The 144,179-nt window shown below is 38.2% G+C and overlaps 7 protein-coding genes across 10 annotated transcripts; 4 read left to right on the forward strand and 3 right to left on the reverse strand.

Annotated features, from left to right (window-relative positions):
- Positions 1 to 35,817: 35,817 nt before the first annotated feature.
- LOC5566286 (coiled-coil-helix-coiled-coil-helix domain-containing protein 7) lies at positions 35,818 to 36,483 on the forward strand. Of its 3 annotated transcripts, none has more exons than XM_001650626.2 (2): positions 35,818 to 35,978; positions 36,034 to 36,483. In XM_001650626.2, the coding sequence occupies exon 2, from the start codon at positions 36,127 to 36,129 to the stop codon at positions 36,379 to 36,381; it is 255 nt and encodes an 84-aa protein (XP_001650676.1). In that variant the 5' UTR covers positions 35,818 to 35,978; positions 36,034 to 36,126; the 3' UTR covers positions 36,382 to 36,483. The 3 variants fall into 3 exon arrangements, with proteins under 3 accessions (XP_001650676.1, XP_021696527.1, XP_001650677.1); XM_021840835.1 differs by having other exon boundaries at positions 35,819 to 35,993; positions 36,061 to 36,483; XM_001650627.2 differs by having other exon boundaries at positions 35,820 to 35,978; positions 36,061 to 36,483.
- A 7,931-nt stretch (positions 36,484 to 44,414) lies between these two features.
- LOC5566298 (isocitrate dehydrogenase [NADP] cytoplasmic) lies at positions 44,415 to 54,904 on the forward strand. The gene is made up of 2 exons (XM_001650625.2): positions 44,415 to 44,581; positions 53,451 to 54,904. The coding sequence occupies exon 2, from the start codon at positions 53,467 to 53,469 to the stop codon at positions 54,694 to 54,696; it is 1,230 nt and encodes a 409-aa protein (XP_001650675.1). The 5' UTR covers positions 44,415 to 44,581; positions 53,451 to 53,466; the 3' UTR covers positions 54,697 to 54,904.
- Positions 54,905 to 57,752: 2,848 nt separating this feature from the next.
- LOC5566278 (deoxynucleotidyltransferase terminal-interacting protein 1) lies at positions 57,753 to 98,327 on the forward strand. 2 transcript variants are annotated; one of them, XM_021840836.1, is made up of 2 exons: positions 57,753 to 58,347; positions 96,835 to 98,327. In XM_021840836.1, the coding sequence occupies exon 2, from the start codon at positions 96,911 to 96,913 to the stop codon at positions 98,300 to 98,302; it is 1,392 nt and encodes a 463-aa protein (XP_021696528.1). In that variant the 5' UTR covers positions 57,753 to 58,347; positions 96,835 to 96,910; the 3' UTR covers positions 98,303 to 98,327. The 2 variants fall into 2 exon arrangements, with proteins under 2 accessions (XP_021696528.1, XP_001650671.1); XM_001650621.2 differs by lacking the exon at positions 57,753 to 58,347 and adding an exon at positions 96,579 to 96,773.
- Positions 59,083 to 61,383, forward strand: LOC110675537. The gene is made up of 2 exons (XM_021840837.1): positions 59,083 to 59,819; positions 60,589 to 61,383. The coding sequence occupies exons 1-2, from the start codon at positions 59,380 to 59,382 to the stop codon at positions 61,298 to 61,300; spliced, it is 1,152 nt and encodes a 383-aa protein (XP_021696529.1). The 5' UTR covers positions 59,083 to 59,379; the 3' UTR covers positions 61,301 to 61,383.
- Positions 66,189 to 67,617, reverse strand: LOC110675538. The gene is made up of 3 exons (XM_021840838.1): positions 67,236 to 67,617; positions 66,769 to 67,156; positions 66,189 to 66,706 (listed from the first exon to the last, which is right to left on the reverse strand). The coding sequence occupies exons 1-3, from the start codon at positions 67,343 to 67,345 to the stop codon at positions 66,284 to 66,286; spliced, it is 921 nt and encodes a 306-aa protein (XP_021696530.1). The 5' UTR covers positions 67,346 to 67,617; the 3' UTR covers positions 66,189 to 66,283.
- Positions 71,423 to 85,561, reverse strand: LOC5566297 (terminal uridylyltransferase cid1). Its single transcript, XM_001650624.2, has 3 exons — positions 85,295 to 85,561; positions 84,576 to 85,228; positions 71,423 to 72,868 (listed from the first exon to the last, which is right to left on the reverse strand). The coding sequence occupies exons 2-3, from the start codon at positions 85,217 to 85,219 to the stop codon at positions 71,848 to 71,850; spliced, it is 1,665 nt and encodes a 554-aa protein (XP_001650674.2). The 5' UTR covers positions 85,220 to 85,228; positions 85,295 to 85,561; the 3' UTR covers positions 71,423 to 71,847.
- Positions 92,771 to 94,274, reverse strand: LOC5566296 (snurportin-1). The gene has a single exon (XM_001650622.2). It carries the CDS (start codon positions 94,117 to 94,119, stop codon positions 93,004 to 93,006), a length of 1,116 nt encoding a protein of 371 aa, XP_001650672.2. The 5' UTR covers positions 94,120 to 94,274; the 3' UTR covers positions 92,771 to 93,003.
- Positions 98,328 to 144,179: the final 45,852 nt, after the last annotated feature.

The following is a 144,179-nucleotide window of genomic DNA, read 5'->3' on the forward strand; positions in this document are numbered from 1 at the left end:
CTTGTGTTAGTTTTATCAGCAACTTTCGAAAAAACTGCTCCACCGACTGAGGTTTTTACTAACAGTTTATTTTGAATGCAATACTTTTCACTTTTGCAGCCATTAATACGGTGGGCTGCATTTGACGTTTCGTGACAGCGTTACGAACTGGGGGGAGAGGGTTGGGTGACAAAATGTCGAAAGACAAAACGTCGAATGAAAAAAACATCGAATGCCAAAACGTCGAAAGGACAAAACGTCGAAAGACAGAATGTCGAATGCCAAAATGACGAATGCGAAAACGCCGAAAGAATAAAATGTCGAGGAGACAAAACGTCGAAAACAAAAAAGTACGCGAATGTTTGACAAAACGTATATCTATTCTAAAAAAAGAGTGCGAAACAGAATCGATAAAAAGAAGCATCGAATTCCATTGCAAAACAATGTTCCGAACAGTTGATAAAGCGAAAAATACATTATTTTCCAATTTTATCGTACTTTTTAAATGGGTTTGGAAGGGATAATGAAAAAATCCTGTTTAAAATAGTCAAAACATGCCGGAATTGTATTGGAGTATGTCATCAAAATGCTAATTTTGAAATAAAACTATCAGCTGTTATATTCTATTGTAGTTGGCATTAAATGGTGTCGTAGTGTCGTTATTAAATTATCCACTGCCGCTTGTATTTTCATTATTTGGTGTTTGAACGATAAAAATATATAAATTATCTACAAAACAATCGATGTATGGAACTCGATTCAATGATACATATTTAAAAACTAGGTAAATCCTGATGAATTATATCTGTTTACGAAAAGCATATCAATAAATTGATTCAATTGTACTTATTCGACAAAAGAATGAGTAAATTTTAAAAGAATAAAGATTTCACAAAATTCCAAAAATTTAGTTGTGAATTTGAGAAGTTGCCTTCTTATCATTTCTGTGTTTTAGTTATATAAAAGTTACCATATCTATCTTCACTATCACACTCAACCAGTGACATTTCCCTGTTTCATCACCAAATTTGCATCTAATGAGTTGCAATTTGTTTGAATGGACGGTTCCAATCGTTACCTTTTTGTTTTATAATCTGCAGTTGTCCAATTATACTTATTTTTGAAACAAATTAAAAGTGAGCATACAAGTCACATCTGCACTCATTACCTTCATCTGATAAAATAAATCAAGCTTCAATTTAAATTTGCTTCACGCCAAGCCTCACTGCTTCTTTTTTCGTCAGAAATGCATTTGAGATTGTCATGTTTCTGAAATTTTGCCCCATGCATACTTCTGGATGGAAATACAATATTTTTCTGTTCCAACGACGTTCGTATCGCAACCTTTTTTCTCATTAGCAACGCAAGTTATCCAAAAATAACTGCTTTCGACGTTTTGTCCCTTTCGACGTTTTTGAGCATTACTAAATAAATGAATGCTGCCTAAGATAACCGTTTGGTGCAGAAAATAATTTTGGCCATGATTCACCGAAGTCAAGCCTGTTTGCAGCGTACCAAAACCTGCTCTTCCACTCTGGGCAACGTTAGAGAGAAAGAGTTTGGCGACGCTCTTTTCTCTGAAAAGAGTGGGAGATGCAATTTCACCTGCAGCGAAAGAGAATCGGCGGGTGGAAAACAGGGAAAATCTGTGTGTTACTGTCAACGACGATCACCTACTATATGGCCACATGGGTGGACGTGAAGACTGTTGAGAGATAGAAAAAGAGCATAAAAGCAACTTTGAGTTTTGGCGCTAGATATCGAAAGCAGTATCCACGATGTGGGTGTTTTGAAGTTTGTGAAATGCAATAGCTTTTGTTCAATAACATTAATAATTAATGCTTATGGCACTATTAAAGTGAACCAATGTTTTAGAATAAGTAGGGTTTTCGATTTCGATTTGCAACAGTACATCATCGATTTTGACAATATCCGTGTTTCAAATCACTTTGTTGACAAATTTCAGATAATATCTGTCCAAAAAGTCTTAAAGATAATAATATGTTCTAATAACTGCCTTGTAAAAGCAGTCGTCGACATGTTCCACTGCCGGAATAATGGATCAACTGATGCAAGCAATATTCTGAAGATGATCCTTGTGTATAATTTGAAACATTTCAATTGCTGCTTCGAGGCAAAAAGTTTAACCTATGTGAAAATCAATAATTTTGTTCGCAACTCCTAGCATCATTCCCGAACTGTTACAACTGGAGCGCTGTCCAAACTACTGGGATACTATCAATAATGAAGGCATAAGCGATTTCATGTAAAAAAATGAAGTTATCATTTTTCATACATCTCTTCTTTGTAGTAGACGTTTAATCTTTCGATTATTGAAATTATTATCTTTAAGAATTTTCATAATTATGTTGTTGATTTCTGGTTTATTCACTATCGGTACCGGAATCCTACGTCTTATTATACGTATCAACGTAAGAAGTTTTTTCTTAAGTAAATTTTCCCGGAGAGATTGGGACAGTATGCATAGATTCCGATGTGCAGAATATGTCATCATTCTGAAGACCGTAAATGTGCTATAAACACATCAGTTAGCTTTTGTTTTAAAGAATTCTAGCTCGGATATATTTTCAAGCTATTCGTAAAAGTCGTTCTCAAAATCTGGGAAGAGGAAACTAACACAATGTTTAACGTTTTCCTAGTATTTTTTTCGAATCTCTCTTGAAAATTTATTGCACAATTTTTAAAGGCTTTTATGTCAAAATTTCAGTCAACTTTTCAATAAACTTAGATGAGGAAGTATCTTTTCGTATTCGAATGTGAGGTAGTTTTGACAATTATTTAAAATATTTTAATTGAATGTGAACAAAGTGTTTTGTCGTCTATTTATCTACTGGTATGTGTGTAAAAAATGTGAAGTTGTTTTGTTTAAATTTTCTTGTAAAACACCAGGAAGGATGTTTTTGTGGACTTTCTGACAATATTACAGAACGTTAGTATTCTATGTAGAGCTATCTTAGTATTTCATGAGAATCTTCGATAAATTGGAAAACGTACAAGGATTTTATTTGTTGCTACTATAATCATCAGGGTTTGATAGTTTCAGTGCATTTTATAGCATTTAAATATATTGTTATGGAATGGCCCACCAAACATGAATGTTGTTGCACATTTAAATTGCCTAGTTTTGAGCTATTCCAGCCTAAGGAATTATTATTATTGTTGTACACTTGACACGTGTTTTTTTGTATTTATAACATAAAATTCGGCTTGAATGTGTAAAGTTAACAGCAGAAAATCCAAGCTTTGCCCTAAGAACATCTTGATCTTCATTTAGGCCTGCCATGCTGTTGTAATACCAGACATTGAGCACTCTTATTTTGACAGTTTCTTCCTATAATGCTACAATTTGCAATATACATACTTCATAAGAGTTGTAATATTTTGAATTTCACCATTATTCATGTAAAACGATTTCATTAAAAAAAATCAATTATATTTTCATTTTATTTTTAAAAAATTCTTGGAGGCTCCTTTCATTGGAAAAACCGGGATATTTGGACCCCTTTGTCCCCTCAAATCCGGGACTTAAGGTTAAACAGTTTGGAATCCAACTTCCAAGATTGCACTATAACTTTAAAAGCACTAATCTCACGAAGGAAGCATTCAACAACAGTGAACTTTTTTTTGGCTTTGTGCACTAGCAAAAGGCTTAAAATAAGAAAATCTGGAACGTTTGCCTACTATTTCTCTAGTATAGTGTCTTTGAAAATGTGAGTAGGTGCACAAGTCGGCCATTGTGACGGCCATCTTTGGTTTCATCTTAAGACAGAATAATCATCTTTAAAGACATCCCACGTTATTGCTTCCAGTGGTCGATTATGTCCTTTCATGGAAGCACCACACTAGACAACGGATTAGCATGCAACGCCCAGTGGCACAGTCGAAATATGATCCCGGCGAAAAGTTTTTCGGACCGAAGCGGGAATGCCTAGTAACACTAACCGCACGGTCACGAAGCCCACAAATTTCATTTCCAAATTTTATACTCCTTCTGGCTAAATGTCGACCACAACATATTTCAAAACCTCCTCATACGCTATCGGAGTAGACGTCATACTATAACATGAAAAATTAACGTTCAAATTCGAATGTTTCGAATAAGAATCATGCTAGCAAAAAAAAGCTGGTCGTTTGCATATGGAGAAAATGAGAACCGATTTGCAGCGAATTAGTACATCAACCTCTAACGGTAATTGCAACTAGAAAACAAAGCTGTCTTTCTTCTAATCTTCTTCCATAGCATTCAACAGTCACATCAACATCCAATCATTTTAACTACTGCAACATTCCAAAATCATCCAATCAATCGGTTTGTTGAACCATAATGATGCGCTGACAAAAGGAACTTAATCCCCGTCGTACAAATAGGTAATGACTCTAACTAAGAAACCTACTTTTGGCAGTTCATTTTGTTTCGAAGCTTCCCTGCATTCCTTGCTCGCATGCTGATAGATAATTGATTTCGATCGATCGGTTGCCTTCCACTTTGAAGCAATCGTGCGGCAATCGCTCCTAATTGTTCCAGGCAATGATGTGACGATTGACGTCACTGGATTTGATTTATGTTTGAAGATAACTACATACCTTCAATCTGTGACTTTTATCACGTATTCGTTGCATTCAGGAACATAAATAGCATAAATTTTCCATGCGTTTTACCAGAAGGGATCATAGGTGTAGCAAGGAAATGGTGGAAAAATTTTATTTTAACTAGAAGTTAATAAACCCGAATTTAGTACTATACCATTTAATGCCACTAGAGTTTGTATCCTTTGACAGATACGCGTATTTCAGCCTCAACTATACTGAGTCGAATCTAGTGCACAAAACAACTGGAGACGGCCTTACAGCTGAGGTCGAAATACGCGTATCTGTCAAAGCATACAAACTTTAGTGGAATAAAATGGAGTAGTACTAAATTCGGTTTTTATTTACCTATACCTATTCCACTGAACAGCTCGAAGATTTATTATCAATTTTAACTGGTTTGTACTAAAGGTTTTTTTTCAATTGGAAATTTCCAACTCGTTGAATGGGCCCGTTAATGAGCCGTAGAATTTTCGGACTCCACTTTGCACTCTGCGAACGAAAAAGGATGGTGGATGTCCTATATAGTGTAACATTTCATGAAAGGGTGCAGAGGTTGTGTATAATGATCGGTTAGCGTGAAATTCGTGAATGAAATTCTTACATACCATCCCAAAAACCCCCAAGTCCAGATGGAAATCCTGTTCATGCCCATGCGAGTGATTCATTCAATCCTTGTGTCGATAACACTATATCAACTACAACATTGCAATGAATTAAAGACATGTTTATTACTGCCATTGTTTCTTGGTTTTCATTAACATCAGTGTGCGATTTACTCTCTACCGGGAACATCCATCTAAGCCAGTCTAACCCTATGAATAATGATGAGCTTTTGCCTTCTCTCATAGGCTTTTCGTCGATCCGATCGTCAGATGTTCTGCGCCGGGGATCTTCATGAGCCATCCGAAAACAGAAAGAAGGTCACGTTTAATAGCGTTGCGGCATTCGATTTCATTGAATTTTGTTTCCACCGTGACAGTTAGGTACTCGCGGTGCGTTATGAACCGGTGTGCGTGCATGAAGAAGAAAGCACTTGAACGTCCATCAACATACCGCCGAAACAGAACAACGCGATCGTATGGAGCTTTACGATCGATGCCCTTTGAATCAATTAAGGCTCGAGTTGCATTGTTTTCAGCACGCCGTGCCCTGCTGATAGGGGGGATTGTCCGACATTTCCCCGAAAAACATTCGCCCGAATGCATTTTTCTTTCAACGCCATTTCCCGGAATGCTTCTTCGAAAGGTTTTTGGAACACATGTTCCAGGTTTTGTTACAATTATCAAAATTATACCGGCCACGTTTTTTAACCAACATAACCAATTGAAATAGATCACGAGAATGAGTAATTCTCGCTGAGACCGGCCCACTATTTACACTTGGTCTTACAAAATGTTCAAATTTATGCTCTTTCGAAAGCTTCTGCCAAGTTCAGTGGTTGCGAACACCATGAAAATTTAGTTTTCTGATAAAATCCAATATGGCGACCGAATTTAATATGGCCGCCAAATATTTTTATTTTTGCAAATGAAAAAATACAAATTTTCTTTTTCCAAAACCATGTTATTGTGAAGTGGATGTTGAAAAAGTTTCTGAGTTATGGCAGCTTGAGTGAGTCAAGAATTGTCAAAAATCGAGAGGTTCTCAAAAACTGTTTCAATTATAACTATCGAAGGGTTCAACAATTTGACCAACCGAACGCAGTTTCTTTACTTACTCGACAGGAGCTTTCGTAATAGGGTTACATATTTCTCAGGAGCACATAAATGTACTGACGAGCCTCCAACCAAACCGTCTCTCAGCTCATCGGATTCCTAGTGTGCTGCGCTAGACGGAGGCTCACGAAAATTCTAAAAGCGCGCGCTAGGTGATGTGCTCCCGGGGAGACTCGTCTCATGCGCTGTTCGGCGCTACGGCTCACCATCGGTATCCAAGTTGTGAAACAACTGCTTAGTAACGAAGAGCCTCTACAACTATTTTCGCTTCATTATACAGGTGTCTAGATGGTCTACATGATATGATTGAAGACTCGCGATCCAAGAGTTAGAATTTCGAACCCCATTGAAAACTTTTGTAATCACTTCAATTATTGCGTTGAATTTTAAACAGCACATGTGACGGAGCGCATGAGACCGCAGTGAGACACATTACAAGAAAAATGAGGCGCACCAAAAAAGGTCTCACAATGTACAGCGCTCCCGTGCGCTCGCAAGCAATGAGGCTCCTGCACCTAAGGCTACAGCACGTGCACAGTAACTCTATTTCGTAAGAGCAGAAATTTGAACATTTTGAAAGACCAAGTGTAATTTGTGGGTTGGTCTCAGCGAGAATTGGTCAATCTTCTTCTTCTTCTTGGTGTTACGTCCTCACTGGCACAGAGCATGCCTCTCAGCTTAACTGAGAGCTTTCTTTGCCAAAATTGCCATTTTCGCATTCGTAGGGGGATTAGGGGCATAATGAACATACGGGGCGAAATGGACACCCTCTCAATATCTGATAATACACATATTTCATCAAAAGTTCAATCACTGCATGAAATCTGTAATGCATTTGAAATGCTTGACGGTAAAAAAAATTATGTTTTGCTTCAATTGTTCTTTAAAATTTGACTTAACATTTTTCTCAGTTTCAAATTGGCATATAAGCAAGACCGTGGAAGAATCTAATTTTTGAGCAAAGTAACGAACCCAGAAAGGTTCTTTTTAGCTATTATGATTGAGGAAGAGTCCTTTTGCATATCGGAATGATTGACAGTCATTGAATATGTTGGAATAACTAAATTTCATACAGGTGTTCATTTCGCCCCGATACCTTTTTACCACCCTTGTTTTCGACCCAATTTTCTATCTCGCTTTTCTGACATATGATATGATTTGTATCACTATGAATGAATGTGACACGTCGTACTAACATCAAACTTGAAAACTAGCCGGGGTTAAATTAAAAACATTGCCATTTAAGGGTCTTAAAACGAACATTTGCTTAACGTGTTCATTATGCCCCTAATTCCCCTATATCGTGTGGCAGGTACAATGATACTCTATGCTCAGGGAAGTCAAACAAACTGCCATTACGAAAAGATCCTGGACACCTTCAGCATGGCTTTGCTTCATAGCCACGAACTCTAACCACTCGGCTAAGGAAGGCCCTTGAATTGCTCAATACATCTGAGATATCAAGACTAACAATTCAATAGGCCTCATCTCCAAAAAGTAAACAATGAGAAAAACGCAACCTTATTTTGTATTTTGTATTTTATATTTTGAATTTATGCATTGTATGTTATTGTATCGTCCAGAAAGTCGCTGAGCAAACTGATTTATAGCAATGAATATTCATTACTATCATTTTAGCAAAAAATCCTGATAAAAAACGAGTCAAAGGAATGAGGCTTTTATTTCACTAAAAGGTATTGAGCCCTTTTGATTTGTGCCCATAGACGCCGGCCGACACTGATGAGGCCAGTGAGTTGATGCATTTGTTTACTCTAACATATTTTGAGGCCTTCTAGTTGTGGCTTATTTTTTTATCATCTTGAGATGGGGCCTTTTGAAAATCATCCAAAATTGATGATGAAAGAATGAAATTGAAGTGTAGAAGAGTGTTAGGTGGTGAAGTAAGGTACAAGGAAATCTCTACAGCTGAAGAAGATTCGTGCGGTCGATTCAATATATAATTTATTAATTCCCTCGTCATTCATAGACATAGGGTATGTGGGTATGTGCTACGCGAGTTTGTCGCCAAAAAAATAATGGTTCAATTGGGTCCTAAAATTTTTAATGAAATCTTGTTTTTATTTAATAACACGAAACTGTAACTACTTTAGCAATTTTTCCCGCTTAAATAATGGCTATATCATGTTTAAACTTTAATTTAAAAATTTGGTCCATAAATGAACCTTGACACTTTGGATCATGTTTGACGTTCGCTTAGTCGACAAAAACACCACAGGGGTTTTAGTTTGACCACTGGGGTTGTTCCTATCTGACATTTTGTAAGGGACACGGAAAGCAAAATACACCCCGAATTTGAGTTTAAGCCAAAGGATGTGACAAAATCTAAAAAATGTTTTTTGGGCTTAAACCAACGGAAAACATTTGAAAATTGAGTAAACATGTGTTTTTGGCCTAAACTTAAGCGTTTGGCACTAAAATTGTGACAGGGCTTTAGGACCCTATTGAAATAATATTGCAATTGAACGTTATTTTTCATGCAATTGTAACCAAATCGTGTTTTTGTTGATAGTTAGTGAAGCAGGTATTATTAGGTAGTGTGATACAAAATACATCAGTCTACAGGAACCCGACGGAAAATATGATAATGTTCACCGTTGCGACAAGCGCTGTGAAAAATAATACAAAGCGTAGTCGCTCCGTAGCATAACTTACTTCTACTTAGTAAATTGAAACAGTTTTCGTTACCTAACTTGCAATTTTGATGTTTTTAATAGGCCTCAACTCGGTTTCAGTGGAATATAAAAATGAGGCCTTTTTAGGAAAAAGCCGCATTTGCGATAAATATCCAGGTTAGCGGAAAATGAGATGGAGCCTTTTAGAAAAATGTAGTTTTTTCAACTTCCATGCATATTTTTGAATGGCTATTATATGTTTCAGTAAGAATAGGCTCTTATACACTAAAATCAGCAAAAACCGGATTTGTTTGAATTGTTGGTCTTGATATTACAGTTGGAGGATGATAGCAGCATTTATTAGTGGATATTTTTTTAATAGTGTGTTTCAAAAGTTAAATTTTGCTATGCTGAACAAAAATTGTAAAATTCTAAATAATGCAAAATGTTGTTCAATGCATCAATAAACTTGTATGTTGAAACTAGAGAAAATCCAAACCATTAAAAGTAAGGTACCGCGGGGCAAGTGGGAACGAAAAAACGATAGTTCAAACAAATTGTTCAATAAAATTTTCAAATGTCAATATTTTTCAAATCCAACAACACAATCACGTTTTGGCAACATATTTGCTGGTTTGTACATGAAACTAATCGAATAATTTCGAAATTGTGAAAACCTTGGAAGAAAGTTTTAGAATGAGCCAATGGACGTAGTTACCTCGCTAAGCGGGGCAAGTGGGACACATCCAGTTTCATGCGTCAATCCACATCAGTAAGTCAACCATTACAATAATAGAATTGATAAGTCATGGATTTTTAATTTTAAGTACATATTTGATGTACATAAGGGATCAACCATAGAATACGTTACGTTTTAGGAAGAAACCCTTTATTTAATAGTATGTCACCTCACATTTAATATTAACTGAAAATTCCTCAATAAAAGCGTAAAGAGGAATTAAACATGTTCAAAATATTTCATTTATAAGTTGTTAATTAAAATGTATCAATAATTGACGAAATTATAAATATGTTTTGTTATTATTTATATTCATGGCAGAAAACCACCTTATGGGATGGAATTGTTTTCCATCACTTCTTAATTTGGTAGAAATGACAAATAAAGTTCAAATAACATAGAAAAGTAATCGTTCTCATGATGCATTTCAAATTTCAGCTGTGTGTTTGTTCAATTTTGAAGTCGTAGTTCAAAAATAAAAAAAATATTTAAAAATAAAGAATAAAAACACTTTTCTTCTCCCTCTTATGCAATTACGTAATTTGAGGTTGATCTTTTTTGATAAAAATCATTTGTTTGAATGTTTTAGTGCTACTCTCTAGCAAAATGTATGAAACGTGTACGAAAAGTTTTGATTCTGGTTTTTGTTTTGATAGGTCCCACTTACCCCAGGTACAAATATATTTTGGGGTAAGATAGACCATTGAAAATTTCATATGAAATGAAAACAAAATACTGGTTTATAGTTAGCAGCTTGTAATAATACTAAAAATTATAGCTTACTGATGGAAATTCGATTTAAAACACATTTATTTTTTTGCGAGTCAATGCAAGACGTGAAACGTGTCACAATTTGTCATGCAAGTTGAAAATAGCGCTGAACTGACAACTGTTACATGAACCACATGGTAATAGAAATAACAATATGTTTAGTACTAAATATATTCCTTGTCATTGTATCTTCAACTTTCTTGAAGAATACCCCCATGAAAAACTTTTCCTAGTTGAGCTATGACGAAACGCCCCACTTACCCCGGATTCTCACTTGCCCCGGGGTACCTTATATTTTTTTGACGTTTTACGGAGCTGTATGTACTCTTGCCTTACCCAGCAGCTTCATTTTTTACCGCAATAGTAGTTTACGGAACAAGTTGCAGAATGATGATTTTTACAGCACGAGTCGTAAATAGGATAATTACGACGAGTGCAGTAAAAATAGAGTTCTGCCACGAGTTACGTACAATTTTTTTTGCATATTCGTAGACCACTTGAGGGTATCAGAAATCATATCGGAATACATTCTTCCTCATTTTACATTTTCTGATAAATTGTTTTGTAATAATTCATTACACAACTCAAAACAGTTGCGTAATGAGAAAGCGTTGCGTAATGAATCATTACAGCACTGGTTTCAGTTGCGTAATTACTTTTCCCGCACTGCATACTTCAGTGCAGAAAAGTAGGCCGTTTCACGAAAGATTGGCGTAATAAAAAACCGCCTATTACGAGGAAAAAAAGCCAAAAATATATTAATATCGTGATAATTTCCGATTTTTCGTGATATCCAATATTTTGCACCATTTTTACACAAGTTCTGAAAAAAAAACTCTTCTAGTCCAAAAATCCGTGTCGATATTAATCATTGAAAATCTGGTTTTGAAGATTTGGACATTCTCCATATAAAATGTCTTTAGCGGCCATTTTGTTTTTGGTCAATTTATCAAAAAAATAAATAAAATGTGGACTATACAAATAATATGGAGCTACTCTGAAAAATCATACAGATCGGTTGGGTATTCTTGGAGGGGCCCAGATAGCCGTAGCGGTAAACGCGCAGCTATTCAGCAAGACCAAGCTGAGGGTCGTGGGTTCGAATCCCACCGGTCGAGGATCTTTTCGGGTTGGAAATTTTCTCGACTTCTCAGGGCATAAAGTATCTTCGCACCTGCCACACGATATACACATGCAAAAAATGGTCATTGGCGGCATAGTAAGCTCTCAGTTAATAACTGTGGAAGTGCTCATTAGAACACTAAGCTGAGAAGCAGGCTCTGTCCCAGTGGGGACGTAATGCCAGAAAGAAGAAGATGGCTGAAGGAGCCCAGAGATAAATTCCTATGGACTAAGCTTAAGCAATGCTTATCCAAGATACTGATAAAATCTCTATAGAAACTGAAGAAATTCACGAAAAAACTATTAAAAGAGAAGATTTCATGAAAAATATTAAGTGAAACAATATGGTCTAGAGGAATTACTATCGGAATTCTAGGGAATAATCCTGTCGGAATTCGTTAAACATGGTAAAATACTTAAAGATATTCGTAGAACAATCCCCGGAACAACCCATAAGGAAATTCTTGTAGAATTCCAAAAGGAATTCGCGCAGGAAATAGGAACAAAAATTCTTGAAATAAAAATATCATCAAGTTTTACGAAATAAATTATTATCAGCATAAGAATACCAAACAGTCTGAGTTTGTTCCAGTCTTTTCTTTGGAAATATCTATTTTTTTCTAGGCATATGTTACCGTTATCGCCAAATGATAAAAATCAACAAAACGGAAACTTAAGCAAACATCTCAAAATGAATTATTATTAATATTCTCATAGAACATTGAAGTGAAAAGCAAGCTGGTTGGAACGTAAATGAACGCTAGTTTGAACGTTAGTTGGAACGTATGAACGCTTTTCAAAGGAATGTACAGCAAAGAAAAAATGTAGGGTATTACATTGAGCTTCTAGCTAACTAGATATCGATTCATGAAAGTATTCAGTGATAGTGGAATGGGATGGTGGTTAAGTCTTGAAAATGTTATTTTAGCTCATGAATCACGTTTATATCATTATATAAAGTGCGAAAAATAAGAGTTACATTATATCGAGGTAAAAGTTGCGTTTTATCGAGTTACATTATATAGAGGTATGACTATTGGTTTTGGAATAGCTATTCCACCAAGGTAATTAGCACCGCGTACATATTATTATTATTTATCTTTATTAGGGAGATTTTCAACCGCGTACATAGAAACCGCTTAAATGCATTTTGGTATCAATTCCTTATAACCATAATAACTTTATAACAAACTGCTTTACCTTCTTCCATACTTTCTAATTATGATTTATCATTTAGCCGTAAACTAGGCAAGTGGACGTTTTAACAACTACCGAAAAACTAAACAGTATATTATTGTAAAGTTGAAGCAATCGAAAAAAAACAGAGGTAAATCCAAATTCGAAAATAATCGAAATTTTGACACCATGAATTTGGAAAAAATGAACCATAAATCAGCACAACATCGATTTTTCAGTCTATGCGAAAATTATGCACAGACCAAATCAATTTTGTGTATTTTTAAGAGAGAATGAAAAAAAAATAATCTCAATATTTTTTTACTTGAGAAGGGGCCTACATATCCGTAGCGGTAAACGCGCAGCTATTCGACAGGACCAAGCTGAGGGTCGTGGGTTAGAATCTTACCGATCGAGGATCTATTCGGGTTGGACATTTTTTCGACTTTTCAGGGCATACTTGCCCCTCGATATACAAAATGCAAGAATGGTCAATCGGCAAAGAAAGCTCTCAGTTAGTAACTGTGAAAGTGCTCATAAGGTTGGTAGCTGAGAAACAGGCTCTGTCCCAGTTAGGACGTAACGCGAAAAGGTAGAAGAAGGTTCTTTCTGGAAAATACATTGAAGAAAATGTCATTCGGGGAAATGGTTTTCGAGGAAATGTCGAACAATCAATAGCGACAGTTCAGAGCCATACAACTCGATCGGAAACGCATACCCAACAACATGCAACCGCAATGCACTCACGTTTTCTTTTAATTTCCCGCTTTTCTCCTATTTTGGGGTCCGACCTGATCGATAACTTTCTGTATGCGTTACTGTCACGATACTATCCAGTCGCAGTCGTTTCTCCTGCGATCCGATGCCGCAGATTCACTCCCATATCGATCAGTTTATGGGTCCCCTTCATCCGGTTACCCGTGGAGTATTACCGAGCTAAAACCGATCGATCTATTGCGATCCCGCCGCGAAGATTTGATTTCAATTCAATTTTCGCTCTTGAGCTTATCGCTTCTCGAAATAACCCGCGGAACCGGTATAGGGTAGATGTACTGTTATTCACCATCGTACCAGAATTTTCCATCCTGGATTATATACCGTTTTACGCAAGAATAAGAGTAAATCATTTAGTGTACACCACTTACTTTAAAGAGATGTGACAACATTCTCTGACAACGTATTTTTTTGATTCGAAAAATAACAATATATTTATCTGCCCACTTTAGGTATCGGAATTAAAAACATCGCAAATACTGGAATTGATGATCTAGTATTATGTTTACCTGTTAAACGTGGTTTGCAAGCTTTCATTAAGCTTATTTTTCTTCAAGTTATCGAACACTGGTACACCTACCCTAGTGGGTGCACGGCATATCGGCGTTGTCGGCATCGCCCGATTGGAAGAGCTAATTTGAGCTGACGTTTTTGACTCATCGTCACTCGATTCATGGAAAGTGCCAGGAAGCTTGACAGACAACGGGAAGAAATGGTTAGCCCTAAATGGAAGCGGCGAGTCTTGCACCTTCCTCAAGTCTCGCCCTCCCTACCGTTACTGTTTTCTTCACGCTGCAAAGACTTCGATGTAGGCCCTTTAAGGTGCTTCAGAAAAGTGACACTGATTGAAGCTAGTTATGAACAAAAATAGTAAGTAAATGTCGCTTCCTCAAGTTCAGTGGCACTTATTGGCGGATTTGGATTCAACAGAGGGTGGCAATTTTTCACTTTCTACTATTGACTGTTTCGCTATTGAAAAATTAGAGATTTGCGATAACTAATAAAAATGAAGATAAAATATATGTCTAAGTAGGCAACATTATTAAGCTGTGGTGAAAATTTCAGGTCAATCAGAGGCCCAAGTTGAAGCCGAGATCATTCTGTATGCGGTCAATGCGTACTTCATTATTTCTTGTAATGGATATGAAACTTATTGTGTCTAAAAAAATAGATTCCTCCAATTATAAAATAGCTAATTACTGTATGTAAGTTTTACAACAAGAGCTGCAAGCTATAATAGTTGATGAAATGATGTCGTAGGCTCTCTTTACAATACTTCATTAGAAAGTATTCACACCCCCTTGAAATCTGTTTCAAATGCTGCTAATTATTTCAAACCTGAATGACAACTCCTAGCGCTGCTGAGGTGACTTAATTTGAACTAATCTTCACGAAAAAAAAGCTAAACATATCTTCTCATTTCACGCAACATTCAACAAAGCAGCTCATCCACTCTCTATTATGGCAATCAATGGAGCACATAAAGCAGGCAAAATTATCACTATATGAATAATGTGGAGTGGAATGAGTGCTCGTGGATGGAAGAAACGGGGCAAAAGAAATGCAAACAGGTCACCGTGATCACCTTCTTCCACACACGACTCCGGAGTGATACGAGGAGAAACCCCCCGGAATATCCGCCACCGTCAACGGCCATCAAACGGGGAGAACAAAGTGCATGCATGCACCAAATTATGCGCTACCCCCTCCTCGCCCTCATCACTCATTCCGCTTCGCTTTTCCACCCCACCAGTAATGAGCAACAGTAATTCCACAACACTTCATTTCATCGAGAGTTCCATTATAAATTAGTGCTGTGCGGTCGCGACGAGAACACAACACTATGGACTGTATCTAAAATATTTTAGCAACATTCGAGATGCTGCCATGCTGATGTTGTCAGGGAAATTTCCTTGACTTCCCTGGGCATAGAGCAGCATTGTTCCTGCCACACAATATACGAATGCAAAAATGGCAAATTTGACAAAGAAAGTTCTCAGTTAAAACGTGCTCATAACAACACTAAGCTGAAAAGCATAATGCGACTATGATGTTCTATAACTAGATCTTAAGATGGTTCTAAATTCTGATGATTTGAAATATCGATGTCTTCGGCAAAGTTGCTCATTTATCTAAAGACTATACACTACATGTTGGTTAGTTCATAATTCTATAACGAGGAGGCGCTAGTGAGCATTGCAAATTTAAAGCTTATGTAGTTTCGATGGAAGGCTGTTGTTTTCGATAAACTTGGGAATTTGGGACAAATGTGCCACCCCAGAATTTTACAAAAAACTACAAACTATATTTTTTAGCTTAACAATATGTTCCCTTATAGTTCATAATACAATGATCAATTTATGACAAGAATTGCTCTAATTTTCACGTATCTACATCGACTTTTGTACAAACCATCAAATTTTGATGAATTTTTAAAAGATTTCGTTGTTTCTAAATAGCATGGTGAGGAGTAAATTATTAACAGATTTTTCAAACATACTGTACATTAGCCTGAGACACGGTTATATGAAAAATTAAGGTTCTCGCTCCAGTCCACTTTTTGGATTGCATTTAGGTTCCATAACTTACTTTTACAAGGAAAAATCGCCAGAGATCGACAATTGCCCTTAGCTTAGCTTAGCTTAGACTGACTACACATATCAATGGTTGCTATTCCGTGATTGACCAAAGTCAGTGAAGATGCACAAAGAATCAACTAGAAATTCGGCTGGGATTGGTCATAATCTTCTTCAATGTGCATAATTCAGTGCCTCTATTTATACATGGCTTTGGCAATATTCTTCATCGTAAAAATACCTATCGAGGTCTGTGTTCAGAACTTTTATAGAGGACGATGGGCGAACTCTGGCGATTTTTCTTTGTAAAAGTATGTTTTCCCATAGTAAATCCCATACAAGCTTTGAACGGCTGGCGCTAAAATATAGTTTCTCCGATCGAGCTGAAATTTTGTACAGTTGTTATGGGACCTAAATGCAATCCAAAAAGTGGACTGGAGCGAGAATCTAAATTTTGTCCCACACAACTGTACATCGTGAAGCTATATAAATGTGTAAGTAATTGTGGCATTTGAACGAAAAATATTTAGTTTTACATACGAAATTCATTTTGGTTGAAATCTACACTTTTTGGGGCAAGTATGCACCCTATTTGGCAAACAAAAATGGTTGAAGTGAAATTCATAAAAATGTAAACATCATCAACAATATCATAATATGGAACCAAAATGAAGCACCAGTAGTGGTTTATGAAGTGTTAATATATTTTATGAAACCCCGCAAAATTTACACACATAAATGTTTTTCTAACTCAAAGTATGTATTTTTAGGTGCAATACTGCCAAAAGTATGGGACCGCGACAACGACGCGAAATCTTGAATTTATAGCTCATGGATCTTTTTCATGTGTCCAGGGGACCTATAACAGTGTGATCAATGCATACCACTAAAAAACAGAAGTTAGCAAATACCACTATTACTGGAACATGTTTCAATAATTGAGGAAGTGCTTGTTTGAAAGATTCAATTATTTTATCATTCTAAGATTAATATTTACGTGAAATAGAATAAAAAAGCTTTCTTATAACGAATTGATAATCAGCTCCCGTTATGTTTGGCGATGTTTTCTTCCTCAACACGTTACATACTACTACCTCTATCACAAAACAATTGTGAATAAAATGATCAAATAGTGACTCAAAAAAGAGATTCAACTACATAAATATTTCAAAAAAATTACCGAAAGTATGTGCTCATGCATAGAAAAATAGTGTCATACTTAATTATTTTTGGACACATTTTTTAACCTTTATGATTCCGGTAAAAAACTCGATTGCTCTTAATGGCTTGTTTTCAGAAACAAAGTCTTCTAAGTATAATTGCTTTGAATTGAATCGCAGTGTTTACCAAATACAAGAAACTACAATACGACAAATACTGATCTCGTGAACTATGATCTTCTTATGAAAAAGATCAATTTTTGAAGGCGATAAGAATCCAGTAAAAATTTTAAAAAACTTGGGAGCTTCAAGCTTTCCGGTAGAGATGATCAATAATTTTGGGAGAAACGGCACAAAACAAATCCTGTCAGCGCTTTCCTTGTTAAAAATCATGGTAGATACCTGGAATCTAGATATCATACGACATTTAGATCGACTATGGAATAGGTTCTGAAGGCATACGACTTCTAGTAGGAATAATCAATCAGAAGCTGCGATTCAGGAGACTGGCAATGCTTTCTTGGAATGTTCATCTTCTTCTTATAGTATCCAGTTGTTACAATTTTTCAGACTGTAATTTTTAACTGGAATCAGTTCAGTAATTTACTTCAAAAATTCAAAGATTACAGAAATTTGGTAAAGAGTCTCGATTGATAAGCGGATGTCTTTCAAAAATTGCCACATAAGAGTTCCTGATAGAATGTAAAAATCAACAATCCAGAAACATTGAAAGAACTGGAGAAATTTGGTTATTTTTTTGGTTTCCTAAAGCCATAGGGGATCATTCGAAAATGACGTCCATCATTAGGGGGAGGGGGTTTAAAAAAATTGACAGTACGTGTAGAAGGTATTGGAAGAAAGCTTGACAGAGGGGGGAGGGGGGTCTAGAAATCTCAAAAAAAGATGGACGTCATATTTGAATCGTTCCTAGGCATTTATTCGGAAATTCGTGGGGCGATAACTAAATGATGGAGAATATTTGGCGGATTATTCAAGTCTCTCCAATAGATTTGAGAAAGTAGTGTAACTCTAAAACTACTGTTAAATATTATAGTGCCAGGCCAACTCAATACGCAAGATCTCTCCGGCATTCCCAGGGTCGGCTAGCTTAGGGCTTTCGCGTACAAAAAACTAACACGGGAACTTTCACTTTACTTGTGCATTTATTTATAAAATTCCCTAATTGTGGCGTGTGCGTATTGTTCTGTGTTTTTCAATTGAGTTTAAATTTGTTAAGTGTGACCCAACGAATGGCCGACACAGCGACACCGATTGAGGATTCGTCCAGTGATGGACGGCGAATATCCTGAACGATTAGGCGCGGAAGCCTGAAGGCTAGACGGAAACAATAAACAGGTACAAGAGGTCCTATTGTACAGGACATGTTAGAGATAAATCTCGTTTAGCAGGGTTGATAATTTACCTGAGCTAGGTTTCTTCCCTTACGCCCACTTAGCTCCTGCTAAGAGCCTATTGTAGGGGGGGGGTGTTGTTATTCTCACTATAACTTCACCACTGCACTTAGTTAAAACCTACGTCTGTAGCACACGAACGCCTGATATTGAAAGAGGTCGATTATTGGCAATGGCCGTTCTATCCCAATTTTCCCACATTCCGTCATTCCCTCCATATCTCTTATTAACTCATTTCTGCAGCCATCTCTTGTCATTGGTAGCGAAGAGAAACATTCACAGCGGTACTGGACTCTATCACTACTGTGGTAATTCACTGTTCTTACACAAGAAACGTGAAGGGTCCGACAGTCAACATTGATAAAATAAAAAAAAATCAACAATTTTGTAACCAACCGGTTACAACTCTTAAAATCTCTTTAAAAAAAACAAGTCAAAATAGTAGGTATCTGGCGAAATTCTTGGAATTTTTTGTAACAAAATCAAAGAGGTTACTGACAGGAGTACAAAAAGGTTGAAGCTCAAGATAAATTTCAACATTTCTTTCACAATGTGCTTTGTTTAGTACCTGAGTGATTCCAAGCAACAGCACCAAAATTTGGTAAATTTTTTAATTCATTTTTTTCTATTGAGCTGAAACTTTGCACAGTTTTCCAGTTCCATCTAAATCGTCATTTTCCGATATCAAATCTTCAAGTTGAGTCACGACTAACTTTTCAAAAGGGTGTATGTGAAAATGGTTCAAAAATATTCAAAAAGCTGCACAGCAAAAACGGTTCGTTCGATTGTTAGACAACTAAATAAAGATTCCAAAAAAAATACACACGGTAAAAAAAAATATTTTTTTTTGCATTAAAAAACATCATTTTTGACACAAAAACTCAAATATCTCAAAACCCTATCGGAATACCAACGTAATTTTTTGAGGGAAAACGGTCCATTATATTAGCTATCTACCATAAAAATTTGGTGATGGTAAACCAATAAACAAAAAAGTTATGACATTTCAAACATGTCACAATTTTCACATTTAGTAGAAAAAAAAATTTTTTTTCGGTGTAAATTATTACGGGAACCGCAGTGTGTTGCTGATTTTATTGTTAAGGGCCTTGCGTGAATTAAACAAGTCGTTTTCATGTATTCATTAGTATTATGTATATTATATGTATAAATATTATGTATATGTATAAATATTATATGTATATGTATATATGTATAAATTAAAATGAATTAACAGATTACACGAAAATATTTTTTTTTTTCACCAGGATATTTTTTTTAGAGTATGATCGATGAGTTTCTAAATGTTATATATAAACTTTAAAAGTTTTGGATTTGGGTATGCGTTATGAGATCATGAAAACATTTTATTAATACTTATTTATTTATTTATTGTTATTCAATTTTTTTACAATATCGAACACTTTTGCATCATTATCAGTACAGTTCGAGTATAGTTTTGCTTTAATTTTATTTTCTGACAATGGAATAAAACAGTGAAATTTGTGGGTTCCTTGGATCGTTTTCGCGTTATTATATTGCTCGCTGAGCTCTGATGCCGTTAATTCGTACTCTTCAGTAGTAGTAAAACAAAATGATAATTTTGTTAAATCTTCTTCTTTTCTGCGATTCGCCCAATCAAATGGTTTTTTTGCAGTTTTAATTGGATGCTCACGTTCTTTGGCTAAACTTGCTCTTGTGGCCATGCGCTTTATGGTTCCTCCAATAGCATCACAAGGACCTTTGCCATGTGACGTAGCAAAGAAATGCCATTCTGCATCAATTCCGTACTTTGATTTAAATTGACATAGGCTCGAAAAATTCTTACGGTTTTTGTACTGCGATGCTGCTCCATCAGACATGAAATATATCTTTCTGATTTCTTTATCCTTATCAACGCGTAAAAAGTTAATCATTTTGGCAATGAACAAATTTACAGATACTGAGTCGTGTCTTAAATCTTCGGAAATTACAATAAAACTAAAATGTTCAATTTGCGTACTTCCATTGAAATAAATAACGAATGGATGAATTGTAGCTTGTTGTACGTTCCAGTGATGGGACTGCACTTCATCTTGCAATACAAAGCTATAGTTTCCGAAAAATCACAAATGACTAAAAATTCACCATCTTGTAATGTATTTTTCGTATTTTTTAAAAAGCGGGATTGCTCTGTTTTAATAAAGTCGTAAGGAATTAAACTTTCTAATTTCAAGCAAAAAAATGACACAAACTCATCTACAGGTTTTACAATAGTTTCTAGGTCACACCTATCCGTGGTCACCCATTGCTCAAATGATAGCTGATCAATATAATTTTCTTCAAACTCAGCGAATAAAGTATTTTCCAATGATGAAGAATCTGGACAATCCGAACAAGATCGTAGATAGCAATTTGATGTTGTATTTTCACACAAAAGACTACCAGTTAACATTTTAATATCCTTTGATAAATTGATTTCAAACTATGTAAGATTAGGTTAATATTTTCGTGTGTTGTGCACACACAAACATTATGTGTTCCTGAATTGGATAGAAGCTTGCATTGCCTTGGACGAAGGCTTGCAAATGAGGAAAAACCGACCTTAATATTTTCGTTAATTTCCTTGAAGCGTGTACACGCTTCTTTCAAAGTAGTCATCATTAATCGTTTTTGGATTGCTTGACGCTTTCCATCTTTTTTTACAGATACATAATCTTTTTGGTCAGGCATAGCTCTACTTACTTCATCGCCTTCAAAATATTGAATTATTTTTTCTTTTGTCTCATCTGTTAATGAAGTAATCGACCTAGCATTTTTGGTTGCAAGACAGTTATTTTTGAATTGTTTTGCCTCTTTTGCTGTATTTCTATTGGTTTTGAACTCATCAATGGCGTCTTGAATAGACCACGAGCTTGGCAGCATCGACAAAATCAATAATTTTTCTTTCCTTGTCGTGGCTAGATTCGAGAACCTTTCCTTCATATTCATAATTACCTCATCGTAGTCTGTATTTTCCACATCCTCAGGTCCTAATTTGAAGAGGTTTCTTCGTACAGCTTCGTTGATTTCACGGTATTTTTCCTCGGGATAATTGACGTAACCCATCTTCGTCCATTTAATCGGAGTCACTTTTATTCCAGCTATCCCTTCGTTGAAGCGTTCGATGTTGACCTTCTGGATGCACTCATCTTCTGATTGATTTGTTGAAACAGATGTCGCTGATGGTACCGTGGCAAGACTATCTGCACTTGGTACTTCTGGTAACTCCTCAGTTGTTGTCGGTGCATCTAGTAATTCCTCAGTTGTTGTTGTTTTCGAACTTCCTGCAACCTGATCCACCGATGATGTACAGATTGCCCGTTTTTCAACGTTTAAACGGCAGGACGTACAAATGTGTAAATTTGTATTCAATGTAGACATTGGAGCATAACCAGCCGCTTTCAGTTTATCTATGGTGCTTTCGGTGAGATTTCGTAGCTCTTTCGAACACTTTTTTTCTGCAAACGGCCTGCAACAGTTGAGAAAGCGACTACTCATGTTGCTCGTTAGATTTTAATAAACAAAATCACTTTTAAGTTTTTACTGACTAGTTTGGTGTCGTTTGCTTGACTGAAGAAAAATTTTACAATTAAATCTTTTATAACCATAGTGGTAGTATATTTTTAGCTTTTTCGTGAGTATGTTCATGGTATGTACCTATCATGTTTTTGATGTTGTTGAAGTTACTCGCTTTCTCCCAAATATGATAAACAAAGTCTATTCTCTACCAAGGCGGGTCTATACCCAGGTGTAATCAGATTTTAACTTTGTGGAGAAAACCAGCGCCGAGAAAACCGACCTGCTTTACGTATACTAGATCACCTGGGTATAGACCCGCCTTGTTCTCTACGAGGTAAACTTTTTGCAGGTAAACTAGTCGTATACCTGTATAGAAAACTTTTTTTGTAGCTTTTGTCTTCAATATTAGATTTCTTATAGGTTTCTTTTATCAAAAGGTTTCAACACTATTGAGAGAATTTTTCTTCAGTTACGTACAATACAAAATATGACACTATCAAGACTTTAGATCACAACACTGGATCGCGTCTAACTTTCTAATAGATGCTATAATAGTTATGAATAATTAAATAAAATATCATGAAAACAACTTGTTAACCTCATGTGGTACCCTTAACAAAAAATTCAGCAGCAAACTGCGGTCCTAAAAAAAATTAACAATGAAAAAAAAAATTCACTAAGTGTCAAATTTGTGAAATATTTGAAATGTCATAACTTTTTTGTTTATTGGCTTACCATCACCAAATTTTTATGGTAGATAGCTAATATAATGGACCGTTTTCCCTCAAAAAATTACGTTGGTATTCCGATAGGGTTATTTATATATATAGATATTTGAGTTTTTGTGACAAAAATGATGTTTTTTAATGCAAAAAAAATATTTTTTTACTGTGTGTATTTTTTTTGGAGTCTTTATTTAGTTGTCTAACTTTGTTTCTTTAGTTGTCTAACAATCGAACGAACCGTTTTTGCTGTGCAGCTTTTTGAATATTTTTGAACCATTTTCACATACACCCTTTTGAAAAGTTAGTCGTGACTCAACTTGAAGATTTGATATCGGAAAATGACGATTTAGATGGAACTGAAAAACTGTGCAAAATTTCAGATATTTTTGAAATGGTCGATCAGAATCGACTGGCATGCCTCCGTGGAATCCCTCACCTTGCAGAGTATTCTTCGGAGGTAGATTGAAAAATCACTACCGACATTGTGCTTAAAATATCCAGTTTCGCCACGTGTAATTTCCTAAAAAAAACTCAAGATTTTGCTCACAAATATCTTTGGTAGGTTCTCCAAAAATGACGCCGAATTGCTTTGAAACGAGACACAATATCCATTTCCATATCTTCCATCTTCGCTAGGAATCCCATACTCTCCAATTCAAAGACGATTTTCTCTACCAAATGGAGAACATCTGTAAAACGAATATTATGCTATTAAAAGGACAGGTTGGTAATATATTGGCTTTTCAGTCTTGACAAAATTAAAAACTGTTATTTTATTTTGTCCAACATTTCGGTCCTTTTGGGTCCTTCCTCAGGGACTCAATTGTTACAGTTCTACCGAACCACACTGGACGAAAGAACTGTAACAATTAAGTCCCTGAGGAAGGTCCCAAATGGACCGAAACGTTGGACAAAATAAAATAAACGTTTTTAATTTTGTCAAGACTGAAAAGCCAATATGTCACCAACAAGGAACTACAGTCGAACTACCAACGTTGAAGGACAGGTACAGAATATGATAATATTATATAAGCATGCATTGCAGAATTCGTTCTCAATTGATTTCTTAGCACGATCAATGCAAGCGAAGAAAAATATGATGGCAACCCAGGTAACCAGTAAGCACTTCAATATGCTGTGCAGCAGACTTCCAATAGTATTTGACCTGCTTGCAGTTTATTTGAAGCAGTTTGATTGCTAAGTTGACAATAAGTAGCAAATGCCCTGCTATTTAAAATCTACTAGTTGTTTATTAGCATTTTCACTGCAGACGCTATTTTCGATTCTGAGCAGTTCAAATGCTTTTTTGTTGCTATGCAAATGCAACGAAAAAGTAAGACAGGTTAGGGGCTGTCCATTAATGACGTAACATTTTTTCGCAGATTTTTTAGACCCCCCCTCCCCCGTCGTAGCATTTAGTCACAAATGCTGATACCCTCCTTGGAAATACGTAGCATATCAAGCACGGATCCCCCCTTCAATATTTCTATTTGTTTTCCTCAGCGATTGGGCTAAACCGAAACATTGAAATCCAGAAATTCAAAACAAAGTTCGATATTAATTGATATTGGTTACTGACTTAAACGTCAAGATAATCTGACAAAAGATAGTTTGATATACTAAAGCTATCAAAAATCATTTGGAAAACAGTTTAAACTAACTTAATTTCTGTTTAAGTTATATAATTTTGTTTCCCAGTTTTAATTTAATTTGGTTAAATTTGGGTTAAATTTAATGATTGTGCGATATTTGCCAGAAAACCATTCGCCAGAAAACTATTCGCCAGAATGACATTCGCCAGAAAGTACCATATGCCAGAAAACCATTTGCCAGAAAGTACCATTCGCCAGAAACCCATTCGCCAGAATGTACCATTCCCCAGAATTGACCATCCCCTAGAATTTTTTTTATTTTATTTTTTTTTTCAGGTGAATCAAGCAATCGTAGAGCATTAAAAAAATGTGTGAGATTATTTTGGTTATTATACTCAAAAAAGTACAGGGTCTCTTGGACACAACCTACCGTTGACTTAGTGAGCCAGCTTCGAATATCCATATTCTAATTGTTGGACTAGGTACATATAATAAAAATATCGATTTCTCGAGCATTCAACGATCAACAGCAATATTTTAAGTTTTATGAAAATGAATTGAAAAAGCAACACTTAATACTGGGGGACCGTGGAACTAGAAAGAAAAAAATATACAGTAGAAGAACGATTGCATTCATTAAAAGCTGCTTCACTATGTATGAAAGATACTGCTTACTGATGTAAAGAATGGATATTTAGCATGACAGATAGTAAAGTAAGTTTTTTTTAAATGTATGTTGTCCCTGTAAAATGGTATTATGGTTTGAAAGGCTTCACAAGCGATTCACCCTTCTTTTCAGCATAAGCTGTTCTTCAAAGTTTTGTTGCTTCTTTTCAATATACGTTGCAACTATCATTCTACAGATGTTATAGCATGAGATTATGCTATTTTATAATTATTAAATTCCATCTTTCTGTTTTTTCAGTTTCAATTAAATGTTTTTTTTTTAGATAATTAATTTTTACAGGGAATTATGGTTTGGAATATTTCACAAGTGGTGCTCCCTTCTTTTCATCATAAGCTGTTCTTAAAAGTTTTGTTGCTTCTTAAGAGCTAGTTTATTGGATATTTACAAAATTTCGATATACGTTGCAACTATTTGTGCCGTCCGTTCGATGAAGTAATGAATGCCTCCATTCGTAAACCAAAGTTACATTTACTATAACAACTTCAGGAGCTTTTAGACAAATAAGACAGTTGTAAAATCAAGAAGAATATCCTATATATGGGGAATGAAGAATTCTTATTTGCCAAAACCATGTCAAGTAGCGGTAAGCATATATTGTTTTTTGAATATATTTTCATGTACTGATAGGTGACCATTATTAGTAAAAACCTTTTGGTCTATTTTTACCTGAATGTTGTTTCCACGAATATTATTTCCCCGAACGCCAGATACCCGAATGACAATTTTTCCTGCAATCCATTCTCTCGAACACGGGAAGAAATCTGAATCCAAAAACAATATTATGACTCATGTTATCATGATTCCAGCGTGTTTTCATCTTATGAAAATACACCATAATTTGAACTCAGTCAGAGAGTTGAAGTCAGATTGCCGTAACGCTACACACGCGTTATGAAATCATGATTCAAGTGCCAAAAATGCTGAGTCGCACATCCGTTTGTGATCGACGAAATAAAAAAAGAAATAAAAATAAAAAAAATGGCATGCACTGAGATTTGAGCCAAGAACTTTTCGATTAAAGGCACGTTCTCTACCACTGAACCACTTCGTTATCTTGAATTATGGGTGATCGATACGAATGAGTTGAAGCAAAGGGCACCGGTTGGTGTTTACAACCTGGATGTTACGCTTATGAAGAATCATGATTTTGACTCCACGAATCATGATTTGAGATCCTGATATTATGACCTAACCAATTTATGAATTTCATGATTTGTAAATCATGGTTTGGGGATCAGATTTTTATCCGTGAATGACCCAAAATTTGTATGGATCGTGGTATTATGATAGAACCACCCACTTCTACTCCCTCTTGAACGACCACGTGGTTCATGGACGGCCCCAAAATAGATGCAGTTCAAAATGGATAAGAAACAATCTTCAGAGACAGAGTGGTGAACGATAAAGAAAACAAGAAAAAATGCTGAGTCCGGAGAAACTTTAAAGAACCGCTGATCAAAAAAGAAGGGTGCATTTCATATGAACCACATCAGCCTGAAATAATCAATAAGTTTTGATAATTATGAGTGCCAAAACATTATCGAGGAACCTATTTCCTTAAGAAAACGGGGTATTCAGGGAAGTGGTTTTCAGGGAAACGACATTCGGGGTATCGATATTCGGGACAAAGTAGCACAACCCCAATAAACTGTCCATTGAAAAGCATAAACTATCTGGTAGTTGTACGAGAAATTCTGTACAATACAATATTCTGGTAAAGAACAGCTCGCGGTGACAGGAAATGAAATTTTCTTAAAACTAGGTAAAACAGCTTAGAATATTGTATCAAAACCTCATAGCCAAAAAATCTCGCAAGAGATGTAGAATAACAGTGTTATATTGTCTTCGCTCTGTGCACTAGCACAAATTTTAAAATGAGAAGAACGAGATAGTTACCGTACTATTTGTTCAATTTAGTGCTTTTGAACATGTGAAAAGTGGCACAAGTCGAATATTGTGACGGCAATCCTTGGATTCCGAGATATTTCATGATCAAAATCGACAAGAAAAATAATTCTGGGGAATGGTACTTTCTGGCGAATGGTACATTCTGGCAAATGGTTTTCTGGTAAATGGTACATTCTGGCGAATGGTTTTCTGGCAGATGTCATTCTGGCGAATAGTTTTCTGGCAAATGGTTTTCTGGCAAATATCGCACAATCAAATTTAATATGTAGTACTTTTGCTGTTGTTAAAACTTAGAACAAGTTTACAGCTGAAAAATTCTTGTTCGGTTTGATGAAACTAACAGCAATGAGTAATTGAACCCTAGAGGATTTTTTTTTGATTATTCGTGGTTAAGAAACAGATTTAAGTGCATATGATTAACAAAATTCCTTAGATTGGAATGGATCTCCGTCTTCATTCTCTAAATTCAACAAATTAAAGATAACACACGAATTTGATATCCTCATTATCATCCAGGCTTTTCCATCAAGAGCATTGATATATCAAAACAATTGGTTGAGTTGACTGAGAGGAAATCTCCTGCAACATTGAACGCACTGAACAAATACCTTGGTTTACTATAATAACGTTAATATTTGCCTTAATGAGCATATTACATTCTTTTGAGGAAATAAAGCTCCAACAAAAAATATGAATTAAACTACAACGGTTCATGCTATGTCTTGTTAACAAATGGAAAAACAATATTTTCCAAGTTGATAAAGCATTGATTTTTACTTAACTTATTGAACTTTAAATTTGATTATTTTCAAATAAAATAGTTTGGACACGAATACAATATAACATTCACATAAATATTTAAAGCTTCATAAAATCTGTTTGATTGTCAGGAAAATTAAAAAAAAAATCTTAGAAAATTTTATAATTTGATAAGAAATGTTTAATCTTATTATATCAATATTTTGAAGCTGAATCGTCATTATACAACTTAAGATTAATAATTCAGACAAAGAAGTTTGATAAAATAAACTGTTTGTCATTTTTTTCAGTGTTTCTCTTTTTCCCGAAATTATTCATATTGCTACGTCCGTGAGCTGGGACCCCACCATCCCCCTCGTCACACATTGTCACAAATTCGTGAAGACCCTCCTCCCCCCTAACATGCTACGTCATTTATGGACGACCCCTTATTTGGGAGCAGGTGTTTTACTCTACTGGCATGATAAACAGTTCACGAACATCTGATATCAATAGTGTTCCCCAGGTTTGGAGCTAGTTCAAATGGGTGTTATCATACACTGTTATCCATCCGATATAATCAGAGCTGGAGCAGTAGACTTTGAATATATTCTCATGATGTGTAGCGCATCATGATTTTTGCAGAGAGCGATAAGTGAAAGATACTCTTATTTTTTCAGAATCCAACATAATGTATTTCAGATTGTGGGCTTCGTGACCGTGTGGTTAGTGTTACCAAGCATTTAGCCGCATCGATCCAAGGAGCGAATCGATTCCCACTTCAGTCCGGAAAACTTTTCGTCAGAAACGTATTTCGACTGTGTCACTGCTAGTCCGTTGTCTAGTGTAATGCTTTCTTCAAAGGGCTAATCGTTCACTGGAAGCATCAACGTGTCGGTGTCTTTTACTTACTTTACTTTAGTGACCAGATCGAAAATAATTTTCGGCACAGTCCTTACACCAGAAGGCATAGATCATTTTCCGTTTCGCTACAATCGCAAATTGGGCATCGCGGCATGTGTGGGAGTAACTATAGAACTCAACATGGAGGCTTGCGAGGGGCACAAAGTGCAATGTCAATGCCGCAATAAGTCGTGCCTCTCTAGTTAGCCTGTCGCGTGAATCGAGCGGATATGGGCCGAACGATGCAAGAAGGGCCAGAGATAAGTTCAGATGCCGGCTGAGTGTCGATACTCGAGAGAGTGCTAAAACAAAAAAAAAAGCTCACAGTTCAACAATAAAATGAACACGCCTGATTTAATCAAGATTCGCCTTACAAGAGGGCTTCGTTTGCAAACGAGCTAGTCACAGTGGGATGTGGCTGTCGAATCGAGATTTCAAGAGAATTGAAGCATCCAATACCACAATAGAGCAGTGTAACGTATGCATGAACATTTTTCATTTTATTTTTTTATCGGCATCATTTCATATATTACATGAATTTTCTATATTTTGTTAACATATTTTTAACAACATATTACATTTTATTTGAACTAAATATGGTCAAACTATAATTTAGATCTAGCACCTCCTGTCTCCTAGTTTCAGACACCTTGATTTGTTACATGATATCTTTGTAATTTTTGAACCAGTGTCTCAAAATAGGTATATAATTTTTTCATGGATTGTTTCGATCATGGTATCAAAGAATAAAATTAAGAAGAATGAAAATTTAGAACAACACGTCAAATGTGCTATTTTTCATCATTTTTTATGAACAACTTGCAGACTAAGTTTTATAAAAGTCGCAAATGCATTGAATTGGCTATAAATTACTATTTCTTGAGAGCGCAACGCATTCCTAGATCGAGTCCGGTATTAGGGATCACCTTTTAAGAGAGGTCAATTTGGTATTAAAATAGATCATCAAAATGCAATGTCAAAATTCATATTAATATTTTCTAATATATTTTTGTATGCTACAAAAATGATAAAATTTTAGGCATCAAACGGCTTAGGTGTCCGGCACTGGGGGATCTTCTCTTACTGTTTAATTGTTAAGCAATTTTCAAAACTTCCGATAACAAAGAGAATTTGAGTAGAGAGTGCGACGCGCAGTCAAAAAGTGACATTTCATAATCACATTCTCTCACTGTGCATTGCAGCAATCCCGAGAAAACAGGCCACTTCAGGTGTGATCATGTAACGTTGGATTAAATCTGCCCTCATAACTTAGGATTCCGGGAACCATTTAAACAATTGAACAATTTATCAACTCTCGTGATAATGATATGACGTGAAAGCACAACATTGTAGAAGTTTTCTGCTCGGGCCTTTGTAGAAATTAATCCCCTAGATTCCGAACACCAGACGCAAAAATAGCGTTCACTTTGGCATAGGGGGTTTTTCTCGGCCGAATTATTTGAAACTTTGCAATAAGAAGCGCTTCAGTACGACGCATATTGTGGTCATTAGAGTGATGCAAATTTTGAAATTTTAGCTCCCCTATGCTTAAACGATTTATTTTATGGTAAATAGCATCCTCCCAAAGTTTGAAATGATTCGGAAGAAATTTGGTTGTGCACACGCCATTTGAAGTTTATATGGAGATTTATATGGAAACCGCAAATCTTTTGTGTTCAGCCCTCTATCTCTTCGTCATAATATTTTACGGAAAAGTAAACACACTCATCTCATGTGAAAACTTCCCAGCTACAACTTTGCCGAAGACCACTTTTTGATTGGACGTCAGGATAAATTGTTATTCATCATCATAAAGTTGGTTAGCAAGTAACATGCTTCACCAACTGTTCGGCAGGCAACAGTGGTGCTTCTGGCGGGAAGAATAGATCAAAGTAATCCAGGCTACTATGTTCTACAGCAAAAAAGCAGTGTTGCTCTGAAAGTAATTGAATGATCATCTCAGCATGATATAGACTTTGGTATGACTAATAACAAATTATCCTTACGGCCCATCAAAGTGTGGTCTTCGGCAAAGTTGTAGCTGGGAAGATTCCACATGAGATGAGTGTGTTCACTTTTCCATAGATTATTATGACGAGCTGTTAGAGGACTGAACACAAAAGGTTTGCCTTTTCCATAGTAATTTCCATATAAACTTCAAATAGCGTGTGCACAACCAAATTTCTTCCGAATCATTTCAAATTCCGGGAGGATCATTTCCATAATAATTGACATCGTTTAAGCATAGGGGAGCAAAAACTTCAAAATTTGCATCGGTCTAGTGGTCATATAGCTTTCAAAAAACCCCACTGCCGAAGTGAATCAAAAGTGCCAAGAATAGGATCCGGTTCCCTACCAGATAGTTTTCAATACTTGTCACCTGAATATGGTATGATACAGCCTTGCATAAGTGATAAAATATCTGAAGTAAAATCTTATGCATATTCCCGAAACACCGAACTGATAATTGGGTTCGGCATACCTCAATAATACCTACATGATGATTTTTTTTCTATGGAAATTTCAAAAGTAGTTGAATACCTCAAGCAGTCCTCAATAGCTTACGAATACCCCAATGAGGTATTTTCAATTGCTTTAAATAATGTAATAATACTTAAATATTGTATGCATATTTAGGAACGAGTTATTCATTTCAACGCGGGATACGCTGCATACCGCTTGCCAAGAACTTTGCGGTACAAGTACCCCATCGTCTGCGGTGCGGAATCGGCATAAGTCTGCGGATTACAGGAAAACAAACACTTTATTGTTTCGCGCAAAACTCCAGTTGGTAGATTCTTGGCTGCAATTGCAGTACCTGCGAACATATAGGCGGGAATTAATCAAGAGTGCATTTTCCGATGTTCGTGGCTATGGTTCAACAAGTCATTCTCTCCATTAAATTTGTCTGGGCTGGAAGCGGTCTGCAATCTGCATACTGATTTGTCGGTTTCCTGTGCGAGTTCTGATGTCTGATTATTTTCCTTCTTGACATTACGTCCCCACTGGGAGAGATCCTGCATCTCAGCTTAGTGTTCTTATGAGCACTTTTTCACAGTTAATACCTGAAAGCTTTCTTTGCCAAACTTTCCATATTTGCTTTCATATATCGTGTGGCAGGTACGATGATAATCTGTGCTCAGGGAAGGCAAGGAAATTTGCATTACAAAATTACCCTGGACCGACTGAGAATCGAACCCAGACACTTCCTGCGTGGCTTAACTTAGTAGCCGCGTGGACGTGACCCTAGGCTAAAGAAGCCCCGTTCGATGATTCTGATTGGAGTTTGACGGAATTCGATTTTCTGTAGCTTCTGCTGTTCTAATGCTTAGTACTTCACTGAAACCATCAGTTTCAACTAATTCTCCCAAGGACGTTTTTGGATACATACTTTCATTGTCATACTTTCTAGGATTATTTCAAAATCAACACCTACAACAACTTCAAGATTCAAAAATTATACTTAGATCACCAACATTTAAACAGAAGTTCATATAAGAGCTTCTCGGAGGATTTATTTAGCAGTTCCGAACAGTAATTTTCTTAAGAGCTCTTCCTATAACTATTTTTAACAAAATTTCAAATTTTAAAATGAATATAAATAAAATCTTTAGAGTTTTATCTAGAGATTACTACATTAAATTTCCAAGAAAATTCTAAAAATCCAATTAGAAGATTCTTCAGAATTTTTTCTAAAAAAATACTTCAGGAATCCTTTCAGAAAGTCGTCCATGATTTTTCCAGGAATTTGTAAGAACATTCCGTGCATAACATCCAAGCAGTAGTAGTGTATTTGGTAGTGTTTGGATGGAAAATCATAGATTATTTATAATAATAGAAAATAAAACCCGTATGAAGCAATGCATGAAGCAATGAAACAATCTATTGAAGAATTTCTGTTTAAAAATTTGGGGAAATTATGACAAAAAAAATCTAGGGCAGTTACTGGATTGATTGCCTGAGAAACCAATGTGGATTATATAGATAAGCTTTGTTATAACGCATTGAGGAAATCAAAACATAACACTTTAGGTACTTCTTGTTGGAATCCCACAGAAATCATTGGAGAGATTCTTGCAGGACAAGATCTTTTTCATGACAACTACTCATGGCAAAATACTGAAAAAATCCTTGAAATAATTTCTTGGGAAATTCCTGCTTAAGAGAATGCATAGAGATGTTCTCTGTGAAGTTCCTGGGTTGGTGTAAATTCTGTATTAATTTTAGAATTGCTGGAAATCTATCTAAAAGTAGTAGTTCTCTAAGGTTTCCCAGAACAAACTTTTTGATTAATCACAGGTCGTATTTTACGAGTGAAGAAGCTCGCTATCTCCTTCCGTTTGGTAGTTATTGTTGTTTTACTCACAAAAACATGCCTACTTTGATTATGAGTATCTCTGATTGGGGCAAACATAAAAAATATATTTTGACGGCATTCAAAAGACAAAATAAAATTTTATATCATATCAAAAACTTACAGATGTGTTATTTTTGTAATTCTAATGAAATGCTCTGAAAAACAATGAAACAAGAAAAACTTCAATAACTTTTGAACTGAAATAGATATCATCAATATTTTTGCTTGAAAATTTGATGAAAATCATTTGCTTTTCAAGGCGTTTTATGAAAGTTACAAAAATAACACATCTGTAATTTACATATTTTTTTATGTTTGCCCTAATCAGAGATATTCACAATCAATGTAGGCATGTGTTTGTGAGAAAAACAACAATTACTCCTAAACGGAAGGAGATAGTTCCTTCACTCACCAAATTACGCATTTTTCAAAGCTCTAAATGTGTTTCATAGACTACCTTGATGAGATATTTGAATTGAAAACGTTAGAGCCAGAAAAGCAATTTTGTTCGGACCACCCTATGCCACCGTAGGAAAAAAGCTCTAAATCAGTCAATTTAAGAGATACATATAAACTTTTTTTGGCAGAGCTGCTTGTAATTGGATGGTCTACAACTTTTCGCAAGCATGTATAATATAATTTCTACAAATAAGAAAGTTAGTTATACAATTTCTATGAAAATGTGGTCCACCCTAATTTTAAATAACTCCAAACAAATGGGTTAACTAATACAAACAACTTTGTACAAGACCGTTTTCGCAAAGCCATGCTGAAGGTGTCTGGGTTCGAATCCCTGTCGGTCCAGGATCTTTTCGTAATATAAATTTCCTTGACTTCCCTGGGCATAGAGTATAATGGTATAATCGTACCTGCCATACGATATACGAATGCGAAAATGGCAACTTTGACAAAGAAAGCTCTCAGTTAATAACTGTGGAAGTGCTCATAAGAACACTACGCTGAGAAGCAGGCTCTGTCCCAGTGAGGACGTTAATGCCAAGAAGAAGAAGAAGAAGAATGATGTATGCTGTACCAATATGGACTAGCTGCTGTAATACCAGGAAAAAATCTCTGCAGAGGATTCAAAATAAAATTTTGAAAATGATTCTGAAGCTTCCTCCCTGGTATAGTACTAAAGAGTTACATAGAATATCCAATGTTGAAATATTGGAACAAATATCAAATAAAACTTTTTTTTTCTCTCCAATAAGCAGGTGAAATCTACTCATTTGTAAAAATTCAAATGAATTATAATATGTTAACAAAATGTTAATAAATGCTTAATTTAGTTTTACCAAACAAGGATGATAGTATTGCCTAACACAGAACCAGAGCTGGGAAAAGTTCTGAAATTCACACTACAGTAGGCAAGCGTAGCAAATTACAGTCAGCGGAGCCAGTGAAACTCACGCGTATCGCTGCTGTAGGCAAAATGCCTTGAAAATAGCAAAACACCAGTTGCTAAGGGCAACCCAAAACTACTGTAGAAAAATGTTCTATTTCCCGCATTTACAGCCTTCAATGACACTACTGATTTAGAAAATTCATGTACCGAAACATAGGCTACTTGATGAGACTCACAATTTTAAACTACTGTATTAGATGAACCACGTGATTTTCGCAAAAACTCAAGCCCACTACTATTACCATTCCCAGCTTTGCACAGAACACCTACACTGAGGCAAAAAACTTAATAATTTCTTAAGGAATAATTATGATTTGGCGCCACAACGATTATTGTTGAAATTTTTAAGTTTTACTTATGATTTTGGTGAAGAACTTCATTACTAAAGTTCATAAGTGAATCAATGAAAAATAGTAATAAGTGCAATGATAACTGCCTAATTGAAATTATCAATCACTAATAACGGTTGCCTTTTATATCAGGCGAGCTTAGAAATTGACATGTTTTGATAACATGTGAACTATTTTCGATTAACTTGTATCCAACATCGAAAGCGGAGTTTTTCTAGCGATTGCTATGAAAATTGTTTCAAGTTATGATTCTTAAATATTTCAAAGCTCTCACTTGTGAAACTTATGATCCCATTTTTGAAATGGTTAAGCGTGAATGAAACCATAATTTGGTTGATTCATAAGTCATGATTTATGGAAAATCTAAGTATTTTTGCCTCAGTGTAGATATAAGAAATTAATGTAATGTTTGGGAAGATACTACAGTTAACTCTCCCTTACTCGATATTCGGTATCTCGATATCGAGTTAGAGAACCATAGTAAAAGTTGGTTTCTTTTTATCTAGCATGAGCCCTAGATACTTAACACAGACAAACAGACGTCACACTCTCCTTTATGTCCATCGACCACCTTTTTAACGGTCGATTCGAAAATATGGTAGGTGTAATAATAATTTTTAAAAATCATCACAATGATTTTTAATAATAATTTTTAAAAATCATCACACATCAAAACAACATGGTTAAACAGCATATCATATTAAAAACAAACTAATGATTCAGGGTTATAAATTAACGGTAAATCTTGGCTAAAACAATATGTATTTTATTATTTATATTAAACTAATAAATAATTAATAATAATAAAATCATAGCAAACTTTATTAATCGGAGATCGCTTCAAACACGGTATTTCGAACACCGCTCTTTCCCACAGGCCATCGTTGTTTTTGTTTTTGTTTTCGTTCGTAGTCGTAAAGTGACAGCAAAACCAAAACATTGCCTACCTCTCTGTTTTCATTCGTTTTTGTTTGCTGCATCAAGGCAGTGCAACTTTATATCAGCTGAAAGCCGGTTGTAGGAAAAATACTTATAATCCATACTAGCTCAGTTAATGAGTTCAAACTATTTCGTAATTCTGTAAGGTGTCATCCCAATCTGTCGGTGAGCATTATAAAGGTTATTTTTTAATTTCTACCGACAATGTTAATCGCTTCAGTTATCATCAAATTATATAACGCTATAGAACAAGCACATCTTTGTTTTGGGATTCATTTTGCTTCTGGAGGATCCTTCAACTTGAATCTCTACAATGCCCAAAAATCCGGACGCGGAGAAGAACAACCCCTGCCTGAAGGAGCAAGATCTGGTACACAAATGCCTAAACCAGAACAACTATGACAACAGTCAGTGCGAGCTGTACTTTGCCAATTACAAAAATTGTAAGGACTTCTGGTACCGGGTACAGCGAGATCGACGTGCCCACGGTAAATATCCCTATCTACCGGAAATGGCCGACCGGGAACGAATCAAGCAGGAGTACATGAATACGAAAATTAGTGGGTGAGGAGTTCGTTTGGCTGGAAATGAGATTGTTGATGATGTTACAATAAAGGAATATTTGTTTTACTTATAATGTGAGAAATATTAAATCATAAATCAAATGCAACATTCTGCTAAAAGTAATCCGTTGATCGAACGCAGATCAAACTTATTTCTGAAAAACAAACTTACTGTCTACAAACAAATAGTACTTCTGTCAATCCATTATAATTCACCGGTCTGAGAGAGATGCATCAGAATCCACCATCTGAGACTTAAACAACTAGTTGAAAATTACCTTCTTTAGCTGATTTCACAGCGTAACAAAAATGAAATTTTTTCGTGTCTCAAGGATCAAATGATGTGTCTTCAGATTTAAGGTTTCTGTATCTGACGCCGTGTTAAGAAATGTTCCAGCATGTCACAATTTTTAGCTACAGGCCGCATCCATACAATTAAACCCCTTTTTAATTGATGTTTACATGAAATTCAAAGTATGACTTATAAACTCTTTTGTGATCTAATCCACCAAACTTGCAAAATAGGATTCAAACTTTCATTTAAGTTGTAATTTGTTTGAATATAATCATATTATAATATTATTATTATTATTATTATTATTATTATTATTATTATGATCATAAGTGAATCACAAAGCTAATAAGTAGACAGTATGGCAGTAGGAAGTAACGCTAGTAAGAAGAAGAAGTTTCTGGTGTATTTTTACGCAACTCCAAAATCAGCTTTAAGAGAATTCTTTTCTGATGATAATATATCTTATAATAAAGTTTAAAGAAAAAAAATGACTATTTCATGGAACATTGATGTCATATTTATGGCTGATATTCTGACATTCATACATGATTTCCATGTGCCATTTGTGAGAAATTTTGTGTGAATTGTGTAAAAATAATACAGATTTTTTGCAGGAATCCAGCAGAATCCTCAGACACAGCCTTCATCTAATCTTTAACACAATTGCTTAAGAAACTTATGGACAAACTTTTGTCAGATTATATCTAGTACTGTATCAGATCAATTTCGAGGAAAATTTGTAATGAAATTTACCTAAATATATGAAATTTACCTATAATATATGAGTAATCTAGAGGAGTTGAAAATCAAAATATGAAAATTATGGTTAAATTTGGTTGGAACTTACGGAGATTATTGGAAATACTTCTAAAAGAGGTTGTTATACTCAAGTAATATCATCTAAGAACTTCTGACATATTTCTAGGTCTACAAGTAAAAATCTCTGCTCATTAACGAAAGATGAAACAAATGTGACTGAAAATGTTATGAGTTCAACGATTTAATAGGTTCATTCAAGGAGTTTTTGGGGTGTATTTTAGATTTTTTAGCATGACCAGTTATATTTCGGTGGTTTATGGTACATGATTTTACTTAATAGACATATATGCATGATTTTTCGTGTTTTGAGTTCAACTACTATAAGGTACCGTGGGGCAAGTGGGTAATGAATTTTGCATAGTTGGGATTCTTCAAATTCTAGAGACCTTAAATTAAAACATATGAGGTCGTGTATATTTTTTAGCTTGACTCCCACCAAATATAAGCAGTATACTGAAATTGATTTTTATGTAAAATTGAAGAAAAAAGTACAGAAAAAGTTTTTGAAAATAGTTTCCTTACTTTTCACTTGCCCCACAGGTGGGGCAAGTGAAAAGTTTATTGTTTTGAACAATAAATCCAAAAACTAACAGTTACATTCACGATTTCTATTACCTTTAACATTTGTTAAGGCGTCTCAATGAACAATAACATAAGTAACATGTATACAAAGAAAATTTTATTCTTATTACTTGAATTTTCTTCTGTTTAGTTATGTTTGTTGAAATGATTCGACAACATTATAACTGCAATATTCAAAATTTTTATTTTTACATCATGGGACAGCAATTGCATTTCTGCTCTGTAGATTTTCCACCGCTCGTTATTTGTTTTTAAGAAAGTCGGATAACTCTTCAAAAGAAATCAAACGGATTACTTCAATAAAGTATTTAGAAACTTTTTTGTGTGGATACACCTATACCCCATTTTTATGTTTTGAGCTAGCTTTGCATAGACATTCCACGAGATTTCCGTGCGTTGTCTTATATTGGAACTTTCCAATCAACGTCTTCCTTTTGATCGGCTGTCCGAAGTAAACATATTAATATCGTAATATTTGGCAACCTTATTTTTAGAGAAGTTCCATGATTGGGCCATGAAAATAACTTTTAACGCTATTAGTATAGTGTTTCTTGAATTATAAGCAGGTTCTGTTATTCTATGATAATTGCGAACCTTGTATACTTATAGCTACCTAGAGAGAAAACACAAATTCAATCTCTAATGAGAAACTTTTCACTTGCCCCACGTGATTGGAAAATTGACGGTGTTTCAATTTAGTTATTTTTAGGTCTATGTCAAATTAATTCTAAAACTTTTTTTATTGCAGTTTAAAACTGTCAGAGGGGACAACTTAAAAGTGGTACAGAATATTTTTTCCGCAACTTTTTTCTACTGAAAATATTAAAATAAGATTGCATGCCGCCATCTTGTTACGGAGTACCAGTTAACAGGTTAACAATCTTTTGCTCTATTATGCAATAATGGTTGAAAAATCTCAGGAATCTCTTACCTACCGTAATGTTCTGAATGGCTTCAACGGTTTACGCATGATTTTGAAACGTTAATTCACATATTCAGTAAAATATACACATTATTTTCACTTACCCCATTTACCCACTTGCCCCGCGGTACCTTATAAGATTTTCGAGGTTTTTTACGGCATCGGTCTTTAGATCTACAAACGTGAACCAAAACATAATCTCTTGTCAGGCATGGTGCTATCCTTGCATAGGTATGACAGACTAATCTGTCCAAAAGCACTCGGAGCGAACAGAAACCTTAAATTTTAGGCTAGGTTTTGTGGGAATAATAAAAAATGAGAATTGTTTTTTGTTCAAACTGATTGCTTCTTCTTAGTTCCCAGAATGTAAACAATTGTCTTTCCAATATCAAGACATTTACCTCAATTCTGTGAATTTTACTAAACTTTAGTGACCATTTTTGAAAATCTTCGATACTCTACCGAAGTTCGGTAAAGTTTTACAATATTTAGGTAAACAAATATTGAACCGGTTGAAACTACGGTAAAACATTATCGAAATCTATTAAACATGTGTAGCATACCTTAACATATCTAAAAACCAAATAAAATATACAAATATGTAAAATAAAAATGTAATTTTTATGGAATTCAGTGCAGGGATTATGAATCATAAAAAATCAAGCGTAAGCGTTACTGAAAATCAGTAACGCAAATATCGTCAAGGTTATTATTTTAACCAATTCCCGCCCCGCTAATAGCATACCTTGCAGGCGCACTGCTCGCTTCTCGGAGCATAAATACTCACTCACAAACACGTTACAATTTATGCTCCCAAAGTACCGTGTAGCAAATCGCAAGTTACTAATACTACGAACGATTGTACATTCGCTGAGAGACGTACATAGTTTGCAAACCGGTATTTTTTTTGTTGTATAGACATGTCATACGACAAGGTGAGAAACGAATAATATGCACCAATTAGGCCTATCTAAATTGTAACAGGTTAATGAAAATAATCATACAATTATGGTTTCAATTATTGTCGATCGAATAAAAAATGGAGCCATCGATATACAGCTAATTGAAAAAGAAAACTAATGGGGAAGATCTCCAGTACCGGAGAGCACCTAATACCGGGCAAAGCTGAAAATCAAGATGATGTATTAGAAGAAAAGAAAGCTGTTGTGAAGGATACAATTTTTGTTTTATGCATTCTTTCGATCATGTTCTCAAACCTGCAACAAATTAAGAATTAACATTCAGAACAACATCATAAAATGCTTTATTTTTCATCATACATATGGTCGGTTCTGCTAAACCGCACCAAGTGCCAAAACAATTATTTTGTGACTAGTGGTCCCGGCAAACTTCGTCTTGCCATCAAGTAGGCTGTCATGAAACGTCCCATACAAAATGACAATTCGTTCACTCTCGTTTACTAGACTTTCCTGGTGAATATATTAACCTTTTTATACACACAAACTCGTCGGAGCACCTAACAAAATCTGTAGTGAAAATAAGACAAAATCTGATACATCTGATACAATAAGACAAAATTGCAAGCCATTTCGTGACATACAAACACCATTCCATTTTTATTTATATAGATAGATAGATATATAACTTTAATGCTCACTACCCTGTGAAAAAATTGCGAGTGACTTTTCTCGAAATTCTACCGCTCATAAAAGCACCAATTTTCGACCCAGCACTAATTTTCGACCCAATCATACGATTTTGGCCTACTTTGTATCAGTTCGGTATGGATGAATGTGTTTCATGATTTCCAGGAACACAGGAAAACAAAAATGAAGACAAATGATTCGTATCATCGCTGTGCATGTTTAAATACATGTAACAAATGTTCATACACTACGAATGGGAAGGATTTGTAGTTTTCCATAGAACTGGCCCACAATGTAATGTTGGGGACCCATGTGAACAAAAAATTGGTACAAGTCATCCTAAACGTATTCTACGGTGGTGAATCAAATCCGGACGGTACCAATATCCGGACACTCGTATTGTATTCATCAAATTAAATATGAAATCAAACAAAAAATGAAGGTTTATAATTTTTATTCATAGCTTTCAATATTGTTCTTCATTTTAATTCATAGTTTCTCTAGTAATCCTTTGCAATGAAATATTCAAAATAAAAACAATTAGGCAGCACCAGTTGGACGTCGTTTCTCCATAGAACCAAATCCAATAGTTAAATTTTTCGACAAGAACATCAGCCACTCTCGGCTTACGATGAAGCTAGTAAAAAAAAAATATTTTCATAAAGTACGTCTATGTAAATTGTACGGAATAATAGTTATAAAGTGTAGTGTGCACGAAAAAATGAGAAAACGTGTGCAAATAAGCATTTGTAATGTGAAGAAAGGCTGCCTTGTACGCTGTCCGGAGTTATAGACTAGTGATCATCATACATACCGCGAAAACCTAATATTTATTGAGCGTATGGAAAATATTTTAAAGTGAATTGCTGCAAAACTGTATAATTACATAACAAAAAGTGAAAGTAGGAACGGTCATTGGATTGACGATGAGCAGTGTAGGTTTGAACCGCAGTTTGATCGGTCGCCTTTGATTTAATCAACTTTAATTCATTATTAATCTAATTTGTATAAATAATTTCAAAATAAATACATAAAGTAACTTTGGTTGTTTCAAGCATTATCAAAGCTTATTAGTATTTTTTTAAATACCGAAAATACCAGTACTTTGATAAACTTAGTACCGTAATTTCGGGTGAAATTGATCATTTTTCACGGTTTTTCTAGTCTGTTTTCTGTAATGTTAACAATGCCAAACTATATGCAGGAAAACAAATACGAAGGTGAGCCTCATCGACTTATGTACCGAAATTTTCTAACAAATGTCATTTTAGTTTTAACAAATACCTCTAAAATAAAAAATCAGAGGATCTCATTTCGGGGTGAAATTGATCACTTGTCAATGCCATTATTGTTAGTTTCCAAAACAACTCTTTATGATAAGAATGAGTCCGAATATGCTTGTAAAATTCTTAACAATGCAATATTTATATAAATAACAAACAGTTAAATTTCAAGAATTACGCGGAAAACGCCTAAATATATGCATTTTCTTAAGGAATTCAATGATATCTAACAGAAATTCAATTATTTCAACCATATGAGCTAATTGGTACGAGTTTTGGTGATGAAATCTGGTTTGGGGATATATCTCAAGCATCCTCACAAACTTTTAGATTTATACCATGTTCAAATCCTTGCTTATAAATAGAAGTTCATAGCTGTTTGTCAATACTGCACCGTGCATGATTTTGAAATTTTACGTTATTTTCATAGTAATAAACATTCTTTAACGCAAAAAACTTCACAACACACAATTCCACAATAGTTACGACAAGCAATGTTTATTTACTGCAGCTTACATTGATATTTGTGCTCCATTACGAATAAATAAAATCGTGTGATACGATGATCAATTTCACCATTCTGATCAATTACACCCGATTTTACGATACCGGTTTTGCGGTATCAAAAATCAGCCGGTATTACCGGTATTTCCAGTACAAATTCCTATCACTATCCTGATAATACTGCACAGGGTTCTATGAAATTGTGGCCAGGATTGCATCAGAATCACTTCCAGGATACAATAATACCGTAAATTCGAGTGAAATTGATCGGTAAAGTGAAATTTATCATCGCGTCACACGTTTCTATTTCTTACCGATAGAACATCAACATCAATATAAACCTATGTAAATGATCGTTGTTTGACTTATTTACTGTCTAAGGGCCGATTTCTTCACCTTCGCTTAAGCCGTAAACCACGTTTACCCATACGATTAAACCTGGTTTAAGGCCTAAGCGGTGGTGAAGAAACCGCTTATAATTGTGTTTAGAGAAGTTTTTTGAGTTATAAAATGTTTATTGCTATGAAAATAATGCCAAATTCAAAAATCATGCTCGTTGTGGTTTTGACAGAAATCCATAAACTTCTAGCTCTGAACCACGATTTGAACATGGTGTCAGCCTGAAAGTTTGTGAGGATGCTTAAAATATATCCTAATATATTTACTATCAAAATTTGTACGAACTCGCTCATCACGTTACACTAATTGAATTTCTGTTCGACGTTCGAAGTTCCTTTGAAAATTACCTACCTACCATTAGGCGTTTTCTGCGGTATTCTTGAAATTGAAATCTTCAATTTTTTTTTATATATATATATATATATATATATATATATATATATATATATTATATATATATATATATATATATATATATATATATATATATATTGTATTGTTAAGAATCTAGCAAGAATATTCAGGTTTCATTGAGCCCAAATTAGATTTGTGAAATTGTTTGTAAAACTAACAAATATCGCATTAACTAGTGATCAATTTCACCCCGAAATTGGATCCTCCGATTTTTTATTTTCGAGATGATTTTTAGCACTGAAAACACAGTTGTTAGAAAATACCTGTATATGAGCCAACGAGGTTAATCGTCGTACTTGTTTTACAGCATTTAGATGTTTGACATTATAAACAAAATAGAAACCAGATAAGAAAAACCGTGAAAAATGATCAATTTACTTGGACTATTTCTTGGAAACAACTTAAATCTACTGGCTGCAATTATTGATCGTAGCTTGGTGGCAGCAAAAAAAAACTCATTTTGCTGCATTTTTTACATATTTTTAGCTTTTTGGAAATTTTTGCCATCACTTCAGCACTAGGATGTGCCTTGAGCTCGTCTATTGTCCAAGATTTTCTGACATTTGCTTTTCAAATGCTCCATAAAATTAAGTCATGGAGACTAAAAACAGGAAGCCCAAATTCAATTCAAATTTCCCTTATTTTTGACATCAAATGACAATGTTAAAACTGAACAATTTGATTTCCAGTGAGACATGGAGCACCATCTTATTGAAGCCAGTAACCACCAAGACCTTTGTCGTGAATTTGCTGGCAGATGCTCATTAGCCAAAATGCAAAGATCGATTTTCATCAACTATTTCATATAAGTTGAATAAATTGGCCCAATGATTCTTTTAGGCGCAAATGAAGGCCAAACCGGTAATTGTTTGGACAGCCATACCTAGTTAAAATGTTGAAGTTGTCACGGTCGATCAAGAACCAATGCCAAAATCTCCAACATTTTCAAATCAACGAAATATAATCAAAATGAGCAAACGGAATAGAAACCACGCTGGTGACTGTTGTATTTTAAAGTTTTGGGCTCTACTACTAGCATCTTGACTAGCATACTCTGTTTGGAATTTTTACCATAACCGCAATATATGTTGTCTATCCTCAGAATAGCCCATATTCCGACATAGCAAGCCCATTTTACATTATTCTCCCCTGCGTACAACGACCGAGTAACCACAACAGCGGAGCAATCAACTAACTGTGCACAGACGGAATTCACCGACTGGTCAGTCAGTCAGTCATAGCTTAGATCTAACCGAGTGCGGTCGTGTGTTTCCAGAAGCAACGTATCGCGTCTACCCACCGTTTACTTCCTGCCTACATCTCATTAAAAGGGGAGATAGATTTCTCTTTTCTTTTTCGCGGCAGCTAACAGAAAATCAGGTAAGACGCTCTTCTTTTCCTAAAGTTGCTACGTGTCACACAATTGGTGGAGATGGACCATTTAGTTTCCGACATTACGATTAAATCATATCAACCATTGCTTCTATCTTGGCGGTGTAGTTAATACGTTAATACCTTTTGAGAGGTATGGGCATAGTTCAATGGTACATGGTAAATTAGATAACACCACTTGACAAAGTTGTGTTAATACAAGTAAACAGGTTGTTTAGCAGAAGTGCATGGTACTACAAATAGTGACACTTCACGATGACTAGATTAGAAATCATTTGTGTGGCTACGATCATTGAAATTTCACGATATGCGAAAAACAGGGGTGTGTTCGTTTCTAGCACCACGTCATTCGCGACGCTTCGAAGTCGTGTACCTAGCTCTAGCAAACATTAAGAATGCCATTTCATGCCGAAATTCTGCTGGGTGATAACAAGAACACAAAACCGGTTAGGGTGTTATGTAAGCCAACGGAGACGACGGCGATGATGATTTGGTAACTTTTAAAGGTGCCTTCCAGGTGGAGGAGACTGAAACCTTCGAAAAGCTTCAACTTGACAACCGAACTAATGCAACAAAATAATCAAGATAAGGGGGGGGAGGTTGGAGGAACTATAGATATACGTATATCATTGTTTCCCAAAGTGTGGGTCGTGTGTCAATATAAGGAAAGTGTCGAAAAAAAAATCTACATATTTTCGGATTTTTAGTCTCAGTTGTCGAATTATTCTTAGAAAACTCTCAACTCTCACAATAGTTACCAAGATAATCATTTTAAATTTTGCAGAAAATTGGTAAGGCTACAAAGCAAAGCTTAGCTGAAGGTGGTTCGATTCTTGGTCGGTCCAGAATCTTTTCCTAATGGAAATTTCCTTGACTTCCCTGGGCATAGAGTATCATCGTACCTGGCACACGATATACGAATGCGAAAATGGCAACTTTGGCAAAGAAAGCTCTCAGTTAATAACTGTGGAAGTGCTAATTAAACACTAAGCTGAGAAGCAGGCTCTGTCACAGTAGGAAGGTTCTAGGCATTACGAAGAAGAAGAAAGTTGGTTAACTTCAAAAAAGAAAACAAATGTTTTAAAGATTAACCACAATGAACTTCAAACATTCTTCTCAAGTTTAGCAACTCAATTATTTGCATCTTAATTGTTCGGGTGGAATACTCTGAAAACCAGCCAATTAACAGGATCAGTTAAGTTTTCATCTTAAATCAATTGAAACCATCACTTTTCCCCTTCATAAAAATGTGATTGTGGCAGTGAGAAGATTTATAACTGAGCAATGGATTAAAAAAATGTGATCTATCCATCAATACACTGGATGGCATTAAAACTTGCCCGATGGGTGAAAATAGAGCCAATATAGTGTTTATTTAAAGCATGTAGGCATCAGGCTTAGAAGCATTAATGGTGCAGTAATAGAGTTTCTATGCAATGATTAAGGGCTTGTTATTAGTTATTTATGGTTACATGGTGTAATGATTTGACATCGTTTGCTTCAACGCGTCTTTGCGAGCCAAGATTAGACCAATAACTGGCAGAATGTTGTTACTTGGTTTGTATGCTCCTAATTTTCAGTCCATGCTTTGCTTGATCAATGCAATTTCTGAATATTTTAAACATCACTAACATTTAGAGACATTTTAGCACTTAGCATTCTCCGATGAAATTGTTTGGCACGATTCGAACTAGTAGGTCACTGGTCAGATCGTGTAGAAATTACCCCAAATTTCTTATTCATCAATTTTTACGCAATTAATTTGTATAAATCTAATTCCGATTTGTCCGATTTGACACAGTTGATAGGCAAAGTTTTGCCCAAATTCAAATGCTTATAACTTCATGAAAAATGGATGAAATTGGATGAATCTGGAAGCAGTCGACGGCAAATTTGGTCCAATTTTAGGAACTTCCTTGGCCATGCATATTGGCCACTGGATCACATCCCCCGGGGCACCTGGAACCTATTATAAAGTGGTCATGGCAGCCGGTGATGCTGGAAATGCTTCGAAAAGCCTAACCTTTGAAAATCATGAAGTTTGATGCCCATATTGATATGGTTCCGGATATGTTCTTAATTGACCACTTCCCCCAGAGTACCTGGAACCTTCTATAGAGTGGTCTGTGCATGTAATGGTTCTGAATACGCTGCAGGAAACATAATTTTTAAGGTTGGTGTCCGCTTGGATATAGCTCCGGATAATATTTACATGATTGGAAATACAAACATGACTGACCATGCTTTTCGGAACCAGTTTTACGGAAATGGTCATATTTCTGAAGATTTCCAACCAATCTTAATGCGTCCGGTGGCATTCAACTTCCTATTAGTTCTAGTTTCTAGGAAAATTGGAAACATTTATCTAACTTTACACCGCACAAAAATACAAGCAACAGAAAAAAAAAAACACATTTGGACATGGCCTCAGAAAATCCGGAACATCTCCGGTGTCCAGTGGCCAATATGCAAGGCCAAGGAAGTTCCTAAACCTGGATCAAATTTGTCGTCGACTGCTTCCAGATGCATCCAATTTCATCCATTTTTCATAAAGTTATAAGCATTTGAATTTGCCTATCTCAATCATTTTGCCTATCCCCTGTAGAAGAATATCGATATTATTTTACTTCAAAATCTCCCAATTTTTAAGAACCTTTTTCACAGCGAAGTCACTGGACCTATCATCTAAGTGGCCAATATCTTTGAAATTATTGCTCATGGGCATGGTCAACTAGCTTTTAATAATGATAAAAATTTGACACCCATGTTTGTCAGTTCAAAAGAATTTTGCATATCAGAGGCCAGTTCCACGAAGGACACATGAAGAACCGAGAAAATATCCAAGGCCCAAATTTGGTCGCATTGTCTAATTTATCTCACATGATATCCATATTCTATAAAGTTGGGTAAAATTTGGTGAAACTGTATTCCAAACAAAATTAAGTAGAGGACATTTTTATCTTATCTCTTTCGCTAGGTGTAGGTGGGTCGTGCATCCTGAAAGTTTGGGAACCTAAAATCCATACTATTACACATATACGAATCCCCAAGTTGACCATCTGTATGCATAATATTCTGCTTCATCACGCCATTCCGAATATCGCTGTCCATCAGAAACATTCGCTTTATTCGTGAGTCCACGATAAGATTGTGGTCGGGACGTGCTCATCCAAATGAGCTGATAAAGGAACGCACGATGTTTTTTTTTTGCTAAACTTCTATTTATTTCGTCGTTCCTAGGCCATTATCGCGCAAATTGTGGTCAAATGCGAGTCAAAATCATTCGACAAATAAACTAAACAATACACATGCACACCGAACCGACTTCCATACACCCGGCTATGCGTGATTGCACGTTTAGCATCAACCGGCAACCGGCGTATTATTCGGTGTTAAGGTCAAGGCAGAGGCTATGAGGAATACGACGAGACGGCGATGGGTGGGTTTAGAAGTCAACGGTTAAATTGATGGTGCAAATTATGCACACATGGTATGTCTGGGAAAGCGTTACGCTTTGCGAGCATTTTATAGCATATCAACGGAAAGTTTAGCGGTAGAGCAGTTCGAAAATGATTTGAATTATGTTTCAGTTTTGATTGCATCATCAGGTATCAGGTATCAGAACTTTGACTCAAGCGGCACGTTCCCCTCAAAATGGGAGATTTGTGCTTCGCGACTTATAAAGCTTTTGTCATCATTTACCTGATGCAAAAGAAACATTTGACACCTTAAGGGCATTGCAGGTCACTAGCTCATCACTTTTGAAATATTTTCCATAATTCAAAACTGAATATTTATGATTACTGACCTTCAACGTCATATTTGAACGAATAGTAACATGATATAGAGTTTTCGTCTATCGTAGAGTTTTGAACCGTAATTTGACCGAAAAATTTATTGCAGTTCAATTGGCCATAGTTGAACATATTTCACGAATTTTCTAACATTGTTACTTGGGCGAGAATGCTTATCGTGTTTCGATTGTTCAAAATGAACTTGCACATGACATTGTTACACATGTTCTAGACATGATTGTTAGAAAAACTAATTCAGATAGGACAAGCAACATATTTTAAAAATAAATAACAGCGTCAATTATTTCAATTCAATTATATTGCAATCTGCATTTTTACACACTTCTTTCTTATAATGGATTACATTTGGAGTAGTGACTCATTGCAAAATATATGATTTATTGTAATTCATTTCCTTTTCTTCATATTTTCGACTTACAAATGTTATTATTATTATTATTATTATTATCTTTATTAACGAGACTTTCAGCCTGAGGCTGGTTCATCTCGGTAAACTTACAAATGTGTTTTTCAAGCTTTTGGATAGACTTTCACATACAGCTGGGTGAATGAATAGAAGATGCGATTCGCTTGTTGTGCAAGCAAGTTGACCGAAGCTTCGTCAATCATCAAAATAATTGAATGTTTACCATTGATTGGTGGACATATACGAGATACCTTCCAGAATCTGGTATCCAAATTTTTGTTCAATTTGGTAATCATGTTCATCACAATTTTGTGAGAATTTCGATCGAGTTTCAGTACCAATGGAGCCGAAAAAAATATTTTTCTCAACGGTTGAATTGGAACAAAAGCTTGAACATCAAATTCTGGAAGAATCATTTTGTCTGCTATTTGCTTCAGGGAACTATCTAGCCACTCTTTGCTATAGACATCGTTTGCCGAAAACCATGCCATTCCTTGAGAATATCCTGAGCCAGTAAAAGTTGGCTGAACTGCATCATCTGCATGCTTTTGTTGAATGGTGAAGAGCTGGGTCATCAAATCATTGAAGAAAATCTCATCGACATAGCCTCTCGAAAGCTTGACCACCAATTTTAAAGAAGTTGATAGATCCTGCTTAGTGCGAGACTTTTTGTCATTATTAGAAGCTGGTGAATTGGCGACACGCTTGCTGGAAAGCACAGGCAAAGGGTCCGCAGCATTGGTTTGGGTAGCCTTTTCACTCGCGGTGAACATCAATAGATCATCCTCCGAATCCAATCCTGTAGGTTCCGGACATATTAGTTCAAATTGTGGTACTAAATTTCATTTACTTACCTTTAAGTTTGATACCAAGTGTAGGAGAAAATATTATCAATACAACTGTCTCAAACTTCGTCTGTTTGAAACAAAATGATTCTACTTGATCACTTTGCGAGTAAAACAATAGTATGCAAAAACACGACACAGTGGCAACTGCAAGTCACACAGTGAATGTTTTGTCTGCCGTACTTCATCAGAAGCGGCGATAGATATTTTCGATACAATTGAGTTATGTGTTAGATTTTATAGCAAGAGAACTCATCACTGATTCGAAGTTATGTATGCATATCAGCATGCATTTATTATTGGTACTCACTTAGGAATGGAGTTATCAACTTGTGTTGGCAATCGTACATCATATAGGGAAAGTTTACCAGTTATGGCCATAGTGGTTCCCTATTTGGCCACACGGAAAATTTTGATAACTTATAAATTTTAAATCTTTTTGAATGTTCAAACATCAAGATGTATCTTAAATCTTACTACTGCAACACACAAAATCTTTCAAAATGTGAAAACATTCAAGTAATCCCGTATGGCGAAATAGGGGACCACTGTGTCCATAACTGGTACACCTACCCTATGTGTATTGAAAATGCAAATGGCTTACCTTGATCGGGTTGCTATACAAACCATAAGAAATTTGTGTGATATGTGGACACTGAAATTGTTGTTCACTCAAACCGTACACTTTTAACAGTATTCTAATTCTTGCTCTTCCGGCTATACAGTATTGGACAAAACATTTGCAACTGTTTTCGATTTTTCATACAAAATGACCAAATTTGGTGAGCTAGATCTCAGTTATGTATGGACCGATTCGAATACAACTTTCACAAAACTTCAGATATTACTTGAATTTTAACATATATTTTCGAATAATTTTTTCCAATCACAAGTTTATAAATAATAACGGTTTGACTAAAGTGTAATTTTCGACGAAAAATTCAAAACTTTTTATCTCAAAATCTGATAGCCCTACACAAAAACTGTCTTCAGCAAACTTATTCATCTCGCCAAAATCTACAAATTTGCTTAAGATACCATTAAGCTATTCATTCAATATGTTTAGTTATGTCAATTATAAAAAATCGTCAAAAAATTCACTTTAGTCAAACCGTTACTGCTTTTCAACTTGTGATTGGAAAAATCACTCAAAAATATATGTTAAAATTCAGGTTATGTCTGATATTCTGTAAAAATTTCATTCAAATCGGTCCATAAATAACTGAGATATAGTTTATCAAAGTTGGTCATTTTGTAGGGAAAATCGAAAAAGTTGCAAATGTTTTGTCCAATACTGTATAATCAAATACATTTTAATATTTAAACTTCACAACAAAACTGATAAAAGTTATTGGGAGATCAAATCCCCATTCCACTCAGGAACCCACACACTAAGGCCTGCTACTCATCCTGATAATAAGAACGAATTGACTTTATATAAGGATTGTTCATTTAAGAAAGTGGACACGTGTTTTTTACAGTAAACTGTTTATTTTCGAACAAATTCATGAGTTTACCTAAAATACATGGAAATCAACGTAATTTCGTTCAAATTCACATTGAACATTTATTGAGCATTGCTGGAGAATGCTCTTACTTTTCTTTTGATACCTCCCATAAAATTCTGCACAACTTTTTTCGGAACTTTTCGAACTGCTTTTTGAACTGCTGACCACATTTTCTTGAAAAAATCGATGGAGCTTGCTTCGCTTCCATCCTTCTTTGATTATTGCCCAATATGTTTCAATGAGGCGTAGTTCTGAGCAATTTGATGGATTCGATCATTTTTCTACAAATTCGACTTATTCCTTCTTGAGCATCTCCAAAGTAGCTGAAGCATAGTGAGCCGATGCTAGGTCTGGCAAAAACAATGGAGGCATGGTATGCTCTCAGTAGATGGGCAGAAGCCATTTTTTAATGCATTCAGTTCTGTAATTTTCGCCGTTGATTGAACCCGTCGTGAAATATGTAGAACTTTCATACCGCAGGAGCAAATTGCTTGCCATACCAAATCATTTTTCCCAAATTTTTCTGTTGGGATGTATCGTACGTCGTCAGGAATATCTGTTTTGACCACGGCAACGGCAGTTTTTCTGTACATCATTTGTGCAGAAAAAAAATTGAGAGTCGCCATGTCAATTCGACCCATCGTTTAGAATTTATAATTTTTTTATGTCAGCTTTTGTCTGCTGTCAAAATAAAACAATTGAGATCACACTGAAACAAAATTTTATTTGTTTTTATGGAATTTTACACCAAAATGCTAATATTTAGGTGTCCACTTTCTTAAATGAACAGTCCTTAGCATCTTAAATGCTATAAAATGATTCTACGCAATATTATCCCGAAAATAATTCATTAGCCTGATTTTGTTTTTGATGGTAACATAGGTCGTAAAATATTTCAGGAACTTTTTTCCATTTGTTAATAAAATTTTTAAAGAAAAATTGAACAATTGTATGGAGTAACTACAGTAGAAATTCATGGATAAATGCTAGGAAACTTCACAACTCGTTCGAATATCTGGATGATTTATGAATCATAGCGCGTGGTAAAGATGGACAAGTTATGGATGACTTGAAAAAACCACGTGCTCATGTGAGATTTGAACCCACGACTCTTGCATGCTAGGCGAGCGATTTGACCAACTCAGCTATTGAGCCACTTGATGTATCAATATATCGAAAGGTAACAAGTTTCGAATTCAAATCCCAACAGCTCACACAGATCTTCTTCATAACCCATGTCCATCACTTTGCCTCAAAAATTGTAATAATCGCTGATTTCTGAAATGATTCCTAACGTTAATTCTGTAGAAATTCCTAACTGGATTGCCGAGTGAATTTCTGGAAGTGTTCCTTGACTACTGAATATTTTTTTATTTCAGAAAATTGTACGAAGAATACCGTTTTGACTCATATTCCGAACACTTAAGGCCAACAGTGACTTCAAATGCATCTGATTGGCATAAATTGGCAGATATTTGTGTATATTTCAATTTACTCGCAAATCCTAACTGTTAACTGTTGGGTGTACCAATAATAATGTTGATTTAATTAGTTTTAGTATTCTTTTTACGTTAAAGTACGGAACAACATTTTGATTCAAATGCCGAACACTGTGTTCATTCTGTCTCATATTCCGAACACCTTGATTCAAATTCCGAACAGCACGAATAAATCGTATTCAAATGAACAATTTCGCAAATAAATTTACTTAAGCTTGTTCTTCTGGTCTGAAACTAGAGAATCATCACTACTCCCGCGGTATAAATTATAATGGAGACGTTAAAATTGAATTGCAATTGACTGTCATTTCCTTGTTATTTGGTGACATATTTCAGCGAAACATTTCAACCAAATCGCCATACAAAAACCGAGTGTTCGGAATATGAGTCTGTTCGGAATTTGAGACAAAACGGTATCTAAAAGAACATGTGGTGTTCCTTGAAACACAATTAGTGATCAGAGTTGGTAACCAAATGTTATTTTTCCATACAAAATGCCCATGTTTGGGGATCTGTATCTAAGCTTCTGGTAGTCCGAATTGGCTGAAATTTGGATGACAAACTAAAAATAATCTGAAGTTTTGTGTAAACTGAGCTCCTTAAATTTTAGTCATTTTCCAAAGAGTTTCAGAAGGTTGTTTAAAGACAAAAGTGGGTAACAAAGAGATATTCTAATTAAAATTAAAAACGGTAAAGATAGCTCGAATGAAGCATCTATATTAGCCTAAATATTAGCTAAATAATGTTGAAAAAATAAAAACTTTTCTTTCATCTTTTCTTACAGAACCACCAATTCCAACATGGCAGCCAAAATCAAGGCCGGACCCGTCGTGGACATCCTCGGCGATGAGATGACCCGCATCATCTGGGACTCCATCAAGGAGAAGCTGATCCTGCCCTTCTTGGACATCGAGCTGCACACGTACGATCTGGGCATGGAGCACCGCGACAAAACGGACGATCAGGTCACGATCGATTGCGCCGAAGCGGTCAAGAAGTACAACGTCGGCATCAAGTGTGCCACCATCACTCCGGACGAGGCTCGCGTCAAGGAGTTCAACCTGAAGAAGATGTGGCGCTCGCCGAACGGAACTATCCGTAACATCCTGGGTGGAACGGTGTTCCGCGAGGCCATCATCTGCAAGAACATTCCCCGCCTGGTACCTGGATGGGAGAAACCCATCGTGATTGGTCGTCACGCTCATGGTGATCAGTACAAGGCCACGGACTTTGTCGTTCCTGGTGCCGGTGATTTGGAGATCAAGTTTACTCCAAAAGCCGGCGGAGAACCCATCAGCTATGTCGTCCATCAGTACAAGGGACCAGGAGTTGCCATGGCCATGTACAATCTGGATGACTCGATCGTTGATTTTGCTCATTCATCGTTCAAGGTCGCATTAGACCGCAAATTTCCGCTGTACCTCAGCACCAAGAACACCATCCTGAAGAAATACGATGGCCGCTTCAAGGACATCTTCCAGGAAATCTACGAAAAGGAATACAAGACTCAGTTTGAGGCTGCCGGAATCTGGTACGAACATCGTCTTATTGACGATATGGTTGCATACTGCATGAAGGCCGAAGGCGGTTTTGTGTGGGCTTGCAAGAACTACGACGGAGATGTCCAGTCCGACACCGTCGCTCAAGGTTTTGGATCACTGGGTCTCATGACTTCGGTGCTCGTTTGCCCGGATGGCAAGACTGTCGAAGCCGAAGCCGCCCATGGAACCGTCACCCGCCACTACCGTCAGTATCAGCAGGGCAAGGAAACTTCGACCAACCCAATTGCGTCGATCTTTGCCTGGACCCGTGGTCTGCTGCACCGTGCCAAGCTGGACAACAACGCCGAGCTGAAGAAGTTCGCCGAAACGTTAGAAAAGGTCTGCATTGACACGATCGAGTCCGGAAGTATGACCAAAGATTTGGCCATCTGTATCAAGGGAATGGCGAACGTAACGCGGGCCGATTACTTGGAAACGTTCGAGTTCATGACAAAGCTGGGCGACAACCTGAAGGCTGCCCTGGCCTAAGGAAAGGTAGAATCGGAAGTTTGGGTATATGCATGCAAGGATGCGGGCATTTAACGCTGTACTTTAGGATAAGCCGTACCACGGAATTCTCAGAGAAAGCTGTTGCTCGATGTGTATTTTTGTGTTGGTCCATTAAAATATGTAATTGTGAGATTTGTGTAGGTTTTTTGGAAATAAATCACATCTTATGGTACTACGAATTTATTAATAACCATGTTTTAACAAAAAGATCCGAAGTAAGCCTAACTAACATCAGTAGCTAAATAACAGAACGCTAAAATGTGAATTGGGAGTTAAACTGAAGCACCCTGTTCTGGAATATGGAATTGACTTATAAAATCAGCGCTTGAATCGATTCCCAGTCCGATTCATGGGTTTATCGTTGACTCACAGGTGACTCCTAATTCTTGGCTTTATGCTTATCATGATTTCCTAATTCTACGGCTTTATGCTTTTCGTGTCTACACGGAACAAAATTCTGTGGTAAAAATAACTATTTTAGCTGACTACGCCCATTCTTGAAACTACCATGAAAATTCAGACCAATTTACTTTGTTTACGGTACACCTCACAGCATTACTGGTACATTTGACAGAAATAATTTAGGGGAAAGTGGGGCAGTTTGGCCACCTTAAGAAAAAGTTGATAAAAGTGCTGAAAGTATTATGGAAACTTCGGGTTTTTGCGTGATTCCAACAATTCTTAGATCAATACACATGATCTGTATGATTTCCGTTGTCCTATAACATTCCCGAATGCATGAGAAATTTTTCAAAATTTGTCATTTTTTGAGTCGATTTTTTACCGATGGGGTGAAATGAGCACCCTATATTTGGTTGTAAAATTATCTCATATAATCTAAACATTAAATTATTTTTTTCACTACACTTGAAAGTTATCAGTATTTATAAATACTCCGCGCAAAAATGTTAAATTTTTAAAAACATTCTAACAGTTAAATTTTATCATTCCAAAATGATTAAATTTGAAAGAGCCATTCGGGGCAATATGGGCAGTTTTTTCGAACTTCATTTATTTCTTTTTCTTTGAGTTTGGAACACTGACTTGTAGCATGTATTTTGCTTAATTTCCTTGTCAGCTTTGGGGTTCCATGTTATGTTAGATGAAATTTCAAGAATTTATGCAGTTTTCAAGGGGTGCTCATTCCACCCCATTGCACAATGGTCCGAAGGCGCCCAAAACCTCAAAATTCAAAATTGTTTTATCCGAACAGTTATATTTTTCTCGACTTTCTTAACACTTCTGTGGTTCAAATCCAAAGTTTGAAGCAGATTCATTGGGTTTTGAATTTTATACAGCTCCTTGAGTGGACCGTGGACATGATTTTTCAAGAAAATGAATATTTGCAATCCATGTTTCACAAGCTATTTATGAATTTAAAAAGAGCTCAAGCCGCAACGGTATCTTCAGAGAAGTTGTTTGTATATACATAAAGTACACCTGAGTTGAATAAAAATTTTCATAAAATTCATACAAAGTGAATTAAAGTTAAAATTGTTCAAAAACCATATTATTTTTTTAGAAAAGTACCCTAAGACATTAGTAGCCCGCGAATGCCCGCAATGAGAATAAGTTCATTCGAAAGCTAAAAACAAGAGCTTTCAAGTAGGGTACAAATTATTTTGCGAAAGCTTGCGATAGACCACTTTCAACGCGTTTGAAGGTATACGGAGTGCAATTCTAATTAAATAATAATAATCCTGTGAAACGTAGTACTTGTATTGCAATCGCAGTAGCCATGAATTGCATACCGAGAAGAAACGAAAAACTCGCTGCTATCTTCTTCTTCTTTTTTTCTGGCGTTACGTCCCAACTGGGACAAAGCCTGTTTCTAAGCAGGCAGGTGTTCTTATGAGCGCTATTGCAGTTATTAACTGAGGACTTTTTTTGCCGATTGACCATTATTGCATGTGTATATCGTGTGGCAGGTACGATGATATTTTATGCTCTGACAAGTCGAGAAAATTTACTTTACCAAAAGACCCTCGACTGGTGGGATTCGAACCCACGATTCTCAGGTTGGTCTAGCTGTATAGCTGCGCGTTTACCGCTAGGGCTCTGGGACCCTACGTATACAATATTTTGATATTATATTGCTATTTGCATTTGAGATGCAAATGTTGAGGAATTCAAATTTACTGTCACTAAATAATAAAACACAAATGTGAGCTTCGTAGTCGTGGCATTTGGCCGCATCTTGCTGAGGAGTGTGGGTTCGATTCCCGCTGCAGGCCGGAAAACTTTTCGTGAGGAATGTTCTCCGACTGTACCATTGGGCGTTGCATGCTAGTTCGTTGTCTAGTGTGGTGCTTTCTTCAAAGGGCAAAATGCCCACTGGAAGCATTCATGTTTCGGTGTCTTGTAAAAAAAATTATCTCGGCTCATTTAAATGGTTGAACGAAACTATTTCCTTCGACGTGCAGTCCCCAGATAAAATGAAACAAATTGGAAAAATCATTCCCTACGTGGACTTGCTTTTGCTTATAAAACAAGTATGATAACAGACTGAAGCTATAGACATGACAATCATTCTGAAACTGATTAAATGGATGATACTTGCATCAAGGCAAGGTTAGATCTGAGATATTTATGGACAAATGTGCATGAAATTTTCACATTTTTTTTTTTCAGACAACAGATGAATTTCAACATATATTTTTGAGTGACTTTTTCAATCACAAGTTCATCGTAGTGATTTAGTTTATAAATCTGAAAAATTGGCGTAATAAATAAATAAGGTGGACATTTAGACGATCATATTTACTTATGATGGTTTTTGTGTAGAGTTTCCATATCTTTGGATGAATAGTTTATATTTTTTTTGTCAAAAAATTCACTTAAGTCTAGTTGTTTTTACTATTGGAGTTGTGCCCGGGAAAATTACTCAAAAATATATGTTGAAATTCAAGTAATGCCTGGCATGCTGTGAAAAATTCATTTCAATCCGTCAATAAATAACTGAGAACTATCCTGTCCAAGTTGACCATTTTGTATAAAAGATTGAAAAAGATGAAAATGTATTGTCCAAACCTGAATATTCTAATTATAAGTCCAAAACAAGAAAATAAATGAAAACAAAAGTCCGTAATAGTTAAATATGGCATACAATATCTCAAATATTTGATTTCAGCTATATAAAAGAGAATTTGAGGTTTTGTCCGACATTTGTTCTAGATCGAACCACTGTGCATTGGCCAAACCACCCCGACTACCCCTACAACAATCTGATTCCGACTACAGACATGGTAAAATCAAGCGCATTTCTGGTCTGCTGAAAATTGCCGGTGAGAGCGCTTAAGTTAACCCCCTAAAATGGTAGTTTTTACCGCACAATTTTTTTGCGTGTAGGAATGAATGGTTGGGGGGGTTGAACGAAGCCCGTCGCCGACCATATATCTCCGGGCAACCTAACCTAAACGCAAACGGAGTCCATAGTGTGGTATCCTAGATTTAGTGTGTAAGAATGTTGGGACAGTATGGATTGGGACGGGCTGGAAAACAGTCGTAATAAAGAGAGTGGTTGTTTTGATAATATAAATATGTGTAGTAATTAGTGGTCTCCAGAATATCACATTGGCGATCCTGCCTATACAGCTCGCTGGATTGATAATGCTAATGATTCCGAAGTGGGTGAGTAATCAATCATAATTGATAAGAAAAGAGTGTGTGCTGAAGATCAACATTGAAACCTACTAGGAAGTGCTGCCAAAAAAAAAAAGAAGGATTGCAAAAAAAATATAATAATAAATAAATAAAACGCACAAAATTCCTCGTTAATATTTTTATATGCTTCTAGTGAAGATCATTGCTGAGTCGGGTTAAGCCCAAGGCCAGTTTTGCATTGGAAAGTTTTGTTTTTTTGAACCGAGTTTAGCTCAAGGTCAAAATGGTTGAGTCGGGTTAAGCCCAAGACCAACATAAAACTAATTCCGTTGAGTCGGGTAAAGCCCAAGGCCAACAGATACTTATTTCCGTTGAGTTGCGTGTAGCCCAAAATCAACTTATAGTTATATGGGAATTTTGCATCGAGTACAGCTCAAGGTAAAAACTGTTGAGTCGGGTTAAGCCCAAGGCCAACTAAAAGTTATTCCGTTGAGTCGGGTAAAGCCCAAGGCCAACTAAAACTTACGCCGTTGAGTCGGGTACAGCCCAAGGCCAACTTAAACTTACGCCGTTGAGTCGGGTACAGCCCAAGGCCAACGTACACTATACATGCCAGTTTCTGGTATAAACAGTTTAGTCGGGTAAAGCCCAAGGCCAACATGTTTCAAATAACTGCTTAATTATATATGATTAATTGATTAAAAGCAAACATTAAACAAAACAAAAATAATAATAAACTATTATTTAAAAAAAAAAAAAAACTATTAGAAGGATTCAAAAAAAAAATCTGGCTGCACTGCCCATTTTTGATGTGAAGTGTACTATGCTGGAATGGAACGCATGGAAATTAGAATAATGAATCAGTGTGCGTGAAAGGAATTGAGTACCGTTATTTTTCTTCGTGAATCAGCTCAGTTGTTTGCGTCGTGTCTTTCGGAGTATACATTTGAAAGCCGGTCGAGTTATTTTGATCTTCTGGGGAAAAACGGAAAACCAATTTCATTGTTGTGAAGGGAGTGCATTTCAGAAAGATTTTTGTTTGGTGAAAACAATACGAAAATGAGTGGATCGTGGCGTGAGAGCGACATTTCATCGCCAGAAGAGTCGTTTGAAAAAGATGAAAGTGTTGAGAATGGGAAAATGGCTGAAGAAGCTGCGATGGCAATGCCTGTGTTGGATAGTGCTCGTGGTGCATTGAAAAAGGCAAAACAAGTGAAAGCAAAACGGGGAAAAGCCGCTTCGAAATGGCTTTCAGGATCATGGCCGCTTCAACAGTTTGATGGGGAATTGCCTCTGAATAAACGTAAAGCCGAGTGGATACGGTTCCGGAACCAGTTTGAGCGAATCGTCGCCTGTAAGGAACCAGTTGATCCCGTTGTGCAGCTGACGGGATTGAAAATATTTGCCGGCAGTTACCTACTGAGCGTAATCGAAGCTCATGAAAATTTGCTGGTTGGTGCGGATAACATTTACAGCGCTACGATCACAGCGCTGAACAGGTAGATGATTGTTATCATTTTTTATATGTGAAGTGTTTCTCGAACCGTGAAATCTAGCTACTCCGCCGCCACAGGGATGGTACAACCATTTCAAATTTTCACATTTTGTGTCATCATGTTAATTATTTGTGATTATCATAATTGATATAGGGCAATTGTAACGTTAGTGGAGAACCTACGGAAAATCAGCTGAAATATGCTTAAAAAAATCAGGGAATATGTGTTTAAAAAAATAAAACTCTGAAAATAAACCCTTGCACTAATAATATGAACAATATTCCGCTAGTGGAGGTATGTTTTTAGAATCCCAGTAATATTAGTAGCTGATTAATATTTTATTCAGCTGAAATATGCTTAAGAGTGATTGGTTAAACTCTTAAGCTATTAAAATGTTTAATAATGTTCCAGTAGTTTTCAAAAAAAAAATAATATTTCGATATATTTTTCGTTTTTATTTTTTATTTTCTGCTGAGCAGTTGTATTTACAGTTAACTCTCCCTTACTCGATATTCCGTATCTCGATATCGACTTAGAGAACCATAGTACATGTTGGTTTTCATGGCTAACTCGATGGTCCCTTGGATCGCAGTTGCACCGGTTTTGTGTTCTGTAACTCGATACCTCCCTAACTCGATGGTCCCTTCAATATCGAGTTAGGGAGAGCTGACTGTATTATTGTATGCGTGACCAAAGTGCTATTGATGTTCACGGTTGGGAATCACTGACTTGACGATCAAGTGTGATATTGATTTAAGTTATATTGTAATAGGTATTTTGATCAAACTTGCGACTATACTAAGGAGAGGATGAAGTTCCGAGAAATGCGAATGGTTGCTTCTGAGCCTTTCGTTGACTGGGTGTTGCGATTGGAAAATCAGGCAAAGTTTTGTGAGTTCGATCCTGAGCAACGTTATGAAGAATTCTCCCAGGCGCTGATCAGGCGCTCTGTGCCGGAAATCGCAACCAAGCTTTTTGAAATGAGCGATGTGTTTCACAACGATCTTGAGCGGATTATGGCCCACGGTAGACACCTTGATTATATCCGACTGAAAACAGAGGAGGTTAAACTAAATGCAAAGGTAGAAACTAGCACCAATGCAGAGGGTGTGAATGAAGCGAATTTGATGAAGCCTGTTAACGCAGTATTCAATCAGATGTCCGGATCAAGTTCAATGCGCTATGGTTCTCGTCGTGAATCACACTCGAAGGGGAATGGTGCAGTTCGGTTCCGTAACGTGGGTATGCGTAATGGATCAGGACACTATAGCGCTAACAACCGCAATTGCTCGAAATGCGGAAGAATCCACGGCTTCAAGGAGTGCAGGGCTCATCGCGTCAAATGCTACGCATGTGGAAAAGAGGGTCATTTCGCTAAGTTTTGTTTCTCAAGAACCAAAGACGATCTACAGAATAAACGAGGACGCGTTGAAGGTGGCGAAACGTATAAATCTGAGGTTGGAAGGATCAATCAGGTAAGATAGATTGATCGGTGATTATTTGGGGGTGCACAGAATGGTCTCTAGGATAAACATGCCAAAACAATAAAGAAAAATTTCAAATGAAACATTTTTTTATGAATTATTTACAGTTGATAACTGGCAGCGTAAATGACCCACGAAAACATGATGATGCTAGAATAGTAATATGTAAAATTGGAACGGAAGACTTTGAGTTTCTTGTCGATACAGGTGCTACTGTTAACACCATTACGACAATCGGGTGGCAAATAATCAAACGTAAATGCCGTTCAGTCGTACAGGATTTCGAGCTATATCCAGAAGAAATTTTACGGAGCTATGCAAATCAGCATCCACTACAAGTGGAGTGTTCGTTCACAGCGTATATTGGTGTGAATGGTCAACCATTACAGTTAGCAAAGTTCTTTGTGGTTGAGGGTACTGATTTGTCGTTGCTGAGTTATGAAACAGCAAAGAAGTTGAATTTGGTTCACATAGGCCTGCGAAACATCATGGGTGCACATGCTACGGGTTTTGACAAAATTGTCTGCTCAATCACTGACACTAGGTTGGAGCCCAAGATGCTCGATGTTGCTACTGCACATAAAAACGAACCGCAAGAGTTTCCAAAACTTCCTATCGCTGCCGTGAAATTCAAAGTGGATGAATCAGTCGCGCCTAAACAAATTATCCGATATAGCATTCCGAAGGCGTTTGAATCTGCTACCAATGAGAGATTGAGGTTAATGGAAGAAAGGGGTATCATTGAGAGGGCAGATAAAGAAAACGACGTTATAACATGCGTTTCTCCGTTGGTATTAGTACCAAAGGGTACCTCCGATTTTCGAATAGTTGTGGATTATCGCGAGGTAAATAAGGCAATTATCCGAGAACCGTACCCTATGCCATCGCTTGACAAGATTTGGACCGATATTCCTAGTGGGACTATGTTTTTCTCCAAACTTGATCTGAAAGACGCATATTTCCACGTAGAATTAGCCGAAGAGGTCCGACATTATACGACTTTCATGACAGCCAATGGATTAATGCGCTTCAGAAGACTACCATTTGGATTGTCATGTGCCCCAGAGTTGTTCCAAAGAGTCATGGAACGGTTACTGATGAAGTGCAAACACATCATCATATACCTAGATGATATCTTGGTGTTTGGGCGAACTTTGGAAGAGTTAAGATATCACGTTGACGAAGTAAAAAGAGTTTTAGCTGAAAATAACCTTACGGTCAACGAAGAGAAATCGAAATATGATCAGATGACTGTAGATTTTCTTGGATTTACGATTGACGGTAGCGGTATTTTGCCAATGCAGAAGAAAATATCGGATATCAAGATGTTTGCAAGGCCCAAGGATACATCAGAATTTCGTAGTTTTTTGGGAATGCTGACATACATAAGTCCGTTTATGAGAAATTTCTCCCATAAAACAAAAATTTTGCGCGAACTTCTAACGGACAATGCAAAGTTTAACTGGACCAGCGAACATCAAGAAGCATTCGAAAGGCTTAAGGATGAAGTTGAAACGGATTTGATCAAGAGAGGATACTTCAACGAAACTGATCGGACTGTTTTATACACGGATGCTTCGCCGTGGGGATTGGGAGCGATTTTAGCCCAAGAAGTGGAAAAATCTGGAGTGCGTCGGATTATCGCTTGTGCTTCCAAAAGTTTGTCAGCAGCAGAATGTCGGTACCCACAGTTACATCGTGAGGCATTGGCGATTATATGTTGTTGTTTTTTTTTTACAAGGGGGAAATCTGCAAACAGATCCCCTGAGAAGATAACTCAGGGAATGCGGGGATGACGCACCAACGACGACCCGCTAAAACCAGCCTATGCACTGTGCATGAGCAATTCATTTAGAATTGCTCAAGTGGTGAACAGTGCATCGACATGACCCTTGGACTCAGACCCTCATCTCCCCGGAACCACCTTACGGTATTTCTTCTTTTGGCGATTATATGGGCGATGGAAAAGTTTGCATACTATCTTCTCGGTAGACGGTTTACACTGCGATCGGATAGTGAGGCACTGATGTTTATGACCAAGAATGGTAACCGTAAGGATGTTGGCAAAAGAATTTTATCACGCGCTGAGGGCTGGATGCTAAGAATGGACCACTTCTGCTTTGATTTTCAACATGTTTCTGGAAAAGACAATATTGCCGATGCTCCATCGAGGATTGGAGCTAAGACGGAAAGTCCGGCGTTTGGAAACGAAAAGGAGTCCCATGAACTGTTTTCAGTGACAGCGAGTACTAGTGACATCAATGACCAGTTGTTAGCGTTAACAAATGCAGAAGTTAAGAAGGAATTGCTGGTTGATGATGAGATACAAACTGTCATTAAGTGGTTGGAGAAGAAGGAAAAGTGGCCCGAATGTATTGCGAAGTATCAGGCATTCCAGAGCGATTTATACTTGCAAGGAGAGGTATTGATGAAACGCAAAAAAATGGTTTTGCCATCAACATTACGGAATAGAGCGTTACGATTGGCTCATCGAAGCCATCCAGGCATGTCCACCATGAAAAATTTCCTAAGGCAAGGGTTGTGGTGGCCAGGTATGGACCGAGAGATTGAAGAATTTGTAAGAAGCTGCCCGGAGTGCCAACTTGTGACAGTAACATCACGCCCTGTACCAATTGAGATGACAGAACTACCCCAGAACCCGTGGGATTACGTATCAATGGATTTTGCCTCTGCATCCGACATACTTAACTGGAAAGCTTTGGTATTGACCGACAATTATTCACGTTTTCTTGTTGCCGTTCCGTTAGATAAAACAGATACGGAAGCCGTGAAAAAGAATTCGAAAAGGATCTTCAACACTTACTATATTCCGAAAACTTTGAAGGCTGACAATGGCCCTCCTTTCAACAGCGCGGATTTGAAAGCATGGTTAAATAATGTATGGGGAGTTCGGTTGATTCATAGCACTCCTTTAAATCCGACGGAGAATGGTCTTGTTGAGAGGAGCATGCAGGGCATCAATAAGATCACAGCGATTGCTAAGCTTGGAAAGCTTAATTGGAAGGAAGCCCTATCCGATTACGTGGCTGCGTACAATTCGTGGCCTCATCATGTGACAAAGATCCCTCCGGCTGAGTTGATGTTTGGGAGAGTTGTGCGGAGTGTACTACCAAATCGTCGTACAGATCAGCGGCAGTCGTTCGATGAAGAACTACGAGATCGGGATCAGATGGCAAAGTTTAACCGTAATTCAAGAGAGGACAGTAATCGCAGAGCTCGGAGAACCGAAATCGAAGTTGGAGACACCGTACTGGTATCGCAACAAAAGCGGGATAAAGCGGACACACCATACAAAAATGCGTTTCACAAAGTTGTTAAAATTCAAGGAGCTGGCCGAGCCACGATCACGGATGCTACAACTGATAAAACATACGATCGTAACGTAAAGTTTTTGAAAAAGTACGTGGAACGCAAAACAAACAAACCAGTAGACAATGCACCGCAGGAGAAGGAGCAGTCGAAGCTACAGACGAGTAACATCCATGGAACAACAGACGAACTGCGTAATGGTACCAAACGTTCCACTCAGGGAGATTTTCCAGATGATGAAGAGCCCATTGGAAAACGCCGAAACACCCGGGAGATCAGAAAACCCCAAAGATTCCTTAATGCGATCAGACGTGCTTATGAATGATATATGAAATGTTTCTATTTACATTATCGTTGATGTGAGGGGAGGATGTGGTATCCTAGATTTAGTGTGTAAGAATGTTGGGACAGTATGGATTGGGACGGGCTGGAAAACAGTCGTAATAGAGAGAGTGGTTGTTTTGATAATATAAATATGTGTAGTAATTAGTGGTCTCCAGAATATCACACATAGGAGACCCTATATCTCCGGACAGTGCGTTCTGTAGAGTCCAAGTAAGCGGATTCGTTTTTCACACCGCCGGAGTGAAACGTTTTTTTCTTTTCGGTTTCATTTATTTTTCGGTTCACACTTCCATTTTGCTGGGCAGTGCCCAAGCCTAATACAGTCAACTCTCCCTTACTCGGTATTCAGTATTCCGATATCGAGTTGGAGAACAATAGTAAAAGTTGGTTTTCATGGCTAACCCGGTGGTCCTTAGGAACGCAGTTGCACTGGTTTTGTGTTCTGTAACTCGATAATTCCCTTCAATATCAAGTTATGGAGGTTGACTGTAGTTCGTTTTCGCGCATCATCGGAGTGATTTTATATCCCAGCTTTTGCGTGTTGATGCCGAGATAGTGACTTCAGCCGAGGATGGATTGACATCTAGTGAGCTCGTTTCATGCTTGTGATAACACAAAGGGATTCAAACCGAAGAACGGAAAAACTAAGGAACTGGAATATATTTGTGAGACGGCAAGGATCAACGGATATAAGGAAAGGATGATTAAATCTATCGTCGACAAGCAGAAAAGACAGCAAGAGTAGTTTGACGGCGCTCACAGCTCGAAGGTTTATAGGAGTACTTTTTAATCTTCTGGTCGTGTTGCATGCTCCTGCGGGGGCGGGTGATGAACACTTGTTCGGTGTGAAGTGCGTTTATCGAATAATATCGCGAGTCTGGTTAGGCGTGAATATATCATGGATCGCATCACCAAATAGGTGACTCTCAGATTTTTACCTTACTCCACTAACTCCATATCCTCCCCATGACAACTGTGGAGATGCAGAAGATTCTTCGGTTTCTAGTAACAATGGTTGTCTAACTAACATTCCTTCCCTTCCCAGATTATGGTAAGGGTGTGGGCGGCGCCGCAATTGACTTTTAATTTTTAGCTCTCGATTTGTGCACATTGAGATTGGTAAGCTAATCCCAAGCCCCATTCATATAAACTCTGTGCATCTTCGATTGCTCTGGTCAATCACGGAGAAGCAACTACAAATTGTACGGTCATATATGTTCATGCTCACAGCTTGAAGATTTATTATCATTATGAAATACAATTGTGAGATTTGTTAACCGGTTTGGAAATAAATCACACCTTATGATACTACGAATTTATTATTAACCCAGCTTTTTCGAAGAGATCCGATGTAAGTGAAATGTAGGCATAGGCACCCTCTTCCGGAATTGGGAATTGACTTAGAAAATCATCGCCTGCATCGAGTCCCAGTCCATCGGCCCGATTCATGGGTTTATTGTTGGCAGCTTTACGAGCCGTTTCCATAAGTGGCTCCAGCGGATGGCTGGGTAACCTGCGAAACGGACCCATCAATTGATGCTGCAAAAGATAGCTCATCAACGCCAGCAGATGGTCGTTGCGAATCCCTTTGGCTCGGGCACAACAGTTTCTGTCAATTTGAGAGAGGACCTCTATCCATTTGCAGGCAATTCTTAGCTCAGGGTAGGACGTCAGCGATTTCATGTAGGATTTTGTTAGATACAAGAAGAACTCGAACTGACGATCTAGGAACTGAAAGGCATGTTAAAAGGTAAGAGTATATCCAACTAATACAAGTAATTCAAGTAACATACAGTAGATCTAGCATCTTTACCACCGGTACACTGTTTGGCATGAGCTTGACATTTTCGAAAGGCTGGGACTTTGAGCTTTTTGTACAGTTCCGAGAGAAGCAACAGGTGATCTTTCCATTCCCCAGCACTGACATGCCACGCGGGAGGAGTAAACGTAGGTCTTCTAAGCGAGGAAGTTTCCGGCAGTTTTGCAACGGGTGCAGCACTGAATGGGGCCTGAATGTGTCCGCTGAAAAGGCTTATGCAAAGCATCATCAGGAAACGGTTCCGTTTATCGCGTAGATTGCGCACATTCAGAGACGGCTCGACCAACTTCGTGAGCCAACGGTTTGCGAGCTCCTGATCCTCAGAGTTGCGAAGGTTTGGAATCAATTCTTGCAACAGAGCACTATTGAAAAGACAACAACGGGTGCGAAATGGGTTAGACAAACCTTCAGAAGGGAGTTCTTAATTTTAATTCTATTCACCAATAATAGTGGAATTCCGTGTCTAGCGAATAATCCGATGGTTCGATAATTTGAGAAGCGTTGGCTCCGGAAATGTTGGATCTAGATGTTCCTGGCTTCGGGGTCGCCATTTTGATATTTTGACAAAGATTAAATCGATGCCAACTATGATTTATAAAGTTTAATGACCCAGCAGAACTTGATCACGAAATTTGGTTGGAATCACCAAGTGTTCTTCGTTAAAAAGACAATCGTAAACAATTGATAAGCTTTCTCGACGTTGATGAGAAACTGTTGTAGCTGTGGATGGCTGGTTTTGGACTGATTGGACGTCCAGGCGTTCTGAACGAACTGTTTGACCTGCTTCAATACTGCATCCGCCTGTGTTCCTGCTGGAATCATCTTGAACGTAACTGGGTGGACGAAAGTGGGTGTTGTTAAGACGGGACAGGATTATGCAGAAACTTTCTGTATTGACGTATTTGATACTGAAGTCATACAGAAGCAGAGTTAATGCCCATCGCTGTTGCCAGTTGGCTGTGCACACTGAAATGCCTTTTTTGGAACCAAAAATCGCTTGTGGTCCGTTTCCAATACGAAATGTCGTCCGAAAATCATCCGATGAAACCGTGTTACTGCGTGTCCCTCTTTCTCGATTTGACTGTAATTGAACTCTGCAGGGGTAAGCCTTCTCGACACATGTGCAATCGGTTTCACCTATAATTTGACGCATCCGCTAACCCGATGATATCCAATTTTGGATTGTAGTGTATGAGCACCAACGGTGACTGCAGGATTTCACGGATACGGTCGAAAGAACGCTGACATGCTTCTGATCAAATTCCACTTCGCAACAGGTTTTAACAGTTGATTCATTGGTAGCCGCAGCTTACGCATTTCCGGAATGTATTTTGCGTCATAGTTTACGGCTGCTAGCTATTAAAGGAGTGACGAAACATTTTGAGGTGGTGGCATGGTGGTGATAGCTGAAGTCTTTTCCAGATCGGGTCTGATTCAATGTCTATCCATAATTTTCCACAAGTATTCCACTTCTTTCATGTTGAAACTGCATTTCTCAATCCGCACTGTAAATCCGTATTCTTCCAGACGTCGAAGCACTTGTTTCAGATTGTGGTCATGCTCTTCCTGCGTACGACCACCGATTAACACGTCGTCCAAATAATCACAGGTCTTTTTGATGCCACTCAACACTGTGTCCATGGTTTACTGACGGAATGCACGCGGAGCTGATTTTAGGCCAAGTGTCAGGCGAGTATAGCTAAAAAGTCCCTTATTGGTATTGGCAGTTAGCGGATGTTGATCTCAGGTGTCTACTTCCACTTGGCGATAAAAATTGGACTCGGAAAAAATGCGACACTTTGTGTAATACTAGTTTAGAGTGTTATGTTTATGGGCCTCTGTACGTGCCATAAATTCTTTTGTTCTTTTGACTTTTACTATGTGCCGTGTGTTGGTGCTATCTCGCTCTCTCTCACGGGCAACTTGAAAACTGGGTGCACAGTAAAAGTCAAACGTTTTATGGCATGCATAGGATGCAAAATTTTATCGCGATCCGTCAAGTAGTTTTCAAGATGCATTTGAAACAAGAAGATAGCGGCGTCGGTGGTGTAGTGGTAAGCGTGATTGCCTCTCACCCCAGTCGATCGAATATCAATTCCCGTCGACGTCGTCGGGAATTTCCGAGGCACAAATTCTCTGATCACATCTTCCTTCGGAAGAGAAGTAAAGCCACAGACAAACAGACGTAACACTTAGAACAAATCTCGATCAAAATCATAGTCACGAGAACATGTACGCCCAATGCTAAAATTAAAGTAATTGGCCGACGTGCCAACAGATGGCGGTAGTGTGTAAACGTCAAACGCGAACAAAAACGATGCGAGCGCTGCGGGTAGTGGATTGGCCACCTACTATATTTTTGAATCGACCGTTAAAAAGGTGGTCGATGGACAATGATGAGAGTGTGACGTCTGTTTGTCTGTGGTAAAGCCGTTGGTCCCGGCCCATGTGTTGATGGGTTCGATGTGTAGGGTCTCAGTTGTGTGTGGAGGTTTAGTACCAGAAATAGGCATAAGCCTAATCAGTCGCACAGATGCATCGGCAAAAGGCTTGGAATCCACCATTCCACCGTGTCCCGCGTTGTGTAGATGTTCCAGGAGACGAAGACCATCGAGCGGCGCGTCAGAAGCGGGCGAAACCCGAAAACGGAATACCCAGAGAAGGTGCCTAAGAAGGGCACTGCCCATACTCGCATAACAATCCCATTTATATAGGAAATCCCATACAATATGGGACTGTTATGCTAGTGTGGGCAGGGCAGTACTTTACTAATAAACAAACCTATCCATCCGAAACGTGGCCAAAAAGGGTATATTCATCGAAGTGGTTCATCCAGCAGACCATGAAGCGGACTGGGTTACGTGTTTTTAGGGTCAGGAAGACGACAAACCGTCAAATTGCGTGCGCAGAAGCTATACCGTGAGTAACAGATCAAGCCAAGCTGTTTCGTCATGGACGACGAGAAATACATCAAGGCGGACACCAAACAAATCCCCGGCCTCGAGTTTTTTGTCGGTACATGCAACAGAACTTCATGCGGTACATGCAACAGAACAGTTTTGGGCGATAATGAAGAAGTTGAAGAAAAGCGGAAAACACATTCAAAACCGATGAAGCTTTGAAGAAAAACTGGGATAAATTGTGTAAGGAAGATGGGCAATGCCTCACCTAAGATCTCATGAGCAGTGTTAAGAGTAATGTACGAGCACTCAGCTTGGGGTGGAAATTAAATAAATAAATTATGCCAAAACATAGCTAATATATAGTTATTTAGGGGTCTATTTTATAAGTCGATTCGATCAATATGACTCGACTGGAGTCACTGTCGACTAAACAATTCGCTCGACTCAGCTCAGACACATAATTCTGCTCGATTTACAAAATAATGCCTAAAAATTTGAGAAGAATCCGATTCAAAATGAATTTTTGGTGATCATTTTTGTGTGTTTCATTTTTTTTTCGATTCCAGTCTATGCGTCGGAGAGGTCAATGCGCAGTATATTTGCAATGCATTGAACTTTTCACAATTTATGTATGATTGAAATTCAATTTTGAGAACAATCTTTTTTCTTAGCTCATGAATATAAGGAAGAGATGCACTATTCATGCTTTAAAAATATTCCATCTATAAATCTCGCGGAACATTACTAAAGAACCTATCTAACATTGAGAGGCTCTCTTTGTTTACTTTCTCTTTCATTAATAACTGAGTCACATTAACTTCTTCTGTTGCGTTTTTTATATGGAACGCTAGTCAAGGAAATTGACTTTCGATCTATAGTGAAAAACTTCCCAAAATCTTTAGTATTCCACTGTTATAATCGAAAGAGAACGAGAGAGGAGAGAATCTCTCATTTGTACATAGGTCCTTTAGTAATGTTCCGCGAGAAATGTTTATTCGGACAATTTACCTGAAAATCACTTGTAAGACGAGCAATTTCCGTCGAATTCCAATACTTTGCATTGCTTGTGACAGATAGGCCTATGTTGTCTGCGACTCACTGACTTCTTCAGTGCTAAGTTCCTAACTTTTTAAAAGCATGTTAATGTATGGGAGAAGTATATCTCGTACATCCCTAACTAAAGCAAGGTTTACGCATGAGTTCGAAACGTAAATTCGTACAGTCAACTCTCCATTATTCAATATTGAAGGGACCATCGAGTTACAGAACACAAAACCAGTGCAACTGCGATTCAAGGGACCATCGAGGTAGCATGAAAATGAACTGGTTGTCTAACTCGAGATAGGGAATATCGAGTAAGGGAGAATTGACTGTATTCACTGACATACATAAGTTGTTGTTACTTACCCCATTTACCCACTTGCCATGCGGTACCTTATTATCAATATTTGATTTTTATATTTAACAACGTTTCATACAAATTCCCGGTAGATTCCCGTTTCCTTACGATTCCGGTTCTCCTGGTTTTCCCAAAGGGAGGAGGGCCCCTGTGAATTGAATCACCTGTGAATCCAAATGAAAAGAAATTAAGTCCAGCAAAATGCTTGTTCTTCAATCACACCTTTATTCAATCAAGATTTCGTTAAATTAGTAACAAAACGATAACTAGGATAATTAATCCTAGCACACGGTTGATCAATAATAATTGAGAAAAGTAGCAATGAATTACAAAGCATTAGGTACACGCTTCAATCATTTTAATAAAATAGAAAAACATAAAATTTATGTTAAAAAAAGTCTCCCATTCATCGTCACACATCCTCAAACGTCGTCTCGTTTCTCCTCGTCCCATACATCTTACTGAGCGGATTGTGCCTGGACTTCAGTCTCCATTGCAGTGACCCCAGCCGCAGCCGCCTTCGCCTTCTCTTCCGTCTTGGCCAACATCACCTTGAAGTAGCCCTTGATACACTTGCGGATCTGCGTCAGGAAGCAAGCCTCGATAAACACCCGGATCGATCCGTTCTTGTGGTGCTCCTCTGGAATGTGGAACTCGATGGCGTCGTTCGTCTTGAACATGTCAACCCGAGTGGAGAACACCAGCGGTCTATTGATCTCCCATCGGTTCTTGCTGATGGCGATCTCGTTGTTCAACTCCTGCTCGTTATTGATCTGCAATCGTGCTCGCTTGAAGATAACTTGACGTTCGCAGGACAGTTCAAAAGTGCGGACGTCTTCCCTTTTAATATTTTGGGAACGCTTGATGCGCGTTCGGCATCCTTAATGGGCTCAACTTTGCAAAGGTAGATCTTCTGCAAGATGTCCTCGATAAAGTCTAACATGCAATCTGCCCAGACGTCCTTAATTTGGCGCTCGGTGATAATGGCATCCTTGTCAGTTTTCCTGGCAAGCAAAATCTGACGCACGATGAATAGCTCATATTCCACCGGTAGCAATCGGCAGATTCTCCAGTGGGCGGAAACATCCACCGTTTTTGGGACGGTTCCATTCTTGGACACTACGGATGCGGCCGCATTCTTGGTCAGCTTCTGGTACCGCTTGGTCTTCGTGAACAAGCTTTCTAGCACCTTGTTGAACGGTTCCGAATTAGTTTCACACATAACTTCGTGAGCCGTTTTGAAGCTCAGCTTGAACTGCTCAAAGTGAGCGGCCGAATTGAGGACACCTCCGATGTTCATATTCAACTCGAACGGATCCTGGATGGAGATCTGCGTTCCATAGTTGAACTCCGGGAAGTTTTGGTGCTCGACCGCCCGGTAATACGGCTGCAACTCGCGCACTTTCTTCTGCTTCATCTCCTCCACTGCGCATAAGCGGCCCACAAAGGGAGAAATGAGATTCTTCTCAAATTCAAACGTAGAGTAATACTTGAAGAAGTTCAACAACAGCAAGCGAATCGACTCCTTGTTCATCGTCGTGAACTTGATGTCCTTCGGGTACCCGAGGTTCCACGGACCGAAGTTGACGCGAGGGATGCCCTTTTGGAGGTCTTGAACCGCTGGCAGCAAAGGGAGCTTCTTGGTTTGCAAGTAGAAAATCAACATCATAATGATGCAGTAGGTGTTCATCTGACGGTGATTCGTCAGCAAGAACGCACACTTTGCCCAGAACTTGATGATGATTGCCAGTTTATGGATGCGGGGATCAAATCTAGAAAAGAAGGTCAAATATTTAGAAACTTGAATCGTGATTTGAGCAAGTTTACGTTGCGCCTGAAACTGTTATTATCAGAAAAAATCTTTTCAAACAAAAATAAACCAGTTTTTTTTTTAAATAATCTCAGACAATTCTTCAGGAATTCCTTGTGATATTACGACTAGAATTACTGCTCGTATTTCTGTATGCATTTTTGCATGATTTTCTCCTTGAATTTCATCATAAATTAATCATGATATTTTCTCAACGTGCCTCATAAAAACCATCTAAAATTTTAACCATGTGCTGAAATAGATACAGTTAGACGCAGTAACAAATGCAGAAATCAAAATACGTTATATGTGGATATTAATCAATCTACTTATTGGGTGGATTTAAAATGTAGTGTACCGCAGTAATTTAAAATATTTCTTAATCGGAATAAGACTTAATTGCTATAAATGACGAATTAGATGGTGCATTGCACGGGGAAAAAATAATTGTCCAGTCAATCATATTTGCTGTTAGATCAATCATATTTTTAATTGAATTTCAGCCAACCATACTTTAAAATTGATTCAACAATATATATGATTGTAGACGACAAAACCGAAATTAGTACTATACCATTTAATTCCACTAGAGTTTGTATCCTTTGACATATATGCGTTTTTCGACCTCAACTGTAACGCCGTCTTCAATTTCGTGTGCTACACTCGACTTGAAGGAAACCGTCGTATGCACACATTAAATATTTAAACTAGGTTCCCAAATCCAATTTCCAAGGAGAAGAAACATTCCGCAAAATTTTGATGTCGGCCGTCGTATGACTTTCTGAAAAGACATGTTCTGCTACCTTAGATTTGAAATCGTAAGTCATCCTCCTGTCTATCGTCTTCTGAGCTTTTCCTATTTTCGCTAAGTGTTCCTTGAATCTAAACTCAGGAGACCGCTTGGTTTGACCAACGTAGACCTTGCTGCAGTGAGAACAACTGATTTTGTAAACACCAGCCTTGTTTAGTGAGCAATTCTCGCTGAAACCAGGCCGCCATCGGCACCCATCGTTAGAATTCCAATTTTATGTCACTGATCGCTAGTTTTCGATAAAACTTAAGGGTGGTCCTTCTGTTTTCTCAAATTGGTGGACCCCTCGTACGCCAGCTAGCTGAACAGTTTGCGAAAAAGCCCATTTTTAGATAAATCTTGGGTATTTCTTCACGGGATATGTCTCATATTTCGCTTGGAACACATAGCAAACTTAGTGGCATCGTAAAGAGAAAGGATATAGCATTCATTTAAACTTGAAAAAATTTTGGCGGCAATTTTGAATTTGGCCGCCATCTTGAATTTTGTTAGAAAAATCGATTTTTCACCATTAGCGCACCGCTAGTTTTAAATCCTGAGATCACCATCAGAAAGCTGAGGAAAAATTGCGTAAGATAAGCTACAGAAACTAGGTGAGCAATGGTATTTACCCTATCAAATGAACGATTATCTAAATCAGCTTATACGATTTTGACGTATATGGCGTGTGCAATCAATACAAACATCATTTTTTGTACAACAAAGAAACAAGTTTTCAACCTTTGGTGTTTTATTCGAGTCGAGTAAAGAATAAGAATATTATTTTTAGTGAAAAAATCTGGCGGCCATCTTGGATTTTGACGCCATCTTGATTTTAGGTAGTAGAATTAATTTTTCACCTTGATAGCACTCAGCATGTCGAATTTAGAGGCTACCAATAAAAAAAGGTTACGTATAGTCTTCTTCTCATTATTCTTCATTTTACTGACGTTACGTCCCTACTGGAAACGAGCCTGATACTCAGCTTTATTAGTTATAAATCCAGGTTATTAAACAGGAATTTTCTTTTTTAATGCGATTTCTGACAACAGAATAATTTTTCGACATATCTTTGAATTCAGTAATAATGAATAAATAAATTCAAAAAATGAAAACCGCCAAAAAACATTGATTGTATTCAACAAACATTTTTTTTACCCTATGAGTTGGAAATTTTCTCGACTTCCCAGGGCATAAAGTATCATCGTACCTGCCACACGATATACGCATGCAAAAATGGTCATTGGCATAGTAAGCTCTCAGTTAATAACTGTGGAAGTGCTCATAAGAACACTAAGCTGAGAAGCAGGCTCTGTCCCAGTGGGAAGGAACGCCAGAAAGAAGAAGAAGAAGATTGTTGTTCATTGTATGAAGTTTATAGATTGCGTGTCGGGACATAAGTAAGACTTGTGGTAATATCTGTAGTTCTAACGTAAAACATTGACATAAGTGCATTAATTCATAATGAAAGTCTTAAATTTTGAAGCAAAAAACATCCTTGATTTTCTAAGTCATAAAGTATCGTTTTTAGTACCGCCCAACATGCATGTGAAAAATAGCAAAATTGAATGATGAGAAGCAGGTTTTGTTCTGATGTGGACGTAATGCCGAAAGGCAGGTGTATAATTTCGAGGTTAGAAAAACTGGCGGTTATTTTGGCTTTCGACGCCATCTTGGTTTTTAGCAGTTGCATGATTTTCTACCATCTCAGTGCTCATCATGTTGAATTATAAGGCCTCCGTTTAAAAAAAAAACAATGAGAATCTATCTTTATTATCTTATCTCAGCTGTTCAACTGATTGTTCATTTGTATCAATGGTTTTAGACCAAATAAATGAAAGAAATAATGCTATTTTACAACTCGAAGCTATGCAGAAGAATCATTCAGGTAGCAAATAAGCGTTAAAAAAATCCTATTTGATAATTTGTTTTTAAAACTAGTTAAGCTGAAGGGCTGGCTCTGTTCCAGTAGGGACGTAACGTGAGGAAAAAGAAGAACAAGAAGAAGAATAAATGTAACGATAGCATTGAAATTCAACATATTGAGTGCTAACAAGGTGAAAACTCATTATATTACTTAAAACCAAGATGGCGTCAACATCCAAGATGGCCGGCAGATTTTTTCACTCAAATTAATACACCTATTCTTCACCTGTCTCAAATAATACACCAACGATTGAAAACTTGTTTCTTTGTTGTACAAAAAATTATGTTTGCATTAATTGCACTCGCCATATACGTCAAAATAGTAGAACATGATTTAGAAAATCGTTCATATCATAGGGTAAATACCATTGCTCACCTAGTTTTTGTAGCCTATCTTACGCAATTTTTCCTCAGCTTTCTGATGGTGATCTCAGAATTAAAAACTAGCGGTGCGCTAATGGTGAAAAAACGATTTTTCTAACAAAATTCAAGATGGCGGCCAAATTCAAAATGGCCTTCACAATTGTTTTAACTTCAAATGAAAACTTTATCCTTTCTCTATACGATGCCACAAAGTTTGCTATGTGTTCCAAGCGAAATATGAGACATATCCTGTGAAGAAATACACAAGATTTATCAAAAAATGGGCTTTTTCGCAAACTGTTCAGCTAGCTGGCGTACGAGGGGTCCACCAATATGAGAAAACAGAAAGGACCACCCTTAAGTTTTATCGAAAACTAGCGATCAGTGACATAAAATTGGAATTCTAACGATGGGTGCCGATGGCGGCCTGGTTTCAGCGAGAATTGCTCAGTGTGTTTATTGGATCCTTTGTAGAGCCTAACGAAGTCTTGGTTTGCTCTGCTGGAAAACACCAAATCATTTCCGAAATTCCTTAGCTTTGGGCGGAACTGTTTGCTGATGTGTACGTCGTATGGGATGGAGACTCTCTTCATGGGTTCGGTGATAGGAGTGAGTGTCATCAAAGCACTCCGAATTTGCTGTCTTTCCTTTTTGTCGATGATGGCTTTTATCGTCCTTTCCTGCCGTCTTGTAGATGTATTCCAGTTTGTAACACCCAGCGAGTCATCCCCTACACATCGAATCATTCGATGGCAGCATTTCACCACATGATCCGCAGGATGCAAACTCTACCCCTCAGCGAAGACGAAAAGACCAAGGTATGACTGTTGATATGACGGAAAAATTCACCGGAATCCTTGAAATCTGCTTAGTGAGTAAATTATGCAGGATTAACTATAGAAGAAATCTGGAATAAACTTTTTGAGTTTTCCGCTAATCTGCTGATATCAACGCATTGAATGAACCATTTTAGGATTTTCTGTTGAAATTATTGAAAGGAAGTAGGTAGCGATGCAGTGCTTAAGACATTCTGGATAAAAAGATCTAAGCATCCCTTATGGAATCGCTAGAAGAATTTCTGGACATACTCTCAAGAGAATTTGCAAAGAAATTGCAGAAGAGATCCCTGGAGATGTTCTTTAAAGTATTCTAGGTTTTCGGGACGATTATAACTTTTCGTCGCTTTGCAACAGTTCTCTCAATTTCTATTCGCAAAAAAAAACTGATGTAAGCGGTAATCGTTCCATTTTTGACTTTATGTGATACATTCTACACCCTGGATTGTCGTCTCGGCTTAAACAACAACTACAACGCTGTTTCAAGGCCAGTGTTCGCTTTGTGTACAACATCAAAGGAAGGAATTCTACGGCCGCTGTTCGACACACGATTTTGGGACGTGACCTTATGCAGCACTACCAATTTCAAGTCAATTGCTTCATGCACGGTGCTTTCTATGACCTTCGCCCAACTTTAGAAGACCCGTTCAAATCGAACACGTTCATTTATTACACTCAGAGATAGTTACAGCAGCAGGAAAAGTGAAATGCAATTCCTCGAATTGTCCAATAATGAAAATTATTGCATATCAGTCCGCACTACAGATTTCCGGACCGTGTATCACAAAAATTAGTCGTGTTTTCTTCTCCTTCTGTCGGGTGTGAGATCACTGCGTCCATTTTTTTAGAACTATTGTGATTTACCCTTTTGCTTTTACAAAGACCCTCAGTGGCGGGAACGCCACCGGAATACTTTGCGCGGTGACTGAACTCTGGGCCGTCTGGGCAGAAGTCCTAAATTGCAGCATTGTGAATCCCCCAATCTGGTACGATCAGCCTGATAAAGCCGACCACTTCCCTGGGAGATGCGTTCCAAATGTCGGCCGGCTCCAAAAAGGGCTTGCCAAATATTTTGGATCTTCATTGTATATGTGCACTGCAAGAGCAGAGAAGGTGTTGAGAGGTTTCGCACGTTTCACTACAGAAACGGCAATTTCGGTTTTGGATGGCTCCGATCTTTTGTAAATGGTATCTGTTGGGGCAGTGTCCAGTTATTAGACCGGTGTAGGTGCTGAGGTCCCTTTTGTTTTTTGTGTTTGTTTCGAATTAATTGTGACGAATCTTTTGGACTGATTCGCATTGGAAACTGTTTTCCAATTGGATATAATTTGCCTGGACAACCAGCTGTTCAGTTCAATATTGACTTTTTTGATAAAAACCAAATAGCGATCGCAACTCAGCCTTCGAGTTGCGAACTTATTTGCATATCTAAAAAATAGTACTCATTAGTGAGTTAAAACATTTTAAATTGTGAGTGCAAATAAATAGTTATATTACAAAATGAAATGTTAATATTTGCACGCCAAATCTTGTTATTTACCTATATACGTATATGATTCAATTAATTCAATTAAAGGAACAACTTTTTCATCGAAATCAGTGCAAAGTATATATAATCTGTCCATTGCGTAACATTTTGTTTTTAGTTCGCTATACGCCATTTAGTGTGCAACTGTTGTTTACTCTTGATTCGGATTGACATTTCAGTGACTTGTTTTTAGCCCATCTTCCAGAGAAGTTTGTTTTGGTTGAAAAATTGAAGTTTGTGGAATACGAAACGAATCATGAATCGGTAGGAAAATATACTAAATAGTGTTAAGATTATTTGTCACATACATTAATAAATGCATCATTGCATTACAGATCATTTGGTAGCGAAGAGTTCCTTGAAGAAGAGCGGCTGGAGGATGATCCCCTGGAAGGCACTTCTGAAAGAAATCAACTATACACCTCAGAAATTTTGCCTGATGTGAACCAAACCCTGAATGATTCAGTTGATTATGGTCAGAAGAACTTCGTGGGAGAAACAGCTTTGAATGATGCCGACAAGCCCTCGGATGCTGTAGCGACCGAGAGCTATGTATTTTCCTTCAAAGGAACATTTTTCCGTAAGCTATTCCGAAGCCAACTTCGTCCCGGGCAAATGTCTTCCAGAGATATCTTCGGCGATTCCGTGGATGATGTACTACGATGTATTTGGAGCACCGCAAAACACCATGTTAATCGCAAAGTGCAATTCGAAGATGAGGTACCGTCGTGGTGCGACAAAGAACATCCGGATTTTGAAGACATCGGTGAGTTCGTGATGCTCCAGGACCAAACCAAAAAAAACTCTACTCTATCGCTAGTATCACACCTCGAGTGTTACGTTTGTGGCGAGGAAGAGATTTAAAAATCTTTGTGTACGTGTATTCCCTAAATGTGGAAACGAATACACAGCACCAAAAACTTCAGCGCGTGCTGATTTCCCCACAAAATCCCGATCGTTCAGGTGCCACTTCCACGCGTGATGATTCCTCACTTGCTAGTGAACTCTGCGCGTCACATCCGGACATCGAAGGACATTTCAGCTCCTGGCTGCTGTGGGCGAATTACGTAAACTCATCACCAGCACACGAACGTGATCGTCTGAAGCTTGCCAGTGCCCCTCCTCTTGAGCTGGCAAAATATTTTCGCTGGGCAGCAGTATCTGAATCAGCGAGACTACAAGCTATGCATCGAGGGATGGTCGTGGCCAATGTTGTAAATACTGGATGGACAAAGGAGGTAGCGGATCTGGAGAAAGATGTATCATTGGCTCTCAACATTTTACAAGGAGTATCGAACAGACTAAGTGCGATGAAAGCGAGAGGTTCTGCTGGATCTGAGGTGTTTGATGCTATGGAATCAACATTACAGCCTGTGGAATCGGATCTTAGTAAAATTCTTGCATCTAGGGTTGGGGACTGCGATGATACAGACCATGCTTGAGAGATTTGGACTTGGAAATTAATTCCCGTTTGTTGTTTTTTGGCAAGAAATTGAAGTTTTGTTTTGTTTTAAAATCAATTTTATTCTGTTGACTGTGAAATAAACCAATATGAACGATTTGGCAAGAAATTGAAGTTTTGTTTTGTTTTAAAATCAATTTTATTCTGTTGACTGTGAAATAAACTAATATGAACGATCATGTATCTAAAACTGAATCAATACGGCATGATATTGAAATCCATATCTTTCGGATCTTGACCCAATCCTTTTTCAGGTAGGAAAACTCCACCCCCAAAGTATCCACAATGCTCGAAAATGTGTTTTGTCGAAAAGGTTTTAAATCTATCGACTGTTCCACAAACGTCTCTCAAAATTGGGGAGTTTTCATGATGATGTTTCCTGAGAAACTGCTTCATCAACCCAAAAACTACTTCGATCGGGTTAAAAAACGGGCAATACGGAGGAAGAAATATTGGAATAATCCCAATTGAGCGTAGGTATCGAATTATATTCGGGTCGCAATGGATTCTTGCGCCATCCATAATCCAAACGGAATGGAATCCTGGGTATTGTTGGACATGTGGGTTTGTCAAAGCAAATTTCCTGCAGCAATCGAAGAATTTCGTCCTATTGAAGGTTCCCTCTGTCCAAAAACTTTCAACAATGCCATTTAGCCCCAAAAAACAAAGAAAAGATACCCGAGGTTTTCTACAGAATTCTCCTCGGTAAATAATTTTCTGTCCAACAACGCCGTATCCTTTGTTTCGAAGCATGTCTCGATTGTCGAAAGCTACCTCGTCGAGGAACACAAGATTGTATAAATCCCACTGAATAGATAACAATTCTTTCACAAAACGGAATCTGGATTGCTCGACGCTCGATGGACTTCCATGAAAACCCTGCCTCATGAAGAATCACCCAGATTGATGATACGCTGATGGTTTGATGGAAGTGCAGTTGAAACTTGTGTTTGGCTTCTTCCAGGAAGAGTACCGGCTCCTTCCGATACAAATCAATGACCCACTGGCGCATGACCGATCCAAATTTTTTGTATACCTGGTCGCGCTGTTTACGGGTGAAATATCCATGTTCCTCGTATTTAGAAATCCACTTGCAGATGGTTGACAAAGCCTTTCCGTAAATAAGAGCCAGATCCTTTCTTGAAATACCGAGAAAGTAGTGTCCGTAGAGAGCGTGGTACACTGTATTCTGTAATTTCTCTTTACGCTGAGCTGCACACATTCAATGATAGCATACACTTCAGCCTGAAAAACTGTAGGCCACTGTCCGAGAGGGACAGAGATTTTGGTTCTTCGTCCGTGCACTCCAGATCCAGAACGATTGTTCATTCTCGATCCATCAGTGTAGAATTTGATTGAGCCTGGAGGAATACTCGGTCCACCTTCTTGCCACTCTTGGCGAGAAGGAATGAACACCGTATATGATATGTCATAATTCACAACCATTTCCATCCAGTCACTGCATTTTTCTACAATTGGATTTATAGAAAATTCGTTTAGTATGCTTAGGTGACCGGTTAAATCACCTGGCAGAAGGTTTTTTGATCGTTTTAGCCTCAGAGCGCTTTTCTCAGCATCCAGCTTTATGAATTGATCTAGCCGGGGCAGATTAAGCATTGCATCTAGGGCGAATGAAGGGGTGCTGCGAACTGCACCAGTAATGGCGACGCACGCGGCGCGTTGAATTTTGTTCATCTTGGCTCTAGCCGTAACCTCGCTTGTTTTTGGCCACCAAACAAGGGAAGCGTAGGCTATTCTAGGCCGAACGATGGTTTTATATATCCGCATGATCATATTAGGTTTTAGGCCCCACTTTTTTCCACAGGTCTTTGAGCAGACCCACAGAGAATTGAGACCTTTATTTACCATGTTTTGAAGATGTGTGTTCCAATTGAGTTTAGCATCAAGCGTAATGCCAAGATATTTGACTTCATTTGAGTAAACCAATTGTGTTTGATTAAGGAAAAGAGGTTGCAGCTATACCTTTCTGCGCTTTGTGAAAGGAACAATCGTAGTTTTTGAAGGATTTATCCCCAGTTTCTCTTTCAGACACCAGAAGAGCGTGTAATCGAGAACTGATTGCATTCTTGCAAGGACAACGCTTTCAAATTTGCCGCGTACAATGATGACAACATCATCAGCGTAGCCAACAACCTCGAATCCTCTTTTTTCCAGGCTATTAAGTAGATCATCCACCACTAGAGACCATAGCAAAGGTGTAAGTACCCCTCCTTGAGGACACCCCTTTGTGGCCATGACAGTGGCGCACGATCCGCTCAACTCGGATGAGATTCGGCGATTTGCTAGCATAGCATGTACCCAGGTAGCAATGCATGGGTCAAATTTTCGCCTATGCATTGCTGACATTATAGACGAATAGGAAGCGTTATCGAATGCAATGCCACGATGGCGATTGCCTTTGCATGAAAAGTTTTCTCGATCTTGTTGACTAGCATGTGTAGTGCTGAGATCGTAGATTTTCCACTTTGGTAAGCGAATTGGTATTTGGAAAGAGGCATTGCTTCCATAAATTTTGAATTTATGAACTCTCCTAAGACCTTTTCCATTATTTTAAGCATCACTGACGACAGACTAATCGGTCTGTATGCTTTGGGATTGGTTTTGTCTTTTTTCCCGGCTTCGGGATAAAGACAACTCGAACTTGACGCCAGCCATCTGGAATATGTCCTAAGACTAAACTGGCCTTGAAAATCTCTATCATGGGAGGAATAAGCGTTTGCTCCTCTTTCTGGATAAGCGCTGGGAAAATTCCATCCATTCCATGCCACGATGGCGATTTCCTTTGCATGAAAAGTTTTCTCGATCTTGTAGACTAGCATGTGTAGTGCTGAGAGAAAGTCTTGTTTTGGTCATCTTTATATTTTTCAAGGAAGGATATCAGAGTTAAAATGTCAACCAGTCCCATCTGTAAAAAGTAGGCATTGAGAAAATCGACTTTGAAGTTCACAAATTCCCTTTTCCATACGAATATTTAAAAAATTCCAGAAAATTTGAACATGGTCCAATTTTATAGAAACTTCCACCATTTGCTTTTCACTATGATATCTATCCGAGAAAAATATAAAGATGATCAGAACACGGTTCATTTTTGTGTTACACTGTGCGGAATTCTGTTGTGTGACTGATATGCGAGTACTTTTCAGAATGGGACAATTTGACTTGCTGTTTTTTCTTATTTTTTCTGAACAAATTAGGGAGCCGATGCCGGTTATGGACCCTTTGCGTATTATGGACCCCCTACATAAAAACATAAAATTAAAACTCAAAGCAACCTTATTCCTATAAAAATCCACCGGGGGAACTTCGATTGCATTGCTAGTTGGCAGTTTCAGGCAAAATATTTGGTTTGAGACGCATAAATACAGATATTGGAACAGTTTTGTGAATGAAACCACCCAAGAGGGTCCATAATACGCATTACCAGGTGGGTCCATAATAGGCACGTCGGCAACGAGCCGAATTACATGGTAATCAAATGGAGGGTCAATAATAGGAAACGTCAAATTTGTAAACATTCTTATTATGGACCCCAGGAGGGTCCATAATAGGCATTCGGACAACAGCTTTCCAAATGCATATTTCGCTGGAAAAATGGAATGATTTTGTATGTTTCATAGGCGTACTATGGAGTAAAAACAGGTCTACCCCGTTTGGCATAATGCCGCATGGCATACTGCCGTTTGGTATAATTGTGAAAAACATGAAATTTTATCAAATTTATTCCATTAAGCAAAGGGGTGTTGATATACTGCTCGTGATCGTACATTCCGTTGTCAGTTATTGATAAGACATACTAGCTTTTTTTTAATTGCACCATACATAACATTGTGTACGGAATACTATAGCACATTTTTGCAAAAATGTGTGCAACGCCTAAGATATGCCATGCTATTTAAAAAAAGGAACATAACGCATTTTATGATCCCGGATATTACTGTAACTTTGCAGTATCTTCTTTTTAAAATTATGCTAAACGACCATTATGCCAAACGACTACTATGCCAAACAACTGTTATACCAAACGACTGTATGCCAAACGGCATTATGCCAAATGGCATTATACAAAACGGGGTAGACCCAGTAAAAACATTGCATTTGTTTTTAGATTCCACAAAACGTATATGCGTCTGATATAACATTGCGGAAAAGCGTCGAGAATGAATTTCAGCAACTAAGGAGTCATTACTAGCATTGAAACCCTCCCTATATTGTATCATTAGTGCAGCTAAAAGAGCATTGGAAGATATGTTGAAAACTGAACTCAACTCAATTTTGACAAAAATGCAGATGGGACTGACTTGCGATTCACGGCAGTAAAGCTAAGTCAATCACTCCATCAATTCTGATTTTTCCGATACTAGTTCAATACAGATGTAATAATCTAAACCACTTGGTCCAGTTTGTCTGAACACCGACCAAATAGTCTAAATTTATCGAAAAAGGTTTAAAAAACTTTTGGTTGAAGCTCTGGAGCTATCATGGGAAATAGAGAGTTAAGAACATTTGGAATAGTCGCGTAAGAATTTTCATTCATCAGGAAAACAAGAAAAAAAGTGACTTTTACAAGACCATTTTGATAAAAAAAATCTTCCATCAGAAATACAGACCTTTTAGAAACTAGGGTTAAAATAGAGTCCAAGTCTCTAAAAAGAGACCTGCCATAGAAAACGGCTGGCGAGCACAGATTTGATGAAGGTTTTTTTTCTGATAACAACGATCTGGGAAGCATTCTGAAGTTCTTACCTTGTAACCGCGAAGATAAACTTGCTGTTGTAGCACCCGCGGGCGTTGGAAAAGTTAATGTCGCACGTCAGATTGGTGGGACCGTGAATGGCCCGCAACAGGGGCACCTTAGCTCCCAGAATCTTCACCAACCCGTGGAACGTTCCTTCCCTTGCCATCCGGCCGTGGATGATATGAATCACCTTGGTTTGCTCCTGCTTGCTCTCGCAGTTCTTCTCGTAGTGCACGTAGAAATCCAGATCCGAGTCACGGAACGCCAGTCCGGATTTGATGGACCCGAAATCGTAAATCTGGTAGGAATTGTTCGGGAAGCCAAGGACCCTGTCCATATCGATCTTCACCTTGGTCAAAGCCATCTCAATCTCCATTTGGGACGGCTGGAGAGTGGAGATCAACATTTTCATGGTTTCACTTTCGTTGCCATTCGGAAGGCTACGCAGAGCATTCAAAACCGGATCCAGAAGGAACTTGATCTTCTCGGCATCCATCTCGTTTTCCGTATCGGGAGATCCATTTCGCTTGTTGGCATTCTGCCGCTTAGTGGAGAGCTTCCGCTTCCTACCCTGGGGCTTCTGCTCCTTGCCGTCCCCTTGGGGTTGATCCTGCTGGTTCGACGGTCCCGGTTGCTGCTGATCATCGGCCATCGCACTAAACTGAAAGTAGAACACGATGAAACGACATGGTTACCAATCTTTCTCACGCCATTTTCAGCCTCTTACCTGCTAGACTTTCCTCGCTCACTGTTCAATGAAACAATCGCAATTTCCACTTCCACTTCTACGGAAATTGACAGAAATCAATCTGTTACTTAAAAGTGACCGCCTTTTTCTCAAGAATCGGGGACAAAGATCTGGGAAAACACTACGACGGAACGCAACAAACTGGCTCCAAAACTTTTCGTTCGCCTGCCTTTCTTTCGCGGACGCTGGATGATGGACTTGGAAATTAAAAAGCGTTCTGCCAACTCACGGACACAGACGCAAAATGTTTGACAGTTGTTCAACCAGGGCTGGATGTAGGGGGAAATTAAGGTAAAATTGCACGGAACAAAAATGTTTGACGCAGGACTACGTTTTTGTGTTTTTTTTTTCAGGGGGGTGGCATGAGCCAATATTTACCAACTTAACATCAATTCAACATGGCGTCCAGTGTTCTTGTTTTGATTATTTTAGGAGGGACGAAACATATGTTTTTAAGGGTAGGATACATCAATGATACCTCGCTGATGCGCAAAACATTGAACAAAATGATGAACTAATGAAAAGCGTCATCGAATACGACGATTCAATGCGATGTGTTTAATTGGCTTGTTTAGGGGTATCGTGTTTTCTACATATTCTGATTCTACGTTAAAAACTGGGCCACAAATCAAAATTTCATAATTTTCCGTGCCCTGGAACTATTTTTAAAACACGTTTGAATCTAGTATGGAAATCGCGTTTTAATCACCCCTCGGCAAATTTTACTTCGGGACGAGCTGTCATTATGTCAATTGAAATGTCATTGAGTCGACGGAATTAAATCAAGGCGGAATAGTAAAAAATATTCACAAGATTACAGCTAATTATTGCGCTTGAAAGATATTGTTTGCAAATTCTGCTGAATTTCCAAAATGGATGTTTTCGAGAGAATCGATTACGCGTTCGCCATTGTTTGGTCGTAATTTTGTATGATTGTTTACATTTTAAAACCAGCTACACGTTGGTGTAGCAGTAAAGAGCCGCCAGTATCACCCTTGCTTTTTTTTTCTGATCGCAGTACGCAGTTGAAAAGAAATATTAGTTCGAACGGCAGTCGTGCATCGGTCCGCACGAGTTCACTATTTGACGTTTGAGCGGTGCCGGATTCACTCGTTACCATGAATTAATGCACGCGTTCACTATTTGACGTATTAGCGGTGCCGTGTTATTTATGTGACCATGGGAACCAGTGAATTCGGCACCGCTCAAACGTCAAATTAGTGAACTTGTGCATCGGTCCATAGTCTAGGGGAAGTGGTTCACCTAGCATGAATGAGGGATGAACTTATCGCTGAGAAAAAGTAGATTTTGTATGAAATTTGAGTATTTTAATGACAGATTCATCCTTGTTCATCCACTTCTCCTAGCCTATGGCCACATAAATAACACAGCACCGCTCAAACGTCAAATAACTCGTGCGGACCGATGCACGACTGCCGTTCGAACTAATATTTCTTTTCAACTGCGTACTGCGATCAGAAAAAAAGCAAGGGTGATACGGGCGGCTCTTTACTGCTACACCAAAGTGTCGCTGGTTTTAAAATGTAAACAATCATACAAAATTACGACCAAACAATGGCGAACGCGTAATCAATCGAAAACATTCATTTTGGAAATTTCAGCATTTAGGCATGTTGCTGAATGAAATGCATATATTTAGGCGATTTCGTATAAACGAATGTGTGATGAAACGGTTCTTGTGCGATGATAATATATTGACAGAAAATTCAAGACCATTATCATAACTAAACGGTCCTGCTGTTACCAAAAATTTTGAAGTAATGCCGACAAAATGTAGCAATCATTTCCCGCAGTGCGTTTCCTATCAATAAATGCTATAAATCTTACGAAACAACAGCCGTAGCTCCTCTCTCGCACACTTCGGATACTAATCCGACAACTCCAAAGCCATCCTGCTTACGCGAACAGCAGCCCGAGAGCAATCAAGACAATAGCACTATAGCACAGTCATAGTGGCTGAACAGAAGTTGGTGGTCGGTCGACGAGTCAAAGTCTCATGCAAGAAAGTGAATAAAAAGTGCATGCTAGTTTGCAAATATATTCGTTGTGCATATTGGCGGATCTCCAGAAGGTAAAAGGGAAAAGACACTAAAGCATGTTCAGTTCAGAACTGATTCCTTATCATATTAAAGTGACGAATGCGCCACGTGCAAGACAACTCTCGGTGCCAGTTGTACCCCACGGATTCTACACTGCACGATACTTTGCATGATTGAGCAGGTAACATTAGGCGTATTTAGACCTTAAAACCCAAATGTACCAACAGCTTCTTTACCCGACTCCCCCAGACTGACCAGAGCAGACCGAAAATACCGACCGGAACATTACCAGGCATCGCAACCACCCGCCACATGTTCGAACAATAGGTAACCATGTTCAATTAATGGTCCCACTTTGGCTAGGGTTCATAAAATGTGCTTTCAGTTCCACTCGCCCTTGAACGATCGGGATTTACGGGAGCTCAATAATCTGAAGCTGGGAAAAGGCCCTTCACCAGGTAAATGCTTTATAATCTGACCTGAAGAACGACGATGGAACTAATTTCCCCTCATCTCTCCTAAAGAGAGGGCCTTTTGTCCATTGCCTAAAGACTGTGCCGTCGATCACGACCGGCTAGCACACAGCGACACCGTCTCGGATAGTCCAATCCAGCCCATCACCTCATTGAGCCTTCGTTATTGGACGATTATTCCAACAAAAGCACTCGTGATCTGTGTGGCAAGCAGAAGTGCAATATCGTCTCGCCGAAGAGAGACGTCGCGCTGGGACTCTGTCGCGCTGGGACTTTGTCGCGCTGGGACTTGTCGCGCAACATCTTCGGTGCGAGAGAGTGAGGGCGTGTCGCAGTGCAGCTCGCGACGCAACCGGTCGATCGCTTGTGACATCGAAGACGCAGTCAGCGCAACATCACGGGGCTCCCAACGAGTATTAACAGCGATGGATTATGTAGGGCAACTTCGAGCGTAGGAGATAACTGTATGTATACGGTAGATTAAGCATGATTAAAATATGATGATTTAAAGCAGCAAAACATTCTCGTTAGATGCTGTAAATCCTTATGGGATCATTATTGTGCCTGATAGTTTAGACAATACTTTATTGATGGTGCGTACTATTTAGTTCGTCATCACGTATTGGTTCAATCGTAGATTAGAACATAGCCATTGTTAGCGTTCAGAATTTCCATTTAGACAGTTTCCTTAGCCCAATAGGAAAACTGTCATACTGCGTCATAACCGGCAATACGATAAAAAAAATCAGATTAGATGTTTATAGATCTTACGTTTAGTTTTACCAGGTCCGTCCTACTCGAGCTCAATTGGGTACCACTTCTAGTACTGTATTTGGTCCCTCAGTAGTGCAAAAGGTACCCAAGTTTGACAGATCGCAGTACACTTTTTACGGCATTCTAGATTACGCAAGGGACATGCAGGTCTTTAATTTGTCTTTGGTTTTATGGGTTTACGCTTCCCAAATTCGGTAAGCTAGTAATATATTAGTTTCTTAGCAGTAAATCGATCGTCATTTCAAGGCTTATCCTTAGAATGTCAAAAATACATTATTTAACCTACTGGGGGATCTCCTCCTATGAGCCTCTGTATGTGCTATAAATTCTTTTATTCTTTTGACGTTTACTGTGCGCCGTATGTTGGTGCTGTCTCGCTCTCTCTCACGGGTAACTTGAAAACAGGGCGCACAATAAAAGTCAAACGTTTCATAACATGCATAGGCTCATTAGATTTATTCAGACATTAGATAAACAAGATAATTTATCCTGGAGGCAGGGCCGCATTTACGGGGCCACATTTTAGGGGCCCCCACAAATCTCGACAAACATATTTATAGTTAAACTTTCACGAATAATTAGAATCATTGCAATAGTAAATACTTTTCGGAAACGCATTATAGGATCTGAAAGATTTTTTTTTAATAAATAATAATGGGTAAAATTTTTGGAAATAACCTCTAATATGTAAAATCAGAGTTGAGGGCCCAGATAGCCGTAGCGGTAAACGCGCAGCTATTCAGCATGACCAAGCTGAGGGTCGTGGGTTCGAATCCCACCGGTCGAGGATCTTTTCGGGTTGGAAATTTTCTCGACTTCTCAGGGCATAGAGTATCTTCGTACCTGCCACACGATATACACATGCAAAAATGGTCATTGGCAAAGTAAGCTCTCAGTTAATAACTGTGGAAGTGCTCATATGAACACTAAGCTGAGAAGCAGGCTCTGTCCCAGTGGGGACGTAGCGCTAGAAAGAAGAAGATGTAAAATCAGAGTGGGATTTTGATGGCTTTACGAGGAACAAGAAGATCAAGAAAGATTCAAAAACGATTAAGATAAACAAGTGGAGTTCCTTCTTTTTTCTTAAATTCTTAACGATTTTCTAACATGACTTTTCCAACTACATCGAAAGATTTCTCAATGAAGTTTAAGTCTAGCGTTCGAATGCAATTTATATTGCTGTGTGCATTTGAAACGCAAATATCAAATGCGGGAACACCAAACGCGGTAAGATTTTTCACAAGTAATGCGAAGTCAAAATTTGATTTTCTTTGCTAGGTTGGCGGTGATATAGATCATGGTTGCTAAGTATCCTTTGATTGCTTTGTGTTACCGCATTTGAAGCTCAGTTAGCCAAGGTTTGCGCGTCAAACGCAAACAGCAATATATCTGCACCCTGCAGAACAAGTAAGGGATGGTACACAAATTATGTCACGCTAAATTTCGATTTTTTTACCCCTCCCCCCTTTGTCACGTTTTTTGTATGAGTCCTTCGAAAAATTTGTAAGGCTTGTCACGCTTGGCTTGACCCCCTCCCCCTCCTTGGAGCGTGACGTAATTTGTACATGACCCCTGATAGGGTGTTTTATATATTTTGGACAGACCGTTACGCCTATATAATTTGGCCATCTCCATTTGATTTTGCCGCAAATGGTCAAATTATATACGCATAACGGTCTGTTCAAAATACTTTGATCACCCTAGGACTTAATTATTTTGAAAATGACTCTATCGATCAAATTGCAGACTTGATAGCGTTTAAGTGACTTGAATATAGGAAGTTTAGAGAACTCTAACTTGAAAAAATGGACCAAAAAGAGACCAAAAATGGATTAAACAAGAAACAGAAAAACAAAATGTAACCTAAAATGAACCAGAAGAAAAGAGAATCAGGCCAGACGTTTCTCTTTTGTTGTAATTCTTCATTACAACATTCCTCTAAGCATCCTTTGCAAAATTTCTAAAAGAATTTCTGGGATTATTGGTAGAGCAATCCCTAGAAAAAAAAAATCTAGAGGGATCCCAATATGGGATGGTACACAATATATGTCACGCTAACTTTCAACTTTTTCGACAAACCCCCCCCCCCCCCCCTTTGTTACACTATTTGTATGATTCCTCAGAATGACCACTATGTCTAGCAAAAAAAAAATCACTAGATTTGTTTAAGTTTTTCCATGAGACATGTGAGAGGAAATTCTTAGAGCACCTGCTGAAAAGCTGCAATAAAGTCTTTATTTTTTTTCCCTGGAGCCCGTACAATTTTGCATCAGAATTCACTGCAATCCTAAGGAGGGAAAAAGAGGAACATTCTGACTAAAATATAGAACCTAGAGATCATCCATTGAAAATAGACTATTCGGAGATTTTCATTAAAATCGAAACCTACCCAACAAATATTAGTAGTGGTTCAACTCTCATTCCGAGAAAATGTTTGTTGGGAAGCCTCTAGAAAAATACCTGCTACCAGCCCTACTAAATAAATCTGTTAAATAAACTTGAATATTAGGGGTCATGCACAAATTACGCCACGGTCCTAGGGGGGGGGGGGCAAGCGTGACAAGCCTTACAAGGAGGGGAGGGGTAAAAAAAGTTGAAATTTACATAATTTGTGACATAATATGTGTACAATCCCTTAAACATGAACAGAATGAGCATAATTTGAATTAAGGTACCTGTAAGACGAGGATCATTGAACGAATTTTGTTGTTGACATTGACATTGATTGACATTGACAAACAACATTGAATTTAACCTGTAAAGCGAAGTTTGCACTTCAACAGAAAAGTAATCGCCTATCTCAAATACTCAAGAAAAGAATTTTTCTTCGATCGCAGTACGCAGTTCAAAAGAAAAGTCATTTCAAATGGATCTCACTGTAAGAAATTTCTTGACTATTTCTTGAGCAGACATTTTTACTTTTCTTGAGCGGAACAGTAAATCTAGCTAAAAGCTAAGTATGCTGTTTCGCTCAAGAAAAGTAAAGAAATTCCTTGACTGAATGAGTCAAGAAATTTGCTACAGAGGGCCCCTTTGAAATGACATTTCTTCTCAACTGCGTACTGCGATCAGAAAAATGTGATTTTCTGGACCATTTCTTGGAAGAAATTTTCCTAACATTGAGATAGGCGATTCCTTTTCTTGTCAGTAGCAAACCAGCCTTAAATATATAAAACCTAGTAAGATTTAAAAAAATATAAACTTGTGATAAAATCTTGTTTCTAATTAATTACACGATAGAGCGTGTTCTTGCTACTACTTTGGCAAATTTCCTCGCTCACATTACGGCTATATCCCATTTGAACTTTAATTCTAAAAATGGGTCAAAATTTAAAGCTTGACACATTTGATCATGTTTGACGTTTGCTTAGTCTTTTTTTACACTGAGATGGTTCGTATCAATGTGAATAAATCGCAAAAATCGGATAAAAATGTTTTTGGGATTAAAAAATGTGTTTCTGTTTGGTACTAAAATTTGGATAGGGCTTTAGGACCCTATTGGTTTACGTTCATAGAGGATTTAAAGTATTTTTTAACGTTATAAAATTGTTTGACTCTGGTAATGAAAACTTTTTAAGGTGAAACATCTCGGAATCCAAAGATGGCCGTCACAATGGCCGACTTGTGCCCCTACTCACGTTTTCAAAGGCACTAAATTGGAGAAATAGTTGGCAAACGTTTCTGATCTTCTAATTTTAAGCTTTCTGGTAGTGCACAAAGCTAAAATAAAAAGAGCACTGTTGTTGGATACTTTCGTCGCGAGATTTGTGCTTTTGAAGTTTTAGTGCTATCAGAAGTTGATTCTTGTTTCACCCTGAGAATATTACAAATATCCAGTCTTTGCTAAAGTATCAAAATGTTTTTTTTTTTTACTTCTGGGAACAGGGCCCCCATCAAGATAATGGCCCCCGAACCCCCACATTTGTAAATCCGGCCCTGCCTGGAGGTTTCTCTAAATGTCTGCACCTGGATATGTCCCACATAAAAAGGAAAACAGTGAGTTCAAACACCATTTCCATTCAAATAGAAACTTTTTGAAGAACTGGATTAGAATAGTCATCGGCAGGAAGATACCTGAATCTAAAACCATTTATCGTAGGAAACTTTCTTCAACTTGTTTAGAAATGTTATATCGTAATCGTTCAGAATTCTTATTCCTCAGATGGTATTGAACAGTCAATCCCGCATCGTTTTATTTCTTAAAAATAGATTTGATTAATGTTATAAATAGGAGCAATATTAAATTAAAAAAGTAACATCAAGGATTTCTTTTCTGCTCTTGGTTTGATTATATCTGTTGGTCAAAATACCATTCGTCATTGATATTTTTCGTCCTATCGATTATGGAGAAATATCGTCACATACCTGATCCACAGTTGCTCTAGCCCTCCATCTCGAGTCGCCTAATCTGGTCCAGCTCCTTTTGCTGCCAGTCGTCGTCGGCGTACCCATCGTCCTCTACCGGAATCGCTTCCATTTCCTCCCAGATGGCCAACTCATCTTGTCCATCCTCTTCGCCTTCCTCCATGTGACAAATTCGTCCATTAACCCGTCGAGATCGTTTCTTCGCCAACTTGGCATCGAACTCGTCCATGTAAGCTCGGTGGCCTAAGTCTTGATAACTGTCAGGAATCTTCTGTAGGTATTGATGGTTCAAAAGGTGACCCCATTCGCTCCCGAGGACTTCCGGTACCATAAAGGGGAACAGCCACGTGACAAGCGGCGTCCGTCCATAGATGTAATTTGATTCCTTGTGGTAGAAGAGCAATCCATCCAAGGGGGTATCCGGAAACATGGGGTACTTGGACAAACATTGTTCGACTTGCCCGGGAGATTTAAAATCCATCGTAGGAATTAGCTCCAGTTCCCATGGATTTTCCATCGCAGTACAAAACCGTTTTTGCAGGTTGTCCTCCTCCATTTTGGACCGCAACCATTGGAACCGAAACTGACATTCCCATTGCACCAGATCCATTTCGTTGTAGACCAGTAAATCCAGAGCGTAGAAAATACGGCTCTTTGTCATGAAGCAGTCCAAAACGGTCACTCGTTGCTTCTTCCCTAGCCGCGTGGAAAACCGTGTAATCGACCTTCCATCCTTTCGGTAGGCCACCGCCAGCCCCTTCCTGATCACCAAAAGACATCGAATTCCGACGGGGCACGGCACCAGGAACCAATTCTCCAAATCGTCCGGCTTTTCGTACATCCATTCGGAGAGTTGCACTTTGTCCCGGTAGAGTTTACTGAACCAAACCTTCGGACGGAATCGCCTTCGTTCCAGCTGTTGATGGTCCGTCGAGGAGCAGTCCGATTCTGTGTTTTCGGCCTCGATCAATTCCAGCAGCCCGGGACGGGAACTGTCTACCTCGGTTTGCCGGAGTCGTTTCTGTTCCTCTAGGAGAGTTCGCCGGCGTTCGGATTGGTGCTGCTCTTTGCCGCGGGATTTGTTCTTGTAGAGGTCCGTGAACCGAGAAGCGCTTTCATCCGAGTCGGTCATTTTGCTCCGCTGATGGGGGAGTTACGTGGGTGGATCGAAAAATGCACCTGATTATTCTACTCCATGAAATTAATCAAAATTTAATTTTAGTTCACGAACCGAACCGCGTCTATAGTGTGTTGCAAAACAGCAAAAACTTTTTGTTTTATTTTTATTTATGTTTTGCTCTGCGCTTTCTTATTTTCATTCAACTTAACGTCTTATCAGTGTTGCCAAGATCATTGAACTATATGAGCATCTGTACGTGTCATAAATTCTTTTCTTTGGGTTCATTCATTTACATATTTCATAACGCCGAAAACGACCATTTTTTGACACCCATCCACCCCTTCGTAACGTGTTTTGTATGAATATTCTACAAATTTTGTATGAGTTGTAACATCGCGAGGACACCCACCCACCCCCTTCAGCGTTATGAAATTTGTGAATAAGCCCTTATGACTTTTACTGTGCGCCGTGTTTTGGTGTTGTCTCGTTCTCTCTCACGGGCAACTTGAAAACAGGGTGCACAGTAAAAGCACAGATAACAGATGTTCATGCTAGAACAAACATTTTCTGAAAACCTGTGTAAATATTCAAATTGAAACTCCTTGCAATCACTAGCGCCGCCACACAACGAATTGCGTCAATCAGTGGTGAATATCAGTATCTGGAAATATTTCATATTCACCACTGACATCGTCATGGGAACTTTGCGATGACACCACGATGTTGCTACTTGTGTTGCCATTCAAAATAACCATTGATTGCCTTACACAGTTTTACAATCGGACTTCAACGTCTGTTATCTGTGGTAAAAGTCAAACGCTATAAAACGTTTGACTTTTACTGTGCGCCCTGTTTTCAAGTTGCCCGTAAGAGAGAGCGAGACAGCACCAACACACGGCGCACAGTAAAAGTCACGAGAACAAAAGAATTTATGGCACGTACAGAGGCTCATTCAACTTAACGTCTTATCAGTGTTGCCAAGATCATTGAACTATATGAGCATCTGTACGTGCCATAAATATTTTTCTTTGGGTTCATTCATTTACATATTTCATAACGCCGAAAACGACCATTTTTGACACCCACCCACCCCTTCGTAACGTGTTTTGTATGAATATTCTACAAATTTTGTATGAGTCGTAACTAGGGTTACCAGACGTACTCTTTTTAGAGTACATGTACTCTTTTCTGCCTTAAAAATTGGTGTACTATTCTTTTTTGGTAAATGGGCTAAAGAGTACTCTTTTTTTGATGTTACTGATGACTGCCATAAAATCAAATGAGCTTAACCAGATTATTTTATTTCCCCAGGTAACACGGGTGATTCATCCATTTTTGACAACCATCTCCCTAATAAAGCAAATAATAATAATAATAATTTTTGACAAACACTAGGTAACTCGAATCGGTACTCAATATTAATTAGAAAGAGTTTTCCGATCATTAATCTCCCTAAGTATAGAAATAAGTGCCGAAAAGTTAAAAATATTGCTCAACAATCAACTAATTGTTGCTTTTCAGTTGAAAACTGTTAAAGTCAACAACTTGTGCTCAATCTTTCTTTCTAATAACGTTGTGTCCAATGGATGAACAAAGCTGTGGGAACGAATGAATACGGCTTTAAAACACAGTTACGAAAAATAAAACCCTTTCAAGCATACTTTTGTAAACCTTATGAACCGCGGGACAAATATGCGTAGAACGGTAGAACAATCAAGCTTTCTTTTATAGTATTTACACAAGTCATTAATAAAACCTAAATTGAAATAATGCTTGGAATTCTTTTCAGATACAAGGTTTAAAAATTCACTCTTTTCAATTCCGGTTGTCTTACAAACAAATAAAATTCTATACTTGAGGGGCCACATTATCATTCACATCCCTTTGTTTCCAGCCTCGTTAGTTTGCTTAAGAACATTTTTGATAAATCTAAAATAAATGTTTGAAAAACTATAATATTACAAGAAGTCGAATGACTTATTTTGAATGAAAATTTGAGATTAGTATCTGGCAATCCTCAATTATTTAGGCAAAAAATCGTAATTGAAATGAGTTAAGAATAAGTTAATTCTTTTTTAAACTACCTACTGATCGTCAATACGATTAATTCGACTAACGAATTCAGAATTGAGCAAAACATACATGGTAAAATTAAGAAAATTAAAACAAACACGTTAGCGAGAAGTGCATTTTCATTGTTTTCAGGATAGGTTAAGCGTACTCATTAATAGAGTTGGAAATATGTACTCTTCCCGGTGAGAGCAAATATAATAGCCCTAGTCGTAACATCGCGAGGACACCCACCCACCCAAAATAGCGTTATGAAATTTGTGAATAAGCCCTTTTGACTTTTACTGTGCGCCGTGTTTTGGTGTTGTCTCGTTCTCTCTCACGGGCAACTTGAAAACAGGGTGCACAGTAAAAGTCAAACGTTTTGAAGCATGCAGAGGCTCATTGTGCTCTGCAAGAGATCCACGGAATCCATTTGACAGCCGCCCTCCACCCTTGAGTGAAAGTAATAAGAACACAATATTTTGGCATCACTCCCTCCTTCACGTCTGATGAAGACGACTCATTTCTGGACCATTCAAAACGAACACACCATGACATAAACAAATTTACGTCACCCGTGCAGTCTAACTTCAGGCGTTTTCCGTATCTCCATCGTAATTTGCTTTTATTATTCACTAAATTTAGGCGTAATTCTCATAAAATTTTGAATTTCAGCCAAAAACACGTGATCAAACACCACATCCCACCGGAAACAGTACTATCGCACGCTCGAGTGGTTCCCCGCGCGAAGATGGTTATTCAACGAGTGTGGCGTTCCTCTGCCAACTCCAGCACCAGTGGCAATACGACGGCAACAAATAGCAACAGCGGCGCTCTTACTGCGTCATCGTTGTCAGCAACAAGTTCCTCCGAATTGGCGCCACAAAATGTGCCGTCAGGCGAGATTGACGGATCACAGGTCGTGGTTCCGAAAATGCAACGTCCCAAACTGAGTGGGGAGGCTATGCTGGAGGTGATGAAGATGCGCTACTCTGGACGGTCACATTCTTCTCAATCCGCTGGGGATGCGGCCTTAAAGTCGCTTGAGTTGCTGAGGGCCAACATTCAATATTTGTTCGATAAGGAGATTGAGGTGGTAGTTAAAAAGTTTAGTTCGTTGTTCTTCATACCGGCCATCAAGAATATCAAGGAGAATTTGGGTGAGAGTGCGATATCGGATGATACCTTGAAGACGCTTTATTGTTCATTGCTGGAGAATAGCAAAAGTCAATATGTGGGTCAGATAGCTTCCCCAGCAGAGAGTTCACTGTCAAGGGCAAACACACCAGGAATGGAGCTAAGTGACTCTGATTCGAGCAACGACAATGTGGTACCATCCGGAACAACTAGCCTTCTTCAACAGGCACTCAAACGAAAGCTTCCAGAACCAAATCAACACGACGGGTTCAAACGGCAGTACTTTCTTCAAGGATCTCTCTACTCTCAGAACCACTATTCCATCCTTCAATCGCTGGGAAACGTTCAAGGCTCATTACCATATCAGATAAGACCGTCAGTATTGAACCCCACCGTCTACACGACTACCATCAGTCCCGAAACACTGTTCATAATGGATTTCAAAGCCGGACGAGCCCTAGGAGTTCCGGACTTCCGCGATCGATTAGCCAACAAGCACCCGGAAATCCTACGCTACTGTCCGGATAATCAAGACCGCGATTGGCTCCTCCAGCAAAAGCAAATATCCCCACTGAACAGAAACGGCCGTTTCTTCCTACTCGTCCTGGATGAAGTCAGAAAGCTAGCCGAACGCAACTCTGAATATTCCAACAACCCCTACATGAAGCTCTCGGATCTACAGGGCTTCAAACTAACGGAATTCATCTACGCCAAGGTTCAGAAGCTCATCAAAGACAGTGCCGATTCGAGTGTGAAACCAACAACCGCCACGCCCTCGGTGACAACAGCAACAACAGCAGTTCCTAATTCTATTCAACCGAGGCCACGGGTCTCGTCATTGAGTTCCTCGCATGCCACGCTGACGGCACTGCTGTCATCACCGCAACAGTCTCAAGTGAACTGCAGTAACAGCAGTGGTACTATCGCGACTATTGCCGGCTCTTCCACCACCTCTGGTATGGATGCGAACACCGGTGGAACCGGAAGTGGCGACACGAAAACTTAAAACCGCAATACCTATTATATTGATGTATAAATAGTTGAATCACAGAAGATCACTCCGGCATTTGATGCTCTAGATGTGTACATATCAGGGTTGAACCTTCCTAGAAGGGGTTCATGCATATTTTACGTTACATGAGTAGAGTTGCGTAATGAATTGATGGACCCCGATATGTTTTAAGTGGTTTTAAATCAAGTAACTGTATTAACGCTTTAAATCTACTATCGGAATGCATGGAATGATGAACGTTTGTAAGTGTGCTGTCATTGATGTAATTGAGCTTTAAATGTTTTAGAAGAATAAAATTTTAATCGAATAAAAACCTGATTTTAGTTTCATTTCTTACAAGTGACCAGTTTGTTTTAGTAATCAGTGCTCCTTACGTTATAACGGGTTTTCCATATAAATTTGTTTGGGTCAAAATCACCATAAGCTTCCCCATTGAGGATATTGCAACTTCAAAAATCATACAAATCTACTATGAAGTATTACCAAAGGAAAAAAATTGGCTGGTACAATTCTGGTATTCTAATGAAATGATTTCCATAAGACATTGCATCAATCTGATTATCCAAAATTAAAAAAAATGTTGCAACCTGGTATCGAACCACGAACGTCGAGATTAGAAGACTCATCAAAGTTCGAATATCTACTTGGTTATGTTGAAGAGCAGGTACATCACACACTCTACAGTGAAGATGTTTTTGGGTAAGAATTATAGAGATGCTTAGGCAAGCTTCAGTCAGTGACAAAAGTTAGTAATCAAATGCTGTTTTTCCATACAAAATGCTTGTCAAAACAAAGTTTGAGGCTATGTATCTCAGGTATCAGAAAAACGTGCCCTCCTGCAAATGGGGGATTTGTGCCTCCTGTAAATAATTTGAAGTTTTATTTGTAGTGAATTTATTGCATTGCCGTCATTTTACAGAAAAAATCAAAAAAATTGTTCTAATGCAAGAGGAACTTCCTTCCTCTGAGGAAGTTACCAAAAGACTATTTCATTTATTTCAAAAACGATAAGTTGTGGGAGGCAGTGCCGTAGCGTGCGGTTGGCCAGGTTGGCAACCGCCAAGGGCGCCGACCTTTGGGGGGGCGCCAAAAACACACTAACTTGGTAAAATTCAGGGCGCCTTACTAGTAACAATTTTAGAAGAGATTCGTAGACACAATAATGAAAAATTAAAACAATTTCTAAAAGGCTTCCAACAGAATAGGCTACAAGCGTTTCAACAGATTTCGTTTAATTATTTGTAGTGATTTGTGAGTTCGAAGTTTTACTCATTACACATAAAATTAGTTTGTTAATGAGAAGAAACATTTAGGTTTATCAGTTTTACGAGAAATGCTTTCTCTACAACTATTACAGTTTGTTTCTACTAAACTTCAATAAAAGTTGCTGCGTAAAGGCTAAATTTGTCACACATACTGAATCACAGGCCATATTTTGGAAGAAATTTTCATATAATAGGTACTGAACATGAACCTAAAAAGTATCCTGGGCGTCACGGAACTTTAGGTAGCAAAAATTGGGCAAGATTCTTATAAAATCCAGGGAAGGAATCTTATATCTCCTGAGCGGAATTCCCGTTTTCAGAAGGTATTTCACAAAATTCTTGGTTTGACTCTGACAGAACGCTATGCATTTTCTGACAACTCTGACCTCATTTTTCAAAACTTCATGACATTTTCACAGAGTCGAGGATGATATTTTCAACATTGTTTCGGAGTCAGTAATACATTTTTAATACCTCTATATGTTATACACTTAGTGAGATTTGCTATATTTTATAAAAAAAAAACATTGAAAAAAGCTGGGTTGATTTATCATGGTTTTATGGTTTTGGTTCGATATTCATGTGATTTCTGGAATAAATTGTTAAGGAAGTACGTTTTGTTTGAATACTTGTCACCTAAAACACATTAGGAATTTTGTGCAAAATTACTTATAATAGATCTTCTCTGGTTATTTAATAAAAATTTCTCTGCTACTGTAATAAAGTGATTATCAATTATAGTTTTGTTAGGAAAATCGTTTGTAAATATTGTAAACATTGCTCAATGGCAATAAAAAATACTTGAAAATCGAACACTTTCCACAACATGTCAAGCAATTTTCTTAATAATGATTAAGTTCCATATTGCTTTATTAAAATTAATCTTTTAGGGAATGTCTTTCTCTGCTAAATCTACGCGATATTTCTAAACAAATAACCTTCGACTCCTAAGAGAATTCTCTAGTATATTTCAAACATTTTTTTGAAAATAAAACAAGTATTAAATTACCAGTCTTGATAATAAATTGAGTAGTTTCCAACACATCGAGTTTTAAATACTCAAATTTAGTTTCGCCAATAAATCAGTTCAGTTGAGAACATATTTTTTCTTTGAACTTCTTGTGCCTCCGTAGTGATCTGGATAACAGCTCGTCCATCGTTGGTGGAACGGAACTAGACAGTAGGATCCAACCGTAATCACATCCTGCCGTTGCCTCGACACCAACATTTCTGTCTTATCCTGTAGAATTTTACAACTTTTCCCTACAATTATGAGGTAAGACTGAGTAAAACATTCTTAATTAGTTGAGAAGTTGCCTATGAAACATATAAGTAATGAACTGATTTCCTTTGAACTATTAGATTTTTTAAATAAAAATAAAAAAAATTAAAAGATATTTAAAATAAAAATAAAAATAAATGGTCTACAAATGTCCAGGAAAATTCTCTAAGAATATGCATTCCACTAAATTTGTAGCGCAAAATGTTGGCTAAACCACCCAATAGACTTAGAAGATTTGTTTCTAGGTATATGAATAGTAATTTTTTTGAGAGCTTGAAAGCATCTTAAAGATAATATTCAAAAGTTTGCACACAATTAAAGAAAAAAAAGAAGCAGTAAAACATTTTCATATATTTTTTGCAACAGGTTTCTCAATAATTTAATTTATGTAAGGAAATGTTTTAGTTTATTATAATTAATTTAAGATTAAAAAAAATCACTGAAATCTCAAAACGAATTTTGTATGATATATTTATGATAGGATTTACTTTAATTTTCATTGTATTTAAAAATGAAAAAGTTTTGACTTAGGAGCGCTCAAATGGAAGTTCGCCAAGGGCGCCATTAGGTCACGCTACGGCTCTGGTGGGAGGTAGGTGTGTTCTGTAAATATGCGTAACTTCTAATAATGGACAACTTTTCCGAGAGCTTAAAATTTAAAATTCAGTACTGGCGCTGGCCACGTCCTTGCAATTATCGAAGATGGGAAGCATTGTAAGTTGAACAACCATTGTTACTACAGACCGAAGCATCTTCTGCATCTCAACAGTTGTCATGAAAAAATAGTAGTTTACGGAACAAGTTGCAGAATGATGATTTTTACAGCACGAGTAAATTTATCCTACGAGGCTTGCCGAGGAGGATAATTACGACGAGTGCAGTAAAAATCGAGTTCTGCAACGAGTTACGTACAACATTTTTTGCAATTTCGTAGAAGACCACTTGAGGGTATCAGAAATTGTATCAGAATGCATTCACCATCATTTAATAATTTCTGAAAAATTGTTGTGTAATGATTCATTACGCAACTCAAAACAGTTGCGTAATGAGAAAGCGTTGCGTAATGAAACATTACAGCACTGTTTTCAGTTGCGTAATGACTATTCCTGCACTGCATACTTCAGTGCAGGAAAGTAGGTCGTTTCATGACAGATCGGCGTGATGAAAAACAACCTATTACGATGAGAAATTGCAAAAAATTGATTAAAGTACCGTGGGGCAAGTGGGTAATAGATTTCGCATAGTTGGGATTCTTCGAATCCTAGAAACTTTAAATTAAAATAAATGAGGTCGTGTATATTTTTTAGCTTGACTCCCATCAAATGTAAGCAGTATACGGAAATTTATTTTTATGAAAAATTGCAGAAAAAAAAACACAGAAAAAGTTTTTGAAAAATGTCTTTTTACTTTTGATTTGCCCCACAAGTGGGGCAAGTGAAAGGTTTGTCGTTTTGAACAATAAATTCAAAAACTAACATTCTAACTATATCAACGATTTCTATTAACTTTAACATTTGTTAAGGCGTGCCAAACGTAAGTAACATGTAAACAAAGAAAATTTTATTCTTGTTACTTGAATTTTCTTCTGCTCAGTTATTGAGCTTCTAGAGAATTTTTAGTATTTTGATCACTTCCTCTTTACTTCGAATGTTACGCGCCATGGTCTAGTACTAGTTGGGCACTTTGCGAATCTTTTCTCGGAACCGCAGACCACCACATAAGTTGCGCGCCGATCGATTATGCGCCGAGTTGTGGGTGCGATTTCAATCGCTTGCAACTTGAACACATGAAGGTATGAACAATTTTATTTCATGTATTTTGTATCGGTAAAACAATTATGATCGCTCTCCAGTTTAGGTCTCGAGCCCTAAAAGTGATTCACTTCCTCGGCGAGATATTTTGACATTTCTTTATTTACTTTTTGGCTGGCGTTCAGCTCGGCGCATGGGACACCGGCGCGCAACTTGTTGGACAGTCTGCGGATTTAAGTAAAGATTCGCAATAGATACTTTTTTATGTGGATACACCCAGGGTTGGGAAAAAATCTGAAATTCATTCTACAGCCAAACAAAGCCAATCGCAGTCAGCAAAGCCAGTGAAACTCACGCCTATCGCTGCTGTAGACAGAGAGCCTTAAAAATTGCAAAAAACCCGTTGCTAAGGGCAACCCAAAATTACTGTAGAAAAATGTTCTATTAGGGTGGGGCTTATTTCCAAAAATCTTTCGTAGTCAGGATTTACAAAGTGGAAAATGATCATCGGTCCCAAAATAACATCCTGTGAAAAAATGAGAATTTTTGGTGAAGGTTTAGAGGTGGCGCAAAGGGCGTATGTGCAGTTTTCCCATTTTAGTGAACTCTGAAAAATTTTGGTATGCTTTTTAGCTTGTTTTAGTGATTTTAGGACCCTTAAGGGCAAAAAATCACCTCAAAATTGCGATATCTCCACTCCTTTAGATGATATTTGACGAAATATATTTTATGTATGCGATTTTTGGCCCTTGAATAGGTTACAATGACTGATTACTATGAACCCGAATAAGAATAGCTAGGGAGGATTCCTATCCTTGTAGAATGGAACAAAGAGCAAAGAAGAATGATAGAAAGAACAAAGAACACAGAATAATGTAAGGTGGGGTGGGTTAAACAGGGGGGAGGGTGTAACTGATGATATTATATTAGAATCAACTATGGAGCCGTGAAAATATCTCGGTTGGATGAATGAGATGTGATTATATGCAAGTTTAACACTCATTTAGTATTTTAGAATGTCCATTTGATATAACTCCAGCAATTGCTTTTATAATCTGAAAGAAATTACAGAGGGGCCCAAATCCATACAGGCTCAAAATCCGGACAAACGAAAATGCAGATGAAGTTCAATACATCGTTCTACATCTGTATTTGAAATCGATGTGTATAAACAACAGCAGAAGGAAAAAAAATCGGTAGTCAAAATTCAAATTAATGCACGAGCTTCTATAGGGTGCAAGAGATAAAGCACTTCAGGTTGCAAACCTCTCAAATAAAACCAAAATTAAGTCGTCACAGTTCTGAAACATATTTTTAAGGAGAGAGCTACATGAAGGAATTTTCACAGGATGTCCTATGTATAAAAATAATTATATAAATTAGTTATGAATTTAATAAATACTGCGTGAGGCTGAATTTCCAGGATGTAAATTTTGCAACGGTCCCTTTCGATATATTGCTATCATCATTCAGAAAAAAACCAACCAAACGATTATTGAACTAAAGCAGTAAAGTGACGTGCATTTATCTATATCTACCAGGAGAATAATGATGAAACTTCGCATGGAATTAAGGACATTTTAGCCGTTATTGAAATTTTTCCATAAAGTCCAATAAAGTTGTAGTAAGTTCCAATAAAATCGTATACATGAGTTGAAAACTAGAGATTGTTAAAAAATTGGTGCTCTTCCCCTACTTGAAGAAAAATTGCTCGAAATATTTCTGAAGTAGGTAATATTAGATAGAAGTCAAGGGGTCGGACCTGGTGTAGTGGTTAGAACACACACCTTTCACGCTGAGGATCTGGGATCGAATCCCATCCCCGAGAAAAAAACGAAAAAAATGAAGACAATAAATATAATCATCGTTTTCTAGATTCCTCAGTTACGCTCAAGACATCACTAGTTTCACCCTCCCACCTGTTTAACCCACCCCACCTTACATTCTTCTGTGTTCTTTGTTCTTTCTCTCATTCTTCTTTGCTCTTTGTTCCATTCAACTAGCATAGGAATTCTCCCCAGCTATTCATATGCTAATTCGGGTTCATATTAATCAGCCAGCGTAACCTATTCAAGGGCCAAAAATCGCATGCATAATATATATTTCGTCAAATATCATCTAAAGGAGTGGAGATATCGCAATTTTGAGGTGATTTTTTGCCCTTAAGGGTCTTAAAATCCTCAAAACAAGCTGAAAAGCATACCAAAATTTTTCAGAGTTCACTAAAATGGTTAAACTGCACATACGCCCTTTGCGCCACCTCTAAACCTTCACCAAAAATTCTCATTTTTTCACAGGATGTTATTTTGAGACCGATGATCATTTTCCACTTTGTAAATCCTGACTACGGAAGATTTTTGGAAATAAGCCCCACCCTAATGTTCTATGGACCTACGCACTAGTTCATTATCTGACGTTTGAGCGGTGCCGTGTTATTTATGTGACCATGGAAACCAGTGAATTCGGCACCGCTCAAAAGTCAAATTAGTGAACTCGTGCATAGGTCCATTTCCCGTTGCATTACCCGCATTTAGAGCCTTCAACGACACTCACGTTTTAGAAAACTCATGCACCCAACATAGGCTACTTGATGAGATTCACGTTTTTGAACTACTGTACTTGGAAGGCCACGTGATTTTCGCGAAATTCAAGCCTACTACTATTACCATTCCCAGCACTGGATACACCCTGGGAGGGAGGCACCGATACTACACACGAAATATGACTGCCAGGAAACTCCAGCTTGCCAACGACAATCAAGGCAGACTTGATGAAAATTGCTAGTTTTCTTTTGTTGTGTACACTCAAAAAAATCCAAACGTTATTGCTACGTGAAAAATCACGTAAACCATTCGAAATTCATTTTACCTCCACTTCACCTGACTAAGGTAATGCTTACTAAACCATACATAACCACCAAATGGAGACTCGGTGATTATCACTGGGGTTACCTATCACACTTACATGGAAATCACGTAGGTACCCAAGTTCATTTTGACATTTGCATATCGAACGTACATTCAGTGTTGAGCTCGAATGCTAAGATGGCGTCCGCTAGATTTTCGAAGCTGCTGAACTTCAAACCTCATTTAAGATCGATTTAAAGGTACCGTAAAACGGGGTAACTTTGATAATGCGCGTAACTTTGATAATGCGAGACTCTTAACATACTAAACGAAATAACAAAGTTCCTGTTAATCTGTTAAGCAAAACGAATGCAAAAGTAAAGAGTATTAGTATGACACTTCATGTTAAAGCTATTTCCGTTGGAATCAAGTACATTTGCGGATTTATATGCATATATGAAAAATTTATAAGATTTTAGCAATTTTGAAATGCTCTCAAACAATCTGTTCTACGATCACTATTTGATGAAGTCATAATGAATTCGTCACTTATACTTGATAGCCTAGTTATATTAGAACTTGAATTCGGTCTCAAAACTCTTAGCGAATACTATTTTTACAAACTGGGACCATTTTTGTAATCTAAGTCAGAAATTTCCATATAGCGTTAAACGCCTAAGGATATGCAACGCCCTACAAATGTTCTGTAATTTATTCAATTTTGTTCGAGTGATGCTCCATTATCAAAGTTACCCCAAAACAGAAAACCTACTTTCGATTATATGAAAAATTATATATCCATTAAGAATAAATCTTTTGGAAATCTATCAACTGGAATCGATAGTTAGGATACCAGTACTTGTTTTAAAAATATGAACTAAAATTCTTTGAAACAGCATGCATAAATATTGAAGTTTTCTTCGGAAAAACTATCAAAGTTACCCCGTTTTACGGTATGTACTTGTTGAATACCGAAGAATCCTGTAGTAATTCATATTTTATACCAGATTCCATTCATATTCTAGCATGTAGAGGCTACAGCAGAATCGACCAGGAAATATGGGAGCAGCATTGGATATCTCGCTGGATTTTTTCATTCGAAAAGCTTAGTGTGAAGAAAATAAATACCTCAATCTTTAAAGTTGGTTTACATTTTTCGAATTGGGAAATAGTTTACTTCAGAAGTTTATTGGAAATAGGGTGGGCTTCCATTTCAATAAATTTGAAGGGAAAACAAAGTAGGATATATTGAAACGCTTCGTAAAAGCTACGGGAAAATCCACGTAGCTCGTACGTTTAACGCTGGTGGATCAAACGGAGTTCAATAGTTCATGCGTTCATTCTGTGCTACCAATGATTCACGTAGGTGCTACGTGAAAAGTGCGATGGAAAAAAAATCACGTATGTTTCCACGTAACAATGACGTTTGGATTATTTTGAGTGTACCTTCGAACTTTTCGGACAAACATGGAAAATGGTCCAAAGTTTTCTATGCATTTTATTTTCGTTTTTATTAGAAAAAGGATATTGATGCGAAAAAAATACTTTATATTCAATCAGAATAAAAGGTGCTATCGTGACATTACTTTTGAATAGGCATGAATAGCTTATCAATCGATTTTTTGTCACATTTGATGAAATGCAAAAATATGTTTTGATCAATTGCGCGCTTTTTCCATGTTTGTCCGTTGTTTAAGATCCGGGCTCACAGTGACAGTTCGTTACAGCAGAATCTCGGCTCACTGACGTACAGAAATTTCGTATCGGTTTCTCCCTCCCAGGATACACCTATACCCCATATTTTATGTTTTGAACTAGCTTTACATAGACATTCCACGAGATTTCCGTGCGTTCTCTTCTATTGGAACTTATCAATCAACGTCTTCCTGTTGATCGGCTGTGCGAAGTAAACATATTAATATCGTAATATTTGGAAACCATTTTTTTAGAGAACTTCCATGATTTGGCCATGATAATAGCTTTTAACGCTTTGAGTATAGTGTGTCTTGAATTATCAGCACGTTTTGTTGTTCTATGATAATTGCGAAGCTTGTATACTTATAGCTACCTAAAGAGAAAACATAAATTCATTCCCTAATGAGAAACTTTTCACTTGCCCCAACTTGTTACGGAGTGATAGTTGACAGGTTAACAAACTTTCGCTCTATTATACAATAATGGCTGAAAATTTCAGAAATCTCTTACCTATCGTAATGTTCTCAATGACCTCAAAAGTTTACGCATGAGTTTGAAACGTTAATTCACATATTCAGTTAAATATACCAATTATTTTCACCATTTACCCACTTGCCCCTCGGTACCTTAGTGGAATAAGCTAAGGATCTGGGAGCAGACTTGGGAACTGTGACCACTATTTACAACAGTTCATCGATTCTGCCAGTCAACCAAAACACAAAGCAGCATCAATACCATCAGGCACTGCTTGACTGTTTTCGTCTCTCCACTATGATCGTTTCCGGGCAACCTCTCGAGGTGAATGATTGAAAAAAATGTTAAATAGTTCAATCGCTAATATTTCGCTTGTGTTTTCGACTAATTGGAATCTATTAGCGCTAATAGCATACACATACATATAAACAAGTTCAACTTCATGTTGCCTTTATCGAGAAAAAATGCAAAACCCCGAAAATTGGAAAAATCGTGTCATCACTGTGCTCGAGTCATTTCGCATTCGGGTTTAAAAACACGTTAGGAAGAAGAAGATTACAGTTTTGAAGAGCTGTGACATTTTTTTTTGTTTTGAACGGTCATGGTTTGCTTAGGATTTCGGTGGTCGTGTAGAAAAATGTGAATGTCGAGGTGGTAAATGTTTGCTACAGTACATTTCTCATCCCTGTCTGGGAGTATCCCATCTTACCAAACATAATTTGAACGTTTTATCAACATTCTGCAATGGACATTAGGGATGTTTTTGTCTAACATCTGTTAAGTAATATTGAAATAAATTGAAGAATTTTTCAAGTTGTCCGATAAAAGGTAACACTACCTATTCGCTGGGAATATTTTTTTCGGGATTCCTTTTTATTTGCCACTACATATCGCATCTGTTTTTCTTTATTATTGAAGAAGTTTCTTCAATATAGAATGGTGAATTGTTCCAGAATTTTGTTCTTAGGAATTTCAACATCGAATCCTCAGACATATTCCAAAATATTTTTCTGTCTCAATTTTTGTCTGTTCTAGTTCGAAAACCTCTACAAATATTTCACAAAGTACTGACTTTTTTTTAAATGCAAGGATTTACATAATGAATGTTTCCAGTAATTCTTACAAAAAAAAAAAAACACACTGGGAAAAAATTTTAGAGATTCCTCCAAGTATTGATCTAAGATCCCACCTTCGAGATTTATTGTTCACTTTTTTTCTGTGAAGAAATTTCCTAAAAAATAGTGCACTCCTTCTCAAACTCAATCGAAAATCACACCCATAATTACGTTTTTTAAGAGTCATTTTATGATTGTGTTTTTGTTCTTAAGCAATTCGTTCGATTTTTCTTCTTCAAATATCTTCAGTAATTACTCAAGACATTCTTTTAGGAATTGATCCAGATAACTCTATCGGGATTTTGCCTCTAATAAGTACATAAAGTCCTTCAAACATCAGTTTTCTCTGGAAATTCTTGATTAAATGAAACATTCGACAAATAAAAAAAATCCGAGTAACCTGTAAGAACTCTTTGCATATCCTATCAGAGATTAATACAGAATGTATATCAAACCGAGAATTCCACTGAGAACATTTCCAAGCATTGTCTTAGACAGGGATTCTTAAAAATACTCCTAAAACTCATGGGAAAACATCTGTTAGGAGTTTCTGAAAAAAAATCCACAGAATAGCTCTTATATTCCTACCGAGATTCAATTTTGATGATTTAGGAGTAACTCTAGATTCTTGGGGTAGTTGTTGGTTTTGATTCTAAAATAATTTTAAAAAGAATTCCTGAAAAAAATAAAAAGAATTTTTACAGCTTTTCTCAAAATTATCTCTTTGCGAAATTTTGGAGGAATCTTTAGATGTTTTTATTGACAATCTCTAAATTCACCCTTCCAAAGAGTTTGACAGAAAATTCCTTGATAGAACTGTGGAACATGTATGACAGAGTCCGAGTAAATTACTAGTAGTAAGTAGTAGTAAAATTTAGAAAAAATTTGAAACAATTTTGAATTCATTCCTTAAATAAATAATGACAGTATCCCTGAAAAACTCCCTGGAGGAGCTCCGAGTGTTATTCTTTAAGGAATTCAAGGGGAAATATTCGAAGGAATCCGTTGGGGAATCAAACATGTCATTTGTGGAACTGACAAATTTATTGGAGCCCCTCTCATGGTGAACATGTTGAAGGTTTCAAATAAAGAGCTTTTGGTTTATGTGAGAATGTTATATGTTGAGTTTTGGGAGCATTTGAAGAAATCTTCCATTTTTGCAAGTATGAAGAAAATATATCCAAACTTTTTTGCAATCTACTACAGATGACACGCAGACTTCGCCCTTTGGTGGAAAAAGGCCTGTGTCATCCGCAAACAAAGATTTTTGACATCCCTGAAGCAACTCAGGTAAGTCAGATGTAAAAATATTGCATAATATTGGCCTCAAAATGCTGTCTTGAAGAAAACCAGCTTTTACAGAAAGTCTTTAACACTTGGAGTTCTGATAACACAGCTTAACAAGAATGACATTTTTGCATGTCTCAAGGATTAAATTATGTGTCTCTAGTGGATTTGGGGTCGCTGAATCTGATGCCGTTCTCAGAAATGTCCCTGCACGTCACAATTTTTAGCTACAGGTCGCCAAAGTTGTATAAAACACTGGTTTTAATAGGTGTTTCCATGAAATTTTAAGTATGATTCATCAAGTTTTTTATGGTTTATCCAGCAAGCATGCAAAATAGGACTAAAACTTTCATTTCAGCTGTAATTTGGTTGAAATTGCACGATAAAATTTAGATTAAATCGATTTTTTCAATTTGCTTGCAGTGCAGTCTCCATACAGAACTTTTCGTTTCTTTTATATGGCAAAATACAATACTTTTCTAAATCTTCAAAAAAAAAACAACTTTTGAGCATCGAAAGTATTATGAACTTTGTTGATAAGTATTTCTATACACATGAAGTTTGGATTCTGTAGCAAATTAAGCAAATCAATTGACATACAAGCTGGGAAACTTGCATGCAACTCGGCAGTGTAATTAACCTGAAGTGTACTATTTGACAGATAACTTTGGATTGTTCTAACCTGGCCTCCAAATAATAAACCATGGTCTGAATATCAACCTAAATCAGTACCGTAAAACGGGGTAACTTTGATAGTTTTTTCGAAGAAAACTTCAATATTTATGCATGCTGTGTCAAAGAATTATAATACATATTTTTTAAAACAAGTACTGGCATCCTAACTATCGACTGCAGTTGATAGATTGGCAAAATTAATTTATTAATTTTTTATTTATTCTGAATGGATATATAATTTTTCTAATAATCGAAAGTCGATTTTCTGTTTTGGGGTAACTTTGATAATGAAGTATAAATCGAACAAAATTGAATGCATTACGGAACATTTATAGGGCGTTGCATACATCTAGGCGTATAACGCTATATGGAAATTTCTGACTTAGATTACAAAAATGATTCCAGTTTATGAAAATGCTTTTCGCTAAGAGATTTGAGACCATATTCAAGTTCTATGATAACTAGGCTGTCAAAGATAAGTGACCAACTATTTAAAACTACATCAAATAGTGATCGTAGAACAGATTGTTTATAGACGATTCGAAAATGCAGAAATCTTATAAATTTTTAATATTTCCCTTCAAATTTTCAAATGTACTTGATTCCAAAGAAAATAGCTTTGACATGAAGTGTCATACTAATACTCTTTACTTTTGCATTCGTTTTGCTTAACTGATTAACAGAAACTGCGTTATTTCGTTTAGTGTGTTGTGGGTCTCGCACTATCAAAGTTACCCGCATAATCAAAGTTACCCCGTTTTACGGTATCAAATTTTGATTTTTTTCGGTAGGTTTCAACATTCCCTTTTGATATGAACATTTCCTCAGATATCATAACTATTCGTAATTAATTTTGATATGATAAAAAAAATCCTTATTGAAGATTAGACCATTGGCGTAGGAACAGGGGGGAAAATGAATATTTACATAAAACCATTTTTTGCAATTTCTCATCGTAATAGGCTGTTTTTCATCACGCCAATCTGTCATGATACGTGCACTGAATTATGCAGTGTGGTAATAGACATCACACAACTGAAATCAGTTGTGCAATAATTATTAAGCAACGCTTTTTTTCATTTTTCTGTTTTGAGTTGCGTAATCGATCATAAACACAACCACTTTTAGAAAATGTGAAATAATGGTGAATGCATTTCTATCAACATGCGGTGTCAACATGCCTGGAAAAGAGTGTTGTAAATCTAAGGGATGGTACACAAATTATGTCACGCTAAATTTCAACTTTTTGTACCCCCCCCTTTGTCACACTTTTTGTATGAGTCCTCCGAAAATTTTGTAAGGCTCGTCACGCTTGGCTCGACCCCCTCCCCGCCCCTTCGAGCGTGACGTAATTTGTGCATGACCCCTAATACACTTCTGATTCTCAAGTTAGAAAGGTGACAAAAGACTCAACTCAAGTCACTTTAAAGCATATTTTTCTATATTCTATTACCTTGCTTGATAATATGATTTTATTTTTCCTATCAATTCATGGACCAGGTTACCATGTCCACTGAATACGGCAGAATCTTGGTGATGTACCCTTTGCTCAGCAATTGGTTGGTGTTAAAAACTATGTATTCCCTTTTCGCGAACCACTTCAGCGATTTTAAGTATTGCTTTTCTTTCACCGTTCAGGAACATAAAATTTTCGGGAGAAACTGCGAAAAGTCCGTATAAATGATGCAGTTGTTTATTTCTATTTATTTATTTATTCTTCATGTTTATCGGACTTCATGGTCTACATAAACTTATTACGACTAACATAATAATAAAAGGACGAAATCTATTACACACCACATTACATCACATGGAAAAACAAAAAAAAAACACTATAAACGTCAAATTAATCTCGAACGGTTGATTCTATTGGCGAAATGGCTGGACGGTTCGTCAAACTCGAACAGATCTTCCACTATGCTGAACGTTCTAACACAAGCTGCAATCGGTTCGTTGTACCCAAACAGGATCCTGTGGTATCTGTTTTCAAGCAGAGTTGTACAGCTTATGCTCGATAACTGGGCTGAGAGAAACTTCCAGTTAGCGAGCAGTGCTCGATAACTGGACTGCCATTCCAACGCACACACACATTCAAATAAAAATCGAGGGGGACTTAGATGCAAAGTTTTGGTTGGCGTCATTCGGTTTTGGAATCGCGTCGTGTTCGTGTCATTCCGTCATTGAATTCGCGTTTTAATCGTACCATCTTGTAAATTTTGAGGTGAATTAAACAGTTTTCGTTCCTGCAATGGACATCCCACCGGGCACCAACCGCAAACGGAAACAAAAAACCCTTACGTTGGTGGAAAAAGTTAAAATTATCGACGATTTCGAAAGAGGAGGTGGCCATATTGCAAAGAGGAGATGGACATATTGCACATTGAATTGAAAAAAAATAATTAAAATCTAAATGAAAAAAGACAAATTTACAATTAAAAAAATAATGCCGAAACCTTATTTTGCATTTGCACGCCCCTCGTCAGTTACGGGATGGTGAAAGTTTTTGACGTTTAACTGTTTTTTAACTGGGCTACAGCCCAGTTAGCGAGCACCCAGTTAAAAAGCAGCCCAGTTAAATAGCACCCAGTTATCGAGCATTAGCTGTATTCCGCAGCATCCTACTCGGAATCCAAAAATTCACCATTGAGCGCAGTTCGGGGGAATCTATTTCACCATTGATTAACTTTGCAATTAACAAGGCTTGCTGGATTTTCCGTCGACGTTGCAAAGTATCTATTCCAAGTAATTGACACCTCTCCGGGTACGGTGGTAGATTGACTGGGTCTCGCCATGGTAAATTTCGTAGCGCCATGCGGACAAAACGTTTTTGCACCCGTTCAATCCTCAAACACCATGATACCTGATGCGGACACCATACAACTGAGGCATTTTCAAGAATCGGACGGACGAGCGAACAATACAATGCCTTTAGGCAATGAGGATCATCGAAATCTTTCGCTATTTTAAAGATGAATCCCAAACGTTGTATGGCTTTGGAGATAACCATCGATCGTTGGCTGACAAACGCAAGTTTTGTATCCAACTGGACACCTAAATCAAGAACTTCGGTTACTCTTGTCAGGACGGCTCCGTCAATGTTATAGTCATACATAATAGGACGTTGGGTACGATGAAACGAGATTACATAACATTTTACAACACTGATGACGAGCTTGTTCTTGTTACACCATTCAACAAACAGTTGTAGACGATTTTGCAGACGCAAACAATCATCAACGGATCGTACCTCGATAAACAGTTTGAAATCGTCCGCATATACTAACTTGCAACCTTCATCAAAAAGCAACGTAACGTCATTGAAAAACAGCGTGAATAGTAGTGGTCCCAAGTTACTCCCTTGAGGAACACCTGACTTATTCGAAAATGGCGACGACACGCTATTGTTTAGTTTCACTCGCAGATCTCTTCCAATAAGATAAGAGTTTAACCAGGATACTAGTTGCGACGAAAAACCGAGGCGAGATAACTTGCAGAGCAGAATTGTATGGTCAATTTTGTCAAATGCAGCTTTAAGATCCGTGTAAATAACATCCATTTGTGCTTTTGCTTCCATGGACGCTATGCATTTCGAAGTGAAGTTCAGTAAGTTCGTCGTCACAGACCTTCCTGGCATAAACCCATGCTGGTCAAAAGAGATATAGTTCTTTACTCGATCCAACATAGCTCTGCTAACGATAATCTCAAAAAGCTTCGAAGAAGCTGATAGACTGGTTATACCCCGATAGTTCGCAACGTTTCGCCGCTCACCACTCTTGAAGATGGGACACATAAACGATCGCTTCCATATCTCTGGAAATTTTGCTTGCTCAAACGACCGGTTAAAAATGTCACTCAACGGTTCCGCCAAAACAGCGATGCAACGGCGAATGACAACAGCAGGCAAGCCATCAGGTCCAGGAGAAAAAGAGCATTTGAGTTTCTTTGCTGCATTCACAACCATTTCCGGAGTAATGGCAAAAGTGTCCAGGTCAACCAAATTACAGGGAACATTTGAAGCAACATCCTCTGCCTCTTGTTGCGAAGCAGTGTGGCTCGAAAAAACACCAGTAAAATGTCTCGCAAATAGCTCACACGACTCCAAAGAAGACGTAGCTGTCGCATTGTTAAGGTATACATTTGAGGGTACCGATGACGTTTTCCGTTTTGAGTTAACGAACTGCCAAAATCCTCGTGGATTACTGCGTAGGTTTGATTGCACTCTGAGAACGTACGATTTATATAGACTGGCATTCAAATGACGATACGCATTAACTGCTCGGTGGAAGATACGAGTATTAACACTGGTACGTCGCCGATGAAGCTTTCGTTGACATGCATTTCGTTCGCGTCTCAATTGACGAAGTCGGGATGTGCTCCATGCAGGAGTAACGGATGGCCTCACACGGGGTACATTCATTTCAAGCCACCGATTGATCACATCGCAAAAACTTTCTGCCATATCGTCACTTCTCCAGATGCAAATAACGACGTCCAATCAATACTGTTCAGATGATCAGAAAATGCAGAGAAATCTATCAAGCGATAATTCAATGGGCGAACAGATCTCCTTTCATTAATAGTCGGCGAGATAGTTTCAACCGTATCAGCATGAAAAGAAATGACAATCGGTGGGTGATGAGTATCAACCGGCAGCATTGGAGTGGAGCAGCCATCGACTACGACTTCACTTTCTAACGAACAGAAAACGAGATCGAGCGTTCGACCGAGCAAGTTATATTCGAGATTTCGTTGGCCCAATCCCAGGAATTCCATACCATCCAATAGTGCGTGACTTGCTGGTGGTAATTGAGGGCTATCACAAATTATGCCAGTGTCGTTCCTAACCCAGTGCATACGTGGTTGATTAAAATCACCACAAACAAGCACTGGTTCATCTACTGAACTACTGTTGCACAGTTCATGCACGGAAGCGATGTGTTCGTCCATAACACTCAAATCATGACTGCGATCCGGTGGGATGTTTTTTTTTTGTTTTTTACAAGGGGGAAATCTGCAAACAGATCCCCTGAGAAGATAACTCAGGGAATGCGGGGATGACGCACTAACGACGACCCGCTAAAACCAGCCTATGCACTGTGCATGAGCAATTCATTTAGAATTGCTCAAGTGGTGAACAGTGCATCGACATGACCCTTGGACTCAGACCCTCATCTCCCCGGAACCACCTTACGGTATTTCTTCGGGAAGGGACCAGTGCATATAGCACAACACGTGTAGCAGGAGTAGCCTAGGCAAACTGCTTCTCCTAGCCGACTTAAACAATGTTACAAGGGACCAGCCTCGGCAGGGCTAATCCTCTGCAGCCAACTCTTGGTCGGCGCGCCATAGACGCTGCAATTCTAACATAATGTGAGTGACAGCCGTAGTTACTGCATTCCAGCACTCGGCATCCGCACACATTCTCTCTATAATATTGTCGGGGGACGTGTCCCCTCCGCATGTAGTGAGCATGCGACCTCTCACAACAATGAAACGGGGGCAATCGAACACGACATGCTCCGCTGTTTCCTCTACACCAGCACAATTGGGGCACGCAGGAGATTCTGAGTGCCCGAACCTATGCAGGTACTGTCTATAGCAACCATGTCCTGACAGAAACTGCGTCAGGTGGAAGTTCACTTCCCCATGGCTTCTACCATACCAATCTGACACATTTGGTGTTAGTCGATGGGTCCATCTACCCTTAGTGGAGTTATCCCATTCCTGCTGCCAGCTTCTGAGCGTTTCCTCTTTACACGTGTCGCGGACTCTTCTGGTACCCCTTTGGTTGAAGCATTGAACATCTTCCTTGATGATGAGCCCGATGGGCGTCATCCCGGCTATGATGCACACGGCCTCTTTAGATACCGTCCGGTATGCACTTGCTACTCTTAAGCACATTATCCTGTACGTGCTTTCCAACCGCTTTAGGTTTCTGTTCGTTCTAAGCGCTTTTGACCAGATTGGTCCTCCATACCTTAGTATGGATAGCGCCACGCTTGCCAGCAGCTTGCGTTTGCTGGCAATTACAGCAGAGCTGTTAGACATCATCCTCGAAAGCGCCGCTATAGCCGTAGATGCCCTTTTACAGGCATATTCAACGTGGCTAGCGAAGCTCAGCTTGTCATCGATCATTACCCCAAGATGCCTAAGGGATCGCTTGGACTCTATGGTGCAATCACCTACCGAGATAAGCGCCCGTTGCTCGGACTTGCGGTTGTTGACCACCACCACCTCAGTCTTGTGGCGGGCCAGTCCTAGTTTCCTAGACTTCATCCATTCCTCAACCAGGGAAATAGAGTGCGCTGCTGTCAACTCTACTTCCTCCATCGATTCACCATAGACCACTAGGGTGATATCGTCGGCGAAGCCAACAATCTTAACACCCGTCGGAAGGGGCAGCCTCAGTACGTCATCGTACATCGCATTCCATAACAGCTGGCCCAGGATTGAACCTTGAGGTACTCCCGCGGTAATTCGAACGCTTTTCTGCCCCTCCTCTGTGTCATACAGTAGAATCCTACCATCAAATAGCTTTCTAGAAGCTTACACAACTGCACCGGTACCTTGAGGCGGTGAAGCGCGTGTGCTATTGCTTCCCAGCTTGCGCTGTTGAACGCATTCTTCACATCCAGAGTGACAACCGCGCAGTAACGGATGCCGCTCCTTTTATGCTCGATTGCCACCTCAGCTGTTTGAACGACCGACTGGATGGCGTCCAGAGTAGATTTACCTTTTCTGAATCCAAACTGGTTGTTGGACAGGCCGTCCGCACTCTCCGTATACGGTACTAGTCTGTTGAGAATCAACCTCTCCAATAACTTGCCCGTCGTATCTAGTAGACAGATAGGTCTATACGCCGACGGGTCACCTGGTGGTCACCGTTTCCCCGCCTTTGGTAGTAGCACCAATTTCTGTCGCTTCCATACATCCGGGAAGATTCCTTGATCAATGCAGCGTTGCATCGTGGTTCTGAACATGTCCGGATCCGTGTTCACTGCCGCTTTTAAGGCAACATTCGGGATACCATCGGGTCCCGGTGCCTTGTTTGACGCGAATGATTTCACGACTTCTGCCAGCTCTTCGTTCGTCACTCTCGCCACTTCTTCTCCTTCATCTGCCGCATACGGCGCTGGGGGCCATGGGCTTATGGGATGGTGCGGGAAGAGTACATCGATTATCGATCGCAGCAACTCGGGCGATTTCTCTTGGGGCGCTATGGCTCCTTTGGTCTTAGCCATTACCACTCTGTAGGCGTCACCCCATGGACTAGAATTGGCACTCTCGCATAGACTTTCAAAGCATGCCCGTTTTCGACTCTTGATTTCCTTTTTGAGAGCCAACTTTGCCTCTCTGAATGCTGCACCGCGTTCCTCTCTTTGTGCTTCTGTGCGTGCGCGTTGCATTCTTCGTCTAGCCCGAAGGCAGATTGCTCGAAGATTTGCAATTGATTCGCACCACCAATACACTGGCGGCCTGTTCTCTCTATCCGGTGGGATGTAAACAGCACATATCGATAACTTATTTCCCTTAATACTCGTGGAGACAGCAACTTGTTCCAAATTTTGTCCATTGATTGTATTGATTCTTCTGCTGGAATACTGCTGAGCCACAGCAATCAAGACGCCGCCAAAGCGAGATTTGCAACTGTTTCGTGAACAACGATCGCATCGAAACACGTTGTAAGCCGTTCCAAATAATTGTAATGATGTGATACAGTCGTCTAGTCCAGTTTCAGTAAAAATTATTACGTCGAAATCGCAGTCGTCAGAGGCCAGAAACACGTCGTCAATTTTCGTCCGCAATCCTCTCACATTTTGGTAATACACCATAATACTTGCACCGTGGTTGGGAATCCGCTGCAATGGACAATGATTTAATGCAGGTGAAAGAGTAAAATCGTCTAAATACTCGCCTCTGGTGAGAGCCTGAGGGCTCCCACCTTCCTCCAAGCATCGCGGTGCATTCAAACAATTGTTACTGGATTCCCCATCGGTTGCTCCTGAGTGGGGGTAACTGCTGACTGTTCGCGGGCGAAGGAGAGTGGTCGTCTGTTTTTTGTAAAATCCACGAACTCTCTAAACATTAAGCCGGTCGGCCAATGTGCTGGATGAATGAATGAATATTTACAATATAATTTTACATAGTGAAAATTGATATCTATATTCAAGTGTTCCGACTTGTTTGTGTATAAAAAAAGCACATAATATTGAACAGAAAAGTCGGAAAACTGGGAGTGGTGTCATTTTGTAAAGGACTTTTCATGGCGTTTTTCAACATCCTACTTGATGACAAGTCAAAGTTATAAAAAGTATATAATTTAAAATGGCTTGAAAACGGGCCAACCGATTTATGTGATCCCTTTGCAGTTGTGTTCTTTAAGGGTTGTGACGTGTTTAAGTGGAATAGTATTTGCGAAATTGAGAAAATTATAAAAACCGGAACACTGATTCGACATTTTGGGTATGGATTTTCCTTGACTTATTCTAAAGGCTGGGGTGATAAAACGTCAAAAGTGCAGTATGCCGAAAAGAAAAAAATACAAGTTTTTCTGGTCAAACGTTGACCTATTTAATTAAAAAGAAATGCGGAGGAAATCAATAAAAACGTAGCTTCAAATCCAAACACTTAACAATGTTTTAACAGTTAAGGCCGTGAACAATACTTTAATTTTTTAAAGAAGTTATTTAACTGTAAAATATTCACATATTAAAAAAAATATTTAAGCCTTTAGGGGTTAAAATATATTGTTCTAATAAAAAACAAAATATTCTATAGCAAAGTTCTTATACTCCAAATATACAAAACAGGTGTAATAATCACATTTCAATACATATTGCTTTAGTAGAAATTAAAATTTAGTTCGCCCACGATTTGTAGAAAAAAAAAGGAAAAATGTAAGCTCATCGGGGCGAGTTTAAACGGCCGGGGTAAGAAATGGCAAGGTATTATAGTAAAATTTTATTAGGATGAGAATTTTAGATGCAGGAACATCAGTTTTCAAACACATTTTTATGGAAGAAACACCTACTCAAATCTATTGAAATCATGTTCAAATTTTTGCATTTCATCTTGGTCCACCAGTTTTTATTTGCCACTGTGCACCTTATACTGTTATTGAGATTCTCTTCATTAACCGTTATAAGCCAATGTGCTTCAATACCGCATTGGTTATGAGCATCCAAAGGTGCGGCGAATTTGCTTTTTGAAGTGCTTCACTGCTTCTTCTTTGGACAGAATTATTTATTTATTCAGTTGGTGTTACATCAATTAATTTGATAAAACCTCGTTAACGATATTACGCCAATTTACTCGGTCCATGGCTGTGTCTCTTCAACCTCGATTTTGGCCCACGTTCTCCAGATCTTGTTGCACCTGATCAAGCCACCTCGCTTGCTGTGCTCCCCGCCTTCTTGTGCCAACCGGATTCGACGCGAACACCATCTTTGCAGGATTGTTGTCCGGTAGTCTTGCAACATGCCCTGCCCAGCGCACCCTTCCGGCTTTCTCAACCTTCTGGATACTGGGTTCGCCGTAGAGCCTAGCAAGCTCGTGGTTCATTCTCCGCCGCCACACGCCGTTCTTCTGCACTCCGCCAAAGATCGTCCTAAGCACCCTTCATTCGAATACTCCAAGTGCTTGCAGGTCCTCTTCCAGCATGGTCCATGCTTCATGTCCATAGAGGACCACCGGTCTTATAAGCGTTTTGTACATGGTACATTTGGTGCGGGGGTGAATCTTTCTCGACCGCAGCTTCTTCTGGAGCCCATAGTAGGCGCGACTTCCACTGATGATGCGTCTCCGTATTTCACAACTAACGTTGTTATCAGCTGTTAACAAGGATCCGAGGTAGACGAACTCATCAACCACCTCAAAAGTATCCCCATCTATCGTAACACTGCTTCCCAGGCGGGCCCTGTCGCGCTCGGTTCCGCCTTTTAGCATGTACTTTGTTTTTGACGCATTCACCACCAGGCCGACTTTTGTCGCTTCACGTTTCAGGCGGGTGTACAGGTCTGCCACCGTTCCAAATGTTCTGCCGACAATATCCATATCATCCGCGAAGCAAACAAATTGGCTGGATCTTGTGAAAATCGTACCTCGGTTATTGAACCCGGCTCTCCGCATGACACCTTCTAGCGCGATGTTGAACAGCAAGCACGAAAGTCCATCACCCTGTCGAAGTCCCCGGCGGGATTCGAACGAACTGGAATGCTCGCCCGAAATCTTCACGCTATTCTGCACACCGTCCATCGTTGCTCTTATTAGTCTTGTGAGCTTCCCGGGAAAGCTGTACTCGTCCATGATTTTCCATAGCTCTTCGCGGTCGATGCTATCATAGGCCGCTTTGAAATCGATGGTGATGCGTTGGGACTTGGTATTCACGGCATTTCTGGAGGATTTGCCGTACAGTGAAGATTTGGTCCGTTGTCGAGCGGCCGTTGATGAAACCAGCTTGATAACTTCCCACAAACTCATTTTTTATTGGTGATAGACGACGGAAGATAATCTGGGATAGCACTTTGTAGGCGGCATTCAGGATAGTGATCGCACGATAGTTTTCACATTCCAGTTTGTCGCCCTTCTTGTAGATGGGGCATATGACCCCTTGCTTCCACTCCTCCGGCAGCTGTTCGGTTTCCCAGAATCTGACAATCAGCCGGTGCAGACAGGCGACCAACCTCTCCGCGCCCATTTTGATGAGTTCAGCTCCAATACCATCTTTACCAGCGGCCTTATTATTCTTGAGCTGGCTGATGGCATCCTTAACTTCCCTCAATGTGGGGGCAGGTTGGTTTCCTTCATCCGCCGTGCTGACGTAGTCACTTCCTCCGCTGTCGTGACTCTCGTCGCCTGTGTTCTCCGTGCCATTCAGGTGTTCATCGTAGTGCTGCTTCCACCTTTCAATCACCTCACGTCCGTCCATCAAGATGCTTCCGTCCTTATCCCTACACATTTCGGCTCGCGGCACGAAGCCTTTTCGGGATGCGTTTAGCTTCTCGTAGAACTTTCGCGTTTCTTGTGAACGATGCAGCTGTTCCATTTCTTCACATTCCGCTTCTTCCAGGCGGCGCTTTTTGTCCCGGAATAGGCGGGTTTGCTGCTTTCGTTTTCTTTTATATCGCTTCACGTTTTGTCGCGTTCCTTGCTGCAGCATTGCAGCCCGCGCTGCATCCTTCTCCTCCAATACCTGCCTGCATTCTTCGTCGAACCAATCGTTACATGTCCTCCTTTCCACGTACCCGACGATGCTCTCGGCTGCGTTGTTGATGGCTGCTTTTATGTTGCTCCAGCAGTCCTCAAGAGGGGCTTCGTCAAGCTCGCCCTCTTCCGGCAACGCTACCTCGAGATGCTGAGCGTATGCGGCAGCGACGTTCGGTTGGGCCAGTCGCGCTAGGCTATACCGAGGCGGGCGTCGATACCGTACATTGTTGATGACGGATAGTTTTTGGCGCAGTTTCACCATCACTAGATAGTGATCAGAGTCGATGTTAGCGCCACGATAGGTTCTGACGTTAGTAATATCGGAGAAGTGCCGTCCATCGATCAAAACGTGGTCGATTTGTGATTCCGTCTGCAGTGGTGATCTCCAGGTGTATCGATACGGGAGGCTGTGCTGGAAGTAGGTGCTGCGAATGGCCATGTTCTTGGAGGCGGCAAAATTTATCAGTCGTAGGCCGTTCTCGTTCGTCAGCCGGTGGGCGCTGTACTTTCCAATCGTCGGTCTGAACTCCTCCTCCTGGCCAACCTGAGCGTTCAAATCTCTTATGATGATCTTGACGTCGTGGCTTGGGCAGCGGTCGTACTCGCGTTCGAGCTGCGCGTAAAATGCGTAAATGCGTCATCAGTGCTTCCGGAGTGTGGGCTATGCACGTTTATGATGCTGAAGTTGAAGAACCGGCCTTTGAGCCTCAACTTGCACATTCTTTCGTTGATCGGCCACCACCCGATCACACGCCTTTGCATATCACCCATCACTATAAAAGCTGTTCCCAGCTCACGTGTGTTGCCGCAGCTCTGGTAGATGGTATGATTACCTCTAAACGTTCGCACCATCGAACCTGTCCAGCACACCTCCTGCAGCGCTACGATGTCGAAACCGCGGATCTTCAGTACATCGGAGAGTATGCGTGTGCTTCCGATGAAGTTGAGAGATTTGCAGTTCCACGTACCGAGTTTCCAATCGCTAGTGCATTTCCGTCGCTGTGGTCTTTGCCGATTGTTCCGGTCCGTATACTCTCGTTGACGTTCCTGTGCTGACGTGTTTTTACGGTTGGCTTGCAGGGCCTGCCACCAACCCCCTAGATTTCCGGAGGACCATTCCCCCTAAATTTTCGGAGGGCCATAGTGCGCAGTTTAGCTTAGAGTCCTTCTCTGGCACTCGGACGAAGATCAGCCGCCCCTGACATGGGGAACAGACACTGTTGTGAGCCGCTCCTAACATGGAGTACAGACGCTCAAGGTTTGCAGAAGCAAAAGCAACAGCAAACCCCCCCTTCCCTGTCAGCATACGCCCAAAGTTCCCACCGGGGGTTGGTTACCCGATCTTCCCTAAGGTTACTCGTACCCCGGCCAGTACCGCGAGGAGGTAGGGATAGGAGTTGCTGGGCAAGAGGCTAAGGACCGCACAGAGGGGTCTATTTTATTCCTTCAGGTACGCGAGGTACAATGGTACGCCATGCCCAGCCATTTACCAACTTTCTTTGGACAGAAATGGATGAGAAATTGACATTTTACCGAATTTTGTCTCCATGCTAATTTTGATGAAAATTGTAAATTTTGCTGTTCGCATCGCAACCATTTTTTCCCTTAGCAACGCTCTCAACTGCTTTCTACGTTTTGTCTCTTCGACGTTTTGTCCCTTTCGACGTTTTGGCATTCGACATTTTGGGTCTCGACGTTTTGTCCCTAAACCACTCTAACGCCTTCTGAATAGTACGAAGTATGCTGGGGCAATTACTAGTAAAGAAATTAGTAAAGATTTTTGATTTACATAGAATATTACAATTGTATGCCTGATAATTTTGATCCTGAATCGTTCCAAGCATCAAAACAAACAAACGACATAAGAGTAGTGTTTGGTAAATTTGTCTTCTTTTCAATAAAATCTTAATTATTTTTAAGAACATAATACTGTTGTTATGACATGTAAACATTTTTTTAAAGACACCGACACCTTAATGCTTCCAGTGGACGATTTTGTCCTTTGAAGGGAGCACCACACTAGACAACGGACTAGCATGCATCGCCCAGTGGCACAGTCGAAATACGTTCCTGACGAAAAGATTTTCCGGACTAAAGCGGGAATCGAACCCACACTCCTCGACTCGATTCGGCTAAATGCTTAGTAACTCTAACCGCACGGCCACGAAGCCCACAAACCGATTGAATGGTTGATTGATTACTTAAAGTTAAAATAATTAATTAAAACTGTTTATTTGTCAAATAGACAATGCCCTACCTGTCCCTGAGCTCGAGACATTTTCGTACCCCCTATCCTTTTTTGAATGTTCCTTGGAAAAGCTTTGTTGTTGTAGCAAGAAGCCAATGTAAGGACACTTTCGATTTTGAGTTGTTTTCTTTTCCTAATTCGTTCTCGTTTAGAATGCAATCTGACTATTTTCCTAATCCATTTTCGCACCACCCTCGCAGACAAATCCCACTTTTCTGCATCGGAATTTTCCCTGTTGTGCTAGTCGCGCCACACGCGTTCACTCATTCTCCAAATATCCATCCACACCACCGCTTCCTCTATAAGCAGGAACAACCCGGCTGCTTGCATTGCAATCCAATCTATGTATGAGAGCCACCCGCGCCGCACCGGTTCCAGCGAATTCATAAGGGCAGCATTTCGCAACACCGACGTAGACATTGCCACCGCCGCCGCTTGCCTGGGGGGTAGTTTGAGAGTGAGTGCCACGCCCTCTCGTCCCAACCCCAAGTAGCAAGCACCAAAGTGGGTGGTTTGTTGGTGGGAGGAATGCAGCTAAAAGTGCACCACCACCACGGGAGCTGAAATTTCCACCGCAAGAGACCGGGTGGGAGAGCGATTTCTGCTGTTGTGTTTTGGTTGCTGTTGTGGAGAGTGAAATTTTTTGCGCTTCGGTGAGCGGCAGACACACGTGATCGCCAGAAGCGTTTGCCGCCTACAACTACTACGACTCGTGACTGTCGTCGCGTGTCGCGTTATCTCGTTGATGGCACTCTCTTATTGCATTTCGAACGGTGGTGATCTGTGTGTCTGTGTGGGAGAATGAGTGCCCTGGTGAGTGGGGCCGATACCGTGTGTCTGCATCGACGAGCCGGATTGCGACCGAGCAGGACCAGTTAGTTAGTAGCCGTAGCAGCCAGAAGCATCAGCCGCAGGAAGCAGCTCAGCAGCTCAATACAGCAAATAGCAGAAGCTAGCACACACTCCACAAATCTCAGTATCATCTCGAAAGCAGCACGTCGGAAGTCGTTTCTAGGAACGTCGGTATCCTTCGCCGGAGATAGTCCCGAGATAGTAGCGAATACCGCTTAGTGGTCGGCTTTTCGTGATCGATTTGTGTCGAGAGTGTTCGTTCAGTGTTAACCATCCCCTCGGGTTCGTTCAAGTTCCGGAACGTCATTTCCGTCGCATCCGAATCGTTCGAGTTTAGATTAGAACAGAAGCCGGTAAACTACCACTCCACGTTGAAGCTGCTGACCGTATCCGCGTCTCAGTCTTAGTCGAAAGTGCGTGTGATTTGTTCGAATCGACACCCGACACCACCAGCTTAGTCCTGTAGTTTGGTAGTTGCATCTGCACCCAAGAAACGCCAACATTTTGACACTTTAAACCAACATTACAGACACCCGCCAACCAAACAGATCATCCATCCCTTGAAACACAGATTTCCCCCCGAAACACACATCTTTCGCGGAGCGTGGATCGAAAATCGAGGTCGCCGTCGTTGTCGAGAGCTATATCGGAAACCAATCCAGCCAGCAGAGTTGAGATAACCTCCTCCCCAAGGCAGCAGAGTGCAAATCCAGCCAGCCAGCAACGATTTTTTTGGACGACGCCAGACACCGGCCGACGCAAGCTCAAGTGTTGTGTATAATCGAATCCAATCGACGGAAGTTCATTTAAAATTGAAACGCTATCACTCCCCGGCAGTGGATTCTGTATTCTATTAATATCTATTCAAATCGAGTATAAATAAACCATTAGTAGTTAATTGATAGTTTGATTGTGGGGTTTGATCGGATTTACCGCAGAGTACCGCCATCCCTTCAGCATACAGTAGTTAATCGTAAGGTTTTTCGGGCAATATTTAGAAACTTAGCCACTTAGCCACAGTTGATTGTGTAGAGTTCAGTGTTCCAATAGAATTCGGTGTATAATCTACGAGTTGTTCTACGTGTTTTAGTATCGGTGTTCAGTGTCTTGGAAACATCGCAAAATATTATCTACTGATAAGGAAATCTTGTTTAGAAAGTCAGCATCAGCAAACTCCGAGCTCGACGCGTCCATAATCTGCGAGTGATCTGCCAACGTATAGTATTCATCGATTCTAAGTGTCTACGCTAGAAGTGAAGAGACTACGCAATTCCCTCCGAAGATATCAACCGACAACCACGTGGTTCCACTGTATTGTTAGAGAAGCGAAGCAGTAGCAGCGCATCGTGTCTGTGATCGGTTTGAAGTTGAAAGCCAAGAAGTTCAATTGAGTTGAGCAATCCAAAGTGCCGAGTGCTGTGATCTGTCCTTCCAATATCCACAAGAAAACCGGAAGGAATCTAGCGCATTTCTCAACAGAAGAAAAAAAAAGTATTCAAGTGTCGTGTTGTTCCCACAAAGGTATCCCAATTCTTAGAGAAGTTGTGATAACGCCTAGCGTGCGTGGTTAGAGAGCTAGAAAAGGCCAGAAGCATTTACGCCCCGTTGGAACAAGCAATCAAGCTGTGGAAGATGGAGCACCAAAGCCAGGATCTCGGAGCGCACCAAGCCGGCAATCAGGCCGAAGTGCCAAACGACCCAGGGTAAGTGAAACTTGGACAACTAAAAATAACTTCATCAATTAGTCCCATCCCGTGTGAAGATAATGCGGTGGTGAAAATTTGTCAAAAGAACCCGTGTGAGGAGAACATGTCATCGGCATGTGTCCATCATCATATCGACGGTGACGCGTGACGCGTCGCGACGGTCCAATGAAGATGAAGAATAACTGTGCGGAGTGTTCTAGATTTGTTTTTTTCTTGCCTCCTTGGCGGATGACCATCCCTTGACGACAGAAGTACGCGTTGTTCAATATGGTAGCCGGTCGCTGAATGGCGTCGTTTGGACGGTGATCGATTCGTCGGTGTGTAGTTTCCTATTGAGTTGTTTGAGATTTGTGATTTATGAACAAGAAGAAAATTTTCTTGTGAGAGGTCATGTGTGTACTTGTAAGCCATGGAACAGTCGAACATATGACAATTTTACCAATTTTGATGTGAACTTGATATGACGTATATTCTACTCTGTACCAATAGCAAATCTTTGAATGTGATTAAAATTAAATTTATATTTGGAATAAAGAGTATACTTTTTTTTGCTGGGAAAATTCTCTCAATTTTCTTGACATTTCTTACAAGTTTTGCCATGAATGAAGTACATTCGGCAGTTTATGTGTCGGACTTGTATTCGTTTATAGTTTCGCTAATTTAATTTATTATAATTGGAATTTGATTGAACAATATAAAGATTTATATATTACATTAAAATATTATAAAGAAGCTGGTATTGGTTGGTCAACTGTTTTGTTATGCTCTTAATCATTTTAATTTCCGACCCATGATTTTTTTTTAATTTACTAAATGATGCTCCGTTTGAAGCTGATAAATAAAAGTAATCCATTTTGTTTGCATTTTTCTGGATAAATTCCAAATTTCATAGTGTTTATTTGCGACTAATAAAACTTATAAATTAAGACACAGTCGAAAATTATCTAGTTCCTAAGTGTGGATTCAAAGATAACTGCAGTTGTGCTTGAAAATCACTAGTGCTACGTAAAACCTTGCGGTGAAGTGAAGTGGTATCGTGAAGGGGTCAGGATCCGTTATTGATTTCAGAATTTTCAAAAGCAGGTTTTTCGTTCAATATTAAGAAAATTTACAGGAGAATGTATTCGCTGTATTCTATTCTCCAACCGAAACACAGTGAACACACTTTCATCGAATTATTATTAGTTTTGAACAGAAAAACTGCTTTTGAAGTTTCGATGATGACGATGATTCCGATGACAGAGCGTTGAACGTTAAAGTGAATGAGAATCAAAGTGAAATCTACATTTTTTGCTATTGACAATTTGTAGAACCCGAAGGCTTTGGAGTCAAATGCTGTACATTTGATGGCGAAGCATTCGAAAATTTGATTCTTAAAATTAGTGCTCTTGTTGATATCAGTTGTGGATTTGTGCCATATAAACTTTGAAACCTGCGTTGTTCTATGGATCAAATGATATCATTCTGGGCTGGTTACTTTTTCGACCTGGTAACTGAAAAATCACTATTTGCAACAAAAAGTCACAAAATCCACTTTTTTTTTCACAAAATTGGTCACTTGAGTCAGTGAACTGATGATAATGAAATTTAAGGCTGGGTTAGCTTTTCGAAATAACTATTTTTATATGTTAATACAAAGAAATAAAGTGTGATTTGGAAATCAAAGTGTCAACAAAGATAAGGACTCCTGGCTAACTTCCTGGAAGAATTCAAGTGAATATTCCGTAAACATTTCCAATGAAAAATGTTAAAAATATTCTGGGAAATGTTTCGGAGAAGATGGGATGAATTTTCTGATCGAAATATTTTAATATTTTTTTTAAAAACAGGACGAATATCTGACTGAACCGCTCAATAAATTACTAGCGAACTTTCTGAATGATATAAAACGTGAGATTACGAGTCACCACTGAGTGATATGATAGTTTTTAGTAATTCATTTATTGGAACGGAAATAATTTTCTAATTACTTATGCGCAACACTATCTGAATCGGTTTGGCTCAAGTTCGTCAATTATCAATTGTGTTCTAGAATCATTGTTTATTTAGAAGAAAGGGTTTTATTTTAAAGAAATTTTGCCCCAAATTTAGATTGAGTTACTAATTTTACTGGTTCTTGATCCTGTCAGGTTTTTCGCCAAAATGTAGTTCACAACAAACAAATTCCCTCGATTTATTCTACAGCTGTGTTAAGATTTGCTGATATGCTGATCCTAGTGACTCGTTTAGAATCTCTACTTCAAAATTTTGAATGCATTTTCACCAGTAAGTTCCTCATAATTAAGAATTTTGCTAAAAAAATCTATCACGAGTTTGTCTCGTACAATGATAAGTGAAATCTCCAATGCGTTATCTTTTTGACCATTCATTGATTGACATGTCTTATCCCAGACAGGACTGTTAAGAAATGTTTCCAATTAGGGTAGATGTACCAACAGTGGAGGTACTAAGCACGAATGAACTTCATTTTACCGCAACAATTCAAGAAGCGCAATTAATGCACATGTTGATGTTGTAACGGGAAGTAACGAGTATTGACTTAATGAGAAAAATGATTTCATCGTAGTAATCCACGACACGTCAGTGAAAAATAATACCTCCACTATTGGTACACTGTTCCTTTAGTTGCGATATATTTTTAATTTGTGTTCCTATAGTTGCGGTATCCGTGGTTTTCTTATGGGATCCTCCACTATAGGAATACTTTACCGCAACTATTGGTACAAGCAAGAGCAGTTTTAGCAATTTTAGCGATTTCATCAGTTTTAAAGCAATTTGAACGCTCTTTTCAACTATTTCGTGTATCAACAAGCCAATACGTCGATTGGCAGTATCGGTTCTGTAGCTAATGCAATAAAATCAGTGAAAACGGCACTAAGGGAACACTTACCCTACTGCAGTTTTCTACATAACGAATCCACCCAATATTGGTTAATATACACAAAGAACGTATTTTCATTTTTAGTCATTTTCATGATTAATACTTGTAGTTTTGAAGTCATTTTTAAATCACTATTTTGATCACAAAAGTCACTTTTATTTTGTTGTCTGACCGCTACCAGCCTTGCATCATCAACTTTACAATTGTGTTCAGAATAATAGGAGTGAAAGTAGATTTTAAAACAAAATGTTCAACTTTGACAGGATGTCACTTTTTCTAACATATAAAAAAAAGAAATGTCAAAGCATTTTAAGAAATCTTAAGCATCGTCTGGTAGGTACTTAAAATTTCAACAGGTGTAATGACAATTTCAAATTTTTCAATATTACATTTTGGATCATTTGTAGTTTTCTACCAAAATTTCACGCTGTTTATTTCAAAAACAAAGTTACAACATGCCAATACGGCTTTCACTAATATTTCTGAGAACACAACTGTGCGTATATTTTTTTTCAAACATGGGAATTGGAACATTGCATTTTTTTGTGCTAATGACCGAATGAGTTGAAAGACGAGTATTGAATAAATTTTACTTTTCACTTCACTTGATTTCAATCATGTGCCCAAACCCTGTGTGACGACTTAAGTGGCTCCTGGTGTTAAGCAGAACTTCATGTTATGTAAAGTATTGTGAACCGAAAAATCGATCAGTTTTTTTTAAGAGTTAGTGTATATCGTGTTTAATATTCGACTGAATTGTTTTCTTTATTATGGTAGTATTTTGGTGGTAGTATGCGCATCTTACTGCCAAATTCCAGAAAATTTGGCCGGCAAAAAACCCCATGACGAATAGAATAAAACTGCCTCCTCTACTTAAAAAATAATCAATTATGATTTTCGGCTACGCAGTCTCGATTTTTACACCGTTTTTTTTTATTTGCTCGACGTTTCGACACGGAAATTGTATCTTCCTCAGGGGGTAAATATAAATAAATTACCCCCTGAGGAAGACACAATTCCCGTGTCGAAACGTCGGGCAAATAAAAAGCCGTTGTAAAAATCAAAAACTGTGTAGCAAAAAAAGATAATTTTCTACCATACAGTTGATTCTCTGCCAGTTCATTAAAAAAATAATTCAAAAAATATTTATGATGCAAGTGGTCTGATTCATGGCATCTGAAGACGAATGCGGAGGTAAAAATTATATAAATGCTTAACTTTTTAAGCTATTTTAAATAGGAAAAACATCACAAATCACAAGTAGACGATTTGATAAGAAAATTCTGCATTATTTTCTTTCACCTACAGTCAACTTTCCATAGCTCGATGTTGAAGGGACTATTGATTTAGGAGGTATCAAGTTATAGAAAACAAAACTAGTGCAAATGCGATCAAAGGGACTATCGAGGTAGCCCTAAAAGCAAACTTTCACTACTGTTTACTAACTCAATTATGATAAACGGAATATCGAGTAAAGGAGAGTTGACTGTAAGAAACTTTTAGTTAATAATAATTTTTCTTGCTATGTCGTTTCATGCAAAGTGGATTTAAATAAGAGTGATGTTAATGTCAAAATTGGAACAGCGTCGAACTGTCATTTCCATACAAATCCACATTCCAATTGAGCAGGAGACCTGTCAAAATTGGAACATGACGGTTCTATAGTTTATTGGAACCCTAGTTTCCTGAACTCATGTGAGGCATGATGAATCTTTGAATATGTTATTTATAATAACGCATATAAAGTTAAAACATGAACAAATCTTAATTTCTGCAAAAACTTTACTTTTTAAAAGCCCAACAATTTAGAATCAGCGAACACTACCCAAGCAACCATGAAATATTTGAATAAGCCTTAAATAAGTCTTCTAATTGCATTCCATATTCTCAAGCAATGGGCGATTGTGAATCTATGTACCGAAAATCAATTTTTTGTTCCGAATAATCGATTTTTGGAATCGATGTCAGGAGCACTTAATCGAGCACTGAACCTATTTCCTACATTTGATTTTTTTTTGTTTCGATTCAAAAAGAATCAAATTGATAAGAATTGTAAACCTAGTTTTGAATCAGTTTTGAAGAGTTCAATACATTTTTTTAATTTCAAACGTTACTTAATTGAAAAAATATAAAAATCATATACAATCTTACAGCTTGTTTTTTTTTGTAAATTTTCTTCTTCCTCGAAAAAAAAAACATCGATTCAAATGATTCAATTAAATCGGTGAATCGATTCGACACATTGAATTTGAATCGATTTAGTAACATAGATTTTCTGGCCAAATTTTCCCAACGTTAATAAGCTCACTGCCCTAATATACTGCCTTAAAATAGCAAAAAGACTGCCATTTAGTGGCAAGGAGGAGGTTTTAGTTTTCAATTTTTTTAAATCACCCCTCCCCCCAGAACAATAAAAATATAAACGCCAAATAAATTTTTGAAATTCAACACTGCAATCCACAAACACTGGAGTATTAAGTAGTATTAACAGTAATGTTCCTCAAAATTGTGGCTTTCTGCATAGAAAACAGAAGTTTTATAAAAACGGAAATTTCTCGCTTTTTTGATAAATATACTGAAGGTTTTCGAAAAGAAGTTTGTCAACCATACATATAAATATGTATACAAATTGAGATCTTTTTTCAACATCTTTAAATTACATTTTATGAACTTCAGAGAGAACTTGGATTTCCGGAGATGAAATTCTTTAGTTTCAATGATTAGAAAATAAAACCCTAGGTTATCAAGTTTATCAATTATTCGTCTACAAGCTGGAAATGTTTTAATGTCTGCCATGCTCATTTGCATTCAACAATAATCGCAAAACTTCTATGTTTAAAAGCTTATGTTTGGAAATGTTGTTCGTTTTTTAATGTGCATATGGAGACTTCTCGAAATTTTTTACCTTCGTTTTGTTTTCCCAAAAAATAACATTGCCTCTAAGTTTACAAAACCCAAATCCTGGTTGTGCTACTGCTGCCATTCAATAGTTTTTAACTGTTAATCAGCATTTAGAATGCACAACATGTTTTGATTCCCGATCATCTCAATTGCTTGAGAAGCAATTTTTCTCGAACACTCTGAAAAATAATTACTGCGTACGTAATTCTGGTTTAGACTGAATGACACATGATGTAAGTGATGGAACGACACAAAAACGTGTTCTTGATGATGTATTGCACAAAAAAAAGTGTAATTTCACATGTTAAAGGATACGAAAACGTTGGAACTGTGATCGACATTTCCCGAATCAGACACTAACGTAGTTAAAATGCCACACAAACTTGCATCTTAAAAGACGTAAACCACATGATTTTTTGGAAGTGCCTTTAAGAGAAATCATGAGAACATAACGTAATTACAGATAATAACTCAACACTGAAAAAGTAAAAAAAAAACGATAGTACAATTCACTGTTTGTCATACTTTTTTGACATTTGTCCTCTTGAGATCAATACATTTTGGAATCGCCCGTAATTGTATTTTATAATCGCAACACTGTGCTGAGATTCTGATCTACATCTTATCATAAGTATCCTGACCATTCAGAAGGATGGCGTCTTCGGCAAAGTTGTTCAGTAAGTTAAGGACTATCATTGTTCGAGCTAGTTGATTCAAAGTTTTGCCACTAGGCGGCGCTAGTGAGCATGAAATTTTTGTTTTGCAGATATTTTAGGAGCCTGACCACTTAGAAAGATAGCATCTTCGGCAGAATTGTTCAGTAGCATAAAGGCTATCATTATTTGAGCCAAGAAAATCAGCCAAATCTCGAACTTCAAGGATTAAACAAAGAAAGCATTTGAGCTACTGAACAACTCTGCCGAAGACGCCATCTTTCTAAGTGATCAGGCTCCTGAGATCTGCAGTACAAAAGTTTCATGCTCACTAGCGCCGCCCAGAATTTGTTGGCTAAAATAATGATAGCCCTTGAGTCCTCTAAAAACTTTGTATGGCTTGCCACGCTATGCTTGACCCCCTCCCCCTAGGAGCGTGACATAATTTGTGTACGACCCCAAAGTGGTCAGACTCCTGGGATATTTGCAAAACCAAGAGTGTTGTACAAAGTACAAGGCGCGACTACTCGCGTTACAAAAATTCGGGCGACGACCGAAAGGTTAAAAGTATAAACAATAGCAAGAAAAAATTTCGTAACTTTTTCTGCGTTCAATTAGTACGATACTTTTGAATGACAAGAAGGGGTATGCCGGTTGTCTACATAAGAGCCACGTTCATACCTAACACCATTCCTTTTCTCCTCTACTATTCAATTATGATGGATCAAACCTACAAGAGAAAGATCCTTTTCAAGTGAATGAATATTTCAACACCTATTTCGTTCGATCGCTCAAACCGCAAATGTTTGCAAAGCAGGAATACAATCCTGTAGAAGCAATGTTTAAGTTTAAGTTCATCCTGTAGCGCGACACACCTACAAACACTTCTCAACAAGTGTAATGGTCATAGGTTCGAATCCCAGTGGATTGACAATAAAAAAGAGTGTCAACAAACATGACAAGCGTGTGCTAGAATAAGGGCGTAAGTCGCATGATCGATTTCTCTTCATCGATCCTCTTTTCTGTGAATATAAGTGACAAGATGCTGGTTTGTAAGCACTTTTTCACCCTGATAATAGAAATAATAAACCATAGAAGAATAATGTCGCTGGTTTTCCCTTTGTTCTCGCTCAGAAACATGTTGGGTACACAAGTGTCAAACTGCATACATTTTCGCGTTGACATTTATAGCCCCGCCTATCTCCGCCAGCAAAAGATGTTCCGACAGCGACGCCAGCGACATTCTTCTTCTATGGTTTATTACTTCTATTCTTCAGACCGCTTGGCTGCGATGCAATATTGCTTCATGGGGTGAAAAAATGCGGACAAACTTACGTCTTGTCACTTTTATTCACAGAAGAGAGGATCGATGAAGAGAAATTGATCATGCGACTTACGCCCATACGCACACTCTTGATGTTAGGATACAGACAGCAGCAATGTGAGACGAAGACAAAAAATAGTAATGAGAGAGAGAGAAAGGTACGAAAGTTGAAGGAAATAATAAAAGAAAGAGATAATTTTTGTTTTGCTCCACGTTACGTTCTAGACGTTATCTTTTTTGACAGCCGGATACGAAGTTTTCGTGGGGCCCAGATAGCCGTAGCGGTAAACGCGCAGCTATTCAGCAAGACCAAGCTGAGGGTCGTGGGTTCGAATCCCACCAGTCGAGGATCTTTCCGGGTTGGAAATTTTCTCGACTTCCCAGGGCATAGAGTATTTTCGTACTTGCCACACGATTATACGCATGCAAAAATGGTCATTGGCATAGTAAGCTCTCAGTTAATAATGGTGGAAGTGCTCATAAGAACACTAAGCTGAGAAGCAGGCTTTGTCCCAGTGGGGACGTAACGCCAGAAAGAAGAATACGAAGTTTTCTGAAACCTAGCATTTAAGCAGCTGTATATAATTTTCAATATAATGAGTATTATCATGCCATTTCTGATCTACATCAATTGCGTCTCAAATATGTTGTTATGTTTTTTTCTTCATTTGCGACATTTGAAACTGATGCATTAAAGTATATTCATGGAATTAGGTTAATGTAATTAGGTTAAAGAACATAAAAAAGTCGGTGTAATGAAAAAGTTCTGTAAAAATGCTGGGTTTTTAATACTTATTAATTTTTTGTATAGCTCATGTTTATATTATACAAAAATTAGTTGATCACTAATGAATTTCAAAAAATACTAACCTGACATTGCCGACAGAGGTACACCATCCGTAATAAATTGAACGATATCACAGGCGGACGAAAGTGCGCCCTTATTCGTTTACATCAATCCCTAAATAAGCAAATAGCACTCTAATAGGTCCTGTGTGCTAATATAGCGCCATAATGCAGCTGACATCCCGAGCAGAAGAAAATAACTTCTGAATACCAAACTAAGGTATTCCATACCAGATAATTTCCAATACTTACAACCTGAATGAGGTATGAATGAGCCCTGCATAAGAGGTAAAATACCTCAAATAATATCTCAAGCATATTCTACGAACACCAAACTGATAACTAGATCAGGTATTGTAATACCTCAATAATACTTGACGCATTTTCATATAAAAGTGAAATTTTTCAATAGTAGCTAAATACCTCCAGCAGACCTCAATAGCTGTCTAATACCTCAATGAAGTATTTTTAATTGTTTTAAAGATTTTTTTCGATACCATTATAATACCAAATTGAGGTATTGACAACTGAACAATACCTAATTTTGGTATGATACCAAAATATGGTATGCATATGTTATTGAGGAGTTATTTGTTCCTGCTCGGGATGCCCTATATTAGCCTATAAGTGCCCTTAAAAAACCAGAAAGGTCCAGAAACCACTATAATTCGTGTTAGTGGTTACTTGGGATCTGTAATTTGTTCACAAAACCATTTTAATTAAAACTCCGTATTGAAAACTCTCGAAATCGTCCCTTTTTGTTATTTTTCCTTCACTAAGAATAAACGACCAATTGCCAGAAACGTCATGTTTAGCAACGACATGTTCTTATGCATTGCCAGCGTGAACAACTGATATTCTATTTTTTGGGAAGATTTTAAAGAGATTTTGAGCTTTAAATATTTTATAGTTTTTTCTTCTCATGAGTCTCATCTACAACTAACTGTTTTTAGGAAATTCTTAAAAAAAGAAAAAGAAAATCTTTGACCAGAATCTCATGGAAGATTTCTGAAGAAATTCTAGACAGAGCATCACGTCATTAACACAATTACTAGCTTGACGATTTTTTGTATATGATATTTGAGTGCTACCTGAGAGGAAATTTTATAGTTCTGTCTTGAAGAATATCATGCATTGTTTCTGAAAAAATATTGAAAGATAACCTTGAGTAGTTGAGTAAGTACTTAAAGGATTTTCCAAAGCTGCGATTAGTATATTTTATGAATGTTTTTGAATATATTTTTGAAAATACTCAAGGAACCTTACCAGAATTGGTCGGCGTTAACTCAGACTGGTCCAAGGATCATTTGAAACAGCAAAAATTGTTTGTATTATTTGTTTTAATATCAAAACTTACCTATCTGATAAAACATCTGTTCAAAATAGCATCGAAAAGGTGAGAATTGATCCAGTACTTAACGTGTTTTAACAAGGCCTGAAAATCATGGCATAATTGTCGAGAGGGGCCTTCCATAGTCGAGTATTAAGAGTCCGCGGCTACAAAGCAAAGTCATGCTGAAGGTGTCTGGGTTCGATTCCCGGTCGGTCCAGGATCTTTCCGTAATGGAAATTTTCTTGACTTCCCTCGTCATAGAGTATCATCGTACCTGCCACACGATATACGACAACTTTTGCAAAGAAAGCTCTCAGTAAATTACTGTGGAAGTGCTCATTGAACACTAAGCTGATAAGCAGGATCTGTCTCAGTGAGGACATAATGCCAAGAAGAAGAAGCAGTTGTACAACTTCTATATGAAATACAGAAATTCTAGCCTGAGTGCTATTCCTACGTTGTTATAAGACAGTATAATCAAATGCATCCCGTGTAACGTTTTCATTCATTATGAATGATTTGATGGCTAAATTGCGTTGGTTTTGTTACGCTGTGATCATATCTTTTATACTTGCGGATCGATGCACCTACCTATCTTCATCTATACCACTCATTCATTCATTCACAAAATCACATCATGTTTCTCACACGAGATAACTATTTTCGTATAAATCACATCGTGTGGTCTTCCTGCTGTCCTGCTGTTGAAAAACGGAACCGTAACAATTAATACTCTGTTATCACATCAGCCGAAAATAAAATACGAACCTCACAGTTCCGCACCGGTTCCAGTCGCGCGAGGCGAGTGAGCTCTACATATTTGATTTACGACGCGGAGCCAAACCAAACAAACAAATTATCACCTACATAGAGGTATCTTCTGCCTACCTTGACGAATCGTTCATTATCTGCTTCAGGTCGGCCACTGCCTCCAGGGACTGAGCGGCTTCCTTTCCCGTGTGGTGAGCTGCAACCTGGAAGATTAGCCCATTTGCATTGTCAACCACCTACTGGTTTATTGCACCAAAAAGCGAGCTTATCGCACTGCTGTTGAATTAGTTTAGTTGTTCTGATGGGGGGTAGGTCAGTTTTCCGGCTCGAAAATTTCTGGAAACAGTGCTATATAGTGGTTTTTCATCGCTTTACGTAACCAACAGCTTGAAGAAAAAAAAAACGAACCAAACATGAGTCTCGTCGCGGCTTATGGCCAAGTATCAACAACATCGTTAGACTGAGCGTTGCACTGAGGAGTAAAAGGAACTATTTCATTGCCATAATTTTAAATTTGAAAAATTAAGATTGGAGGTGGCATCGGGACTAGGGGGGACATTTGGCCAGCACATAATCTGAAATATCTCAGTAAATATTTTAAACATTGATATAAAGTGTTTATGAGGCATTCCTTATAGTTATCAAAAGCTGCCGCCAAAAAATAAGATCTTGGGAGCTAGTAGTTATTGATAAAAAACATGGAAAAAAAGCTTGAAGTTTAAAACATAAATTCTAAAATTAAATAAAATTGTCACTTTTGGGTGTTATAAAATAATAAATAAATCTCACTTTTTGGTGTACGAATACTATTTCAAAATCTCACAATCATGTCCATCAAATTAACTGTAATTTAAAAAAAAATCCTTAAGTTCGTAGACACAATAGTCAATTTGAACAAATTGAGATGTAAATTATGAAAAATAATGGAATCGTTCTGGTGGGCTTCGATCCCACGACTCCCGATACGATAGACTGGGCGCGTTAACCAACTACGCCACAGAATGGGTAACGATTCTGCAGCGCCGTCGGTCCACCTGAAATCAAAATCAAAAATAAAAGCATAAAACGAGCTCACCAATTGAAATTCATCGTCATCGCGAGCATCGATAGCACAACATTGTTTAAATAATTTTGTCGATATCTGGCTGGAAATTTGCCGAGTACACGACTGTACCGGCAACTGCAGAGCTCGACTTACTATGCATTAGGGGTAGAACATAAATTTGGCCAATATTGACCCAAATTACTCATGTGTGCGTCGATCGTTTGCTCGACGCTGATGGCTACGCGCCAGAGATGAGCAGTTGAGAGCAAAACGCGCGCGCATAGTGCTACCGCGTGACGCGCATTCGGTGGATATCGTGCGTCCGTTGATTTTGAAAATCTGTGTATAATTGTGCGGTTGAGTGAGTTGCGCTCGTATGTTGAATGTCTGCGCCGGAACTCACCGCTCTCCCCAGGAGTGCGCAGTGAGTGCTGTTTTCGGTTTCAATGTCTCTTGCCTTAACACATTGACAGAGTAATCGTGGTGTGTTCCGTTTGATTGTGTTTTCAGGTGAGGGAAAAATTGTGTGCTGTCTGCCGAAATAATTAGATGGGAGGAGAAAATGAGTAATCAAAACAAAGCCGAACCGCGTGCGTGTTTGACTTATTTTTTTGAACCGGTGTTCAACCTCTGGTTTTTTTTTCGGATTCTACGTCGAAATGCATCAACTTGATTCTTTTTTAGACGCTAGACAACCTACTAAGTGCGATTAGAGTAGTGGGGAATCATTTCATTCATTCGTTTACAGGGTGGTCTGTTCGCGACGCGTAGTCGGCCAAGTGGGAGGTGACTCGCCCACTCGATAATGATCTTTAAAGCGTCGCGAAGTCATCAGAGGTAGTTGAGAGAGCGGAACTGCGCGCCATCGCTAGCGTAAGTGTACACTTGAGATGCTGGGAAGATGCGATTTGGGAGATGTTGTTTTGGGATATACGGATCAAAACGAGGATGGATTTGACGCCAGCGAAAAGAGAGAAGTGGTGTGTTTTTGCCGGTTGAATGATGATTAATAGTTCCCCCGGTGTATGTCAACGGGAAAAGCCATTTCGCAGAAGTTTTTCGTTTTTATGACATTACGTCTCAAGCGGGGTAGATCTTCCTTATAGCTTAGTTTTGTTATGAGCAGGCGAAAGTTCAACCGGCCGGCCACCGGTGAGAATTTCGTCAAAAACTCGCTCTAAATTTGAAAAAAAAAAAAACTTTTTAAACAAAAAGTTAAAAAGAAATTCGGCAAAAATAGGATGATGTGCTAATATCCATCGTATTAAGCTTTGATCTGTGAGAACCTGCAATTTTCCCAGTATTGCTGTAAATGATGTCAATACAAACCGATGCCAAACAATTCTTTCTCAAAACGGCTTTCGCATTGTACAATAAGATTTTGATAAATCTTGATCGTCTTTTTGGAAATAATGCAAAGAAATTTCATCTTGCCGTATTTTCAATTCGTCGTATCGTTTTCATTTATGTCGCAATCAATTTTCAGATTTGTCTCACAACTTACGGCTCACGAGGATATAGAGAGTGATCAAAATACAACATATCAACGCTATTTTAAAATGTTTTACTAGAATATATAGATCTACGGGCATCTCCCTCCATTCCACAGTGGCCCAATGCTGGCCAAAAGTAAAAAAAATGCAAATCAATTTGCAAATTCCTTCTCGAATATTTTTCTTGATTTCTTCAGCATTGAATAACAATACCCCAAAGTTTCAGATCGATTGGTGTATATTTGGGTTTTTAACAGCATGTGACCTAAAGAAATGTCAGCTGAATTTTTCAAATTTCGTATGGGTTGTTCTATAGAAATTGTCGTTTCTGTACACAATCATGTCCAAATCTTTCTCAATCGGTCTCATTCAAAAGAATATACCTAAGGCTTTGTTTTGAAGATACTTCGAACCATATTTGACATGTTTACTATTTGAGAATGTCAAGAAGTATATATCATAGAGATCCTTAAAAAATAAGGCATTTTTTCAAAGGTAGTGCAAGATATCTGGGAAACGCTCTAAAATGATCATTTACCCCTCAATGTGTGGCAAATATTCCATAGTATTTAATGTACTATGGCTTCACTTGCGCTTTTTTGCGCCAAGATAAGAAAAAATATTTTTTAGTCACACTGCGAGTCAGCCCATTAAACCACCTTACTAGATATAAATATTGCATTTTTCATCATTATAAGCTCCCGAATAGATTCGAAAACCACCTCGAGCTTGCCCACGATATTTATCTTCAAATTGGCATCAAAACAATGACGTTTCATTTAATTTTGATCTGGATACAGATTCCATTGATTGAATCAAAGAAATGTTCTATTTTAAGTAACTATGTCAAATGTACCGGAAATATCGATTTTCTGTTTCAGCGACTATTTCTATCAAATTACCTCTGAAAGTCGTGTTTTGTTAAATGATTAGCAGAATTGTACTTTTGACCAGCATTTGTATGAGATGCGGCCACTGTGCATTCATTCAGCATGATGATATATAATAATCTCTTTTAAACTTCATTGTTCGCCACCAAAACTAAACTCAAACATATAAACACAATTCCTTCTGACCAAACAATCATGACTTTTGCTCACAGTGCAGCGAAAACAACACAATCAAAGGAACCGTTTTTTTTACGCCGAGCATCGCGCACACATTGATGCGCACAAGCTTTTTTTTCTCAGCACGACGGATTAAACTTTGTTTACATTCTCAATTTTACGCGCTCATTAAAAAAAATTTCATAAAATTTCGTGAATTATAGAACTTTTACGGCGTTTGCTTGGGATGAAATCCTTCGGTGAAGAAGTACGAAGGTTTTCCATAGTAAAAATAAGTGCCTAGCGAAGTAAGTCACACAGGGGGCGGGAAGAAACTTGTATCGTAAAGTGGCGTACCATAACAGCTTTCACAAAATTACACTTAGAAAATGAATCTGTGTTAGATCTCCTAAGTGCACCCGCGATTCTCTGTTAAACAGTAAATTTGAAAGCGGATTTCCTTTCTTCAAATCGTACTACGTCACAAACGAGATGGACAATGTCTTCTCGTCTGCCATCTGAACACTAAATTTCGAACCATCCAGCGTTGTATGAATCAGTTTTATTAGTTTCGCCACAAAACCATGTGCAGACCAAGGGGGAGGTCACTCAACGCTCTTCAGTCGGCATAGCTGTGCCTTCAAAGCGCCAAGGTGGGCAAAGCGCGCCAAACGTGCTATAATACTACAAGCCATAAAAATCATTGAACTGAAATTATGGAAAAAAACTATCTCAGCAAGCATTGTAATAAACAAGCATTGACATATGTAAATTGAGATACTTTGAATTTTTCATTACTTATTCTGGGATGCATTTGACATTATTACGGGAGATTTACGGAACTTGCGATACACAGCGTCAACGGTTATGTGCAAGGGCGTGGTGGGCGTGACATCCAGCATGGAGGGAGATGTCTCCTATAAGACGCTGCCACTCACTTTCCTTCCACGGCAAGATAGTCACTGGATGCTTCTTTATATGTATATGTTTGATCATTTTAACTTTCTATTCTCTTTAAATTTAGTGAGTATAAGCCATGAGACAAAGCAGATTCCACGGTTCGATGGGTTCTGCTGGTTTGGTGCCAGCTTCGTTCTGAAATAAAAAAAAATTTAAATGTAAAATCAACAGTTTTTAATCGAACCTGCTATTTTTTGAATCCGAAACCAACTCGAAAATTTCGCAAAGTCTGTGTTTGTTAAAAAGCCAACAATTCAGAAAACTCAATGATTGCTGAGACGAAAATTTCAGTTCACTTTGATTTTTATAGCAACACACTATAAAAAAATGTGCCAGTTAGTGCGCCGAAAAGTGCGAAAGCTGCGCAAGGCACACTGCGTAGAGTGACCACCCCTTTGGTGCAGACATTAATTGTCACAGCTCAATTCTTCTACGCTGCCTTGAAATAAAAAAAAGATGAGTCTGCTAGTTATTCTCCCAGAGTTCAGCTGAGACAGAGACTTTGTTTGAAGTTTGAATATTTGAAGCATTTTTGACACAATCGAATCTTATAAATTTTTGGTTAGCAGTTTCCCTATTTATACAGATTTATACAGTATTACCAGAATCTCACGCCAAAGGTTTTATAATGAATCTTTTGGATCACCTCACCAGATATTCTTAAAAAATAAAACCAAATATCGCAGATCAGGGATGGGAAATGTACTGTAGCAAACATTTACCACATCGACATTCACATTTTTCTACACAACCATCAAAATCCAAAGAAACCCACGACCGTTCAAAACAAAAAATGTCACGGCGCTTCAAAACTGTAATCTTCTTCTTCCTAATGTTTTTTTTCAAACCCGAATGCGAAATGACTCGAGCAGAGTGGTGACATGATTTTTCCGGTTTTCGGGGTTTTGGATTTTTGCTCGATAAAGGCAGCATGAAATTGAACTCATTTATATGTATCGCAACGGAATGATTGTGGTCTTGCTATTAGCGCTAATAGATTTCAATAAGTTCAAAACACAAGCAAAATATTAGCGATTGAATTATTTAACATTTTTTTCGATCATTCACCTCGAGATGGCTGCCCGAAAACGATCATAGTGGAGAGACAAAAACATTCAAGCAGTGCACAGTGGGACGGATTGGGGTTTTAGGAGGAAAGATGGAACTCACGCCTTCAATTGTGATTTTACGTAAAAATGATGTTCTACAAAGTTGTTCCTATTATAAAAACAATTTTTTTGGTCGGAACGAAAATTAGGGTGGCCCTTTGTAAAAAAAGAAAACCTTAAAAACTTTTTTATTTCAAGGAATTTTGATACAGTTTGTTCTATAAAGTTGAAGATCAAAAAATTTTAAGCTAATTTGACCAAAAAAGTTTTTTTCTAGCTCAAAAATTGACCGTTTTAGAGCATTTTTCGCTATTGATGTAGGGTGGCCCTTCAAAAACAGGTTTTAGTGTTTTATTTTTTTATTTAGACTTTTTCAGCAAAGTTGCCTTCCCATCACCTGTAGAGCTGATTGAAACGCATATTTTGGGACCTGCATAATTTTTACGATGAAGAGTTATAAACATTTTTCATGAAAAACAAAAATTTTTCCACTTGTAGATGTATTTAAGGCAAACAAAAAGTTTTTTTTGCATTATAATGATTTCCTTTCGGCTTTAAATATGAATAACAAAGTATTTTATTTCAGTAACGAAGTAACGAATTTTTAATTACCGGAAATCCGTTTACAAGTAATTTCTGTATCGTAGGAGATAAAGCGTACCTGAAACGGTTGATTACACAGCGTAACAAAAATGACATTTTTGCGTGTCTCAAGGATCAAATTATGTGTCTCTAGTAGATTTGGAGTTGCTGAATCTGATGCCATTCTCAGAAATGTTCCAGCACGTCACAATTTTTAGCTATAGGTCGCCAAAGTTTTATAAAACACTGGTTTTGTTGATGTTTACATGAAATTTAAAGTACAATTTATCTAACATTTTTGTAATCTAATCCACCAAACATGCAAAATAGAACTTAAACTTTTATTTCAGACATAATTTGATTGAAATTTCACGATTAAATTTTGATTAAACCGTTTTTTTCAACATGCTTGCAGTCTCCATAGAAAATGTTTAATTTCTCTTATATGGCAAAATACCATAATATTCTAAACCATCAAAAAATAACTTTTCCGCATCGAAAGTATAATAAACTTTGAGGAAAAGTA

Source organism: Aedes aegypti, chromosome 2 (assembly GCF_002204515.2).
Source record: "Aedes aegypti strain LVP_AGWG chromosome 2, AaegL5.0 Primary Assembly, whole genome shotgun sequence".
NCBI classification, from domain to species: domain Eukaryota; kingdom Metazoa; phylum Arthropoda; class Insecta; order Diptera; family Culicidae; genus Aedes; species Aedes aegypti.

Excerpts from the sequence above, each read along its gene's own strand:
- LOC5566297 (XM_001650624.2), bottom strand. The coding sequence starts at position 85,219 with ATGGCCGATGATCAGCAGCAACCGGGACCGTCGAACCAGCAGGATCAA. Across the intron at positions 72,869-84,575 it reads TTTATCTTCGCGGTTACAAG|ATTTGATCCCCGCATCCATA; the intron begins GTAAGAACTTCA and ends CTTCTTTTCTAG.
- LOC5566296 (XM_001650622.2), bottom strand. The coding sequence starts at position 94,119 with ATGACCGACTCGGATGAAAGCGCTTCTCGGTTCACGGACCTCTACAAG.
- LOC5566286 (XM_001650626.2), top strand. The coding sequence starts at position 36,127 with ATGCCCAAAAATCCGGACGCGGAGAAGAACAACCCCTGCCTGAAGGAG.
- LOC110675538 (XM_021840838.1), bottom strand. The coding sequence starts at position 67,345 with ATGGCGACCCCGAAGCCAGGAACATCTAGATCCAACATTTCCGGAGCC. Across the intron at positions 67,157-67,235 it reads ACGGAATTCCACTATTATTG|TGCTCTGTTGCAAGAATTGA; the intron begins GTGAATAGAATT and ends TCTTTTCAATAG. Across the intron at positions 66,707-66,768 it reads GTAAAGATGCTAGATCTACT|TTCCTAGATCGTCAGTTCGA; the intron begins GTATGTTACTTG and ends CATGCCTTTCAG.
- LOC110675537 (XM_021840837.1), top strand. The coding sequence starts at position 59,380 with ATGAGTGGATCGTGGCGTGAGAGCGACATTTCATCGCCAGAAGAGTCG. Across the intron at positions 59,820-60,588 it reads ACGATCACAGCGCTGAACAG|GTATTTTGATCAAACTTGCG; the intron begins GTAGATGATTGT and ends ATATTGTAATAG.
- LOC5566298 (XM_001650625.2), top strand. The coding sequence starts at position 53,467 with ATGGCAGCCAAAATCAAGGCCGGACCCGTCGTGGACATCCTCGGCGAT.
- LOC5566278 (XM_021840836.1), top strand. The coding sequence starts at position 96,911 with ATGGTTATTCAACGAGTGTGGCGTTCCTCTGCCAACTCCAGCACCAGT.